At 49.6% G+C, this 144,179-nt stretch overlaps 1 protein-coding gene across 6 annotated transcripts; it reads right to left on the bottom strand.

Annotated features, from left to right (window-relative positions):
- Window positions 1–65,274: 65,274 nt before the first annotated feature.
- On the bottom strand, window positions 65,275–135,771 carry LOC141190269 (uncharacterized). Of its 6 annotated transcripts, none has more exons than XM_073661213.1 (4): window positions 108,150–108,445; window positions 102,863–102,943; window positions 102,411–102,571; window positions 65,275–66,983 (listed from the first exon to the last, which is right to left on the bottom strand). In XM_073661213.1, the coding sequence occupies exon 4, from the start codon at window positions 66,976–66,978 to the stop codon at window positions 65,665–65,667; it is 1,314 nt and encodes a 437-aa protein (XP_073517314.1). In that variant the 5' UTR covers window positions 66,979–66,983; window positions 102,411–102,571; window positions 102,863–102,943; window positions 108,150–108,445; the 3' UTR covers window positions 65,275–65,664. The 6 variants fall into 6 exon arrangements, with proteins under 6 accessions (XP_073517314.1, XP_073517315.1, XP_073517316.1 ...); XM_073661214.1 differs by having other exon boundaries at window positions 102,411–102,522; XM_073661215.1 differs by having other exon boundaries at window positions 102,411–102,485.
- Window positions 135,772–144,179: the final 8,408 nt, after the last annotated feature.

Here is a 144,179-nt window from a genome sequence, read left to right as displayed (position 1 = left end):
AGATTCACTACGTGAACCACTGGGGTTTTGTGGAAAAGCATATGTACACTGTGTTCCAAATTATTATGCAAAAAGTGTTTAGGAGTGATAAGGGAAGAATTTGTTTGTTTGTCAGTTAAACTCATTGATGGTGATGTGTGTCAGGGCTCTTTATATCACTGTAAGCAATTGCAGACACCTGTGCTAATTAGTTTGGCAGATGTGTCCAATGAAAGGCAAGACTACTTAAGAAGGCTGTCCCACATTATTAAGCAGCCTACATTTTCTGCCAAAATGGGAAAGAAAAAGGATGTGTCGGTTGCTGAGAAGCAACAAATTGTGGAGTGTTTAGGTCAAGGCATGACTACAATCAACATTGCCAAGATCCTGATCATCGCACACTCAAGAAGTATGTAGCTGATTCACATTACACACGTGTGCGTGCTGATAAGGGAAAATTGAGGACTCTTTCCTACAGGCAATTACGTCAGGTTAAAAGAGCAGTGGCAAAAAAGCCTTGTCATAGCAGCAGACAAGTTTTTGAAGCTGCTGGTGCCTCCAACGTCCCCCGAACAACAAGATGCAGGATCCTTCAGAGGTTTGCAGCTGTGCGTAAGCCATCCTGTCGACCTCCTCTATCCACTGCACACAAGCAGAAACGGCTCCAGTGGGCCAAACAATACATGAAGACTGACTTCAAAACTGTTTTGTTCACCGATGAGTGCCGTGCAACGCTCGATGGTCCAGATGGATGGAGTGGAGGATGGCTGGTTGATGGACACCCCACGCAAACACAGCTACAGCGCCAACAAGGAGGAGGTGGAGTAATGTTTTGGGCTGGAATCATGGGGAGAGAGATTGTCGGCCCCTTTAGGAACCCTGAAGGGGTAAAGATGAACTCCATAATGTATGTGGAGTTTCTCAAACAGCACTTCCTGCCATGGTTCAAGAAGAAGAACCGTGTATTCCACAGCAAGATCATTTTCATGCATGATAATGCACCGTCTCATGCTGCACACAACACATCTGCATCTCTGGCTGATATGGGCATAAAAGGGGACAAACTTATGGTGTGACCCCCATGCTCCCCTGACCTCAACCCCATTCAGAACCTCTGGAGCATCATCATAGAATCATAGAATCATAGAATGTAGAGTTGGAAGGGACCTCCTGGGTCATCTGGTCCAACCCCCTGCTCAAAGCAGGATTCACTAAATCATCTCAAACAGATGTCTGTCCAGCCTCTGTTTGAAGACGTCCATTGAAGGGGAACTCACCACCTCTCGTGGCAGCCTGTTCCACTCATTGATCACCCTCACTGTCAAAAAGTTTTTTCTAATATCTAATCTGTGTCTCCTCCCATTTAGTTTCATCCCATTGCTTCTAGTCTTTCCTTGTGCAAATGAGAATAAAGATGATCCTTCCACACTGTGACAGCCCTTGACATATTTGTAGACAGCTATTAAGTCTCCTCTCAGTCTTCTTTTTTGCAAGCTAAACATTCCCAAATCCTGCAACTGTTCCTCATAGGACATGGTTTGCAGACCAGTCACCATTCTGGTCGCTCTTCTCTGAACTTGCTCCAGTTTGTCTATGTTTTTTTTAAAATGTGGTGCCCAAAACTATACACAGTATTCCAGATGAGGTCTGACCAAAGAGGAGTAAAGTCCGATAATGACTTCACGTGATCTAGACTGTATGCTTCTGTTAATACATCCCAGAATTGTATTTGCCTTTTTTGCTGCTGCATCACACTGTTGACTCATGTTCAGTCTATGATCTATTAGTATACCTAAGTCTTTTTCACATGTACTGTTGCTTAGCTCTATTCCTCCCATTCTGTATATGCTTTTTTCATTTTTATTGCCCAGATGTAGTACTTTGCATTTTTCCCTGTTAAAAACCATTCTGTTGGTTGCTGCCCACTGCTCCAGTTTATTTAGGTCTTTTTGAATCCTCTCTCTCTCTTCTCTAGTATTAGCTATCCCTCCTAGCTTTGTGTCATCAGCAAATTTAATCAGTTTACCCTCAATTCCTTCATCTAAATCATTGATAAAGATGTTGAACAATACAGGTCCCAGGACGGAGCCCTGTGGTACCCCACTTGAGACATTCATCCAGCTGGATGTGAAGCCATTTACAACCACCCTTTGAGTCCGATCACTAAGCCAGTTATGAATCCACCTAACAGTTGCCTGGTACATTGCATACTTGGTCATTTTTTCAATAAGGATGGTGTGAGATACTTTGTCAAATGCTTTGCTGAAGTCAAGATATACTATATCTACAGCATTTCCCTGATCCACCCAGTCAGTGGTTCTGTCATAGAAGGAAATTAAGTTAGTCTGACATGACTTGTTAGTTACAAACCCATGCTGACTCTGGTTAATCACTTCATTCTTATCCAGGTACTTACATACATGTTGTTTAATAATTTGTTCAAAGATCTTTCCTGGTATAGAAGTCAGACTCACCGACCTATAGTCCCTGGGTCCACCTTCTTCCCCGTTTTGAAGATAGGAACATCATTTGCTCTTCTCCAGTCTTCTGGGAGTTCTCCTGTTCTCCAAGAATTTTCAAAGATTATGGAGAGTGGTTCAAAAATTTCTTCTACGATCTCCTTCAGTACTCTGGGGTGTAATTCATCTGGACCTGGAGACTTGAACTCATTTATGTTAGCTAAATATTCCCTCACAATCTTTCTGTTTACAGATAACTTGGATTCTTCTATTCCTTTAAAACGACAGTGAAGATCAGTTGATGATACATTTTCTTTCTGAGAGAAAGCAGATGCAAAATAGGAATTAAAAAGTTCGGCCTTCTCAACATCCTCTCTTACCATTTCACCATTTTCATCCTGTAAAAATCCTATAGCATCTTTGACTTTTCTTTTACTTTTGACATACCCCCAAAAGGAGTGTCTATGATGGCGGGAGGCAGTTCACATCTAAGCAACAGCTCTGGGAGGGTATTCTGTCCTCATGCAAAACAATTGAAGCAGAAACCATCCAAAACCTGACAAATTCAGTGGACGAGACAGTTCAGAAGCTCCTTTCGAACAAGGGGTCCTATGTGCAAATGTAACATCAAATAGAATAAAGTTTTGAGTTGAAAACTGTTTGATTTCAGTTTCTAATAACCTGTTAATGCTTATAATTTCAAAAATGACCATTTTTTTGTTCTTTATTAAAATGAAAAGGTTGATCGAAGAGTGTGGGGGATCTAAGAGTGTGGCAACCCAGTAGTCAGGATTACTTCGAATTCTGACAATCTGAGGGTCATGTTGCAGGTAGTGCAGCAAGAAGGCACTCATGTGTCTTGCGCATCTAGGAGACCCAAAAATATTTTCCGGGCTAGATGCAGCTAAAAATTATTATTAATTTGAAAGCTGGTGGAGCTTAGTATAGATGGCCTAATAGAATCAGTACTGCACACTGCTGCAAAGCCCAAATTATTTTCCAGCCAAGATACAGATAAACATGATTAGTAATTTTAAATCTGGTGGAGCTTATTATAGATGGCCTAATAGAATCAGTACTGCACACTGCTACAAAGCCCAAATTATTTTCCAGCCAAGATACAGATAAACATGATTAGTAATTTGAAAGCTTAAAATGGTTGGTGAGGTGATTTTAACCAATCATCAAGCTTTTACTCTCCCCAGGATGACACAGGGGTAGAAAAGTCGTTTCGGATCCATGATTTGTTCATCTTTATGAACGTGAGTCTGTCTACATTATCAGTGGAGAGCCGCGTGCGCTTATCTGTCAGCACACCACCAGCAGCGTTGAACACACGTTCAGACAGAACGCTGGCTGCGGGGCATGACAAGATCTCCAAGGCGTAAGTGGCGAGCTCCGGCCATTTATCCAGATTGGAAGCCCAAAAAGAGCAAGGGTCCAGTGACACAGTCGTGGCTTCAATGTTTACTTGGAGATACTCCTGTACCATCGTCTCTAGGCGTTGACTATGTGTCAGACTTCTTGTCTCCTGTGGCCTTGCAAAGGATGGGCTAAAAAAGTGGTGAAATGATTCCGCAAAATTGATATTTACCAGCAGATATTGTGGTTCTGTTACGTTTTGAGTGCTGAACACTTGACGGTCCCACGGTTGGCAAGTTGGAACTGTGAGATTCACTACGTGCACCACTGGTGTTTTGTGGAAAAGCACATGTAAGATTCTGCAACAGTCTCTGCTGATACTCCTGCATGCGTGCATCCCTTTCTATGGCAGGAATAATTTCTACAAATTTACTTTTGTACCAGGGATCTAACAGTGTGGCAACCCATTAGTCAGGATTATTTCTAATTCTCACAATTCGAGGGTCATGTTGCAGGTAGTGCAGCAAGAAGGCACTCATGTGTCTTGCGCATCCAGGAGCACCAAGTCCCTGTTGTGTTGGTGGCGAGGTAACAATCATGCTTCCTTCCTCTGTCCTCTCCCCCCAACCTCGCACAACAGAAATGTGATCAAGGTCTCCCTCATCTGATGAGTCTTCCATCAGTTCGTCCTCCACTTCTTCCTGGGCTCCTGCACCTTCCTCACTAGTTTGGCTGCTACCATGCGCCCTGGTAAAACCATCTCCCCCACCCTCACATGCCTGTCGCCTTGGTGCTGCCAACCATCTGGACCTTGCAGATGTTAGCCCTTCCGCATACAACTCCTCCTCCTCTACTTCCTCCACCTCCTCTTGTGCCACCACCTGACTCCGAATTCTGTTTAACATGTGCTCCAGCATGTAAATCACCGGAATAGTCATGCTGATAATGGCATCGTCAGCACTAAACATCTTCGTCGCCATTTCAAAACTGTGTAGAAGGGTGCATAGGTCCCTGATCTGAGACCACTCCTCCAGCGTGATTTGCCCCACCTCTGGATCTCGTTGGCCCAGGCTATACGTCAGAACGTATTGCACCAGGGCTTGTCGGTGCTGCCACAGTCGCTGCAACATGTGCAGAGTTGAATTCCACCGGGTAGGCACATCGCATTTTAGCCAGTGAAGTGGCAGGCCCAACGACTTCTGTAGAGATGTAAGTCGCTGAGCTGCGGGATGTGAACGGCGGAAGTGAGCACACAGCGACCGTGCCCTCTGCAGAAGGCCATCTAGTCCGGGATAGTGGGCTAAAAATTGCTGGACAACCAGGTTCAACACGTGAGCCATACAAGGCACATGTGTGACATTGCCCCGGCGAAGGGCCGCATCCAGGTTTGCAGCATTGTCGCACACGGCCTTCCCTGGTTTCAGGTCCAGTGGAGACAATCATTCATGAAACTGGTTCTCCAGAGCTGACCACAACTCCTCAGCTGTGTGACTCACATTTCCCAGACATTTCAAAGTAAAAACCACCCGATGACGTTGAGCCCTGCTGCCAGCATAGTAAGGAGGTGTGCAGGATCCCTTCTGCGCAGTTAGAAAGCTTGTGGCATGACCAGACAGGCTTTGGGTGCAGGTGGAGGACCGAGAGGAGGTTGAGGAGGCAGAAGCAGTGGAGGAACTTTGAGATCAAGAGGATTGACGCACAACTCGTGGGGACGGCAAGACTTGGACAGCAGCCCCTTGTCCTGCTGTCACCATAGTTACCCAGTGCCCAGTCAGTGACATGTAACGCCCCTGTCCATGCCTACTCGTCCAAGTGTCTGTGGTGAAATGCACCCTGTCACACACAGAGTTTCTCAAAGAAGCGGTGATGTTGTGTGCGACATGCTGGTGGAGCGCAGGCACACCTTTCTTTGAGAAGTAGTGCCGACTGGGCATCTGGTACTGGGGCACTGCGACGGACATAAGGTCTTGAAAATCCTCTGTGTCCACCAGGCGGAAAGGCAGCATTTCTGTAGCCAAGAGCTTGCAGATGGTGAAATTCAACCTCTTAGCTTTCTCATGGCTAGGAGGAAATGGTCTTTTACTTGTCCACATCTGAGGGACCGAGGGCTGGCTGTTGTGCTTAGACGGGGTTGAGAAGGGTGTCCCCGGCAAACTGCCGGTCTGTGAGGAAGATGCAGGCGGACATGTTAGGTTGCCTTGATCCAAAGGTGGTGCTATCGATGTCGGACAGCGCTCAACACCAGCTGGTGTTACCACCTCCAAAGAAAATGATGACCTGCCAATCACGCTGGCTGTTGCGGGTAAAGAGGTGGCTGGTCTGCGTCCCAAAACAGGTGTGACTGCTGTCCCCCCAGTCACAGAGGATGAAGAGGCCGCGGATGCACAAGATATGGCAGACGGTGGTTGGCCCGGCCGGCTAGGCCGCATTGTAGCACAGTGAGCTTCCCACTGCAACTTATGCTTCATGTCCATGTGCCGGTTCATGCATGAAGTACTCAAACTATGTATTTTTTGGCCTCTACTTAGCTTTTGCTGACAAATGTTACAGATAACATGAGTTGGGTCATCTTTATCGATCTGAAAAGATGCCCAGGCTATGCAAGGCTTAGCACCCATGCGACCTGAAGAGCCACCACGACTTGTGGTGAGAGGCAGAGTTGTGTTTGAGGATGCAGTTGTTGACGTGCTTCCAGTACTACGTCTCTGTCCAGGAAGGCGCAACCTGACCTCGTCGTCACTAGCATCCTCCTCCACCTCCTTTGCTGACCTCATCTCTTGGCTGACTGTGGGTTGACAGTAAGTGGGATCTCCAACCTCGTCATCATCACCCTGTGTGTTATCACACCCATCGTCCTCAGAGCCAACCTGTTCCTGCCCTGACAAAAAACTAAAGTTGTCGCTCCAATCAGGTATTTGAGTCTCATCATCGTCTTCCTCATTGTCTCCACCAACAGGAGTTACAGTTTGGGAACGAGGGTCTACATTATGGTCAGAACCTTCTGCGTCTGATCCTGGATCTGACTCATAAAGATTCTGGGCATCAGTGCAGATCATTTCCTCGTCTGGATTCACAGAAGCGCTGGAGTCGACCTCTGATTCCCAGGCTATAGTATGAGTAAACAGCTCTGCAGACTCAACCATCTGTTCTACCCCATACTCAGACGGGCAGCTGGAGACTTGGGAGCTGTGAGGAAGCAAGTGCGATTGGGGTGACACCTCTGAGGACTGGAGTATTTGTGATGTTGAAATTGATGTGGAGGAGATCCCACTTAAAGGAGCACTTGATATCCGTTGAAGCACCTGCTGTTTTTGTGCCTCATCTGGAATTTGTAGCGATTGGCGTGGCCGTAAGAAATGGATCTTATCACATTGTCCGCTAGAAGAAGTAGACATTTTAGTTTGGCTGAAGATGGTCTTTCTTCTGCAGATGTTACTGTTGCTTTAACACCTACCCCACGGACACAACCTTTTTTCTCCTTCCCAACACGCCTATTCCCCTTTCCACCAGCAGCAGGCCTTTTTCCACTCATTTTGGTGGTTAACTAATTCACCACTCTGGAGTTGTTTGCACAAAAAAACAATGGATGGGAACCGAGCAGAGCTGAGTGGCCAAACTGTGGTATTAGGCCAAAACTATTGGCTGGGTTAGATGCAGAAAAAAAATATATTCAATTTGGAACCTGATGGAGGTCAGTATAGATGGACTAATAGAACAAGTCCCACACACTGCTAGAAGCCCAAATATTTTTTCAGAGGTAGATGCAGAAAAAAAATATATTCAGTTTGCAACCTGATGGAGGTCAGTATAGATGGACTAATAGAGAAAGTCCCACACACTGCTAGAAGCCCAATATTTTTTCAGAGGTAGATGCAGAAAAAAATATATTCAGTTTGCAACCTGATGGAGGTCAGTATAGATGGACTAATAGAGAAAGTCCCACACACTGCTAGAAGCCCAATATTTTTTCAGAGCTAGATGCAGAAAAAAATTATATTTAATTTGCAACCTGATGGAGGTCTGTATAGATGGACTAATAGAATGATGCTATGCCCAAAAGATTTTACTTCACTAGGTGCAGTAAAAAAATTGGTATTCTATACACAGGTGGTATATCTTGCAACACAGATAGGCTACTCCACTGACTAACACACTCTGCAATAGGCCAAAAAGGATTAGCTTTGCTAGATTCAGCCAAATGCTGTGAAAAAAACTTGCACAGCACTGGCACAGACCTGCCTGGCAAAAACTGATAGGAACTGATGTAACCTAGTCCTGAAAAGGACTGCAATTACAATTAGTCTTTACTCCCACAACCTATCTATTTAAGAGCACAGACCTGCCTGATAAAAGTCGTAGGAAATGCTGTAACCTAGTCCTTAAAAGGACTGCAATCACAACTATTCCCTACTCCCAAGCTATCTGTAGATTTGTGCGAAAATTGGCTTGAAATTAACAAAGTATAGCGCACACAGCAACAGCGGTGCCGTCTAACACGCAGCTGCAGCAGTGAGAAAATGGTGGCGACGGGGAAAATGGCTTGGTCTTATAGGGCAAGGACATGTGACATACACTGCTAATGACACATGCCCTTGCTTGTGTGAAAAAAAGCACTTCGCTCCGTGTGTGCGCTGCTGATAGGCTGACAGACTGCACCTCCCCACTGCAAATGCGGGAAAGAGAAAAAAAAATGGAGATCTTCATTATTCCTGCAGAGATCCATCCCCTGCCCCTCCCCCCACCCCGCTGTACACTCAAACTGCGTATTAACATTAATTTTCAGCATTACTGAGAAAAAATCCAGTTATGATTTTGGTGCACGAACAGTTATCGAACATAACCTCGAACAGCCGAATTTTTTTCAAATCGTTCGTGTTCACCGAACGGCTCGAACACCGCCCAAAACAGCTCGAATTTGAGATTGGCGAACAGTTCGAGTCGAACAACGCTCATCTCTATTCCTCACCTGCTAATTCACGTTACCTAACGGGTACCCGATCCACCTGTTAAGAGATCGGTGGTGGCAGTATACTGTGTATTTATGTGATATTGTGGTTTGAGGGTGGCTGGACGGAGGTATATATACAGTACAGACCAAAAGTTTGGACACACCTTCTCATTTAAAGATTTTTCTGTATTTTCATGACTATGAAAATTGTACATTCACACTGAAGGCATCAAAACTATGAATTACCACATGTGGAATTATATACTTAACAAAAAAGTGTGAAACAACTGAAAATATGTCTTATATTCTAGGTTCTTCAAAGTAGCCACCTTTTGCTTTGATGACTGCTTTGCACACTCTTGGCATTCTCTTGATGAGCTTCAAGAGGTAGTCACCGGAAATGGTCTTCACTTCACAGGTGTGCACTGTCAGGTTTAATAAGTGGGATTTCTTGCCTTATAAATGGGGTTGGGACCATCAGTTGTGCTGTGCAGAAGTCAGGTGGATACACAGCTGATAGTCCTACTGAATAGACTGTTAGATTTTGTATTATCGCAAGAAAAAAGCAGCTAAGTAAAGAAAAATGAGTGTCCATCAATACTTTAAGAAATGAAGGTCAATCAGTCCGAAAAATTGGGCAAACTTTGAAAGTGTCCCCAAGTGCAGTTGCAAAAACCATCAAGTGCTACAAAGAAACTGGCTCACATGAGGACCGCCCCAGGAAAGGAAGACCAAGAGTCACCTCTGCTTCTGAGGATAAGTTTATCCGAGTCACCAGCCTCAGAAATCGCAGGTTAACAGCAGCTCAGATTAGAGACCAGGTCAATGCCACACAGAGTTCTAGCAGCAAACACATCTCTACAACAACTGTTAAGAGGAGACTTTGTGCAGCAGGCCTTCATGGTAAAATAGCTGCTAGGAAACCACTGCTAAGGACAGGCAACAAGCAGAAGAGACTTGTTTGGGCTAAAGAACACAAGGAATGGACATTAGACCAATGGAAATCTGTGCTTTGGCCTGATGAGTCCAAATTTGAGATCTTTGCTTCCAACCACCGTGTCTTTGTGCGACGCAGAAAAGGTGAACGGATGGACTCTACATGCCTGGTTCCCACCGTGAAGCATGGAGGAGTGTAACGGGTCTGGGAGGCGGAACCTCTGAGCTACTATACAAGGGGGCGGTCCTTGTAAGGAAGCGGGTGGCTGCCAGGGAAGACGGGCAGGTAGTCACGGCAAGTGACAGGGACAGTCTCTGGGTAGAAGGGCAGGTAGTCATGGCAAGAGACAGGGACAGTCTCTGGGTAGAAGGGCAGGTAGTCACGGCAAGTGACAGGGACAGTCTCTGGGTAGAAGGACGGGTACTCACGGCAAGTGACAGGGACAGTCTTGTTATGTTCTGCTACCAGAGCTAAGGAAAGAGAGGAGATCTGTCCCTACGATAGAACTCAGCTGAATCCCTACGATGTAACAGGGGACCTGATCCTGCGATCAGACCTGCTAAAGTCCTAAGCTAGTCTGTACGGAGACCTATAGATGTGGGGAAGGAATCCCTACAAGTACTAAGGACTGGGAGGAAAATGGACACCTCCTAACAGAAATAGTAGCAGACAGACGAACAAACAACATATATAGAACATAGAGGTCCGTAGACCAAGCAAACTAACAGAGTTAGATACAGAGCACAGGCTAGCTAGAAAGTAGATATACAATGAAGTCCAGCAAAGCCAGAAGGGCGGAGCAGGATTAAATAGGCCAACAAGGTCATGTGACCAGCAAAGGAAAAAAAAACCTAAGAGCAAGGTTCTAACAGTACCCCCCCTTCTAAGAGGATCCTCCGGATCCCCTAGGACCAGGCTTATCAGGAAATCTCCTGTGAAACGCTCTGATAAGTCTGGACGCGGAAACATCATCCGACCTCACCCAAGAGTTATCCTCGGGACCGAAACCTTTCCAGGCCACAAGATACTGCAAACTACCTCTATACCGTCTAGAGTTAAGGATGCGAGAAATTTCATATTCCCCGTCCTCCACCACCGGAGGAACAGAGGCAGAGGCGTCACAATCCGATACAACAGCTTTTTTCAACAGAGAGACATGAAATACCGGATTAATTCTCCAGGAGGTAGGAACCTCCAACCTAACAGCAGATTGGTTGACAACCTGAAGCACCTTAAAGGGCCCTACAAACTTGGGACCCAATTTCTTTGAAGGAATCCTCAACCGCAGATTCCTAGAGGACAACCAAACCATGTCACCAACAGCGAACAAAACCTCCTGTCGTTTCCTATCAAAGTAGTCTTTAGATTTTCTGTTGGCCTCCTGAAGATTACCACGCACATCCATCCAAACTCTCTCCAAATCACCGGAAAAATTCTCCTCCTCAGGCACGGCAGATCCCAACTTGGAGAACGACCCAAACGACGGATGTCTCCCAGAACAACAAAAAAAGGCGAACAACCAGCAGAAGAAGATGTATGATTGTTCAGAGCAAATTCAGCAAGTGGCAGAAACTCAGACCACCCCTCTTGATTGTCTGCCACAAAACAACGCAAGAACTGCTCAACATCCTGGTTTTTCCTTTCTGTCTGGCCATTAGATTCAGGATGATATCCGGACGAGAACGACAAATGAACTCCCAACCTATCACAAAAGGCACGCCAAAAACGAGCCACGAACTGAGGACCCCTATCAGAAACAATGTCAGTAGGAACACCATGAAGTCTGACAATTTCCTTGACAAAGGCCTTAGCGAGAGTTTTAGCGCAGGGCAGTTTGACGAAAGGAACCAAGTGACACATCTTGCTAAAACGGTCCACGACCACCCAGATGACAGTAAAACCCTCAGAGGGGGGAAGGTCAGTTATAAAGTCCATAGCCAAATGTGTCCAAGGAGCACTGGGAACCTCCAAAGGACAAAGCAACCCCGCAGCAGGAGTATGTGAGGACTTAGATCTAGCACATATAGTACATTGACGCACCCACTTAATGACTTCCTTCTGCCATCCAGGCCACCAAAAACTGCGACCCACCAGTCTCTTGGTCTCAGAGATTCCGGGATGACCTGCCAACCGAGATTCGTGACACTCAACAAACAAATCTCTCCTAAAGGTCCCAGGCACAAACAACCTCCCATGAGGAGTGTTAGAAGGGGCATTCTCCTGTGCTTTAAGAATCTCATTTTCCAAAACGGAGTCCAAAGCAGCTATCACAACACCTTCTTGTAAAATGTTCTCCTCTTTCTCAGCACAGACTATGGGAGAAAAACTGCGAGACAAGGCATCCGCCTTAACATTCTTAGTACCAGGGATGTAAGTAACGGAGAAATTAAACCGCGAGAAAAACAGTGCCCACCTAGCCTGACGGGCATTCAGGCGCTTGGCAGCATCAAGATATATCAGATTTTTATGATCCGTAAGAACCTGAACGGGAAATTCCGCACCTTCCAAGAAGTGGCGCCAGTGTTCAAATGCGAGTTTAATAGCCAATAATTCACGATTACCAATATCGTAATTCAGTTCAGTCTCCGAAAATTTTTTTGAAAAAAAGGCACAGGGATGTAATCCATCCCCGTTATCCTGAGACAATACTGCGCCAACCCCCACAGAGGAAGCATCAACCTCAACCAAAAACGGCCTAGTAACATCAGGCTGCATAAGGATGGGAGCAGAGGTGAACCTCTCCTTGAGATACACAAAAGCTTCAATGGCCTCAGAAGACCACTGAACCGCATCAGCACCTTTCCTGGTGAGATCGGTCAGAGGTTTGACAATACTAGAAAAATTTTTTATGAATTTTCTGTAGTAATTGGCGAAACCCAAAAACCTCTGTATCGATTTCAAACCAATAGGCCTAGGCCATTCCTGCACAGCCTGAACCTTAACCGGATCCATCTCAAAACCTTTGCTGGAGATAATGTAGCCCAAAAAACTAATTCTCTGTACAGCGAACTCACATTTCTCCAGCTTAGCAAAAAGCGAATTGTCCATTAATAACTGTAATACCTCACGCACGCTCCGCCAATGAGACTCCAGATCCGGCGAATAAATCAAAATGTCATCCAAATACACAACCACATTTTTACCGATCAAAGGTCTAAGGATGTCATTAATCAGATTCTGAAAAAATGCAGGAGCATTAGTAAGACCAAAAGGCATAACCAGATTCTCAAAATGACCCACAGGAGTGTTAAAAGCAGTCTTCCATTCATCACCCTCCTTCATGCGCAACAGATTGTATGCCCCCTTAAGGTCAATTTTAGAGAACCACTTGGCCCCCATTAACTGGTTAAACAGATCAGGAATCAATGGCAGTGGGTAAGGATTGCGTACAGTAATTTTGTTAATCTCACGAAAATCCAGACAAGGACGTAAACCGCCGTCCTTTTTTTTTACAAAAAAAAATCCAACCGCCACAGGAGACTTAGAGGGCCTAATGTGACCGGCGGCCAAACTTGTCTGTATGTATTCCTCCAAAGCCTTCCTCTCAGGAATAGTAAGGTTAAATAAACGACTTTTAGGAAGAGTCGCTCCAGGGACAAATTCAATAGAACAATCATAGTCTCTATGGGGAGGCAAAACCTGCGATTCCTTCTCAGAAAAAACTCTCCAAAAATCCTGAATAGGAACAGGCAATTCCCCCTATCCAAAGCCACAATACGCCCGTTACAACACTTGTCATAACATTTATGGCTCCAGGATTTAATTTCATTGGTAGACCAATCCAGTACAGGATTGTGAAATTTTAACCAGGGCAATCCCAATATTACTGGAGAAGGCAAGTTATTCAAAACTACCAAATCCAATTTCTTATGGTGAACACCATTAATAGTGAGAGGAAATTCACAGACCTTGAGAGTAATATTCTTCAAAGGGGAACCATCCACAGAAACCACAGCAATGGGGGATGATAAAGGTTCAGGTTTTAAATTGAGTCTTTCCACGAATCCCCCATCAATTACATTCAGAGTAGACCCACAATCGACAAACACCCGAAATTCCATTAATTTTTCCTGAGCAATCGTGGAAGCAGCTAAAAATACACCCTTGGAATTTAAACAGGCAATACGGGCATGACTGACCATTTTTTTTTCTTTCTTCATACGAAGCTCACAGCCTTTAATCAAATGACCAGATTTTCCGCAATAGAAACACAAGCCTTCAAAAAATCGACGGTCTTTTTCTTGAGAGCGAGGTGCCACCGATCCAATCTCCATCGGTTCACCACTGTTAGTACACACATTCTCATAACCAGAAACTGACATAGCAGAGGATTTGCTCTCATTAACCCTTGCACGCAGTCTTCTATCCACCCGTATAGCTAATTGCATAGCCTGTTGCAAATCTTCAGGTGTAGGATAAGCAATTAGCAGGTCTTTAACCCTTTCACTGAGCCCAGCAAGAAATAGACTTTTCAGAGCAGAATCGTTCCACTCTGTTTGAGTAGACCAACGACGGAAATGAGTACAATATTTTTCCACATTACCTGATCCCTGTTTTAAACGTCTCAACTCAGTCTCAGCTGATGCGACACGGTCAGGATCATCATATAATAGTCCCAAAGCAGAAAAAAAACTATCCACTGATCTGAAGCATGTATCACTAGGTTGCAAAGAAAAGGCCCACTCCTGAGGCTCTTTGCGCAAAAGTGACATTATGAACCCTACGCGCTGGGATTCATCCCCAGAGGACTTAGGTCTCAAATGAAAATACAATAAGCAAGCATTTTTAAATGAAAAAAATTCTCGGTGTTCACCAAAAAATAAATCCGGCAAACATACCTTAGGCTCCAAGAAATGTGCTCCAGGACAGCTACTCACGTGCTGACGGAGCTCGGCCACCTCCAGAGAGAGTCCCTGCAGGCGATGAGCCAAATCCTGAACCGACACCATGATGGAACAGAAAAATCTTTCCTTAGAGAATTTGCGGGCTGGACTTACTGTTATGTTCTGCTACCAGAGCTAAGGAAAGAGAGGAGATCTGTCCTTACGATAGAACTCAGCTGAATCCCTACAATGTAACAGGGGACCTGATCCTGCGATCAGACCTGCTAAAGTCCTAAGCTAGTCTGTACGGAGACCTATAGATGTGGGGAAGGAATCCCTACAAGTACTAAGGACTGGGAGGAAAATGGACACCTCCTAACAGAAATAGTAGCAGACAGACGAACAAACAACATATATAGAACATAGAGGTCCGTAGACCAAGCAAACTAACAGAGTTAGATACAGAGCACAGGCTAGCTAGAAAGTAGATATACAATGAAGTCCAGCAAAGCCAGAAGGGCGGAGCAGGATTAAATAGGCCAACAAGGTCATGTGACCAGCAAAGGAAAAAAAAACCTAAGAGCAAGGTTCTAACAAGTCTCTGGGTAGAAGGACAGCAGGCAGGTGACTGGTGAGCGCTCCCAGGTGAGCGGGCGAGAGTCTCTGGACAGGCAGGTGGTCACGGCAAGAGACGGCAGAGCCTCCAGGTAGGCTAGCAGGCAGGTAGCAGGTGAGCGCTCCCAGGTGAGCAGGCAAGAGTCTCTGGACAGGCAGGTGGTCACGGCAAGTGACAGCAGAGCCTCCAGGTAGGCTAGCAGGCAGGTAGCAGGTGAGCGCTCCCAGGTGAGCAGGCAAGAGTCTCTGGACAGGCAGATGGTCACGGCAAGTGACGGCGGAGCCTCTAGGTAGGCTAGCAGGCAGGTAGCAGGTGAGCGCTCCCAGGTGAGCAGGCAAGAGTCTCTGGACAGGCAGGTGGTCACGGCAAGTGACGGCGGAGCCTCCAGGTAGGCTAGCAGGCAGGTAGCAGATGAGCGCTCCCAGGTGAGCGGGCAGGCTGGTCCATAGACAGACTGACAGGTGTCGGAAGGCAGACCGTCGGACCGCAGGCTTGCAAGCAGGTAAACGGATATCAGGCAGGTATCAAGCAGGAATCTGACAGGTGACTGGCAGGTAACTGGTAATGGGACCTGAGGGCTGAAGCAGAGTGAAGGCTTTGCAACAACATTGCTCGGGCACCTCCATTTTGGAGGAGGTGCCTTATATATGGTGAAGTCCTCCGGCCATTGGCCGGGGACTCCTTAGGACGGCACGCGCGGCCCCTTTAAGAGAGGTGGAGCGCGCGCGCCCTAAGCATCGTGGCCGGGAAGCAGCGCGCGCTGCCAGCAGAGCGGGAGGAAGACGACGGGCACGGAGCGGAGAGGTGAGGGGAACAGCGTCCCTGTTTATTAGATCTGAGACAATACTGTATGTGTAGCAGTTACCCCTACCCTTCTTAGTTTTTTCTGTTCTATCAGTATTTTGGTGATCATGGTCACCGTTGGGGAGCTCTGGTACAGCCAGCAGAAAAAGGACACTCTTACTGGAATATGCATAACCAGAGGCATTGACCCCCTCGGCAAAAACAAAGAACAAATGGCTGCTGCACTGGCGCAACTGGAGGCAGAGCAAGCCCGTCTCCAGACCTCAGCAGGGCCAGGGGTCAGCCAAGATATGGACAGTACTACTGCAGGGGTCCCACCCGTAGACGCATGCCGCGTCAGCGACCAGGGCAGCGTGGACCCCTATCTGTAGATTGCTCTACAGCAACTTCCTGCAGAGGATCATGAAGGGCGGCTGAAAGTAATTCAGCAGCACCAGGAGGCTGCCGAGCGGCGAGCGGAGGCCCAAGCCGAGCGAGAGGCCGAGAGAGCCGAGTGAGAGGCCGAGAGAGCCGAGCGAGAGGCCGAGCGGCAGGCCCAAGCTCAGAGGGCCCATGAACTGCAGATGGCCCAACTCGGGATCCCAGCATCCACCTCACGGAACGGTGAGACCAACAATGCGACCCTGTTTAAACCCCGTCCAGAGCATTTTCCTGTGATGGAAAAGGACGGCGACCTTGGCACCTTTCTGAGGGGTTTTGAAAAGACTTGCAGACAGTACCAGCTGCCTGAGGGCAAGTGGGCCCTGTACTTAACTGCCGAGCTGCGAGGCAAAGCTCTGGATGTGTTTGTGGCTCTTCCTCAGGGCCTCGATGGGAACTATGATGCCATTAAGCAGGCCCTAATCCAGAGGTTCCAACTGACTCCTGAGGTGTACCGTAGAAAGTTCCGGAACCTCCAACGGGGACAGTTACAGCGATGTGGTGCATGGGCTCAGAACCAACTTCGAGCAGTGGATCCAAGGACTGTCAGCGACCACCTTTGAGCAGCTAAAGGATCTGATGGTGAAAGACCAGTTCCTGCATCTGTGTCCGACTGAGGTACGGCAGTTCGTGATGGATCGGGAGCCCCCAGATGCCAATAAAGCAGCGCAGATCGCAGACACCTACGAGGTCAGCCGGAGACCGGAGGTGCGGAAGCCGGTCATCGCCAGCTGGAAAGGGGGTAAGCCATCAGCCACCATCCCTGCCCCTGCCAGCCGACCTTCCGGAGGCCTTGTCCCCGTTACCAATGCCCGGCCTGCATCTGATGCCCGCAGGTGTTATTTCTGCAACCAGACTGGTCATCTCAGCGCCACTTGCCCAGAGAAGCAGAGGAAGAACCCCCCGTCCAAGGCCCCAGGGCCTAATGCCTCAGTTCTTTTGGTGGGTGGGCCGGTTGGGAGGGCCTGTGAAAACTTGCAGTCTGTCATGGTGGGGGACACTGTCACTGTAGGCCTCAAGGACACTGGGGCCGAATGAACCCTCATCCGACCCGAACTGGTGTCCGCTGAAGAGCTTATTCCGGGAAAGACCCTGACTGTCACTGGGATTGGGGGCATCCGATGCCCCTTGCCCATGGCCCGAGTTTTTATTGACTGGGGTGCGGGGAGTGGGGTGAAGGAAGTGGGAGTATCTGAAAACCTACCTGCAAATGTTTTGTTGGGAACTGATTTGGGGAGGATGTTTCCCTGACACCCCTCCCCGATCTGATATGGTTGGTAAGGTTAATGCTGATAATGTGAATGTCAATGCTTTACCTGCTGATGATGATGATGATGATGATGACGTATTGGAACATACAGGAGAACTCCGCCATGTCACGCTGCGGGGTGATTTTGCTGAGGATCCCCTAGCAGCAGCAAGTGTTAGTGCTAAGGGTAATGGGGAGAGGCACAGGGACCATGAAGCAGGTGGTGCTGTGCCAGCGACCAGTGTCACAACAGATGGTGACCTGGCTGATAGTCGCTGCCCCATACGTAGCACTGTGCCTGAGGTAATGGGGGAGGATGGGGAAGTAGTACTCATAGCCGCGCAGGCAGATGGGAAGGTGTTATTCCCCGGGGAGATGGCCTATATAGCCGCTGTTACCCGCAGTCAGAGTGCCCAGAACGCAAGTAACGCCCTGCCTTCTGGACCCTCCTCGGACAGAGGAATAGCGGAATCAGTTATGGACCCAGAGGGTCCCAGTGAGGACGCGGCCTTTACCTCACTTCTGGCTTTCTCCATCCAGGAGTTTCAGGCAGCTCTGCACTCAGATGCTAGCCTAGAGAAGTTAAGGAGCCTCGCTGAGAAACCCACCTCCGAGTCGGATAAGGAGAGGGTATTCTGGGACCAAGGAAGGTTGTACCGGGAGACTGTTCCCTGTACACCCCAACAGGAGTGGCTGAGGGAAAGACAGCTGGTTGTCCCCTACCAATTCAGGGATGAGTTGTTACGGATGGCCCATGAAATTCCACTCGCTGGACACTTGGGGGTCAGCAAAACCAAGGCCCGGCTGTCTCACCACTTTTATTGGCCCAAAATGGGGACGGATGTGGTGAACTACTGTCGCTCCTGTACCACGTGTCAAAGAGTGGGAAAGTCAGGGCCGGCTCCCAAAGCCCCCCTGATCTCTTTGACAGTGATAGAGGAGCCTTTCCAGAGGATTGCTGTGGGCATTGTGGGACCACTGGCCATACCCTGCAGCTCTGGAAAATGTTTCATCCTTACTGTGGTAGACTATGCTACCCGGTATCCGGAGGCAGTAGCCCTGTCCTCAATTAGGGCAGATAAGGTGGCGGACGCCCTCTTGGCCATCTTTTCGTGAGTAGGCTTCCCCAGGGAGATGCTTACCGACCAGGGGACCCAGTTCATGTCTCGCTTAATGGAGGCCCTATGTAATAAAATGCAGGTGCAGCATCTGGTATCGAGTGCATATCATCCCCAAACCAATGGTTTGTGTGAGCGATTCAACGGTACCCTCAAACAGATGTTAAAAATGCTGGTTGAGACCCAGGGATGCGACTGGGAGCGTTACCTCCCACACCTGCTGTTTGCTTACAGAGAGGTTCCACAGGCCTCGACGGGGTTCTCCCCCTTTGAGCTCCTGTATGGCAGTCGTGTCCGAGGACCCCTTGGGCTGATAAGGGAATTCTGGGAAGAAGAGCCGAGCTCCCCAGGAGTGTCCATCGTGGAGTATGTCAGGCGCTTCCGTGACAAGATGCAGATCTTGACGCAGTTGGTGCATGACAACATGGCGCAAGCCCAGGCTGACCAGAAGCATTGGTACGACCAGAACGCCTGAGTGGGTCAGAAGGTGTGGGTGCTGGTCCCCGTATGAAAGGACAAGCTTCAGGCTGCCTGCGAAGGCCCGTACGTCATTCACCAACAGCTCAACCCGGTCACCTACGTGATCACTCTTGACCACGAGCGGGGTAGGCGGAAGGCGTTTCACATTAATATGATGAAGGCTCATCAAGAACGTGGAACCTGCGTACTACCGGTCTACTCTTGGACATGCTCGCCCAAGCGAAGGCCAGTGGGTCCCTAGAGGATGTAGAGATAAGCGACTTGCTATCCGAAGACCAGAGGTCTCAGATGCGAGCAGTGCTGAAACCCTTCCAAGCAGTGTTCATCAACCTGCCTGGCAGTCCATGAAGTGGACACCGGGAATCATGCCCCACTCCGGCGGACAGCCTATCGCATCTCAGACGAGGTGCAGCATGTCATGCGCCAGGAGGTCGAGGAGATGCTGAAGTTGGGGGTGATTAAGTGGTTCAAGAGCGCGTGGGCCTCACCTGTAGTCCAAGTGCCAAAGAAGGACCGGACCACCCGGTTCTGTGTGGACTACAGGGGGCTCAACGCTATCACAGCCTCTGATGCGCAACCAATGCCACGCATTGAGGAGCTGCTGGAGCGGTTAGCCAGCGTGAGCTATCTCTCCATTATTGATCTGAGTCGAGGATATTGGCAGATTCCCTTGAGCCCCGGGGCCCAGGAGAGGTCCGCCTTTATCACCCCCTTCGGATTGTATGAATCCACGGTCATGCCTTTCGGCATGAAAAATGCCCCTGCCACTTTCCAGTGAATGGTCAACCACTTGCTCCAGGGACTGGAGAGGTTCGCAGTGGCGTACCTGGATGACATTGCCGTCTTCAGTCCCACCTAGGAGGATCACCTCGAGCATCTGCAGCAGGTGCTCGGGCGCATTCACCAGGCGGGCTTGACCATCAAAGCCAGGAAAGTGCCAGATGGGCATGAACGAGGTCCACTACCTGGGGCACCGGGTAGGTGGGGGTACCCTGAAGCCAAAGCCTGGCAAGGTGGACGCTATCGTGTACTGGCCCACCCCCAGGACCAAGAAGCCGGTTCAGTCCTTCTTGGGCACCGCAGGGTACTATAGATGCTTCATACAAGACTATAATAGCCTTGCGAAGCCCTTGACAGACCTCACCAAGAGGAGCTTACCCCATCCAGTCAAATGGACAGATGAATGCGAGGTGACCTTTCGGGCTTTGAAGGCTGCCCTGAGCAGCTCCCCTGTGCTAAAGGGGGTCGATGGCACATGGCCATTCTTCGTACAGACCTACGCCAGTGAGTTTGCCCTCGGTACTGTGCTCAGCCAGGTCGACTCGGGGAAACAAGAACACCCTGTGTTGTACCTAAGCCGGAAACTGCTGCTGAGGGAAGTGGCCTATTCCACCATAGAGAAGGAGTGCCTGGCCATTGTATGGGCCCTGCACCGCTTACAGCCTTACTTGTACAGGCGCCCCTTCACTGTCGTGATTGACCACAACCCCCTAAGTTGGCTGCACACCATGTCCGGTGCCAAAGGAAGGTTGTTACGCTGGAGCCTCACCCTCCAGCAGTACGACTTTACCGTTCAACACCGCAAAGGCAGCGAGCATGGCAATGCCGATGGGTTGTCCCGGAGAGGGGAGCCTCCAGAGAAACGTCTCCAGAGTACCAGAAGGTCCTACCTCCATAGCGCAGTCTAAAAAGGGGGAGGTGTCAGGCAAAATGTATTTTTGTCCTAGTTTTTGTCCTAGTTTTAAAAATGTTAAAAGGACAGCCAGAGATGTCTTCAATCTCCACCCCCTCTCCATTTGGAAGGGACCTACATAGAACTCACTCTTGCTTCCCCCAAACCGCCATAAAACCTCAGCCAAGAGCAAGCATTCTGGTTTTCACTGTAATTCCCACCAAGATCCTATTGTGTAACTGTACAAACTTTTAATGTCGAGTTTAATAATGCACATGACTGTCACAAACACAGGGACCTCATTTTTGGAATGTTCACCTTTTTCCAGTTATGATGGTATATCTCGCATAACTGGGAAACTACCGGAAACCCAGGATAATTTTATGCCCCGCCCGATACTTGATGGTAAACTCGTAGTTAGACAGTCGGGCCATCCATCGTTGCTCAAGGGTACCAAGCTTCGCAGTCTCCAGGTGCGTCAGCGGGCTGTTGTCTGTGAAGACTGTAAATATGGAGGAGGCGAGGTAGTGTTTCAAGCGCTCCGTTACAGCCCAGACTATGGCTACATACTCCAACTTAAAGGAACTATAGTTGCCAGGGTTCCTTTCTGTAGGATGGGGCTTCCTGCTGGCGTAGGCAATCACTCTCTCTCTGCCCTGCTGTACCTGGGACAGCACCGCTCCCAATCCCACATTGCTGGCATCCCTATGGAGAATAAAGGGTTGGCCATGGTCGGGGTAGGCCAGGACTTCGTCTCCAGTAAGAGCCATTTTCAGTCGAGTGAAAGATTCGTCCTCTGGTTTCCCCATTTGAACGGAGCTTTTGGGTTCTTGGCCTTCTATGACTGGGCCACTAAGAGGTCTTGCATGGGTGCTGTTACCTTGGTGAAACCCTTGATGAATCTCCTGTAGTAGCCCACCAGTCTGAGGAACTGCCACACTTCCTTAATAGTGGAGGGTCTTGGCCAGTCCTTGATCACGGTGACTTTTTCAGGGTCTGGCGCTACACCTTCAGCACTTACCACATGACCTAGGTACTGCACCTTGGGCTTCAACAGGTGGCACTTGGATGGCTTTACTTTCAGGCCATAACCAAATAGGGCTTCGAACACCTCGGCCAGGTGGTCTTCATATGTCTTCGAGTAGACAATTACGTCGTCTAGGTACAGCAGGACGGTTTTGAAGTTTTTGTGTCCTAGGCAACATTCCATTAACTGCTGGAAGGTTCCTGGGGTGTTGCAGAGCCCGAATGGAATGCAGTTGAACTCACTGAGGCCCATTGGTGTTGTAAACGCATTTTTTTCTCTGTCCGCCTCTGACACAGGAACCTGCCAGTACCCACTGGCGAGATCCAAAGTGGAGAAATAGTTAGCGGATCTTAGTGCAGCTAATGATTCCTCAATTCTGGGTAATGGGTAGGCGTCCTTATGTGTAATGCGGTTAATCTGCCTGTAATCAACACATCCTCATTGTACCATCCTTCTTTCTAACGAGGACAAATGGAGCTGCCCAGGGGCTACAACTATCTCTGATCACCCCAGCCTCCTTCATCTCCCGTAACATTCCTTTGGCACATTGGTAGTGAGCTGGGGATACAGGCCGGTACCTCTCTTTAATGGGCGGATATGAGGTTGGACCCCTTTTACCTGCCCAAAATCTAGTGGGTGTTTGCTGAAAACTCGCTCATATTCTTGGACCACCCATGCTTTTGGTGCAAAGGGGTGGAGTCAGTGCCCACTTGTAGCTTCTGACACCAATCCTCCATCTGCCCCTTGGAGCCATTATCCTCCGCCGGTTTGGATGAAGGCAAGGGTTCCACTGTCTTTATTGCATTGTTACTGACAGTGAATAGCTTAGCAAGGGTAGCATACCGGGGTAAATGGACCTCTTTCTCCCCACAATTCAGGATTCGTATCGGTACTCTCCCCTTGCGGACATCGACTATCCCCCGGGCTGTCAAGATGGTTGGCCTCCTATCAGAGTACAAGGGGCCTGATAATCTTGACCCCTGAGACCGATTGCTGCCAGACACCATATCATCATTTCACTCCTAGGGGGCATTGCAATGGGGAACGGATCACTCATCCTGACACTGCCGACTTCTCCACCAGACAGCTCTACCTGTTGTCTTTTCATCAGTGCTCTGATCTCCTTCTGCAGAACTCGCTGCTGACTGGAACTGGCGGTCTCTGCGACCTGCTGCAACAAAAGAATAATTTCCCCAAGACAATTCTCTATCACATTGGTGCCTATAGTTATCATAGGATGACTTTCTCGGCGATCAATATCAACAATAATCATTCCTTGTGATGGCAGTTCTACTTGGCCAACTTTTATGGTCACCTCTTTATACCCCACCTGAGGCAAGGGCTGACCATTGCTTTCATAGATGCTGAGATGTTCATCTGGACGGCAGGTAATGTCTGAATCAGTCCAGTATCATTTATAAAGGATATATGGCATCGTGGTCACCTGGGACCCAGTGTCCAGCAACGCGTTCATCGGGATGTCATCAAGCATGACAGGTAGGATCGGTCGTCCTCCCACGTACTTATCTCGCCAGCTTTGTGGGCCTTGTCGTCTTACTCCTGGGGGTTGGCCCTCTGCCCCAGGGGTTGCTCATTTAAATCACAAAATCTTGCGAGGTCCTGGTCCGTCCAGGTCGTAGCGATCGCTGTTCCTCCCTCTGGTCGGTGGAATTCTTCTCTGTCGTCGCCACGGGATGTCATCTGGACTGGAAGCCAGTTGGATTCTTTCCTTTGGAGACATTTGCATGGCCTGCACGGTTTTGGTTAATGCAGCCACACTTTTGGTCAGCTCCTGGACCTGAAGGCGTAGGTCTGCAGAGGGGTCATTATCTAGGTGCCAACCCCAAAAGAAAGGTATAAAGGAACTACACAATTAACAATTGTAATTCATATATTTTATTCAATTTAAACACCGACAAATCAAAAGAACAGACAACTGTTTCTCTACATGAGTCCCACTATAAGATCTTGTCTAGATGGTACTGGACACCGGAGAGAATTTATCAAATCTCCTCATCAACATCATCCGACTGTTGGAGGGGTTGCGGGAAGATGGGGACCCTCTCACATATTTTCTGGGGTTGTCCTAAGCTCAATAATCTTTGGACAGAGGCTGGAAACCTTATTAAAAACCTCACTAGCTTACGAATTGTCCTTAATCCACAATTGGTTCTTCTGCTGCTACGTATAGATACTTTCCCCAACAATCTAAGGCACAGAATTTGTCACATTTTAATAACTACTAAATTGTTGATAGCTTCACGTTGAAAGCAAGTTGAAGTTCCAACCATAGCAGATGTAATAGACAGAGTTTCTATCCACAATATCTATGAATATAATATAGCCCTTAGACAGAAGAAATTGAATAAATATAAATTTAAATGGGATATTTGGTCACAAAACTTTATGCCAAACTTAATTTCTTAACACTCCATTAACATTGTGAAACTACGATTTTTGAATTCTGATTTATATCATTCTGTTTAATTCATTAACTGAATGTAGTTCCGAAACTTAGGCTGTGATACTCTTTGTAAGAATTCGGGATGTTAAAAGTAATGTCTTACCCTTTTGGTTCACCAATTTGTATGATTATGTTGTAAGTTCCTTCTATGTTGTCTGTTTTTCCCCTTTCCCCAAATTTATGTTCTCTCCTTGTAAATGTGTGATCAAAACATATTGCATAGATATATCTGTATTATATGACAACAACTCACATATGTTATATCTACGATAACCACTCTGTATAATATAATTCAGAAAGTATTTACAGTTTTGTTAATTGAAAACTTAATAAAAATATTTTAAAACAAAAGAACAAACAAGAAAAATTTAAAAAATAAATAAAACATAATTAAAATACAGCTGAGGAGGGGGGAGGGGGATGCTCACAATAAATATAGCATATGGATCGCCTCTATAAGGGAATATATATAGTAGTGATTAACAGTAATTAAATATACATGATTACTTCTAATAGCAGCAACAGAAGAAATGGATATATATATTTTTTTATAAAAAACACCAGAGAGTAACAAAAAATCAAGCTATATACATTCACATAAAGGTGCTTGTGCAATAAATATATATATATATATATATATATATATATATATATATATATATATATATGCAAATTGATTACCAGGTGTGTAAATACCCACAAAGATAAGAGAAAATGTAATAATGCATGCTGCTGGGAGGATCAAAAAATCCTTCAGAGTGGTTCAGGCTGCCAACATACAAATCATGTCCACACCCCAAGGCAGGCGGTTACTACAATAATTTGATAACCAAGGGAGACCATGATGGTGAAAATACAATTGGAGACATACCCCGACCCCTCACACCACTGCAACGTCGTTTCGCTCCTCGCTTCGTCAGGGAGTCATTATCTAGGGTCTGCGCGTTAGCCTCCACAGGTTCTGGGGGAAAGGACGCTGCCCCCTGGTGGTATGTGATAGCTGGGCGCTGGAGAGATGCAGTGCCGCCTGGGGTTGGTTCTCGCAGCACCCGGATGGCTCGGTCGTTAAATTGTGCAAAGTCCAGATCAGGGTTTTGCAGAGCCATAATGCGCAGCTGTGTCCGGTGAGCGCTGGACAGGAGCCCCTCAATAAACTGCTCAGTTAGCAATCTGTACTCATCTCGCACACTGTCGGGGTCTACCTGTTTGATGGCCCGCAGCGCCTCCTGCAGGTTTAGAGCATAGTCCCGTACACTGTCCTGCACCCTCTGTTTGCACTCGTAGAACTTCATCTTAATCTCTGCTGCAGTGCGGGTGTCAAAGGTGTCCTTCAACCGGGTCAGTATTTCCTTGACAGCGCCTTTGTCCCTGCCCGGCCAGGACTTCACCTCTCTCTGGGCTGCACCGATTAGCTGGCCTATAAGGATGCTGACTTTCTGCTCCTCAGACAGGGGGTACACTTTAAACAAACGGCGCAGTCTCTCCTCAAAGTCGTTCAGGGTGTGCGACTCCCCCGAGTACTGGGGCAACCACGCCGCCCCCGGTATATACGGCATTGATAACGGCATTACAGTGGCAGCGGATGAATCCTCTCCTAGGTTGGGCATCCTCCTCCCCCCTAGTGAACCTCAGCCAGGTCCTGGGTTTCTGCTGACGTACCAGTATACTGCTCTGCAGGTCACTGTACAGCTGCACTCTTGCTGCACAGCTTCTCACACTTGTATTCACAGAGCTGCAGCAGCTGGATGGATGGGATCGCACAGCACAGAGCTGCAGCAGCTGGATGGATGGGATCACACAGCACAGAGCTGCAGCAGCTGGATGGATGGGATTACACAGCACAGAGCTGCAGCAGCTGGATGGATGGGATCACACAGCACAGAGCTGCAGCAGCTGGATGGGATCACACAGCACAGAGCTGCAGCAGCTGGATGGATGGGATCACACAGCACAGAGATGCAGCAGCTGGATGGATGGGATCGCACAGCACAGTGCTGCAGCAGCTGGATGGATAGGATCACACAGCACAGAGCTGCAGCAGCTGGATGGATGGGATCACACAGCACAGAGCTGCAGCAGCTGGATGGATGGGATCACACAGCACAGAGCTGCAGCAGCTGGATGGATGGGATCACACAGCACAGAGCTGCAGCAGCTGGATGGGATCACACAGCACAGAGGTGCAGCAGCTGGATGGGATCACACAGCCCTCTGCAGGGGGAGGCGACAATCTCCCCCCTCAGTCTGATGCAAAGGGGAAGGCAGGCACCTTTCAGCCTGAGTGACAGACAACTCTGATACAGTCTATGCAAGTGGGAGGGGCCTGTTTTGGCACCTATTCTGAGGCTCCGCCCACGATAGGACACCCCAAATATCATTAACTCCGCATGTGCTACAGTAATGGCTGCAGTTTATACAGTTATACACAGTCTTTGTGGTACACAGAACTCGGTTATACTGGGCTTCGTGAATCCTGTTTGTGACGCCAAGCTGACGCGCCCGCTGTGCCATGGGGTAGCTGGGCCGGTCGATGCTGGGGGATGTCACAGTGGCGGTGACCCGGTCCGTGACCCAGGGCGGTCAATAAAAGGGGTTTTAAAGAAAAGGGAATATAGTTTTTATATAATGTTCGTGACGCCACTTGTGGTATGCGGCTATAGGAGCCGCCACTGCGGTGCAGATCCTCTGGAGCTGAGAGTGATGCAGCGGAGTTGGTTCAGCTCTCCACAGGCAGAGCGAAGCTCCAGGGCAGGAAATGGTGATGTTATAGATGTTGCTGTGCAGTGTAGTGCAGGGGATGGCACAGTTAATAATCAGTCCACAACTTAATGGCGGTTTCCTCTTATCTTTACTTGCGGTGGTTAGGCAGACCGGGGCACGGGTACTAGCTTGTAGTAGAGGTCCGGGCGGCCTGGAAGCAAGTTAGGAGTCCACCTCGCCAAGTGAAGTTGGAGGCCTTCCCTTTGCGCTAATCTCTTTGGCTCCGCTGCTTATAGCTATGCTGCGGCCCTCGTCCCTGAGTAAAACGTCTGTTCCTCACCCGTATGGCAGGCAGCTCGGGCCTTCCTGGAGTGTCGCTCCACCGTGGCGGTGCTGGGCCCTATGTGCTGCTGAGCCTCCGGGCGTCTGATGGGGTCAGGAGACCTGCAGTCTTCAGCCCTCCGGTTTCTGCTGCTGGGCCTTCGGTGCCGCACAGCCTCAGACTCCGGTGTCCGGTTCTTCTACGCTCCCCTCTGGGGTGAGCTGCCGTGCAGCTCCACTCCCCAGGTTTTTCCTCTTCGCTATCCTGATTTTGACTCCTCTCACTAACTCTAACTAACCCCGCCTCCAGATCCCAGTTGCTAAGGGGAGGAGCTCCCATTGCTAGTCTGGAGTCAGGAAAGTGTTGTATGCTAGTATACCTGATTAGGGGACCCCTGCTTGTTTCCAGGCATGGCATCACCTCTTGTGAGGGAGGCAATGCCACTGTGGCAACCGGACCCCTGGGCTGCCACATGTGACAATGGCCGGAACCTGGTGGTGGCTTTGAGGCGAGGCGAGCTCACACACGTACCATGCCTGGCCCATGTGCTTAACCTCATGGTTCAGCAATTTCTCAAGTCCTACCCAGAGCTGCCGGATCGACTTGTTAAAGTATGCCGCCTGTGTGCCCATTTTAGAAAGTCAGCTACAGCTTCCGCTGCCCTTGCAGTGTTTCAGCAGCGTTTGCAGCTTCCGGTTCACAGACTGGTGTGTGATGTCCCCACGCGTTGGAACTCTACACTGCAGATGTTGGGAAGGATTTGTGAGCAGAAGAGGGCAGTTGTGGAGTACCAGCATCAACAAGGCCATCGGTATTCAGTTCAGACTCCACACATAAGACCTCAGGAGTGGACATGGATGTCAGACATATGTACCATCCTCCAAAACTTTGAGGACTCAACCAAGATGGTGAGCGGCGATGACGCCATAATTAGCATCACCATCCCGCTTCTCTGTCTTCTGAAACGCTCTCTGCTCACAATCAAAGAGGATGCATTGCATACAGGGTGATTACACACAGCCAAGCCTCATCTCATCCCAACGTGGATTGGGTGACAATGAGGAAGAGGAGGAGGAGGAGGAAGGACAGGAGCTAGTTTCATGCACTATAGACGGTGCTACCTGCACAGCTGTCATACCGTCTGTTCAGCGTCGATGGCCAGAGGACAGAGAGGAGGAGGAGGAGGAGAGCATGGTCAGTCGTCCTCTTGGTGAGGACACGGAAGTCTTGCCTGTTAGTAGTCTGGCACGCATGGCTGAGTTTATGTTATGCTGCCTTTCCCATGACCGAAAATTTTGGGTGACAGTCATTACTGGTTGGTGACACTTCTAGACCCACGCTACAAGGAGAACTTTATATGTCTTATTCCTGAGGCGGACAGGTCTACAAAAATGGGGCTGTACCAGAAGGTCCTTGTTGCGGAACTATTAAAAAAATTCCCATCTGAAAACGCTGGTGGCAGAGGTCATAGGTTGTTGGACAACCAACAACTACAGGCGAGAGAGACACAACTTCAATCCAGCAGAGGCAGGGGAACACTGTCAAAGTTCTGGGAGAATTTTCTCAGCCCCTCCTATCACACAAGCCCTGGGGCATGAGCAGGGCTGGCATCAGCACCTGGCACACCCGGGCAAGTGCCGGGGCCCTGAACAGGCGGGGAGCCCACTCGCGGTCGGGTACCCCGCCGGGCTATGGGCAGAGGAGAGCGGTGCCAGCGCCCCCCCCGCTTGCTCAGGGCCCCGGCAGCCGGATACTTACCCCTTCCCGTGCCTCTGCAGATCTGCTGTCTTCCTGCTGTGCACTCCCTGGGACGTGTCAGGTCAGAGGGCACGGTGACGTCTGTACACTGCACCCTCCCCTGAGCCATCACAGGCAGCGCAGAGCGGGACGACGCCGGCGATGCTGGAACCCGGACCTGAGAGGCGGCAGCAGGTGAGGAGGAGTGAGGTGAGTATTTGATTTTTTTTTTTTTTTATGTATGGAGGCATGGGGCATTATATGGGGGGGAGGTGATATCCTGCATGGGGCATTATATGGGGGGGTGACATCTTGCATGGGGCATTTTAAAGAGAGGGGGGTGACATCCTGCATGGGTCATTTTAAAGAGAGGGGGGTGACATCCTGCATGGGGCATTGTATGGTGGGGGAAAGGGACATCCTGCATGGGGCATTATATGGGGGTGAAAGGGACATCCTGCATGGGGTTTTATATGGAGGGGAAAGGGACATCATGTATAGGGCATTATATGGGGGGAGAGGTGACATCCTGCATAGGGCGTTATATGGGGAGAGAGGTGACATCCTGCATGAGGCATTATATGGGGGGGAGAGGTGACATCCTGCATGGGGCATTATATGGGGGGGTGACATCCTGCATGGGACATTATAAGGAGGGAAAAGTCTGCATGGGGCATTATAAGGGGGGAACATGGAGCATTATATGGGGGCCAGAATCCTGTATGGAGCATTATAAGGGGACAAGTATCCTGTACAGAGCGTCATATGGGGACCAGTATTCTGTATGGAACGTTATATGGGGGCCAGTATTCTGTATGGAACGTTATATGGGGGCCAGTATTCTGTATGGAGCGTTATATGGGGGCCAGTATCCTGTACAGAGCGTTATATGGGGGCCAGTATTCCGTATGGAGCGTTATATGGGGGCCAGTATTCTATATGGAACGCTATATGGGGGCCAGTATTCTGTATGGAGCGTTATATGGGGGCCAGTATCCTGTATGGAGCGTTATATGGGGGCCAGTATTCTGTATGGAGCGTTATATGGGGGGCAGTACTCTGTATGGAACGCTATATGGGGGCAAGTATTCCGTATGGAACGTTATATGGTGGCCAGTATCCTGTGTGGAGCGATTCGCCGGTTTCTGAGCTATTATAGAATTTACAATAGATATCGCTCATGTAATGTAAGAGGTGACATCTTTGCATTGTACTATATATATATATATTTCTCTGCGGTATCTGTGCATCATGAATTGTGGTATGTGTTAAAGGGGCCACTGAGACTCTTTCGCCCGGGGCCCAGAAAAACCTGGAGCCGGCCCTGGGTACTTTCACAAGGAGTGCGAAGTTTGGGAAGATGCTGAGGGAGTACCTTGCCGACCGTACCAACGTCCTCCGTGATTCCCCTGTGCCTTATAATTATTGGGTATCCAAGCTGGATACGTGGAATGAACTGGCTCTCTACACCTTGGAGGTCCTGGCCTGCCCTGCCGCCAGTGTTTTATCAGAGCTGGTTTTTAGTGTCGCCGGAGGTATTATAACGGATAGGCGCATCCGCCTGTCAACTGACAATGCTGACAAACTGACCCTTATAAAAATGAACAAGGGCTGGATTGGGCCAGAGTTCTCATCACCACCGGATGATAGCAGCGTAACATAAACTCAACTCCAGTGTCTTTTTTTGGAGGTGTACCTCTAAGAATAGTGAGGGCCGGCTGATGGCTCTATAAAAATAAGCTTTGTGACTTTCAGAGTCCCTCCTTCATAAATGAAACAGGATGTGTCTTATGATGTGTCACACACCACATGGCCAGATAAGGTTGTAAAATGTTAAAATGACATTTCCCGGTGAATGCATTTGTCACGGTTGAAAGCAATGCAAAAGTGCAAAAATGCATCAAAAACGCTAAGTGTGAATTCCAGGTAAATGTAGAAAATACAATTCTCTCAGTCAGCAAGTTCCCAACCCGGGATTGATAGTTCCACTGCCCCCGTACCAGGTGATACTCACTGTCTCCCAAATTTTGGTTTTCCGACATTTTTTGGTATCTCCCATGGTATAGGCGGCAGTCACAGCCTATGCTCCTCCAGTTGACGGATATCATGACCGCAGCACGTGAATTCCATTCCAGCCAACTGATCTCCAAACTCCATAGGCCATTCAGCCTAGATCTGTTCCCTTCTACGTCATTTCACCAGTTCCCGTAAAACACAGAGCTTATTGTCCTCTCTCTCTTGGGATCAGCCCCCTCGAATGGCAGAAGTGTTCATACCCTCCTATTTTAAACATTTGTTTTTACCTAAAAGAATAAAGAATATTCCAGAAACCCATCATCTGTAGATGGGGTAAGTAGACCGCTAGGTCTACTTACCCCATCCACACAATAAGACTAGTGGCTGAGAGAACAATGACTTGAGGCTCCTGAGATACTGATGAAATTAATGGAATGATGGCTTTGCCTTTACCAATCTCTTGTCTGACCTTATGTATTCCTAGAGCAAGATCCATCCTGCACGTCTTCCTCTGCTTACTGTCACTGAATGGAAACATTGATTCCTGAAGCTGAACACTTTACAAGTGAAATTAGTGCATTTAAACTGACGAGCAAGCAACGAGCAAGCAAAACACTAATTAAACACAGCAAGCAAATCTCTAATAAAACACAATAATATTGACGGAACCGATGGTCCATGTTTGAAAAACTCTGCATCTCTTAGAGCCTGCGGACAGCGCTTTACGTGCATTGGTCCAATAGTCTTAGAACAAAGCCAGCTCCTCACACTCCTCCTCCACTTTTTCGGCACGGACACAAATGTAAGTGTTTCACCTTTATGAGAAAGTAACTTTGTATCATCCAGTTTCCTAAAAGCAAATTCCATGTCGTCCTTTGCGAATAAACTCCACAGTCCCCATTCCACCCTGGTGTACATCAGCATAATAGAAATTTCCAGATTCTCACATATGATCGTTCAGATCCTGCCAACTCCCTGATGGAGGAAGCCCTGAGATGAGGACTCGGTATTCAATTCGCTGGAACAAGAGTCTGTTCCTCCCGTGGGATCCTCCATATCCTGCACGTGATCCAAGGTTTGTCCTGGGAAACTCCCAACGTACCCGACAAGAACCGAACTTGTATCCATTGCGTCCAACCCCAGAGTGCTGACCCCAAGCTAAGAGGATGGTCACTTGGTAGCCTGGTAAATAGTGTTCTGACAAGAAAATATCTGGGCTGACCAAGGTTATGGTAGACCCAGTGTACCGAAGTCCCTGGGCCTCCTCCCTGATGTAATTTACCACCCCCAGGTCACATTCCTTCATAGCATTACTCACCACTGGTGGGGGGTTAGTCGGCATGTTGAGATCACTCTTTTCCCTCTTGGCTGACACAGTGGGAACCGGCCCTTGGCTTTGGGTTATGATATTAGCACAGTGGCACACCAACTCGGCTTCTAGGTTGTTTCCCTGCAACACATCTACTGGTAGATGCCACAGTACTCCTACATCCACCATCCAATGACTGTGACCCCAGTCTAAATGTAGTCAGTCCCTCCGAATGTTCAAAGATTCTCCTCTGGCTACGTTGACTAACATACGGCTGGCAGGAACAATACATTGGTCCAGTACTAGATGGTCTTCTATCAATGTGACAGAGTCTCCGGAGTCATCGAGCCCAATAGCCTCCATACCCTCTACCCAGAACAGCTGCAGATGCTGGTTTATGGTAGTTGAGGTGTCCCATCTAGTCCGGGATACTTGTCCTTGTACCACATATTCCTTTTACTCTTCCAGTCGGGGTAGTGGAATTCATTCTCCCCCAGCATTCCAACCCCATTGCAGTACAGTGTTCACTGGCTGGGGATGTGGATGATGTGGGCTACAACGTTCCCGGCATTCCCTGGCAAAGCGTCCACAGTTATGGCAGCTTAACCCTCCTCGCCCCGATGCAAGCCGTACTTGGGGGCTTGGGAAAACTGCCCCTCTTTGTAAAGTCCGAAATCCCTACAGTTCCTACTCTGGCTGGTCCATGGGACTCTCTGGCCTCCCTGTAAGCTCCTGTTCCCAACTTGCTGGGGCTGTACTTCAATGTAGCCCTGGTCGATTAGCAGACCAATCATCAGCCAATCTTGCAGCCTCATCCAGGCTGAGTGGTTTTCTATCCGCCACCCATTCTTTTAAGTCACCTGGGAGTTTAGACATAAATTGTTCCAGCATGACTATATCCATTACATGTTCTGCTTCCTGAGCACTCAGTCCTTCTATCCACCGAGTGTATGCTGTACGCAGTGTGTTGGCAAACTCCTGGTGCATATGTGCACCAGGCTTGTCAGTCTCCCGAAACTTCCTCCGGTAGGTTTCCAGGATAACGTCATACCTCTCTAGTAATGCGCTGCGAATGGTATAGTAACATCTTTGATCCCCAGAAGACAAGTTATTAAAAGCTCCTCTTGCTTTTCCGGTCAGGCCAACGCTCAAAAATCTGGGCCAATCACTGACTGACACCTCATGCAGCAGACAGAGGTTCTCAAATAACCGGAGATGTTCATCAATATCCGAGGTGTTCTCATTGAACTTTGGTACCTTAACCCCTTTCTTACATTATACGTAATAATACGTATCTGCGCCATGGGCCTATTGGACCAGATATGTATTATTACGCCTTGGTGATTGGGCATGCACACAGGCTGTGCGCACGCAATTGCCACCGGGTGTCAGCTGATTCTCACAGCTGACTCCCAATGATATGTGCAAGGAGCGGTGCTGCACCGCTCCCGGCACATTAACGCCCGAAATGCAGCGATCTAAGTTGATCGCAGCATTTCGGGAGCAAGGGGAGGTAAGCATAGCTTACTTACCTCCTTTCCGGCAACCCGCCCGATCTGTGCCGGGTCCCAGTAGTTGTCATGGTGACCTGATGTCGTTATGACGACATCCAGGTCCCAGGCAGCAGGAAGGTACTTCGATCATACGCAGTGCACGATCAAAGTAACTTCTGCTTGTGCATCGCTGACAGGCTGTATAGCATAGAGATGCTACTGCGTCTCTATGCTATATAAGCTATCAGCCTTCAAAAAATGAAAGTCCCATAGTGGGACAAAGAGTAAAAGTAAGAAAAAGTATCAGAAAGTGAAAAAAAAAACATTGTAAAAATATTAAAAAAATGAAAAAAAAATCCAAAAAAATAAAAATACAGTATACCCATAAATAAATCTTATTATGAAAAAAAAACAATAAAAGTACAAATATTTGGTATCGCCACGTCTGGAACGACCTGACCTATAAAACTGTCCCACTAGTTAACCCTTTTAGTGAACATGGTAAAAAAAAAAAGAAAAAAAAGAAAACAAAGCAAAAAACTATGCTTTATCATCATACTGCCAAACAAAAAATGAAATAAAACGTAATCAAAAAGATGAATGTAAATAAAAATGGTACCGCTGAAAACGTCATCTCGTCCCGCAAAAAACAAGCCGCCATACAGCTCCATCAGCCAGAAAATAAAAATGTTACAGCTCTCAGAATAAAGCGATGCAAATTATTATTTTTTCTATAAAATAGTTTTTATTGTGTAAAAGCGCCAAAACATAAAAAAATATATAAATTTGATATGGCTGCAAACATACTGACCCGAAGAATAAAGCTGCCTTATCAATTTTACCACACGCAGAACAGCATAAAAAAATTAAAAAATCCTGAATTGTTGGTTCTTGTTTATTCGGCCTCCCAAAAATCGGAATAGAGAGAGATCAAAAAATGGCACGTATCCAAAAATGGTATCAATAAAAACATCAACTCGTCCCACAAAATACAAGCATACAAGCTGTCACATGACTCTGTTGGCTGAAATATGGACTCGAGCATGTCACTTGAGCACACGCGATACATGGTGCATACCCGAGTACCCGATGCAAACTCAAGTAGCGAGCACTTGAGCTCAAGACTAATGACAACTTATTCAATATGATGACCTAATGTTATCAAATTCTGTCGTACCTCTGGGTTCAAAATGTTCACTATACCCCTTGATAAAATCCTTGAGGGGTATAGTTTCCAAAATGGGGTCACTTGTGGGGGGGTTTCCACAGTTTAGGCACATCAGGGGCTCCCGAAATGCGACATGGCGTCCGCTAATTATTCAAGCAAATTTTACATTCAAAAAGTCAAATGGCGCTCCTTCCCCTCTGAGCCCTGCCGTGCGCCCAAACAGTGGTTTTCCCCCACATATGGGGTACTGGCTTACTCAGGAGAAATTGCACAACAAATTTTTGGAATCCATTTTTTTTTTAATATACAGTTTTTATTAATATTTTCAAAAAGGAACATAGCATACCAAATGAAGGTGATAATCAAATACCTGTTCGCAGACAGGATATAAAGGGATAATTCTCACTTGCTTGATTGGTGAAGCAAAATAATATAAACAATATTAAAACGTAATAACATTGTAACTTACATCAGTTTAATCAACATGTAATCCAGTTGATACTGATTTATTGAAGCCATCATGTTAGATTAGACCACCAATATTAGTATTATAGATCTTCACCAAATGATCCCTCCATCCCACTCTCTCTCCCCCTCCCCTTAATTTAGGCGTAATGGATCTAGCCTATCCCCAAGATCTTAAAGAATGCTCCACGCTGTGGAGGTGAAGGCTTCCACAATTTTCTTTTTTTCATCTAACGAGCAGCAATTTACAATAAACTGTTTCCATTTCGGAAGAAATTTGCCAGCCTGCATTTCCTTATTGTTAACGGAGTCTTGTTGCTCTAGTCCTATAAAGTGGGAGCTGTTAGCTCTTCAATGTGGGGGTGTTGGGTTCTAGCCAATAGTTAAGTAATTATTTTTTTGCCAGGATAAGTAGGGTGTGGAGCAATTTCGGAGGGTTTCCCCTCTTCCCCTCAGGGTTTTCTGTGTTGTTCCAATAATGTAACAAGGCTAGATAGGGGGAGAGAGTATACCCCGGACCCCATATGGTGTCAATCATAGCTGATACTTGTCCCCAATATGAAACTGAAGCCGTGCATGACCATAGGCCAGGTATGAGGCCGGAGAGTGGAAGGTAGCATTTAGGACAAGCTGTTAGCCTGTTTGATAGCGGATCTTTTTTAGGTATGTTACAAGCATATGTGACGCCCTCCCTGAGCTGCTGTTGGGGGATACTCGGGGCCGGGCCTTGTAGATGTCGTGGGGGATGCAATCGTGGCCGTGACCCGTTCCATGCCCAGGGCTGTTACATAAAAATATGGGCTTGTTTGAGTGGTAAAGTTCGACTACGCCACCTGCGGTGTCTGGTGAAGGCCACCAGCGCTGCTGCACTCCTCTGAGGTCGGTGTTATGGCAGCTTGGATGGTGTAGCTCCCCACAGGCGGAGCTAGGCCTCAGGGCAGAGTCAGTCGTGCAGTGTGGAGGTATGGTGGTGCTGCGCAGGAATAAATAAGCGGAGCCAGTAGGTGAAGTCATCCATATCAAAGGATCCTTTCGCCTGTGGAGACTCTCTCCTCTGCTCCCCTCCAAGGCCTTCTTGGTTCAGGACCCTGACCCGGGTAGAGTGCTCAGTTATCTCCTCCCTGCCCCTCGCCTCAAGGCCAGAGTACGAGAGCCGTGACTCTTCAGGTGGCTACAGACACTTGCTGGCCCCCAGCTGAAGAGCTCACAATCAAAGACCTTAATCTTAAGATGGCTTCATATTTTATATGAATCCTACTGTGCTTCTTGTGTTTCCTCCACCCACACCCACTACTTGGTTCCCCCTCACTTTGGGTTCCCCTCCCACTTCCTCTAATCCGGCCCGGGGCAGCACTATGGTGCTATCTGGCCCCCTACAGAGCAGGAGTGGTGTAGTGTTGAAGGTGGTGGTGGGGTCCTGTGTGGTGCTCCATCCTTACCTGGAGGAGGAGATACCACACCTCCGTCTGAGGTGCAGTACCCCTGTGGCGACTGAACCCTTCAGGGGCGCCACATTCCCCCCCCGGTGAAACCCAGCACGTCCGCAGGCAGCAAAAGAGCAAAGAATTGGTACAGACATTCAATTTTTAAACGTTTTTGTAAATAGTAAACCATCTTCCCTTTATGGGAGGCTCAGGTACTTTCAACGTTGCAGAATATATATGGTATAAATATGCAAAACATTTGCAAGAAATAGGTGCAACTATTTACAAGGAAGTCCAGACTCCAGTGTCACACTAGAGATTCCCCCCCTGGTTGTCCCAAACTCTTCTCCTCCTGGGCAGGCAACCAGGGGTGCTGGCAACGGCAATTAACGGGAGCCGCTGTTGGTCCTCCATCTTCGAGGACCAGTCTAGGTGTGCATACACCCAGGCGAGGGTAGGGGCTGCCGATTCCGTGGGCGGGAGATGTAGCAGGCCTCCAGATGCTGTGGCTTGGGCCTGAGGCTCCGGAGCCGATAGCTGCTCCCAGATGGTGGTGCCCGGGAATGGAGGTGACGGTAGGAGGTCCAGGAGCAGGTCGGCGCACTCCACGCCCGAGACAGGGGGTCCTTCCTTACCCGCTCCTGGCCTGCACGTGACTTCCTGGACTTGTTCCGACCACACCTTGCCTCCTGCTTGGTCTCCTCCTCTTTCGGGGGCGGTTCAGTGGCTGCTGGCTGACGGTCACTCCTTGGGACGTCCCATCCGTCTTGACGGACACAACTATACGGACAGTCTCTATTGCAAGGGGAGGTCTTAGCTGTTGGAGCCATTGTGAAGTCAGGCCCACGATGGGAGGTCTTAAGTTGCTGTTGTTTTTGCACATAATGGCGTCCGTTCTTCTTGGGCGGGAGCCACATTAAATGTGAAACGACAGTCTTTGTGGTAAGGCACACAGTACCCGGTGGCAAAGGGCACGACTTTCCTCCGTTGCCGCGGGCACTCTATCCTGCCGACTACGCCAGGTTGTGACGCCCTCCTTGAGCTGTTGTTGGGGGATACTCGAAGCCGGGCCTTGTAGATGTTGTGGGGGATGCAATCGTGGCCGTGACCCGTACAGTGCCCAGGGCTGTTTGAGTGGTAAATGTTCGACTACGCCACCTGTGGTCTCTGGTGAAGGCCACCAGAGCTGCTGCAGTCCTCTGAGGCTGGTGTTATGGCAGCCTGGATGGTGTAGCTCCCCACAGGCGGAGCTAGGCCTCAGGGCAGAGTCTGTCGTGCAGTGCGGAGGTATGGTGGGTGCGTGCAGTGCCGAGCAGGAATGAATAAGCGGAGCCAGTAGGTGAAGTCATCCAGAGCTTTACTCACTTCTGATGCACTCTCTCTGCCGCAAAGCTTCTCTCTGCTTGACATGGCGCACTGCGGCCACCGGGAAGGGGTTCAGCACTCTCCAGGTTGATCAAGAACACCTATCAAGACCGCTCAGTGTGTTCCTCTCCTTCCTCTCTTCTCCCACTTTAAGTGTCCCTCCTGGGGTTCACTAAGCCTCCCGGCTTTTCTAACAGTGACGTGAAGTGCAAAGTCAGATATCGGTGGCCAGTACCCCTCTTGTGGCAGGAATCCCTCTGACTAGGCCAGAGTGAAGAATACAGGTGGCGACTCCGCTCCGTCCGTATCCCCCTGGGATCCTTTCGCCTCTGGAGCCTCTCTCCTCTGCTCCCCTCCAAGGCCTTCTTGGTTCAGGACCCTGACCAGGGTAGAGAGCTCTGTTATCTCCTCCCTGCCCCTCGCCTCAAGGCCAGAGTACGAGGGCCATGACACTTCAGGTGGCTATAGACACTTGCTGGACCCCAGCTGAAGAGCTCACAATCAAAGACCTTAATCTTAAGATGGTTTCCTATTTTATATGAATCCTACTGTGCTTCCTGTGTTTCCTCCACCCACACCCACTACTTGGTTCCCCCTCACTTTGGGTTCCCCTCCCACTTCCTGTAATCCGGCCCGGGGCAGCATTATGGTGCTATCTGGCCCCCTACAGAGCAGGAGTGGTGTAGTGTTGAATGTGGTGGTGGGGTCCTGTGTGGTGCTCCATCCTTACCTGGAGGAGGAGATACCACACCTCCGTCTGAGGTGCAGTAACCCTGTGGCGACTGAACCCTTCAGCGGCACCACACATAGATGGCGCCATGCATGATTTTATATTGCGTTTCTCTCCAAGCTTCCTTTATAAAGTGTTTTCTTAGTAAATTCCAGCCTGACCTGATCTTATCAGAGATTTCCATATCTTCCATCTGTTGTCTCCAATATTTGAAGAAAGTATCTGGGTGAACTCCTAGTAGATTGGATCTCATTACAGAATAGAGGACAGATATCGAAGGCGTACCCATTGGAGACAACAGAATGACATCCAAGACATTTTGGGAGACCTCAAAGGTCACATCTTGTAAATTGGCCATAATGGATAGTTTGATTTGTTCATATTGGAAATAGTGTTGGGGAGGTAGATTGTATCTGTCCAAACACTTGGTACATGTCATCCATCTCTGCTCAGTTGGAGGGAGAAGATGGGATGCATTGTCTACACCTGCCTGCCGCCATTTCAGAAATAGTTTATTTTCATTACCCTGGGGGGATTCTGGGTTTTGCATTGAAATCCTGAAAGAAAGGCTGTATTTTTGCCTTCCATGCGGAAATAGTGTCTCCAAGGAGTGTTGACTTTTAACTGCCGAGGGAAGGGAGGCGAAACGAGAGTGAAGGAGGGCAACCAGGTCAAGGGGGTCCGCATAATCTGCTTCCAACGTGTAGTCAGAATATGTGCGTCTCTTATGGAACCAGTCTATTATATACCGGAAAAGGCAAACAAGATTGTAATTTCTGATGCTTGGGAAATTAATGCCTCCATTGTCTTTGGAAGCCATAAGTTTGCTCAGACTAATCCTGGGGCGTTTTCCTTTCCAAATAAAAAGACTGAAGACCCCATTGAGTGAAGTTACGTCCGTGTGTTTCAGGAGTAATGGTAAGGTTTGTAGCTGATACATAATCCTGGCTGTACTGATCATTTTTACCAAATGCGCCCTACCCATAAAAGATAGCGGCAAATCATGCCATGACTTTAATTGGTTAATGATTTGTTTTATAAGAGGAGGGTAGTTTAAGGTGTATATAGATGAAGGTAAACGGCCTATTAAATTCCCAGGTAGATGACATGTGAGGGTGCTAGGGGTATACCATCTAAGGACCCATCTGGGCAGAGTTTTCTTCCCTTCTTGGTTAATGGGAGTATTTCACATTTTTTAACATTGATTTTAAACCCTGAGTAAGAGCCAAAATTTGTAAGCAAGTCTAATACTATAGGTAGATGTTGGGTAGGGTCAGACATGAATAAAATGACATCATCTGCAAAAAAAGCCGCCTGAATTGATTTCCTAGTAATGGAATCCATTTTTTCCTGTTACCCCTGCAAAAATAAAAAATTGGGTCTAAAGTAACATTTTTGTGAATAAAGTTAAATGTTGATTTTTTTTTCTTCCACATTCCAAAAATTCCTGTGAAGCACCTGAAGGGTTAATAAAGTTCTTGAATGCGGTTTTGAGCACCTTGAGGGGTGCAGTTTTTACAATGGTGTCATTTTTGGGTATTTTCTGACATATAGCCCATCAAAGTGACTTCAAATGTGATGTGGTCCCTAAAAAAATGGTTTTGTAAATTTTGTTGGAAAAATGAGAAATCGCTGGTCAACTTTTAACCCTTATAGCTCCCTAACAAAAAAAAATGTTGGTTCCAAAATTGTTCTGATGTAAAGTAGACATGTGGGAAATGTTATTTATTAACTCTTTTGTGTGACAGATCTCTCTGATTTAAGGGCATAAAAATTCAAAGTTTGAAAATTGTGACATTTTCAAAATTTTCATCAGATTTCTGTTTTTTTCACAAATAAACGCAAGTGATATCGAAGAAATGTTACCACAATCATGAAGTACAATATGTCACGAAAAAACAATCTCAGAATCAGGGGGATCCGTTGAAGCGTTTCAGAGTAATTACCTCATAAAGTGACAGTGGTCAGAATTGTAAAAATTGGCCTGGTCAGGAAGGTGAAAACAGCCTTCGGGGGTAAAAGGGTTAAAGATGCGGGCCCCTCTCTCCTGTTATCAACTGTCCTCCATGCTGGGGTGGGTAGGGGTACCGCTACATGCACACCCGGATATTTGCTTAAAACTGCCGCTCGCTCCATCTCAGTGGCCTGCTCTCCCAGAATGTCCAGCATCTGCCTCAACTCATTCGGTCGATCCCCTGCCATCTGGATGACAGCCCTCGGCTGTGGTCCCTCCACAAAGATGCCCTCCTCCATGTCTGAACTGACCTCGTCATGTGGTTGTTCACGGTCCCAATCGTCCAAGCGTTGTATTAGCGTCGCCCGGTTGTCCTCCAGCAACCAATCTAGCTCTCTCTTAGAACAAGATCCTCCTTCTTGAGCCTCTTGTAGATCGAGTCGGTCATATCTTCTGCCAAGTCAGCGCTCAGATAGGTGATCCCACCTGCTGCCACCATTTGTGAAGATCTGAGGTTGTCGGTTGTAATAATCACCTAAGCAGGTTAATGATGCAATTAGTTGTATTCCTTCCATCCACAGTAATAAAGCAATTCCAAGTACCGTATATTCCGGCGTATAAGACGACCCCCCTACTTTCCTGTTAAAATATAGAGTTTAGGATATATTCACCGTATAAGACTACCCCTTTTCCAACGCATACCAAACACCGGTAAAAATAAAAAAAAAACAGATTTGAATTTAACATTGTCCTTTTTTAATTTAAATTCTTATGACATGCAGGTATATAGCAGGAAAACTGTCACTCATAAACATATCAAAATAGGGGGGACCCCACATCATTTTTTGGGGGGTCCCCCATTCTAATAGCTAGTAAAGGCTAGGTATTCCGCTGGGGGCTGATATTAGTAGCCTGGGAAGCTCCGTGGCTATTACCCCCTTCCCAGGCTTCAAACATCTGCCCCAGCCGTCTGCTTAACCTCCGCTAGAGACTATAATGATGGTGGACCCCACGCCAATTTTCTTTTTAAAAAATCCTTTATTTTAACACTAAATGACAATTGAGGGGTTAATAAAGATGCAGTCCCTAAATTATTATTAATTTTGTAATTAATTTTTCCCAAAAATGTCGACGTGGGGCTTCGCCATATTTTTGTGTCCAGCCAGGTACAGCAGGCAGGAACGGGCTGCCCCCAACCACCAGCTGCCTATTTGTACCTGGCCGGACACAACAATATAGGGAAGCCCTTTTTTTTTAAATTATTTCATGAAATAATAAAAAAAAAAAAATACGTGGGGCTTCGCCCTGTTTTTGTGTCCAGCCAGGTACAACTAGGCAGCTGGGGGCTGGAATCTGCAGCGCAGGGAGGCCCAAGCTTTCTGGGCCCCCCCCGCTGAAAATTGCAGTCCGCAGCCGCCCCGAAAAATGGCGCGTTCATAGAAGCGCCATCTTCTGGCGCTGTACCCAACTCATCCAGGGCCCTGGTGCGGTGGCTCACTGGGTAATAAAGGGGTTAGGGCCAGCTTGGCATTATCAGCTGGCCCTAAGCCCGAAATTCATGGGGTCACGCCAATATTACACATGACCACCATGAATTTCTAGTAAAGTAATTAAAAAAAACACAAACACCCAGAAAAAAGTCCTTTAATTGAAATAAAGACACAATCCTTTATTGTTCTAAATTAAACCATACTTACCGTCACGCCCATTCCAGCTGAAGCCAACGATCTCCTGCAATAAAAGTAAAATAATAAAGCAACCTCATCCTTACCTTTCCATGGTTCCCAGGACCGGTCCAGCTCTGCTACATTCACATGACAGGCTGCACCGCAGCAGAACGCTGCCATCCAGCCTGTCATCCCGCAGACACTGAGAAGCGCAGGCATGCTTGTGCTCCTCAGTGTCTGACTGTGACGGCATCCAGATGAGCCGAGATCATGTCCAATGAACTCAGCTCACCTCATGCACGTCACTGACAGCGTGGGAAAATTCTCCTGCTCCCCGCATGCGCAGTAGAAGTTTCCCACGCTGTCAGTGACGGACGTCCAGGAGGTGAGCTGAGTTCATTGTCGGCTCATCTGGATGCCGTCACAGTCAGACACTGAGGAGCGCAAGCATGCCTGCGCTTCTCAGTGTCTGCGGGATGACAGGCTGGATGGCAGCGTTCTGCTGCGGTCCAGCCTGTCATCTCGATGTGGCAGAGCTGAAGCTGTCGTGGGAACCATGGAAAGGTAAGGATGAGGTTGGTTTATTATTTTTCTTTTATTGCAGGAGATCGTTGGCTTCAGCTGGAATGGGCGTGATGGTAAGTATGGTTTAATTTAGAACAATAAAGAATTGTGTCTTTATTTCAATTAAAGGACTTTATTCTGGGTGTTTGTGTTTTTTTGTAACTTTGACTATGGGGTTAGTAATGGGGGTGTCTTATAGACGCCTCTCCATTACTAACCTGGGCTTGATGTCAGCTGGCATTATAAGCTGACATCAACCCCAGCCCTATTACCCCACTGCCACCGCTACAGGGCAGAGGGAAGAGCGAGGCTAAGTGCCAGAATTGGTGCATCCTATGGATGCGCCATTTCTGGGGCGGCTGACGGCTGGTGTTTCTAGCCTGGGAGGGGGCCAATATTCATGGCACCCTTCCTGGGCTATTAATATCAGCCCCCAGCTGTCTGCCTAGCCTTTGCTAGCTATTAAAATAGGGGGGACCCCACGTCATTTTTTGGGGGGTCCCCCATTTTAATAGCTAGTAAAGGCTAGGTATTCAGCCGGGGGCTGATATTAGTAGCCTGGGAAGCTCCGTGGGTATTACCCCCTTCCCAGGCTTCAAACATTTGCCCCAGCCGTCTGCTTAACCTCCGCTAGAGACTAAAATTAAGGGGAACCCCACGCCAATTTTTTTTTTAATAAATCCGTTATTTTAACACTAAATGACAAGTACAGTAACCAGCACTGTCACTGTACTTCATATATATGTGACTGACATGTTTCTATCTATCTAATCTATGTGTGATGCTCTATCTTTCTGTTATAAATTGTCGGGTACAGATGCTGAATTGTCGGCCGGCTTTTTTAAAGAGACGGTGCATGAAAACACTATTATTTGTTTTAATAAATCCTTTACACTAAATGACAAGTACAGTAAGCAACACTGTCACTGTACTTCATATATATGTGACTGACATGTTTCTATCTATCTAATCTATGTGTGATGCTCTATTCTTTCTATTCTAAATTGTCGGGTGCCGGCTTATGCCGCTGCTGAATTGCCGGCTTTTCATATGTTGTCACAGAAGCGATGCGAACTTCCCTGCTCCGGACACAGCGCAGCGCTTCTGTGACAAGTGAAAGCTGTCGGCACAGAAGCCCTGCGCTGTGTCCGGAGCTGGGAATACGCAGCCATGTGTCAGTTTCAGTACAGAAGCGCTGACTGTCTGGACCTACCGCCGCCGTATTTTAACTCCCTCCACCTTATATTAACTCCGACATGGCAGAGATACGGCCACGGCAGCTTATTAACACCCCCAGAGTATCCCCATATGTCAATTTCTGAAAGTTCAAAAGCATTACCGGCGTATAAGACGACCCCAGACTAGACAGAAGATTTTTCAGTCTTCAAAAGTCGTCTTATACGCCGGAATATACGGTAAATGGACAAAAATACAAAATACAATTCTTTCAGTCTTCAAGTTCCCAACCCGGGATTGGTAGTTCCACTGCCCCCGTACCAGGTGATATCCACTGTCTCCCAACTTTTGGTTGACCCACAGCTTTTGGTATCTCCTGCTGGTATATTCGGAAGTCACAGCCTATGCTCCTTCAGTCGACGGATATCACAACCACAGCATGTGAATACCACTCCAGCCAACTGATCTCCAAACTTCATAGGCTATCCATCCATGGGCTCCAAGTCCTCAGCCTAAATCCGCTCCCTTCGACATCATTCCACCAGCTCCCGTAAAACACATAGCTTAATTGTCCTCCCCTGGGATCAAACCCCTGGAACGGCAGAAGTGTTCACACCCTCACCCTTAAACATTTGCTATTACCTCAAAGAATGAAGAATATTCCAGAAGCCCATCACCTGGGACTGCATGTGAGACCCCCTGCGGTGACGGCTCCGCTAGGTCTACTATACCCATCCACACAATAAGACTAGTGGCTGAGAGAACAATGGCTTGAGGCCCCTGAGATACTGATGAGATTAATGGAATCATGGCTTTACCTGTACCTTTAGCAATCTCATGTCTGGCCTTATGTATATATAAAATCCATCCTGCACGTCTTCCTCTGCTTACTGTCACTGAATGGAAATTAGTGCATTTAAACTGACGAGCAAGCAACGAGCAAGCAAAACACTAATTAAACACAGCAAGCAAATCTCTAATAAAACACAATAATAAGATTGACGGAACCGATGCTCCATGCTTGAAAAACTCTGCATCTCTTAGAGCCTGCGGACTCCACTCCACTATTGGTCTGATAGTCTTAGAACAAAGCCAGCTCCTCACACAGACAAATGGACCATTGAACTCCGTGATGAAATTGCAGCAGTTCGCTCACATCCCTGATCATACAGTCGGAGGGACCATTGATCTTTATGGTGAAGTCGCTGCACTCCGCTCACATCTCCGATCACACAGACAGACGGACCATTGATCTTTGTGGTGAAGGCACTGCTCTCCACATACATCTCCAATCATACAGATAGACGGACTATTGATCTTTATGGTGAAGTCGCTGCACTCCGCTCACATCTCCAATCATACAGATAGACGGACCATTGATCTTTATGGTGAAGTCGCTGCACTCCGCTCACATCTCCAATCATACAGATAGACGGACCATTGATCTTTATGGTGAAGTCGCTGCATTCCGCTCACATCTCCGATCATACAGATAGACGGACTATTGAGCTTTATGGTCAAGTTGATGCACTCCGCAGACATCTCCGATCATAGAGACTGTGAGGAGCTGGCCTTGTTCTAAGAATATTGGACTTTTTTTGTTTTTAAAGTGTCCAGCATTTCAATAATCTCATTAGTATCTCAGGAGCCTCCAGCCATTTTTCTGAACAGCCACTAGTCCCATTGTGTGGATGGTCTACTAAGACTTAAGGCCCCGTCACACTTAGCGACGTTGCAACGATCCCGACAACGATACGACCTGTCAGGGATCGTTGTTGCGTCGCTATGTGGTCGCTGGTGAGCTGTCAAACAGGCAGGCTCACCAGCGATCAGGGGAGCAGCGACATCGTGGAAAGAATCTTTCCACGATGTCCTGCTCCTGGTTACCAGTCTGCTGAAGCAGGAGCAGGCTGGTAACCATGATAAACAGCGGGTTACTAGGGGCACACGCGCACCTAGTAACTCGATGTTTACCATGGTTACCACTCTGCTACAGTGAGTGGGAGATTACCGCTCACTTTAGCAGGCTCGTAACCATGATAAACAGCGGGTTACTAGGTGCGCGTGTGCCCCTAGTAACCCGATGTTTATCATGGTTACAAGCCTGATCGCTGCTCCCACACAGCGATGTGTGCTGACCAGCGGGAGGGCAACGACCAAAAAATGGTCCAGGACACTTTGCAGCGATCAGCGACCTCACAGCAGGGGCCTGATTGCTGCAAAGTGTCACACATAGCGACATCGCTGGTGAGGTCGCTGTTGCGTCACCAAAACCGTGACACAGCAGCGATCTCGCTATGTGAGACGGGGGCTTTAGGGGAGCCGTCACCACAGGTGATCTCACATGCAGTTTCAGGTGATGGGTTCAGCCTGAGAAAAAATACCTCCACTAAGGTACACCTAGCATTAGGGGGGAGGGGCTGATCCCATGGAGAGCTAAGCCACATGTTTAGTTAGGGAGTTAATGGAATGATGTCGAATAGGATCTAAACTGAGGACCTGGATGGATGGGCTATGGGGTGTTGTTGACCTGTTACCGACTGCGCTGAATAAACATGCTACAGTTGTGGGATCTGTCGCTTGGATTTAAACTTTCTTAAAGGACGATTGCTACTGGAAACCTGTGCTTCCATCATTTTATCTGTTGTTTCGAGAATCGCGGACTGAGCCTGCAGACTATACTGGCTAGAGATATGAAACCTTGGGCCAACCAAAAGTTGTGAGACAGTGAATATAGCCTGGTACAACGGCAGTGGAACTACCGTCCCAGGGAGGGGATCTTGTGGACTGAGACAATTATATTTTGGCCATTTACTTGGGAGTTGTTGTTAAAACCTTGGATGTAAGGAATAAAATATTGTTGCATCATTAACCTGCATTGGTGATTATTTAGAACCCATAACCGCCCATCATCACAAGTGGTGGCAGCAGGTGGGATCACCTATCTCTGGACAGCATACCAGGGAAAGTTACTGAGCGATGATTTGGCAGTAGAGATGGCAGACTCCATCTACAAGAGGCTCAAGAATGAGGAGCTGAGAACCCTTTGCTCTGGGAAAGCGTGAGAGTGGTTGCTGGAGGACAAACAGACAATGCAAATGTTATGCACACACCCGGACAGACTGGCGTGTGCGGTTGATTGGTAGTGATTCCACTGGACCGTGCCGGAGAGTGAATGCCTGGAGGGGCGTAACTAGGTATTCACCCGATCCGACCAGGGTCGCACGACGGCATACGACGCCAGTGCACCAAGGAGGAACCGAGCAGAGGGACCAGGTGCTACTCCAGGACAGACCCCGGACACGGCTGTTGACCCACACAGGGGAATACAGGAACAGACTGGTAGGCTGGCACACAGACTGGTGGGTATAGGCAGGCACGACTGGTATGCAGGCAGGCGGGTAAGCAGGCAGGGGGGTACAGGCAAGCACAGCTAGAGTGCAGACAGGGAGGCACTAGCAGGTAGGAACACAGGCGGGATAGGGCCCAGTACACACTGGGACTCAGGAACATTACAGGCAGAGGGGTACGGGCAGGACAGGACTGCCGGAGCAGCGGGCAGAAGCAGGGCAGGACAGGACTGCCGGAGCAGCGGGCAGAAGCAGGGCAGGACAGGACTGCCGGAGCAGCGGGCAGAAGCAGGGCAGGACAGGACTGCCGGAGCAGCGGGCAGAAGCAGGGCAGGAGCGGAGCAAGGCTGCCGGAGCAGAACGGACAGGACTCTGTTCACACGGAACAGACAGGAAGGGAAAGGCAGAGCCAGATACCCACAGGGTACTTGCAGTGAAGTAGCGAGGGGACCACAAACTCACAAACGGGAGTACAGAGACAACAAGCAGGAGTTAGGTACGAGTTCAGACTCTGCAGAAAAAGGAAGGGAACGGACATAGAGGCAAAACAGGTAAAGGATAGGAGAGAGTTCAGACTGGAACTGAGTGTACGGAGGAGACCGACACTGCAGCGGGAAACAGGAGCGGGTCTGGGAATACTGCCCCCAGAGAGGCGGGACGAACAGGCAAGGAGCGTGTTCAGACAGGACAGACAAGATACAGGAGCGGGTCTAGGTAATCGGCCCCTAGAAGGCGGGAGGAACAGGCTAGGAGCGTGTTCAGACAGGACAGACAAGATACACAGAAAGGACTCAGTTCAGACACGGGAACTAATACCGCAAAGCAGGAGACATACAGGACTCAGTTCAGACACGGGAACTAATACCGCAAAGCAGGAGACATACAGGACACAGTTCAGACACGGGAGCTGATACCGCAAAGCAGGAGACATACAGGACTAAGTTCAGACAGGCCTGGAAATACAGCCTCCAGGAAAGGCAGACAAGGAAACAAAGACGGGACCTGGCACCTTCAGAGTGCAAGCACACACTGAAGGAAACACTATGCTCAGGCCGGGATAGAAGGGAGCTGCTGAGCTATATACCAAGTGTCAGACAGCAATAGGCTGAGGACGCACAAGGGGTGTGACCCACAGCAGGTACAAAAAGCAGGAAGTGATCGGGCGCCGCCCTTAAGCAGCAGAGACAGACACAAACAGACAGCATGGAGGGAAGCCAGAGAGACATGCTGGACAGGAGATCAAGTGCGCTCTCTTGCACAGTGGGAGATGGACCACCATGCAAGGACGCCGCCAGGTATGTTACAGTACCTCCCCCCTTACGCCCCCTCTTCTTCAGGCCTGCCAGAATCTTCCGCAGGGAATTCGAGGACCAATCGTTCACTGGGTTGGAGGGGGACAGAGACTTGAGGGTAATCTCTGCTTCGAGGTACATCTTGTCAAGCTCACAGGAAAAAATAGACGGGTTATCAGGTACATAATGAGGAAAAGTCACTGTCTCTTTGTTATCTGGTGGTACCCCGGAGGATTCAGGAAACAACTGGAGGTCCTCCGCCGGGTCAGAAGAGTGCAGAGGCTCAGAGAAAACAACTGCTTCAGAGTACACTAGGTCGGACTCACTGGAGGAAGCAGGCGAGGTATCGGGTACCGAGTATAGGAAAGTCTCTGTCCATTCACCACCAGGTGGCACCCCGAAGGGTTCTGAACACAACTGGAGGTCCTCCGCCTGGTCGGAGGGGTGTAGAGACTCGGGAGTAACCTCTGCTTCGGAGTACACTAGGTTGGACTCACTGGACGAAGCGAGCGAGGTATCAGGTACAGAGTATAGGAGAGTCTCTGTCCTTTCACCACCAGGTGGCACCCCAAAGGGTTCTGAACACAACTGGAGGTCCTCCGCCTGGTCGGAGGGGTGTAGAGACTCGGGAGTAACCTCTGCTTCGGAGTACACTAGGTTGGACTCACTGGACGAAGCGAGCGAGGTATCAGGTACAGAGTATAGGAGAGTCTCTGTCCTTTCGCTACCAGGTAGCACCCCGAAGGGTTCAGGAGACAACTGGAGATCCTCCGCCTGGTCGGAGGGGTGTAGAGACTCGGGGGTAACTACCACTTTGGGGTACCCATGGACATGCACACCGGTTAAAGTGGGTGAAGCATCTGATGCCGGGTGCAGGAAGTTCTCCTGTGTGGAGTCTGGATGGGCAGAAGTCTCTTCGGGCAGGAGAACTGGTGCACTACCCACGCACATTACCCATTGGGGTTTCTCCGGGATACAGGGAGATGAAGCTTCAGTAGGGACTTCAAGGTTGGGGTCAGGAGGTCTCAGGGAGGACAGACCCTGGCGTGACGGCTTGCCTCTAAGTCTAGCACGTCTGGACTGCCTCTTGAGGTTGAGAGAAGTATTCCGGAAAGCGTAGTCACCCTGTGAGGATTCTGGGTGGGCAGTAGTCTCATTGGGCTGGAGGACTATTGCGCTACCCACACACATTACCCATCGGGGCTGCTCCGGGATATTGGGAGGTGAAGCTTCAGCAGGAGCCTCCGGGTTAGGATCATCGAAGACCATTAGAAAGGCCACCAGGAAGGCCATTAGGTCCCGGAGGATCGGATCCTGTGTTTCATATAGGGGGTTGATCCATTCCAAGGCATCACCCGCCAGGTAAGACATAATAAAGGCCACTTTAGCCCAATCGGAAGGAAAATAGAGAGGGTAGGCCTTAAAGTGTAGCATGCATTGCTCCACAAATGCACGACACTGTCTTGGATCCCCATAGTAACGTGGCGGATCCGCAGGAACGAAAGCTGATAGATCCATCTGGACGGTGCGTAATTTCGCCTGGAACTCAGCTAAGAGAAAAAAAATTTATTTATTTATTTTAATGCATGTATTCGCTGGAAAACTTCTCAGAGAGCGAAGGCCGTGGGGCTCAACGGGAACCATGGCCTGAGCATGCTGTTATGCACACGCCCGGACAGACTGGCGTGTGCGGTTGATTGGTAGTGATTCCACTGGACCGTGCCGGAGAGTGAATGCCTGGAGGGGCGTAACTAGGTATTCACCCGATCCGACCAGGGTCGCACGACGGCATACGACGCCAGTGCACCAAGGAGGAACCGAGCAGAGGGACCAGGTGCTACTCCAGGACAGACCCCGGACACGGCTGTTGACCCACACAGGGGAATACAGGAACAGACTGGTAGGCTGGCACACAGACTGGTGGGTATAGGCAGGCACGACTGGTATGCAGGCAGGCGGGTAAGCAGGCAGGGGGGTACAGGCAAGCACAGCTAGAGTGCAGACAGGGAGGCACTAGCAGGTAGGAACACAGGCGGGATAGGGCCCAGTACACACTGGGACTCAGGAACATTACAGGCAGAGGGGTACGGGCAGGACAGGACTGCCGGAGCAGCGGGCAGAAGCAGGGCAGGACAGGACTGCCGGAGCAGCGGGCAGAAGCAGGGCAGGACAGGACTGCCGGAGCAGCGGGCAGAAGCAGGGCAGGACAGGACTGCCGGAGCAGCGGGCAGAAGCAGGGCAGGAGCGGAGCAAGGCTGCCGGAGCAGAACGGACAGGACTCTGTTCACACGGAACAGACAGGAAGGGAAAGGCAGAGCCAGATACCCACAGGGTACTTGCAGTGAAGTAGCGAGGGGACCACAAACTCACAAACGGGAGTACAGAGACAACAAGCGGGAGTTAGGTACGAGTTCAGACTCTGCAGAAAAAGGAAGGGAACGGACATAGAGGCAAAACAGGTAAAGGATAGGAGAGAGTTCAGACTGGAACTGAGTGTACGGAGGAGACCGACACTGCAGCGGGAAACAGGAGCGGGTCTGGGAATACTGCCCCCAGAGAGGCGGGACGAACAGGCAAGGAGCGTGTTCAGACAGGACAGACAAGATACAGGAGCGGGTCTAGGTAATCGGCCCCTAGAAGGCGGGAGGAACAGGCTAGGAGCGTGTTCAGACAGGACAGACAAGATACACAGAAAGGACTCAGTTCAGACACGGGAACTAATACCGCAAAGCAGGAGACATACAGGACTCAGTTCAGACACGGGAACTAATACCGCAAAGCAGGAGACATACAGGACACAGTTCAGACACGGGAGCTGATACCGCAAAGCAGGAGACATACAGGACTAAGTTCAGACAGGCCTGGAAATACAGCCTCCAGGAAAGGCAGACAAGGAAACAAAGACGGGACCTGGCACCTTCAGAGTGCAAGCACACACTGAAGGAAACACTATGCTCAGGCCGGGATAGAAGGGAGCTGCTGAGCTATATACCAAGTGTCAGACAGCAATAGGCTGAGGACGCACAAGGGGTGTGACCCACAGCAGGTACAAAAAGCAGGAAGTGATCGGGCGCCGCCCTTAAGCAGCAGAGACAGACACAAACAGACAGCATGGAGGGAAGCCAGAGAGACATGCTGGACAGGAGATCAAGTGCGCTCTCTTGCACAGTGGGAGATGGACCACCATGCAAGGACGCCGCCAGGTATGTTACAGTACCTCCCCCCTTACGCCCCCTCTTCTTCAGGCCTGCCAGAATCTTCCGCAGGGAATTCGAGGACCAATCGTTCACTGGGTTGGAGGGGGACAGAGACTTGAGGGTAATCTCTGCTTCGAGGTACATCTTGTCAAGCTCACAGGAAAAAATAGACGGGTTATCAGGTACATAATGAGGAAAAGTCACTGTCTCTTTGTTATCTGGTGGTACCCCGGAGGATTCAGGAAACAACTGGAGGTCCTCCGCCGGGTCAGAAGAGTGCAGAGGCTCAGAGAAAACAACTGCTTCAGAGTACACTAGGTCGGACTCACTGGAGGAAGCAGGCGAGGTATCGGGTACCGAGTATAGGAAAGTCTCTGTCCATTCACCACCAGGTGGCACCCCGAAGGGTTCTGAACACAACTGGAGGTCCTCCGCCTGGTCGGAGGGGTGTAGAGACTCGGGAGTAACCTCTGCTTCGGAGTACACTAGGTTGGACTCACTGGACGAAGCGAGCGAGGTATCAGGTACAGAGTATAGGAGAGTCTCTGTCCTTTCACCACCAGGTGGCACCCCAAAGGGTTCTGAACACAACTGGAGGTCCTCCGCCTGGTCGGAGGGGTGTAGAGACTCGGGAGTAACCTCTGCTTCGGAGTACACTAGGTTGGACTCACTGGACGAAGCGAGCGAGGTATCAGGTACAGAGTATAGGAGAGTCTCTGTCCTTTCGCTACCAGGTAGCACCCCGAAGGGTTCAGGAGACAACTGGAGATCCTCCGCCTGGTCGGAGGGGTGTAGAGACTCGGGGGTAACTACCACTTTGGGGTACCCATGGACATGCACACCGGTTAAAGTGGGTGAAGCATCTGATGCCGGGTGCAGGAAGTTCTCCTGTGTGGAGTCTGGATGGGCAGAAGTCTCTTCGGGCAGGAGAACTGGTGCACTACCCACGCACATTACCCATTGGGGTTTCTCCGGGATACAGGGAGATGAAGCTTCAGTAGGGACTTCAAGGTTGGGGTCAGGAGGTCTCAGGGAGGACAGACCCTGGCGTGACGGCTTGCCTCTAAGTCTAGCACGTCTGGACTGCCTCTTGAGGTTGAGAGAAGTATTCCGGAAAGCGTAGTCACCCTGTGAGGATTCTGGGTGGGCAGTAGTCTCATTGGGCTGGAGGACTATTGCGCTACCCACACACATTACCCATCGGGGCTGCTCCGGGATATTGGGAGGTGAAGCTTCAGCAGGAGCCTCCGGGTTAGGATCATCGAAGACCATTAGAAAGGCCACCAGGAAGGCCATTAGGTCCCGGAGGATCGGATCCTGTGTTTCATATAGGGGGTTGATCCATTCCAAGGCATCACCCGCCAGGTAAGACATAATAAAGGCCACTTTAGCCCAATCGGAAGGAAAATAGAGAGGGTAGGCCTTAAAGTGTAGCATGCATTGCTCCACAAATGCACGACACTGTCTTGGATCCCCATAGTAACGTGGCGGATCCGCAGGAACGAAAGCTGATAGATCCATCTGGACGGTGCGTAATTTCGCCTGGAACTCAGCTAAGAGAAAAAAAATTTATTTATTTATTTTAATGCATGTATTCGCTGGAAAACTTCTCAGAGAGCGAAGGCCGTGGGGCTCAACGGGAACCATGGCCTGAGCATGCTGTTATGCACACGCCCGGACAGACTGGCGTGTGCGGTTGATTGGTAGTGATTCCACTGGACCGTGCCGGAGAGTGAATGCCTGGAGGGGCGTAACTAGGTATTCACCCGATCCGACCAGGGTCGCACGACGGCATACGACGCCAGTGCACCAAGGAGGAACCGAGCAGAGGGACCAGGTGCTACTCCAGGACAGACCCCGGACACGGCTGTTGACCCACACAGGGGAATACAGGAACAGACTGGTAGGCTGGCACACAGACTGGTGGGTATAGGCAGGCACGACTGGTATGCAGGCAGGCGGGTAAGCAGGCAGGGGGGTACAGGCAAGCACAGCTAGAGTGCAGACAGGGAGGCACTAGCAGGTAGGAACACAGGCGGGATAGGGCCCAGTACACACTGGGACTCAGGAACATTACAGGCAGAGGGGTACGGGCAGGACAGGACTGCCGGAGCAGCGGGCAGAAGCAGGGCAGGACAGGACTGCCGGAGCAGCGGGCAGAAGCAGGGCAGGACAGGACTGCCGGAGCAGCGGGCAGAAGCAGGGCAGGACAGGACTGCCGGAGCAGCGGGCAGAAGCAGGGCAGGAGCGGAGCAAGGCTGCCGGAGCAGAACGGACAGGACTCTGTTCACACGGAACAGACAGGAAGGGAAAGGCAGAGCCAGATACCCACAGGGTACTTGCAGTGAAGTAGCGAGGGGACCACAAACTCACAAACGGGAGTACAGAGACAACAAGCGGGAGTTAGGTACGAGTTCAGACTCTGCAGAAAAAGGAAGGGAACGGACATAGAGGCAAAACAGGTAAAGGATAGGAGAGAGTTCAGACTGGAACTGAGTGTACGGAGGAGACCGACACTGCAGCGGGAAACAGGAGCGGGTCTGGGAATACTGCCCCCAGAGAGGCGGGACGAACAGGCAAGGAGCGTGTTCAGACAGGACAGACAAGATACAGGAGCGGGTCTAGGTAATCGGCCCCTAGAAGGCGGGAGGAACAGGCTAGGAGCGTGTTCAGACAGGACAGACAAGATACACAGAAAGGACTCAGTTCAGACACGGGAACTAATACCGCAAAGCAGGAGACATACAGGACTCAGTTCAGACACGGGAACTAATACCGCAAAGCAGGAGACATACAGGACACAGTTCAGACACGGGAGCTGATACCGCAAAGCAGGAGACATACAGGACTAAGTTCAGACAGGCCTGGAAATACAGCCTCCAGGAAAGGCAGACAAGGAAACAAAGACGGGACCTGGCACCTTCAGAGTGCAAGCACACACTGAAGGAAACACTATGCTCAGGCAGGGATAGAAGGGAGCTGCTGAGCTATATACCAAGTGACAGACAACAATAGGCTGAGGACGCACAAGGGGTGTGACCCACAGCAGGTACAAAAAGCAGGAAGTGATCGGGCGCCGCCCTTAAGCAGCAGAGACAGACACAAACAGACAGCATGGAGGGAAGCCAGAGAGACATGCTGGACAGGAGATCAAGTGCGCTCTCTTGCACAGTGGGAGATGGACCACCATGCAAGGACGCCGCCAGGTATGTTACAGCAAATACAACACTTGGACAATTGGGACCATGAATAACCACAGGAAGTCAGTTCAGACATGGAGGAGGGCATCTCCATGGAGGGACCACAGCCCAGAGCTGTCATCCAGATGGTGGAGGATCGACTGACTGACTTGAGGCAGATGCTGGACACGCTAGGAGAGCGGGCCACGGAGCTAAAGCGGCTGGCAGTGTTTAGCAAATATCTGGGTGTGCATGTAGCAGTACCCCCACCCGCCCCAGTGCAGAGGACAGTTGTTAACAGGAGAGAGGGGCTGCATCTTTAAGGTATCAGGATAACCTACAAGTTCAGTGAGGACGCCTCGGATATTGATGAATATCTCCGGTTATTTGAGAATCTCTGCCTGCTGCATAAGGTGTCAGTTAGTGATTGGCCCAGATTTTTGTGCGTGGACCGGAAAAGCAAGAGAAGCTTTTAATAACTTGTCTTCTGGGGATCAGAGATGTTACTCTACCATTCACAGCACATTACTAGAGAGGTATGACCTCACGCCTGAAACTTACCGGAGGAAGTTTCTGGAGACTGACAAGCCTGCTGCACACACACATCGGGAGTTTGCCAACACACTATGTATGGCAAGCACTCGGTGGATAGGACTGAGGGCTCGGGGAGCAGAACATGTCTTGGATATATAAATGCTGGAACAATTTATTTATAAACTCGCAGGTGACTTAAAAGAATGGGTGGCAGATAGAAAACCACTCATCCTTGATGAGGCTGCAAGATTGGCTGATGATTAGTCTACTAATCGACCAGGGCTACATGGAAGCAGAGCCCCAGCAAGTTGGGAACAGGAGCTTACAGGGAGGCCAGAGAGACTCCTGGAGCAGCCAGAGGAAGAACTGTGGGGATTTTGAACTTCACAAAGAGGGGGAGGTTGCCCAAGCCCCCAAGTACGGCCTGCATCGGGTCGTGGTGGGTTAAGCTGCTATAACTGTGAACGCATGGGACATTTTGCTAGGGAATGCCGGCAACGGTCTAGCCCACATCACAACATAAGATCAGGATTGGTGTGCCATTTGGCCAATGTCGTAACCCGAAGCCAAGGACCGGTTCACACTGCATCAGCCGAGAGGGAACGGAGCAATCTCAACATGCAGACTAACCCTTCACCTGTTGTGAATAATACACAAAATGCAATGACTGTTACCATGAAGGAATGTGACCTGTGGTAGGTAATGACATCAGGGAGGCAGCCCAGGAACTTCAGGACAATGGCTCTACCATCACCATGGTCAGCCCAGTTATTATGCCCCCAGAACACTATTTACCAGGCCACCAAGTGACCATACCCCTAGCTGGGTTTCAGCAGTCTAGGGTTGGTTGCAATGGATACAAGTTTGGTCCTCATCGGGTATGTGTGGAGTTTCCAAGAACAAACCAGGGATCTGGGGGAGGATATGGAGGACCCCGCGGGAGGAACAGACCCATCCCAGAGAACTAAATACAGATTTCTTGCCTCAGAGCTTCCCCCATTAGGGAGTTGGCAGGATCTGAAAGTTCATATGAGAGAAGTTGGAGATGTCTATTATGCTGATGTACACCAGACTGTGGAATTTATTTGCAAGGATGACATGGAATATGCTTTGAGGAAACTTGATGATAGAAAGTTTCGTTCTCATAAAGATGAAAACTTTTTACATTCGTGTCCATGCTGACTGTGAGGAGCTGCCTTGTTCTAAGACTACTGGACTTTTACCAGCCCGGAGCACCGGTTCCGTCGATCTTGTGTTTTATTAGAGATTGACTTGCTGTGTTTTATTAATGTTTTGCTCATCAGTATGTGCACTAATTTCACTTGTAAAGTGTCCAGCATTCCAGTAATCTCATTAGTAGATCAGGAGCCTCCAGCTATAGTTCTAATCAGCCACTAGTACAATTGTGTGGATGGTCTACTAAGACCTAGCGGAGCCATCACCACAGAGGATCTCACATGCAGTCTCAGGTGAAGGGTTCAGCCAGAGAAAAATTACCTCCACTAAGGTACACTTAGCTTCGGGGGGGATGGGACTGATCCCAGGGAGGGAGGGATAAACCACATGTTTAGTAAGGGAGTTGGCGGAATTATGTGACTTACTGACTGGACTGTATACACACGTTACAGTTGTGGGATCTGTCGCTTGGATTTAAACTTTCTTAAAAGGACGATTGCTACTGGATATCTGTGCTTCCATCATTTTATCTGTCGTCTCGAGGATCACGGACTGTGCCTACAAACTATACTGGCTGGAGATTCGAAACTTGGGGGCCAACCAAAAGTTGTGAGACAGTGAGTATCGCCTGGTACAATGGCAGTGGAACTACCATCCCAACGAGGGGATCATGTGGACTGAGGCAATTGTATTTTGGCCATTTACCTGGAGTTGTTGTTAAAACCTTGGATGTAAGGAATAAAATATTGTTGCATCGTTAACCTGCCTTGGTGATTATTTACAACCCACAACCTCAGAACTTCACACAGACAGACGGACCATTGATCTTTGTGGTATTGTCGATGGACTCCGCACTCATCCCCGATCATACAGATGGACGGACCATTGACTTTTATGGTGAAGTCACAGCACTCCGCAGACATCCCCGATCATACAGACGGACGGACGGACCATTGACTTTTATGGTGAAGTCGCTGCACTCCACTCACATCCCGGATCATACAGACGGACCATTGACTTTTATGGGGAAATCGCTGCACTCCACTCACATCCCGGATCATACAGAGGGACGGATGGTTCACTGACCGCCGTGGTGAAGTCACTGCATTCCACAATCATCCCTGGTCATTCAGATGGACGGACGGACGGACAATGATCTTTGTAGTGTAATTTTTGCACTCCACAGACATCACCGATCATACAGATAGAAGGACCATTGACTTTTCTGGTGAAGTCGCTGCACTCCATTCACATCCTGAATCATAGACAGATGGACGGAGCACTGACCTCCGTGGAGAAGTCACTGCACTCCACAATCATCCCTGCTCACACAGATGGGACGGACTAATGATCTCTGTAGTGTACTTTTTCCACTCCGCAGACATCCCCGATCATACAGACGACCATTGATCTTTATGGTGAAGTCACTGCACTCCGTTCCCATCCCTGATCATAGACAGACCATTGATCTTTATGGTGAAGTCAATGCACTCCGCTCACATCGCCGATCATATAGACAGACCATTGATCTTTATGGTGAAGTCAATGCGCTCCGTTCCCATCCCCGATCATACAGACGGATGGACCATTGATCTTTATGGTGAAGTCACTGCGCTCCGTTCCCATCCCTGATCATACAGTCGGATGAACCATTGATCTTTATGGTGAAGTCACTGCGCTCCTTTCCCATCCCTGATCATACAGTCGGAGGGACCATTGATCTTTATGGTGAAGTCACTGCGCTCCGCTCACATCCCCGATCATACAGTCAGACAGACCATTGATCTTTATGGTGAAGTCACTGCGCTCCGTTCCCATCCCTGATCATACAGTCGGAGGGACCATTGATCTTTATGGTGAAGTCACTGTGCTCCGTTCCCATCCCTGATCATACAGTCGGAGGGACCATTGATCTTTATGGTGAAGTCACTGTGCTCCGTTCCCATCCCTGATCATACAGACAGACGGACCATTGATCTTTATGGTGAAGTCACTGCGCTCCGTACCCATCCCTGATCATACAGTCGGAGGGACCATTGATCTTTATGGTGAGGTCACTGCACTCCGCTCACATCGCCGATCATACAGACAGATGGACCATTGATCTTTATGGTGAAGTCACTGCGCTCCGCTCACATCCCTGATCATACAGACAGACCATTGATCTTTATGGTGAAGTCACTGCGCTCCGCTCACATCCCTGATCATACAGTCGGAGGGACCATTGATCTTTATGGTGAAGTCACTGCACTCCGCTCACATCCCTGATCATACAGACAGACCATTGATCTTTATGGTGAAGTCACTGCACTCCGTTCCCATCCCTGATCATACAGTCGGAGGGACCATTGATCTTTATGGTGAAGTCACTGCACTCCGTTCCCATCCCTGATCATACAGACAGACAGACCATTGATCTTTATGGTGAAGTCACTGCGCTCCGTTCCCATCCCTGATCATACAGACAGATGGACCATTGATCTTTATGGTGAAGTCACTGCGCTCCGTTCCCATCCCTGATCATACAGTCGGAGGGACCATTGATCTTTATGGTGAGGTCACTGCGCTCCGTTCCCATCCCCGATCATACAATCGGAGGGACCATTGATCTTTATGGTGAAGTCACTGCACTCCATTCCCATCCCTGATCATACAGTCGGATGGACCATTGATCTTTATGGTGAGGTCACTGCGCTCTGTTCCCATCCCCGATCATACAGTCGGAGGGACCATTGATCTTTATGGTGAAGTCACTGCACTCCGCTCACATCCCTGATCATACAAACAGACGGACCATTGATCTTTATGGTGAGGTCACTGCGCTCCGTTCCCATCCCAGATCATACAGTCGGAGGGACCATTGATCTTTATGGTGAAGTCGCTGCTCTCCGCTCACATCCCTGATCATACAGTCGGAGGGACCATTGATCTTTATGGTGAGGTCACTGCACTCCATTCCCATCCCTGATCATACAGTCGGAGGGACCATTGATCTTTATGGTGAAGTCACTGCACTCCGCTCACATTGCCGATCATACAGACAGACCATTGATCTTTATGGTGAAGTCACTGCGCTCTGTTCCCATCCCTGATCATACAGACAGATGGACCATTGATCTTTATGGTGAAGTCACTGCGCTCCGTTCCCATCCCTGATCATACAGTCGGAGGGACCATTGATCTTTATGGTGAGGTCACTGTGCTCCGTTCCCATCCCTGATCATACAGTCGGAGGGACCATTGATCTTTATGGTGAAGTCACTGCACTCCGTTCACATCCCCGATCATACAGACAGACGGACCATTGATCTTTATGGTGAAGTCACTGCACTCCATTCCCATCCCTGATCATACAGTCGGAGGGACCATTGATCTTTATGGTGAGGTCTCTGCGCTCCGTTTCCATCCCCTGATCATACAGTCGGAGGGACCATTGATCTTTATGGTGAAATCACTGCGCTCCGTTCCCATCCCTGATCATACAGTCGGAGGGACCATTGATCTTTATGGTGAAGTCACTGTGCTCCGTTCCCATCCCTGATCATACAGTCGGAGGGACCATTGATCTTTATGGTGAGGTCACTGCGCTCCGTTCCCATCCCTGATCATACAGACAGACGGACCATTGATCTTTATGGTGAGGTCACTGCGCTCCGTTCCCATCCCTGATCATACAGACAGACGGACCATTGATCTTTATGGTGAGGTCACTGCGCTCCGTTCCCATCCCTGATCATACAGACAGACGGACCATTGATCTTTATGGTGAAGTCACTGTGCTCCGTTCCCATCCCTGATCATACAGTCGGAGGGACCATTGATCTTTATGGTGAAATCACTGCGCTCCGTTCCCATCCCTGATCATACAGTCGGAGGGACCATTGATCTTTATGGTGAAGTCACTGCACTCCATTCCCATCCCTGATCATACAGTCGGAGGGACCATTGATCTTTATGGTGAGGTCTCTGCGCTCCGTTCCCATCCCCTGATCATACAGTCGGAGGGACCATTGATCTTTATGGTGAAATCACTGCGCTCCGTTCCCATCCCCGATCATACAGTCGGAGGGACCATTGATCTTCATGGTGAGGTCACTGTGCTCCGTTCCCATCCCTGATCATACAGTCGGAGGGACCATTGATCTTTATGGTGAGGTCACTGCGCTCCGTTCCCATCCCTGATCATACAGTCGGAGGGACCATTGATCTTTATGGTGAAGTCACTGCGCTCCATTCCCATCCCCGATCATACAGACAGATGGACCATTGATCTTTATGGTGAGGTCACTGCACTCCGCTCACATCGCCGATCATACAGACAGACCATTGATCTTTATGGTGAAGTCACTGCGCTCCGTTCCCATCCCTGATCATACAGTCGGATGGACCATTGATCTTTATGGTGAGGTCACTGCACTCCGCTCACATCCCTGATCATACAGACAGACAGACCATTGATCTTTATGGTGAAGTCACTGCGCTCCGTTCCCATCCCTGATCATACAGTCGGATGGACCATTGATCTTTATGGTGAAATCACTGCGCTCCGTTCCCATCCCTGATCATACAGTCGGAGGGACCATTGATCTTTATGGTGAGGTCACTGCGCTCCGTTCCCATCCCTGATCATACAGTCAGACCATTGATCTTTATGGTGAGGTCACTGCGCTCCGTGTTCCCATCCCTGATCATACAGTCGGAGGGACCATTGATCTTTATGGTGAGGTCACTGCGCTCCGTTCCCATCCCTGATCATACAGACAGACGGACCATTGATCTTTATGGTGAGGTCACTGCGCTCCGTTCCCATCCCTGATCATACAGTCGGAGGGACCATTGATCTTTATGGTGAGGTCACTGCGCTCCGTTCCCATCCCTGATCATACAGTCGGAGGGACCATTGATCTTTATGGTGAAGTCACTGCGCTCCGCTCACATCCCCGATCATACAGTCAGACCATTGATCTTTATGGTGAGGTCACTGCGCTCCGTTCCCATCCCTGATCATACAGTCGGAGGGACCATTGATCTTTATGGTGAGGTCACTGCGCTCCGTTCCCATCCCTGATCATACAGTCGGAGGGACCATTGATCTTTATGGTGAAGTCACTGCACTCCATTCCCATCCCTGATCATACAGTCGGAGGGACCATTGATCTTTATGGTGAAGTCACTGCGCTCCGTTCCCATCCCTGATCATACAGTCGGATGGACCATTGATCTTTATGGTGAGGTCACTGCACTCCGCTCACATCCCTGATCATACAGACAGACAGACCATTGATCTTTATGGTGAAGTCACTGCGCTCCGTTCCCATCCCTGATCATACAGTCGGATGGACCATTGATCTTTATGGTGAAATCACTGCGCTCCGTTCCCATCCCTGATCATACAGTCGGAGGGACCATTGATCTTTATGGTGAGGTCACTGCGCTCCGTTCCCATCCCTGATCATACAGTCAGACCATTGATCTTTATGGTGAGGTCACTGCGCTCCGTTCCCATCCCTGATCATACAGTCGGAGGGACCATTGATCTTTATGGTGAGGTCACTGCGCTCCGTTCCCATCCCTGATCATACAGACAGACGGACCATTGATCTTTATGGTGAGGTCACTGCGCTCCGTTCCCATCCCTGATCATACAGTCGGAGGGACCATTGATCTTTATGGTGAGGTCACTGCGCTCCGTTCCCATCCCTGATCATACAGTCGGAGGGACCATTGATCTTTATGGTGAAGTCACTGCGCTCCGCTCACATCCCCGATCATACAGTCAGACCATTGATCTTTATGGTGAGGTCACTGCGCTCCGTTCCCATCCCTGATCATACAGTCGGAGGGACCATTGATCTTTATGGTGAGGTCACTGCGCTCCGTTCCCATCCCTGATCATACAGTCGGAGGGACCATTGATCTTTATGGTGAGGTCACTGCGCTCCGTTCCCATCCCTGATCATACAGTCGGAGGGACCATTGATCTTTATGGTGAGGTCACTGCGCTCCGTTCCCATCCCTGATCATACAGTCGGAGGGACCATTGATCTTTATGGTGAGGTCACTGCGCTCCGTTCCCATCCCTGATCATACAGTCGGAGGTCCACATCCGCACACATATTGGTTATATTTTTTCTGGATTTACAGTCCTAATGTTCTATAATAAAGAGAAACATAATAATAAATACAGAGCTGTGTTCTGGGATTTAGAGACGTGACACCATGGAAGAGACAGTGAGAGTGCTTCACCATGACCGAGGAAAAAAGAGTGTGGAGATAATAGAGTGTTATATTCAGAAGGGGGCTAAAGACCGGGGGGCTCTGGCCATTTATATAACAGTTCATCAGCTGTGTGTCATCAGTGTCAGCAGCCAGATGTTGGCCATGCGATCAAGTCTCCCATCTTGGTATGAGCAAAATGACTGTCTCCTCCCTCTGGTTATGGGCGATGTGACCGTCTCCTCCCTCTGGTATGGGCAATGTGACCGTCTCCTCCCTCTGGTATGGGCAATGTGACCGTCTCCTCCCTCTGGTATGGGCAATGTGACCGTCTCCTCCCTCTGGTATGGGCAATGTGACCGTCTCCTCCCTCTGGTATGGGCAATGTGACCGTCTCCTCCCTCTGGTATGGGCAATGTGACCGTCTCCTCCCTCTGGTATGGGCAATGTGACCGTCTCCTCCCTCTGGTATGGGCAATGTGACCGTCTCCTCCCTCTGGTATGGGCAATGTGACCGTCTCCTCCCTCTGGTATGGGCAATGTGACCGTCTCCTCCCTCTGGTATGGGCAATGTGACCGTCTCCTCCCTCTGGTATGGGCAATGTGACCGTCTCCTCCCTCTGGTATGGGCAATGTGAACGTCTCCTCCCTCTGGTATGGGCAATGTGACCGTCTCCTCCCTCTGGTATGGGCAATGTGACCGTCTCCTCCCTCTGGTATGGGCAATGTGACCGTCTCCTCCCTCTGGTATGGGCGATGTGACCGTCTCCTCCCTCTGGTATGGGCAATGTGACCGTCTCCTCCCTCTGGTATGGGCAATGTGACCGTCTCCTCCCTCTGGTATGGGCAATGTGACCATCTCCTCCCTCTGGTTATGGGCAATGTGACCGTCTCCTCCCTCTGGTATGGGCAATGTGACCGTCTCCTCCCTCTGGTATGGGCAATGTGACCATTTCTCCCTCGTTTGGTATGGGCAATGTGACCGTCTCCTCCCTCTGGTATGGGCAATGTGACCATTTCTCCCTCGTTTGGTATGGGCAATGTGACCATTTCTCCCTCGTTTGGTATGGGCAATGTGACCGTCTCCTCCCTCTGGTATGGGCAATGTGACCGTCTCCTCCCTCTGGTATGGGCAATGTGACCATTTCTCCCTCGTTTGGTATGGGCAATGTGACCGTCTCCTCCCTCTGGTATGGGCAATGTGACCATTTCTCCCTCGTTTGGTATGGGCAATGTGACCATTTCTCCCTCTGGTATGGGCAATGTGACCATTTCTCCCTCGTTTGGTATGGGCAATGTGACCATTTCTCCCTCGTTTGGTATGGGCAATGTGACCATTTCTCCCTCGTTTGGTATGGGCAATGTGACCATTTCTCCCTCGTTTGGTATGGGCAATGTGACCATTTCTCCCTCGTTTGGTATGGGCAATGTGACCATTTCTCCCTCGTTTGGTATGGGCAATGTGATCATTTCTCCCTCGTTTGGTATGGGCAATGTGACCATTTCTCCCTCGTTTGGTATGGGCAATGTGACCATTTCTCCCTCGTTTGGTATGGGCAATGTGACCATTTCTCCCTCGTTTGGTATGGGCAATGTGACCATTTCTCCCTCGTTTGGTATGGGCAATGTGACCATTTCTCCCTCGTTTGGTATGGGCAATGTGACCATTTCTCCCTCGTTTGGTATGGGCAATGTGACCATTTCTCCCTCGTTTGGTATGGGCAATGTGACCATTTCTCCCTCGTTTGGTATGGGCAATGTGACCATTTCTCCCTCGTTTGGTATGGGCAATGTGACCATTTCTCCCTCGTTTGGTATGGGCAATGTGACCATGACTCTCTCTGGTTATCGGCAATGTGACTATTTCTCAGGTAGCGACTCATTTGGTTAAAGTGTTTCTATAGTTTTAATTCTCATTTGTTCTTTTCTGTTTCTTCCTGTAGTCTTTAGTTTGTGTATGCCATTTCCCAAGACTGTCAATGTGGCTACACAGAAGTCACCCTCCTATGGGGATGGTATAATAATACCGCTCTGGCATCTTACATGTCACCCAGACACTAATGGTACATAGGTCTGGATCCCAGGCACACACGCAGGTGTAGTGTCCTTCTCTACAGAAGTGCATCGAGTCTGTATGTGACGATCACAATGAGGATGCGGCTCGGTGGCTGATCGGACGGCACAGACAGTTGAGTACCGACACCTGGGCTGCATGTCAGACTCCAGATACATGCTGTAGATATCACAGGTCTTTGCACTCTTTGCTGGCCCGCTAGATGTAGGAGTTTTCCACAGAGTGGGTCTTTTGATGGGTCACAAGTTGATAGCTCCAGCAGAAGCTCCGTCCACATTCGATGCAGGTGTATGGTTTCTCCCCAGTGTGGACGCGCTGATGTCTGACGAGCTGATAACTCCAGCTGAAGTTCTTCCCACATTGCATGCACGTGTATGGCTTCTCCCCAGTGTGGGTTCTCTGGTGTTTATTATAATCCGAGTTGCGACTAAAGTTCTTTCCGCAGAGTAGGCACTGGAAAGGCTTCTCGTCACTGTGGGTGACGCGGTGTCGGTCACAGCCCACCTTGTCAATGAAACACTTCCCACATTCTGGACAGGTGTATGGTTTCTCCCCTGTATGTATCCTCTGGTGGGTAACCAGCACGGACCGCTGGCTGAAGCTCTTCCCACAAGCAGTACATGTGTATGGCTTCTCTCCAGTGTGTATCCTCTGATGCATGACCAGCTTGGAGCTCTCGCTGAAGCTCTTCCCACACTCATTGCAGGTATATGGCCGTTCCCCGGTGTGAGTTCTCTTGTGTGTGATGAGATGGGAGCGTACACTGAAGCTCTTCCCACAGTCACTACATGAATATGGACGCTCTCCGGTGTGCGTCCTCTGGTGAATAACCAGCTTGGAGCTTTCACTAAAGCTTTTTCCGCACTCGATGCAGGTGTATGGCCGTTCACCCGTGTGGGTCCTCTGGTGGCGGACTAGTTGGGAACTTTCACTGAAGCGTTTGGCACAGTCTTGACAAGCGAACGGCTTTTCTCCTGTGTGTATCTTATGGTGCCGAATGAGCAGCGAGCAGGACGTGAAGCCCTTGCCACACTCCATACATGGGTACGGTCTCTCCCCCGTGTGGTTTCGGTGATGCTGAATAAGCAAGGACTTCTGGCTAAACCTCTTTCCGCACACGGTGCACAGGAATGGCTTTGCCTTTGTACTGTTTCTCTTTTGTGAGTTCGGTGGCCGGTCGGTGGAACGTTTTGGCACGTCTGATGCCACAGCAGAATCCTCAATGACGCTGTCAGTCTCTGTCTTTATAGATATCGGGTTGCGACCCTTGGATGTACTTCTTATGGGGTCATGGCCCCTGGCTGTTTTCCCCTCGGTGAGCATGGACCCCTCACTGCTGGAGTGCACATAGTCATCGTGAGGGTGTACGATGAATTCATTACATTTTAGTAGATGTAAAGAGAGTCTCTCTGGGGAGCTGGTGGTCAGCTTGCGATGCGTTTTGGCTGGTTTTCGTCGTCTCCTCGGTGGATCTCTCTTCTGACATGTGCTGCCGGCTCCATCTGTAGCCATGGCTTCTGTGGGATAGACATGATAATTATTATTATCCAGGCAGTAATCAGTCAGCTCAAAGCACTGGGGCTACGGGATGAGTCTAATAGCGGAGAGCGTCCTGGAGGAGACATCGCAGAGCGGCGCTCTAATCAGTCACCACATCAGAGACTGTAAAGCACAAAAAAATGAAAGCTGCACTCTGTAGTGCTATAGCATGCAGACATGGAATATATGAAATTGGAATTGCATTACTGTTGTAGAAAAGAAATGAAAATGAAGATATTTTGCGCATAAATTGGCCAATTCATGCATGCCCGATAGCCAATGACAAGGCAAACTTCTCTGCTGGGAACCTAACCTAATGCGATGCCTCTCCCAGGCGAGCACCTACAATTATATGGGATAATAGTATATACACAACGGTAAAGATGTATGTAGGGTAATGACTTCAGCGACCCAATCAGACAATTTAGAAGTACAAGATGAATACACCATTAGTACATAAGGTGCATATACTTCAATTGTGTGACAGCAGAAAAATCAAGTATCATAAGTCTGCAGGCGCCGAGAAGGTAAATCTGCAAGTACAGAAGAACATTCATGTAAGTCCAAACAAAGTGCATATAGTTCAACTGTACAGCAGCGACAAAGGATCAGGTACTACAAGTCCGCGCATCTACTAAGAAACTGCAGTAGCAGGCAAGAATATTACATCTAAGGACTTTGTGAATTTGAATAATAGTACCACGTATACCATCACTTATAATAAACATTGTACTACCAAAGCTGTCATTTATCACGCCACATGCCCCTATGGATTAATATATGTGGGAATGACGACACGTGAACTCAGAAGAAGAGTCCGCCAACATAGTTTGGACATCGAATGGGCGACACAAGATGATATTTCCAAATTGAAACCTATCCCCGATCACTGAAACTGACTTATAATTGTGATCCAACAGGACTGTCAGGACTTTAAATATCTCTCTCTCCAGTGCTACCCCACCCCTGGGTGAAGCATTTATTCGTGAAACGTACGTCGGGTGTGGTGGGCTCCTAGGTAACTCCAAGGTACATATGTGCTCTAGTTACTAAAGCGCTCTATTTCCTGTTTTCCATATTGAGTAGATGGGACCTGATTCGTACCTAGCACTATGCATATAGCTATTCCTGGTTATAGTTACAGGTGATACTCTCATATTAACACCTCATATATTGGTGACCATATATGCAGATTTTTGACAAGCGTATGTACAGACTTATAGTACCTGATCCTTTGTCACTGCTGTACAGTTGAACTATATGCACTTTGTTTGCACTTACATGAATGTTCTTCTGTACTTGCAGATTTACGTTCTCGGCGCCTGCAGACTTATGATACTTGATTTTTTCTTCTGTCGCACAATTGACATATCTGCGGTCTGTGTATTCATCTTCTGCTTGGGTCACTGTAGTCATTTCCCTACATACATCCTCCTTACCAAGGTGTATATACTATTATCCAGGTTCCCACCAATTGGTTTTTCTGTGGTTTTTTAATGCATTCCTAGATGGTTTTAACATTATGCATGCTAAATAAAATCATTGTTCTATATAGTCTTTGTTCAAAGCTCGGACTTCTTGGTGTATTTATATTACTATGTTTTAAGAATTTCTCCTTTCTTTGGATAAATGTTTAGGTCTATATATATTTGCATTATAAGTGGCCAGACTGTGAGAGTGTGAACAGGACCGTAGAGAGGACGCGTGTGGGAGACAGCAGGACTTAAGTCTTTAGCAGGGTTTGGTGCAGTTTCCTATAGTCTTTTTGACGGATACCATTTGAACCCTTCTTTCCTGTGGGCTGCGCCTGATTATCAGGGGAGGAGTTCATGTCTCAGGAGCCTAAATTAAACCGGAGACGTCTGAGCTTGTTGAATAAACGGCCTGGGCAGGAGTGGGAGCGGGCGACTTGTAAGCACTGGTCTATTCCTTCTTCCCTCTCCCTGGATTATCGAGCGCAGGGTCGGCAGTTTCCTCCATATGTATAAAGCACTGGATCGGGAGCTCCGGGGGAAAACCATTGTGGCTGATGAGAGCATGTTGCCCCCCAGAAAGCTGTTGTCAGAGATATGATACAGCTAAATGCAGAACTGAGAGCATTTACAATCACAGAGGCGCACGGTGAGCAAGCAATAAATGGGGAGGACCTGATGGGTGGAGAAATGGGTCAGGACGAGCAGACGAGTAGCTGCGATATAGAGGTGATGGTCTGAAACAAACATTTATTGTAATCCTAAATGTCTATTTAATGCCGTATTCATTGGAGTCCCCATCGTTCCCGCACTACGATATTTACCGGCTTGTTTAATTTTTTAACTGCTTCCTTTTTAATGGAAACTTCATTTGCAATCCCCCAGAGCATGCTGGGATACTTAAACGAGTCGCCATCATCCCTGAAGCAAGGAGTCATCAGTGACATCCGTTTAAGGGGCGGGCTAGTCCCTGCTCTACTGAGCATGCTCCGGGTGTCAATTCTGATGTATGCTCAGTAGGGTCTTGTCACTGTGCAATACTCTTCTCCATGCAGTGTCCATGTGCTCCCTCCATCAGCTCTGATGAGAAGTGACGAGCTGGCAAGAAAGCAAGTGACGAGAGAAGGGCTAATCTCTGCTCGCTCGTCCTCTCTTTACAATGCACACTGACAGTGCGCTCTTTCGCCCGCTCGTCACTTCTCATAAGAGCCGGCAAGGGAGCGCATTGTCACTATGCATATTGCACAGTGACAGGATCCTACTGAGCGTCTTCAGAACTGACAACTGACACATGCTCAGTGCAGCAGGGGGCTAGCTCAGCCCCTAGAGTATTACGCAAGAAGGGGGAAGACAAGGCAGAAAGTAAAGTGTTAAATGCCTCAGAGAAAGATCAGATTATATTGCAATGAGGAGAACTGTACTCTGGGGGGGTGGGGGTTATTTCAGTGGATGAGGAGGTCCATGTGCTGCCAATAGACGGTATAGATAAATGTGTCCACAAAATCCATTGACTTGGCATTTCTGAAGTTACAGGAGTGAAAATGGAAGGAAACGTAAAGCAAATATTCACAAACACCAGGAGAGCAGCGGCAAAAGGGGGATCTCAAGGCCTCAGGACGGCAAGAACACTGATTGGCTGGTGATGCTGACACATGGTGGACTTGTCACATAGTGGTGGCTCAGTGGTTAGCACTGGTGTAGTGTGCTGTACATACTCAGTGGTTAGCACATGGTGGCTCAGTGGTTAGCACTGGTGTAGCGTGCTGAACATACTCAGTGGTTAGCACATGGTGGCTCAGTGGTTAGCACTGGTGTAGCGTGCTGAACATACTCAGTGGTTAGCACATGGTGGCTCAGTGGTTAGCACTGGTGTAGCGTGCTGAACATACTCAGTGGTTAGCACATGGTGGCTCAGTGGTTAGCACTGGTGTAGCGTGCTGAACATACTCAGTGGTTAGCACATGGTGGCTCAGTGGTTAGCACATGGTGGTTAAGTGGTTAGCACTGGTGTAGTGTGCTGTACATACTCAGTGGTTAGCACATGGTGGCTCAGTGGTTAGCACTGGTGTAGCGTGCTGAACATACTCAGTGGTTAGCACATGGTGGCTCAGTGGTTAGCACATGGTGGTTAAGTGGTTAGCACTGGTGTAGTGTGCTGTACATACTCAGTGGTTAGCACATGGTGGCTCAGTGCTTAGCACATGGTGGCTCTGTGGTTACCACTGGTTTAGTGTGCTGTACATACTCAGTGGTTAGCACATGGTGGCTCAGTGGTTAGCACATGCTGGCTCAGTGTTCAGCACTGGTGTAGTGTGCTGTACGTACTCAGTGGTTAGCACATGGTGGCTCAGTGGTTACCACTGTTGTCCTCGGTTCAGATCCCATCAAGGACAACATCTACAAGGAGTTTGTATGTTCTCCCCGTGTTTGTGTGGGTTTCCTCCGGGTTCTCCAGTTTCCTCCAACACTCCAAAGACTGATGGGGAATGTAGATTGTGAGCCTCAATGGGGACAGTGATGATGTCTGTAAAGCGCTGCGGAATTAATGAGGTTGTCCACTACTTTTACAACGATGGCCTATACTTAAGAGGCGATATCTGTATGTTAGGAGTGATATGTGAGGAGGAGGAGACGTCTGTATGTTAGGAGTGATATGTGAGGAGGAGGAGACGTCTGTATGTTAGGAGTGATGTGTGAGGAGGAGGAGACGTCTGTATGTTAGGAGTGATGTGTGAGGAGGAGGAGACGTCTGTATGTTAGGAGTGATGTGTGAGGAGGAGGAGACGTCTGTATGTTAGGAGTGATGTGTGAGGAGGAGGAGACGTCTGTATGTTAGGAGTGATGTGTGAGGAGGAGGAGACGTCTGTATGTTAGGAGTGATGTGTGAGGAGGAGGAGATGTCTGTATGTTAGGAGTGATATGTGACGAGAAGGAGACGTCTGTATGTTAGGAGTGATATGTGAGGAGGAGGAGACGTCTGTATGTTAGGAGTGATATGTGAGGAGGAGGAGACGTCTGTATGTTAGGAGTGATATGTGAGGAGGAGGAGACGTCTGTATGTTAGGAGTGATATGTGAGGAGGAGGAGACGTCTGTATGTTAGGAGTGATATGTGAGGAGGAGGAGACGTCTGTATGTTAGGAGTGATATGTGAGGAGGAGGAGACGTCTGTATGTTAGGAGTGATATGCGACGAGGAGGAGACGTCTGTATGTTAGGAGTGATATGCGACGAGGAGGAGACGTCTGTATGTTAGGAGTGATGTGTGAGGAGGAGGAGACGTCTGTATGTTAGGAGTGATGTGTGAGGAGGAGGAGACGTCTGTATGTTAGGAGTGATGTGTGAGGAGGAGGAGACGTCTGTATGTTAGGAGTGATGTGTGAGGAGGAGGAGACGTCTGTATGTTAGGAGTGATCTGTGAGGAGGAGGAGACGTCTGTATGTTAGGAGTGATCTGTGAGGAGGAGGAGACGTCTGTATGTTAGGAGTGATATGTGAGGAGGAGGAGACGTCTGTATGTTAGGAGTGATATGTGAGGAGGAGGAGACGTCTGTATGTTAGGAGTGATGTGTGAGGAGGAGGAGACGTCTGTATGTTAGGAGTGATATGTGAGGAGGAGGAGACGTCTGTATGTTAGGAGTGATGTGTGAGGAGGAGGAGGAGACGTCTGTATGTTAGGAGTGATATGTGAGGAGGAGGAGACGTCTGTATGTTAGGAGTGATGTGTGAGGAGGAGGAGACGTCTGTATGTTAGGAGTGATATGTGAGGAGGAGGAGACGTCTGTATGTTAGGAGTGATATGTGAGGAGGAGGAGACGTCTGTATGTTAGGAGTGATATGTGAGGAGGAGGAGACGTCTGTATGTTAGGAGTGATGTGTGAGGAGGAGGAGACGTCTGTATGTTAGGAGTGATATGTGAGGAGGAGGAGACGTCTGTATGTTAGGAGTGATATGTGAGGAGGAGACGTCTGTATGTTAGGAGTGATGTGTGAGGAGGAGGAGGAGACGTCTGTATGTTAGGAGTGATGTGTGAGGAGGAGGAGATGTCTGTATGTTAGGAGTGATGTGTGAGGAGGAGGAGATGTCTGTATGTTAGGAGTGATATGTGAGGAGGAGGAGACGTCTGTATGTTAGGAGTGATATGTGAGGAGGAGGAGACGTCTGTATGTTAGGAGTGATATGTGAGGAGGAGACGTCTGTATGTTAGGAGTGATGTGTGAGGAGGAGGAGGAGACGTCTGTATGTTAGGAGTGATGTGTGAGGAGGAGGAGATGTCTGTATGTTAGGAGTGATATGTGAGGAGGAGGAGACGTCTGTATGTTAGGAGTGATATGTGAGGAGGAGACGTCTGTATGTTAGGAGTGATGTGTGAGGAGGAGGAGGAGACGTCTGTATGTTAGGAGTGATGTGTGAGGAGGAGGAGACGTCTGTATGTTAGGAGTGATGTGTGAGGAGGAGGAGACGTCTGTATGTTAGGAGTGATATGTGAGGAGGAGGAGACGTCTGTATGTTAGGAGTGATGTGTGAGGAGGAGGAGATGTCTGTATGTTAGGAGTGATGTGTGAGGAGGAGGAGACGTCTGTATGTTAATGTTATGCGATTCGCAGAGGGACCCAACAAAACTGGCACCAAACCAGCCAAGGCGCAGCCACAGACGCCCTTGGCATAAGCTGCCCAGCTAGACGAGCCCTTGAGGGCTGGGAATACTCTGTTCGTCCTAAATCTGCCCCATAGCCTTAAAGAATTCATCGACTGAGAAGAGAATGGGTGAACCTGAGGGTAATGAAAATCCCTTTAAGAAGGGAAATAACAAGACGCACCCGAATACCTTCATTCCCAGAGGAAACAGGGCAAAGTTGGAAATATAATTTGCAGCTCTCCTTATAATTATTAAACTGTTTCCAATCTTCCCCCCAAAAAATCAGGAAGGGGCACCTTAGGTTCTATGGGAATGACCCCTGCTGCAGGACTGGGGTTAGAACTTGCCTGTGTTGGGGGACCCTCTGAGCCAGGGTCTGGCTAGGCTAGTTCACGGTGCCCGCCATATCCTGGAACATTCCAAAAAGACCCCGCATGTGGTCAGTAAGCTGCTTGACCGGTTCTATTTTTTTTTATATATGGCTGTTTATTCTGTTATGCAGTTCGGAGAGGGACCAAGCAAGACTGGCACCAAACCAGCAAAGGTGCAGCCACAGATGCACTTGGCAGAAGCTGCCCTTGAGGGCCGGGAATACTGTTTACCCAGCTTCCAGGAAATGGAAGGGCATTCTGGCAGAGCTCTTCCCAGGCTCACTGTCGACAGACAGCTGGCGTCTGGTGCCTAGTCAAGAACTAGGTGAAACGCTCTGCAAGAAACCCAGGAAGTGAAACCAGGGGTGGCTGAGACCCTGGAGAATATGATCAGGGACGGTTTATCCGGTCCCCAATCACGTGATCGCCATTTCAGTGAATAATGGCGATCATGAAAAATAAAAGTGTGCCCACGGTTACAACGATTTCTCTCTCCCCTTACATGATACACATGTTAGAAGAGAGATAAATGAAGCCCCCCAAGCCCACTCGGTACCTCCACCATCCCTACGGATCTCCTGATCCACTGATCCATCCCCCGGCCCTCCATCATCTTTCTGTAGAAAAAAAATGATCTGCCGGCCAGTGCCAAGCAACAGTAGGGAATTCTCCCTATTGGTTCATTTTGATCACATTGATGAACCCTATCCCCTCCTTAGTTACATAAAAATTATAAAATAAAAAAAATATTTCACTTCCACTCTTTGCAGTTAGGGCTGTGTTAGGGTTGGAGTATGTGCACACGGTCAGGAGCCGCTGCGGGTTGAACACACAACGGCCAGCTGTTACAGCACTGTGGATGGGATTTGTAGAAGTCCCATGTCCACTATGCGTCTCCGTGCACCTGCGGACCACCCGCGGACATGTACATGCAGCAGCATGTCCATTTCTCTTGCAGGTCCGCATGCGGGCCATCCCCATAGGTCTAACCTCTATGAGGAAAGTCCTCAGGTGAAAAAAAATAAAAAAATGCTCATTTGCATATTGAGTGGAAGCTGCCGCGGCTATCCCGCAGCGTCAGGGCCGCAGGCAGCTCTGGACAGTGTGCACATACCCTAAGGGTTTTATTAGGGTTGTGTTAGGTTTACAGGCAAAAAAAAAACACATGGTGATTGCCTGCCATGCACGAGCGATCCCCTCATGTTGTTTTTGGGTATCTAATAACCGTGAAACATGCGGGCGGGGACTCGAGCATGTCACTCGAGCACCCGCGATACTTGGTGCATACCCGAGCACCCGATGCAAACTCAAGTAGCGAGCACTTGCGCTCAAGACTAATGACAACTTATTCAATATGATGACCTAATGTAAACAAATTATGTGTCGTACCTCTGGGTTCAAAATGTTCACTATACCCCTTGATAATATCCTTGAGGGGTGTAGTTTCCAAAATGGTGTCACTTGTGGGGGGTTTCCACTGTTTAGGCACATCAGGGGATCTCCAAACGCAACATGGCGTCAGCTAATTATTCAAACAAATTTTACATTCAAAAAGTCAAATGGCGCTCCTTCCCTTCCGAACCCTGCAGTGCGCCCAAACAGTCGTTTCCCCCCACATATGGGGTATCTGCGTGCTCAGGGGAAATTGCACAACAAATTTTGTGGCCTATTTTCTCTTGTTACCCCTGTGAAAATAAAAAAATTGGGGCCTGAAGTAAAATTTGTGTGAAAAAAGTTAAATGTTCATTTTTCCTTCCACGTTGCTTCCGTTCTTGTGCAGCACAGCTTTTAATTTTAATTGTCCAGACGTCTAAATTCAGTAGGCCAGAAGAAATACACTATTATTTTTATGTTAACTTTTGAATTTGTGTGTTTCTTTCTTCGGGTGGGACAAGAAACATGGACTTTTGTCATAACTCTGAATGCTGACTTCTCTTGTAAGTTGAGTTGATATTTGTTAATTGATGAATAGCTGTTATTGACATCTTATATCAGCTCGTACAGTTTATTGTACTGTTATAGTTGTACAGACAGGGTCATTGAACAATGCTGTTAGCTAATATGCTAATTACATATTGAACCAGGCCAGCTAGCTTGTTGATCTGCAGAGTAATGGAAGACAAACTATGCAAATTGATTAAATGCTCAAACAATGAGGCATGAGGCCCTGCCACATATGAATGAATGATGAGAAACACCTTTACAAAATGACAGCCAATAGAGTCTCAGAACAATAGCTAGGACACATGGCTCCATCAAGAGGGATACAGATTTGAATTTACAGGATGTCAGCTTAGGGGAACCCGACCCCAGCTGAAGGGATACAGATCTGCTCCATTGACCATCACTGACACTATGGAGACATTTGGGGAAGCCAGGATTGTGACCCTCTGGTCACCTGGTCCCATGGATATGTTCTGAGAAACCAGGTTGGGCCCATCCGGTCACCTGGCCCTATGGAGACGTTTGGGAAGCTAGGATTGTGACCCTCCGGTCACCTGGTACCAGGAATATGTTTAGAGAAGCTGAAGCCAGGTTGGGATCCGTCCGATATCCATAGGGCCTGGCTATGTTTGGGGTAGCCAGGTTGGGACCATGGATACGCTCAGAAAAAGCCAGGGTGGGACCCTCGGGTCTCCTGCCACGTACCTCAATAGACTGACAGCTTCCTAAGCTTGCCACTATCTCCTCTCTGTGGGTGTTCACCCAAAGCAGGGTGCCAGTGGCTGAGGTTGTTGGCCTTGAAAGTCCCAAAGTCGCAGCTGATCTATTACGGGCGGGCCAGCGCAAGGGTGAGACTGTGTAATGTTGTACCATCTTGGGTGTTTGCTGGGACTATTCGATATGTTTATTTTCTGTTTGGTGGTTCAATAAAGTATTGCCACGCTGTTTTACCCTCACCCTGTGTTGTCTGAGTAGTATTATGCCCACCGAAGACCTTGTGTTTTCACAATTGGTCTCACCCACTAAAAGATATCAGTCATGTCCAGGATTGTATCCATCCTGATGGTTCCATCCAGGAAGGCAGGGATAGAAGTCTAGCCCTGTAGATACCTATAAGGGCTTACACAAACTATTTCCCCAAACTCCTGCCCTGACAAGGGCAGTCCCCATCTAGCCCTATTATAGAGGTCTGCACTACAGTTTGGTGGAGAATGCGGGCAGTGTGAACTGAGGCATACCCCAACGCCAGCTGCATGTCTGTCATTAGGCCTGCCACACTGCAGCCCAGGCCTGCTGACAAGATGGAGGAAATCCTGAGACAGTTGGTCCTCACACTGCAACAGCAACAACAAACGAACACCCTGTTGCTGCAGCAGATTGCGGCTCTGCAAGAGACGCCACGATCACCGACCCCGAAACGTCATGAGACCAGGGAAAAGGTCAGTCCAGCATTGCGAAAGCTGAGTCCGGAGGACGATGTGGAAGCCTTCTTCACCGTTTACAAGCGCACCACGGAGAGGGAGAACCTGCCAATGTCCCAGTGGGCTGAAGTGGTGGCTCCATTCCTGATGGGCGAAGCGCAGAAGGCCTACTTTGATTTCAGTCGGGAGGATGCTCAGGACTATGGGAAGCTGAAAGGTGAGATCCTTGCATGACTGGGGGTTAATACCTATGTGAGAGCCCAACGGGTGTTTTCATAGACCTTTGTGGAGGCCTGACCCGCCAGGTTTCAGGCATATGACTTGCTGCAGCTAGTTAAAAGGTGGCTCCAGCCTGAGACCTTGACTCCGTCCCAGATAATGGAGAGGGTGGTGGTCGACCGGCTTGTGAGAACTCTACCAGCCGCTGTAGAGCGTTGGGTGGGGCAAGGGGATCCGGGCACTCTAGACCAGGTGGTTAGCTTGATTGAGAGCTATACGGCCACTCAGGACTTCATACGGGACTCTGCCCCACTGTGGCTGTCACGCCGGACTCTGCCAGCCCAGGAGCGTAAGAAAGGACCATGACCCTCTGCTGGGGTCGGTCAGGACAAAGCCCGTATGGAGGGGATAACCCAGAGTGATGGTGGACGGAGACCAGTTACTCCTAAACCGGTCTCATGGACTAACAGTGCCAAAACTATCAAGTGCTGGTGGTGCCAAGGACCAGGATATCTAGCTGCCAACTGCCCCCTGACTGTTGAACCCATGGACTGCGGGGTTTACTCGCCGGGTGTCAATGCCACAAACAGTCTGCTCTGCGAATACAGACAATATGCGAAGTGAACCCCAACTGTGCCAGGAACTCATCAACAGGTACCCCACGGAGGCCCTCTTGGACTAAGGGAGCCTAGTCACACTTGTCCATGAATCACTTGTTGCCAAGGACAACACCAATGGTCGGAAAGTGGGGGTTGTTTGTATACATAGGGACCTCCGAGAGTACCCGACAGCGGAGGTTATTTTTTCCATCCCGTGTGGGGAGATGAAACATGTGTTGGGAATGTTGAAGACCCTTGGAACGGTTTTGAGAAGAGACTTGCCCCTGTTCTGGACCCTGTGGGAGAATAAAATTAGCCCTCCCAAAGTAAATGTCTTTCCGGGAGTAGAACTCGATGATCCCGAGTCAGGGATACCTGCCGTAGGGGTCACTAACCTAGAACAGAGTGTAGACCCGATAGGTTTCCCCTAGAGGTATTGGCAGGAGAGGTCGAGGAGACCCCATCGATCTCAGAGCTGGAAGTGTCCGGGGAACGTTTGGGACAGCTCAGCTGCAGGATCTTACCCTGAACCGGGTACGGGAAAGGGTAATAGAGGTAAATGGGGTGGCTCAGCAACCGGGTGCAGAGACGGTTTTTCTGCGCATGGTGGTCAACCAAGATTTACTCTATAGGGTTGACAAGATCCGGGATGAGGTCGTGGAACAACTAGTAGTGCCTCAGTCGTACTATTAGACGGTACACGAGAAGGCCCACACGTACCTGCTGGGTGGGCATCTAGGGGTTGAAAAGACGCAAGAGCGCATCTTGCAGTGGTTCTTCAGGCCTGGGATTTACGCTGAGGTACAGAGGTATTGTGAATCTTGCCCGGAGAGTCAGCTGACCACACCCACCGTAAGTTTCCGTAGCCCATTGGTACCTCTGCCGGTTATAGAGGTATCTTTTGAACGGATTGCGATGGATTTGGTGGAACCCATTGTAAAGTCAGCTCATGGCCACCAACACATACTTGTAGTCGTCGATTATGCCACCCGTTACCTTCCGCTCCACCACAACTTGGCTAAACCTATTGCCCGGGAGTTGTTTGCCATGTTCTGTCGCCTTGGGCTACCTAAGGAGATCCTTAGAGATTAGGGGAACTCCTTTTATGTCCAAGGTGACGAAGGAACTGTGTAAGCTGCTGAAAATAAAACAGTTGCGCACGTCAGTGTACCATCCACAGATCGACAGTTTAGTCGAGAGGTTTAATAAAACCCTCAAGTCCATATTAAGAAAGGTGGTTTCCAAGGATGGGAGCAATTGGGACATGTTACTGCCCTATTTAATGTTTGCCGTCCGAGAGGTACCACAAACTTCCACGCGGTTCTCACCCTTTGAGCTACTGTACTGCAGGCATCCCAGGGGTCTGTTGGACGTAGCCAAAGAGATGTGGGAACAGGAATCTACCCCACATGAGAGTGTAATAGAACACGTGGCGAGTATGCGGGACTGGATCGTGGTTGTCATGCCCATAGTAAAGGAACACCTCCAGGATGCTCAGGCAACGCAGAGCCATGCATATAATAGAAAGGCCACAGTTAGGTCCTTTAACCCTAGAACGCATGACCATAAAAATCTACTTTTTCACATACCTGGGGCCTTTTAGGCCCGTGTGCAAATAACATGGAATAACTCGAACAAAAATGACAAACAACTACAGTACATACCTGAGGAATACCTAGAGTTTCAAAATTCTAACTAAAGTAATCTTGCAGAAAATAGAAAACAATTAACAGGGCGGGCCTGCGAGGCCCCAGGTATGTGTTCTAGGGTTAAAAAAAGGGGATCGAGTATTGGTATTAGTGTCCACTGCAGAGAGTAAGTTCTTGGCCAAGTGGCAAGGTCCACATGAAGTTCGGGAAAAGATCGGGCTGGTGAATTACCGAGTGTACCAGCCCGGGAAGAGGAAACTTGAGCAGTTATATCACTTCAATCTGCTTAAAGCCTGGAAAGACTGGGAATGTATGATTATGGAGGCGACTCCGGTAGTTTTGTCTGTGGATCCCCCACAGGCCCTGGAGGAGACCAGAGGAGAGGTAAAGATAAGTGACGCTCTCACTAAGCAACAGGGGCGGGAGGCTTGGAGTTTGGTGGAGCAGAATAGGGACTGTAAGGTGGCTAATGGTCACGTAGTCCAGTGTTCCTCAACTCCAGTCCTCAAGGCCCACCAACAGGTTATGTTTTCAGGATTTCCTTAATATTGCACAGGTGATAATTACATCACCTGCACAGGCAATAACTCCATGACCTGTGCAATACTAAGGAAATCCTGAAAACATGTCCTGTTGGTGGGCTTTGAGTTGAGGAACACTGGCATAGTCGATGGGAGGTATGTGTCACAGAGATGGCTGGTCTCGGTGATGTAACCCGGACCGGGTTACGGGTAGCTATGAGAGATGGACGGGTCTAGCTACCCACATACCTCACCTCTATATGTGGTTAACCCATGACCGGAGCATTTTCCATTTTGCGCTTTTATTTTTTTGCTCCCCTTGTTCCCAGCACCATAACTTTATTTTGTCGGTCAATATGGCCGTGTGAGGGCTTATCTTTTGCAGGTCGAGTTGTACTTTTGAACGACATTACTGGTTTTCCACATCACGCACTGGAAAACGGAAAAAAAAATCCAAGTGCGGTGAAATTGCAAAAAAAGTGTAATTCCACAGTTGTTTCTTGTTTGTTTTTTTACCACGTTCACTGATTGCTAAAACTGACTGTGAGGACCTGGCCACTTCTAATGTAATATATATAATTGTCTTATCCCGTCTGTCTGTCTGTCTGTCCAGGAAATCCCGCGTCGCTGATTGGTCCGGCCGCGGCCAATCAGTGACGTGGCATTTCAGAGAAAGATGGTGGCCGTTAGCGGCTGATCTGCCGCACGGAGGTCAGCGGCGATGCAGCCGGCTGCTCACAGCATAAGTCCCCCGACCGGAGGCGCCGCTGACCTCCATGCGGCTACCGTCGGGAGATCAGCGGCTACAGCGCAATACTTACCCCTCCCCGTGCCTCCGCAGAAGCTCCTGTCTCTTCCGCTGCTGCTCTGTGACGTCTCAGATCAGAGGGCGCGGTGACGTCTTTACACCGCGCTCTCTCCTGAGCGGTCACAGCGCAGAGCGGGAAGATGCCGGCGCGCGTGAGGAGGCCGGAGCAGCGGCAGCAGGTGAGAAGTGAGGTGAGCATTGGATTTTTTTTTTTATTGTATGGGGGTATAGGGCATTAAATGGTGGGGTGGGGGTGTGTTACATCGTGGAGGGGGCATTATAAGCGAGGGGGGGGTGTAACATCCTGCATAGGGCACTATGGGGGAGGATGTGACTTCCTGCATTGGGCATTATATAGGGGGGATGTGACTTCCTGCATGGGGCATTATAAGGGAGGGGGGGGGATGTGACTTCTTGCATGGGGCATTATAAGGGAGGGGGGGATGTGACATCCTGCATGGGGCATTATATGGGGGGGATGTGACATCCTGCATGGGGCATTATAAGGGAGGGGGGGGATGTGACTTCCTGCATGGGGCATTATAAGGGAGGGGGGGGATGTGACTTCTTGCATGGGGCATTATAAGGGAGGGGGGGATGTGAGATCCTGCAAGGGGCAATATATGGGGGGGATGTGACATCCTGCATGGGGCATTATATGGGGGGGATGTGACATCCTGCATGGGGCACTATAGGGGGGATGTGACTTCCTGCATGGGGCATTATATAGGGGGGATGTGACTTCCTGCATGGGGCATTATAAGGGAGGAGGGGATGTGAGATCCTGCAAGGGGCAATATAGGGGGGATGTGACTTCCTGCATGGGGTATTATATAGGGGGGATGTGACTTCCTGCATGGGGTATTATATAGGGGGGATGTGACTTCCTGCATGGGGCATTATAGGGGGGATGTGACTTCCTGCATGGGGCATTATATAGAGGGGATGTGACTTCCTGCATGGGGTATTATATAGGGGGGATGTGACTTCCTGCATGGGGCATTATAAGGGAGGGGGGGATGTGACATCCTGAATGGGGCATTATATAGGGGGGGGGTGGTGTGACATCTTGCATGGGGCATTATAAGGCAGATGGATGCTCCCCAGTCCTCACTAACACGGTTCGCGACCAATCAGCGATATCGGCGCCAAATTTAAACACCGCTCTGCTGATTGCTCGCGGCCGCCCGCCGCGACCAATCTGTGATTGTGGCGCCAAATTTAAACACGGTCTCCGGCCAATTGGCGGCAGATTTAAAATAAGTACGCCACCGTCGGGAGACATATTCTAGAATACCCGATGCGTTAGAATCGGGCCACCATCTAGTATATATATATATAATCATCTAATCCCGTCTGCCTGTCTGTCCTTCTGTCCAGGAAATCCCGCGTCGCTGATTGGTCCGGCCAATCAGCGACGCGGGATTTCAGAAAAAGATGGCGGCCGTTATCGGCTCGGAGGTCAGCGGCGATGCAGCCGGGAGATGACCGGCGCTAGCCGGTCATCTCCCGGCTGCTCGCAGCAGAAGTACCCCGACCGGCGGCGCCGCTGACCTCCATGCGGCTACCGTTGGGAGATCAGCGGCTAGGGCTGCTGATCTCCCGACGGCAAGTGTGAACGTGCAGCGGAAGTACCCGCACAGGCAGCGCCGCTCCCCGGTCCTCACTAATACGATTTGCTGATTAGTCGCAGCCGCCGGCCGCGAGCAATCAGCGATATTGGCGCCAAATTTAAACACTGCTCTGCTGATTGGTTGCGGCCGCGAGCAATCAGCGAGATTGGCGCGATATTTAAAACGCTTCTCTGATATTCCAGAATACCTGATGCGTTAGAATCGGGCCACCATCTAAATACTTTTCCAGCACTGAGCACCCACTTTCGTCCATCTTATTTTTGTGTTTTGTTAGTGATTTGTTTGCTCATCAGTTCAACCTCAGGTATCCATTCCATTCAGTGACCATATCTCAGGGGTCTTGGACCATTGTTCTCTCAGCAATCGGACCCCTTGTGTAGATGGAAAGAGTGGACACAGTGGAGCCGTCACGAGAGGGAGTCTCACATGCAAACCCAGGTGATGGCTTGGACCTGAGAAAATATCTCCATTAAGGTACAATAATCTGGGGGAGGGAGGGGTGGGCTCTCCTGCCCATTCAGGGGGCTGATCCCACTGTAGGAGAAAAAGAAGCCACATTTCTAGTCGGACTGAGAGCTGGGTGGTACCACGGGCTGCGGCTGTGATATCCATCATCCGAAGGAGCATATGCTGTGACTGCCAATATACCGGAGGGAGATACAAAAAGCTGGGGGCCAACCAAAAGTTGGGGGGCAGTGGGTATCACCTGGTACGGGGCAATGGAACTACTGATCCCAGATTGGAAACTCGAGGACAGAGAATTGCCTGTTAGACATTTACCTGGAATTGCTGTTTACCGTGGTCGGAAGGAATAAAACTATTTGCATCGTTAACCCCTTTACCCCCAAGGGTGGTTTGCACGTTAATGACCGGGCCAATTTTTACAATTCTGACCACTGTCACTTTATGAGATAATTACTCTGGAGCTTCAACGGATCCCACTGATTCTGAGAATGTTTTTTCGTGACATATTGTACTTCATGATTGTCGTAAAATTTCTTCGATATCACTTGCGTTTATTTGTGAAAAAAAACAGAAATTTGGCGAAAATTTTGAAATTTTCAAAATTTGAATTTTTATGCCCTTAAATCAGAGCGATATGTCACACAAAAGAGTTAATGAATAACATTTCCCACATGTCTACTTTACATCAGCACAATTTTGGAACCAAAATTTTTTTTTGCTAGGAAGCTATAAGGGTTAAAAGTTGACCAGCGATTTCTCATTTTTCCAACAAAATTTACAAAACCATTTTTTTAGGGACCACATCACATTTGAAGTCACTTTGAGGGGTCTTTATGACAGAAAATACCCAAAAGTGACACCATTCTAAAAACTGAACCCCTCAAGGTGCTCAAAACCACATTCAAGAACTTTATTAACCCTTCAGGTGCTTCACAGGAATTTTTGGAATGTGGAAGAAAAAAATCAACATTTAACTTTTTTCACAAAAATGTTATTTTAGACCCAATTTTTTTTATTTTCGCAGGGGTAACAGGAAAAAATGGACCCCAAAATTTGTTGTGCAATTTCCCCTGGGCAAGCAGATACACCATATGTGGGGAAAAAACACTGTTTGGGCACACGGCAGGGCTCGGAAGGGAAGGAGCGCCATTACACTTTTGATTGTAAAATTTGCTTGAATAATTAGCGGACGCCATGTTGTGTTTGGAGAGCCCCTGATATGCCTAAACAGTGGAAACCCCCCACAAGTGACCCCATTTTGGAAACTAGACCCCCCTGGGAACTTATCTAGATGGGTGGTGAGCATTTTGAACCCCCAGGTGCTTCACAAATTAATCCGTAAAAATTAAAAAGTATTTTTTTTTTCACTTTTCCATTTTTCGAATCAATTTGTGAAGCACCTGGGGGTTCCAAGTGCTCACTATGCAACTAGATAGGTGCCTTGGGGGGTCTAGTTTCCAAAATGGGGTCACTTGTGGGGGAGCTCCAATGTTTAGACACACAGGGGCTCTCCAAACTCGACATGGTTCCAATTTGTTAGCGGACACCATGTCACGTTTGGAGAGCCCCTGTGTGCCTAAACATTGGAGCTCCCCCACAAGTGTCCCCATTTTGGAAACTAGACCCCCCAAGGCACCTATCTAGATGCATAGTGAGCACTTGGAACCCCCAGGTGCTTCACAAATTGATTCGTAAAAATGAAAAAGTGGAAAAACAAATAATTTTTCATTTTTACGAATCAATTTGTGAAGCACCTGGGGGTTCCAAGTGCTCACTATGCATCTAGATAGGTGCCTTGGGGGGTCTAGTTTCCAAAATGGGGTCACTTGTGGGGGAGCTCCAATGTTTAGACACACAGGGGCTCTCCAAATGCAACATGGTGTCCGCTAACAAATTGAATGGAAAATCGGCTCAAATTGTTAGCGGACACCATGTTGTGTTTGGAGAGCCCTGTGTGCCTAAACATTGGAGCTCCCCCACAAGTGACACCATTTTGGAAACTAGACCCCTCAAGGATTTTATCAAGGGGTATAGTGAACATTTTAAACCCAGAGGTACGACATAGAATTCTATGTCGTACCTCTGGGTTTAAAATGTTCACTATACCCCTTGATAAACATTAACATTAGGTCATCATATTGAATAAGTTGTCATTAGTCTTGAGCGCAAGTGCTTGCTACTTCAGTTTGCATCGGGTACTCAGGTATGCACCATGTACTGCGTGTGCTCGAATGACATGCTCGAGTCCCAGCCCCGCATGTTTCATGGTTATTAGACACCCAAAAAAAACCATGCGGGGATCGCTCGTGCATGGCAGGCAATCCCCGCAAAGTTTTTTTGGCCGCGAAGCATATGGGGCAGAGACTCGAGCATGTCACTCAAATACCCACGATACTCAATGCATACCAGAGCACCCGATGCAAACTCAAGTAGGGAGCACTTGCGCTCAAGACTAATGACAACTTATTCAATATGATTACCATTCTTTATGGTAATGCTTGAAGTTTGAACCAAGATGCGCTCAACACTAGTCGCCATATCGCCATCTTTTTTTCTTACTTTTGAAAAAAATCCCAACCCCATGACAACCCTAACCCCAACCCCAACCCCAGCCCAACCCTAACCCTAGCCCTAACCCGAGAGTTTATTTTTTACGCCGTTCCTTGTGCGGTATAAGTGATTAGACGACCTTATTCTTCGGGTCGGTGCGATTACAGCGATACAAGAATCATATGGGGTTTTTATGACTGACAGCTGTCACACACTAAAAGACGCATTTTTTTGTAAAATCTAGTTTTTGCATCGCCATATTTTGAGAGCTATAATTTTTCCATATTTCGGCCGACAGAGTCATGTGATGGCTTGTTTTTTGCGAGATGAGTTGACGTTGTTATTGGTGCCATTTTCAGGCACGTGACATTTTTTGATCGCTTTTTATTCCGATTTTTGGGAAGCAGAATAAACAAAAACCAACAATTCAGGAACTGTTTTTTTTTTTATTCTTTTCCGCGTGTGGTAAAATTGATAAGGCAGCGTTATTCTTCGGGTCAGTACGTTTACAGCGGTACCACATTTATATAGTTTTTCTATGTTTTGCACTTTTACACAATAAAAGCTATTTTATAGAAAAAATTATTTTTTTGCATCACTTTATTCTGAGAGCTCTAACATTTTGATTTTTCGGCTGATGGAGCTATGTGGCAGCTTGCTTTTTGCGGGACGAGATGACGTTTTCAGCGGTAGTATTTTTATTTATATTCGTGTTTTTGATCGCGTGTTATTCTATTTTTTGTTTGGTGATAAAGCATTGTTTTTTGCTTCGTTTTTTTTTTTTTTACCGTGTTCACTGAAGGGGTTAAGTAGTGGCACAGTTTTATAGGTCAGGTCGTTCCGGACGCGGCGATACCAAATATGTGTACTTTTATTTTTTATTTTTTTCATAATATTTATTGATGGGTACATTATATTTTTATTTTTGGTGGATTATTTTTTTTAAAATATTTTTACAATTTTTTTTTAATTTTTTTTTCACTTTCTGATAGTTTTTATACTTTATTACTTTGTCCCACTCTGGGACTTTAACTTTTTTTTCTCTGATCGCCTGCATAGCACAGGAATGAAGCACCATCCCTGTGCCGTGCAGGCTGTCAGCGCTGGACAGGGAGAAGATAATTTGGAAATGCACTGCGCATGTCCAAACAATCTTCCTGCTGTCTGATGACCCGGATGTTGTCATGACGACATCGGGTCGTCATGGCAACATCCTGGAAGCCGCGGCAGACAGCGCTGGAGGCCGGAAGAGGAGGTTAGTATACCGATCACCTCCCCTTAGCCACTGCAATGCTGCGATCGACTTCGATCGCAGCATTGCGGGGGTTAATGTGCTGGGAGCGGTGCGGGACCGCTCCCTGCACATAGCACCGGGTGTCAGCTGTGACAATCAGCTGACACCCGGCGGCGATCGCGCCCGCACAGCCTGTGTGCGGACGCGATCGCGATGACGTACTAATATGGCACAGGCTTTTAAAGCCCAGTGCACAAACGCGTATTAGTACGTCATAGGTTGTAAAGGGGTTAACCTGCCTAGGTGATTATTATAATCCACAACCGCACATCTTTACACTGAGCTGCCGTTATTATTCTCCAGGTCATTACGAGTTCGTAGACACCAAACATGTATGGATTTTTTCTTCACCACTTAAATAAAAAAGAACCCAAAGTTTGCTTAAAAAAAAAAAAATGGTGCAATTTTCCAAGACTTGTAGTGTCTCCATTTTTCGGGATCTGGGGCTGAGTGAGGGATTATTTTTCATGCGCCGAGCTGACATTTTTATTGATACCATTTTGGGGTAGATCCGATGTTTTGATCGCCCGTTATTGCATTTTATTGCAATGTTGCGACGACCAAAAAACCATAATTCTGGCATTTAGAATTTTTTTCTGGTTACGCCGTTTACCGATCGCATTAACCCCTTTCTGACGTGGGCCATAATAATACGTATCTGCGCCCTGGGCCTTTTGGGCCAGGTACATATTAGTACGCCCTAGCTTTAATGCGACACATTCAATTTCCGGCGCCATCTTACCTTAAGGTAGAAGGCGTCGTCATCCCGGGGGGTGTCGCCCTCCCCCGCAACCACGGTCGCTGTGATTGGCTGTTCAGTTCTGAACAGCCAATCACAGCATTTCTCACTGTTTCGGGCAATAATATTGAGCACCGATCCTAGGCTGTTGCCTAGCAACACCAGCCCTCTCCCCAACCTGCTCTGATTGGTGAGATCGCCGATTACATCGATCACACCAATCAGATCATGGCCGCGAGGTGACCGATTGGTGACCATCTTGTGACCTGCCTGTCACCGCCCCATGACCCCCAGTGATGTCTGCCCAGGCCCCAGCCAGCTCTGATTGGAGCGATCGATGATGACATTGATCGCTCCAATCAGTGTGCCTGACCGAAAGGTGACCGGATGGTGACCGGCCTGTGACCTAGCTGTCACCACCCTATCACCCCCCTGTGACCACCCTGCATCTCCTCACAGTTCGTGAGGATTTCTACAGGGTGGTCACACGTTTGATCTCCTCTGTGCTGGGCCTTGTGGTGCCACAGAAGCTTCTATGACACCACAAGACCTTCTCTTACCTGCTCTGATCTCTACTCCTGCTGGGTCTGCTGCGCTGAGCACTGGTCGCCTGCTGCGGTCTCTTGCTGTAAGCTGCTCCTGCTGCTGATCCTGCAGAAGAGCCTTCTCCTGCTGCTGATCGAAGAACAGAGAAGACTTTGGTAAGTTCATCTCTGCTCTCCCCTCAACCACCCCAATCCCCCCTCTTTTTACCCCCCTTCCCACCTCAATCCCCCTCCCCCGAGGTTTTTTTCTTCGGTGCATCCTGCAGCGGCCGAGCGTTGACCAGTGACTACGTCGTCACTGATCAACGTCCGTGCTCGCTGCTTTCCAGGACATCTGACAGAAGACAACTATAAGTAGGATTGTTTGATCCCTCCTCATCCACCCCAATCCCCCTCTCCCCCTTCTCATCCCCCTTTCTGCCACCAAGTGCTGATCATTACTTGATCAGTACTTGATCGCTTGACTTTTGCCAGGTTTTTTCTTTCTTGCTTCCTGCAGCGGCTAAGTGCTGATCAGTGACCACAGATCACTGATCCGCACTCGTTTTACACTTCCCTCCTCCTTTGCACCACATCCATGCGCATATCCCGCAGCTGCCGAGCGTTGATCGGTGACGTAGTTCTCCGATTTGCACTCGTGCTCGCTGTTTGCACCACCTATGGTTGTTCCTTTTTTTATCAGAAAAAAAAAGTTTAAACCAAGCACACTGACACACACACACACTCTAGACACACACGCACCACTTATTGTGACAGAGTCACTGGTATTATATGGGAGGGGAGGTATGTGTCACTCAGGATGCTCTCCTGTGTGAACTAAGACCTACTGAATTTTTGCCAGCATGTTATATGCTGGAGGTTAACTCTTTTAAAGGGTATAGTTTTATGGGAATGACACAGAGATGGGAGGGAAGTCATTCCCCAAACCTCCACCTCTGGGTGTGACTGAACAGGGTTTAAATGTTCAGTCAGTTTGTTTTCCTGGGTGGAGTGTGTGGTCTAGAGATTGAAGTCTCCAGGCTGTGTTTGGCTGACGCCAGAGAGCAACACCAGAGGACTGGTATTGCTGAAACTTCACAGGACTATCTGCAGCCGGCAAAGGCCTAGCTGGCTAGATGTTATATTTCATCTTTTGTTTTCCCGCTAACCCCGAGAGGGCCTGTTTATTTTTATGGGACGCTGCTGGAGTTTAAGTCGCACAATAAACCCGCAGGAAGTTTACCCAATCCGTGTGTCCTGTGTCTGCCTCCGGAGAGCCGATGCAAGTCGCTTTACCACAATACATAAAAAAAAAGTCCCGCTCGTCCCAAACTCGCTATTCAGCGGAGGAAGCATATGCTTTCCTTGCCTCTGACACTGACAGCGAGGGAGAGGATCAAGCCTTTCTTTATTTTTCCAACTCCTCGTCATCGTCCTCCTCTTCTTCCTCCTCCTCAGGTGCTGCTAAACCACCAAGTAGTTGTCCCAGAAGAGAAGATGAACCAGCGCCCCCCATTACTGGCACCGTATGGACCTCGCCCCCCGAAAATTATGAGCTACTGATTCCTGATTTTGTGGCGGAATGAGGAATCAAGTTTGACATCACCGGCCTCACAGAAATAGAATTTTTCAAAGTCTTTTTCTCTGAGGATTTCGTAAACCTCGTGGTGGGAAAACTAATTTATACGCTCATCAATTTTTGGAACAAAAACGCTCATCATTTTCTAACTGGTCTCCAGTAGACGCAGTAGAAATGATGACGTTTTGGGGCTGGTCCTTCATATGGGGATCCTGAAGAAGCCAGAAGTTCGGCAATACTGGAGTTTTGACGTTTTGTATAATACACCAGTGTTCCGAATGGTCATGACCCGGACATGTTTTGAGGTCATCAACAAGTTCTTGCATTACAACGATAATGCAAGGAGTCCTGCATGTGATGACCTGAACTTTGATCGTCTTTTCAAAGTTCAGCCAGTCATCGGCCACTTCAACAACAAGTTTGCTTTTGTCCTTAATCCATTTTAAGGGGCGGCTTGGATTCCGGCAGTGCCTGCCCAGTACGAGGGCCAGGTACAGAATCAAGCTGTATAAACTGTGTGAGAGTACCTCAGGGTACACTCACAAGTTTAGAGTTTACGAAGGGAAGGACTCCCAGATTGAACCCCCTGAATGCCCCCCTGTCCTGGGAGTGAGTGGGAAAATTGTGTGGGATTTGGTGCACCCATTGCTGGATAAAGGTTATCACCTCTATGTGGATAGCTTTTATACCAGCATCCCACTCTTCAAGTCCCTCTCTGCGCAGCCTGCGGTACTGTCCGCAAAAATCAGAGAAGCCTCCCAAAGACGCGAATTGGGCAGCTGCTCAGAAGGTGTGAGAGCAGAGCCCAATGTAGTGACCACCTGCTGGTGGTCAAGTACAAGAGGGATGTCCTTCTCTTGGCCACCATACATGGTGATGGCAGCACCCTCAGCACTGTATGAGGTTCCACTACACAGGTCGCCAAACCAGACTGTGTAGTGGGGTACAACAAGTACATGGGGGGAGTTGATCTCTCTGATCAAGTCCTCCAGCCGTACAGTGCTTTGAGAAAGGCCAAGGTATGGTATAAGAAGCTGGCCGTGCACATTGTTCAGATGGCAATGCACAACGCTTTCCTTCTGTCACAATGTGCAGGCCAGACTTCTGCGCCGTACCTTCACTTTCAGGAGACAGTTATCAAGGCCCTGATATTTGGCAGCGGTGATGGAGCGGGCCCCAGTACTTCTGGAACTGAAGGACCTCGAATTGTACCGGGCCAGCATTTCCCAGGGCAGATCCCTCACAGCGGAAAAAAAGGTAAGTCACAAAAGAGTTGCCGAGTGTGTTATAAAAGGGGAATACACAAGGACACCACTTACCAAAGTGACACCTGCCCCGACAAACCTGGCCTGTGCATGAAAGACTGCTTCAGAAGGGACCAGACTTCCATGGACTACTAAATTAATTTCTGACGTACGACAACCTGACGAACACTACACAACTGACGTACACCAACCTGACGAACACTACACAACTGACGTACACCAACCTGACGAACACTACACAACTGACGTACGACAACCTGACGAACACTACACAACTGACGTACGACAACCTGACCAACACTACACAACTGACGTACGACAACCTGACGAACCCTACACAACTGACGTACGACAACCTGACGAACCCTACACAACTGACGTACACCAACCTGACGAACACTACACAACTGACGTACGACAACCTGACGAACACTACACAACTGACGTACGACAACCTGACGAACACTACACAACTGACGTACGACAACCTGACGAACCCTACACAACTGACGTACGACAACCTGACGAACCCTACACAACTGACGTACGACAACCTGACGAACACTACACAACTGACGTACACCAACCTGACAAACACTACACAACTGACGTACGACAACCTGACAAACACTACACAACTGACGTACGACAACCTGACAAACACTACACAACTGACGTACGACAACCTGACAAACACTACACAACTGACGTACGACAACCTGACAAACACTACACAACTGACGTACGACAACCTGACGAACACTACACAACTGACGTACGACAACCTGACGAACACTACACAACTGACGTACGACAACCTGACAAACACTACACAACTGACGAACGACAACCTGACGAACACTACACAACTGACGAACGACAACCTGACGAACACTACACAACTGACGAACGACAACCTGACGAACACTACACAACTGACGAACGACAACCTGACGAACACTACACAACTGACGTACGACAACCTGACGAACACTACACAACTGACGTACGACAACCTGACGAACACTACACAACTGACGTACGACAACCTGACGAACCCTACACAACTGACGTACGACAACCTGACGAACCCTACACAACTGACGTACGACAACCTGACGAACCCTACACAACTGACATACGACAACCTGACGAACCCTACACAACTGACGTACGACAACCTGACGAACCCTACACAACTGACGTACGACAACCTGACGAACACTACACAACTGACGTACGACAACCTGACGAACACTACACAACTGACGTACGACAACCTGACGAACACTACACAACTGACGTACGACAACCTGACCAACACTACACAACTGACGTACGACAACCTGACCAACACTACACAACTGACGTACGACAACCTGACCAACACTACACAACTGACGTACGACAACCTGACCAACACTACACAACTGACGTACGACAACCTGACCAACACTACACAACTGACGTACGACAACCTGACCAACACTACACAACTGACGTACGACAACCTGACGAACACTACACAACTGACGTACGACAACCTGACGAACACTACACAACTGACGTACGACAACCTGACGAACACTACACAACTGACGTACACCAACCTGACGAACACTACACAACTGACGTACACCAACCTGACGAACACTACACAACTGACGTACACCAACCTGACGAACACTACACAACTGACGTACGACAACCTGACGAACACTACACAACTGACGTACACCAACCTGACGAACACTACACAACTGACGTACACCAACCTGACGAACACTACACAACTGACGTACACCAACCTGACCAACACTACACAACTGACGTACACCAACCTGACCAACACTACACAACTGACGTACACCAACCTGACCAACACTACACAACTGACGTACGACAACCTGACGAACACTACACAACTGACGTACGACAACCTGACGAACACTACACAACTGACGTACGACAACCTGACCAACACTACACAACTGACGTACACCAACCTGACGAACACTACACAACTGACGTACACCAACCTGACGAACACTACACAACTGACGTACACCAACCTGACCAACACTACACAACTGACGTACACCAACCTGACGAACACTACACAACTGACGTACGACAACCTGACGAACACTACACAACTGACGTACGACAACCTGACCAACACTACACAACTGACGTACGACAACCTGACGAACACTACACAACTGACGTACGACAACCTGACCAACACTACACAACTGACGTACGACAACCTGACCAACACTACACAACTGACGTACGACAACCTGACGAACACTACACAACTGACGTACGACAACCTGACCAACACTACACAACTGACGTACGACAACCTGACGAACACTACACAACTGACGTACGACAACCTGACCAACACTACACAACTGACGTACGACAACCTGACGAACACTACACAACTGACGTACGACAACCTGACGAACACTACACAACTGACGTACGACAACCTGACGAACACTACACAACTGACGTACACCAACCTGACGAACACTACACAACTGACGTACACCAATCTGACGAACACTACACAACTGACGTACGACAACCTGACGAACACTACACAACTGACGTACGACAACCTGACGAACACTACACAACTGACGTACACCAACCTGACGAACACTACACAACTGACGTACACCAACCTGACGAACACTACACAACTGACGTACACCAACCTGACGAACACTACACAACTGACGTACGACAACCTGACCAACACTACACAACTGACGTACGACAACCTGACGAACACTACACAACTGACGTACACCAACCTGACCAACACTACACAACTGACGTACACCAACCTGACCAACACTACACAACTGACGTACGACAACCTGACGAACACTACACAACTGACGTACGACAACCTGACCAACACTACACAACTGACGTACGACAACCTGACCAACACTACACAACTGACGTACGACAACCTGACGAACACTACACAACTGACGTACACCAACCTGACGAACACTACACAACTGACGTACACCAACCTGACGAACACTACACAACTGACGTACGACAACCTGACGAACACTACACAACTGACGTATGACAACCTGACGAACCCTACACAACTGACGTACGACAACCTGACGAACACTACACAACTGACGTACCCCAACCTGACGAACACTACACAACTGACGTATGACACCACATTATACAATTCAAAAATCAGGTATCAGTTCCAAAAATTGCACTTGTTGGGCATTTCCACTGTTTAGGCACAACAGGGGCTCTGAGAACGTGACATGACGCGCGTCGACCGTTCCATAAAAGTCTGCATTCCAAAGCGTCACTCCTTCCCTGCCGTGCGCCCAAACAATGGCTTTCCCCCACATATGAGGTATCTGTGTACTCAGGAGAAATTGTACAACAACTTTTGGGGTCCAATATATCCAGTTACCCTCGTGAAAATAAAAAAATTGGGGTCTAAAGTAAAATTTTAGCTAAAAAAAGTTAAATGTTCATTTTTTCTTTTCTCATTCGAGTAATTCCTGTGAAGCACCTGAAGGGTTAATAAACTTCTTGAATGTGGTTTTGAGCACCTTGAGGGGTGCAGTTTTTACAATGGTGTCATTTTTGGGTATTTTCTGACATATAGCCCCTCAAAGTGACGTCAAATGTGATGTGGACCCTAAAAAAAATGGTTTTGTAAATTTTGTTGGAAAAATGAGAAATCGCTGGTCAACTTTTAACCCTTATAGCTCCCTAACAAAAAAATGTTGGTTCCAAAATTGTCCTGATGTAAAGTAGACATGTGGGAAATGTTATTTATTAGCTATTTTGTGTGACAGATCTCTCTGATTTAAGGGCATAAAAATTCAAATATTAAAAAAATTGCGAAATTTTCGCGAAATTTCCGTTTTTTTCACAAATAAACGCAAGTGATATCGAAGAAATTTTACCACAATCATGAAGTACAATATGTCACGAAAAAACAACCGCCGCACTACCACACCCATGAAGTGTAAGTACATAATGTGGAATATCTCCTGAAAAAAATGAATGAAGTGAAAGTTTTTTTGTATAGAGAAGTTGTGTTAAATACAAAAGAACAAATGATTAACAATAATTTACCGTATATACTCAAGTATAAGCCAACCTGAATATAAGCCGAGGCACCTAATTTTACCACAAAGAACTGGGAAAACTTATTGACTCGACTATAAAGCCTAGAGTGGGAAATGCTGCACCTACTGTTAAATTTCCCCATCCTGGTGCGCATGGCCCCTCATCCCCAATCCAGATGCGCATGGCCCCCTCATCCCCAATCCCGGTATGCATGGCCCCATCATCCTCAATCGGGTAAGCATGGCCCCCTCATCCCCAATCCGGGTAAGCATGGCCCCCTCATCCCCAATCCAGGTAAGCATGGCCCCTCATCCCCAATCCAGATGCGCATGGCCCCCTCATCCCCAATCCCGGTATGCATGGCCCCATCATCCTCAATCGGGTAAGCATGGCCCCCTCATCCCCAATCCGGGTAAGCATGGCCCCCTCATCCCCAATCCAGGTAAGCATGGCCCCTCATCCCCAATCCAGATGCGCATGGCCCCCTCATCCCCAATCCCGGCATGCATGGCCCCATCATCCTCAATCGGGTAAGCATGGCCCCCTCATCCCCAATCCAGGTAAGCATGGCCCCCTCATCCCCAATCCAGGTAAGCATGGCCCCCTCATCCCCAATCCAGGTAAGCATGGCCCCCTCATCCCCAATCCAGGTAAGCATGGCCCCCTCATCCCCAATCCAGGTAAGCATGGCCCCCTCATCCCCAATCCAGGTAAGCATGGCCCCCTCATCCCCAATCCCGGTATGCATGGCCCCATCATCCTCAATCGGGTAAGCATGGCCCCCTCATCCCCAATCCGGGTAAGCATGGCCCCCTCATCCCCAATCCAGGTAAGCATGGCCCCTCATCCCCAATCCAGATGCGCATGGCCCCCTCATCCCCAATCCCGGTATGCATGGCCCCATCATCCTCAATCGGGTAAGCATGGCCCCCTCATCCCCAATCCGGGTAAGCATGGCCCCCTCATCCCCAATCCAGGTAAGTATGGCCCCCTCATCCCCAATCCAGGTAAGCATGGCCCCCTCATCCCCAATCCAGGTAAGCATGGCCCCTCATCCTCAATCCAGATGCGCATGGCCCCCTCATCCCCAATCCCGGTATGCATGGCCCCATCATCCTCAATCGGGTAAGCATGGCTCCCTCATCCCCAATCCAGGTAAGCATGGCCCCCTCATCCCCAATCCAGGTAAGCATGGCCCCCTCATCCCCAATCCAGGTAAGCATGGCCCCCTCATCCCCAATCCGGGTAAGCATGGCCCCCTCATCCCCAATCCGGGTAAGCATGGCCCCCTCATGCCCAATCCGGGTAAGCATGGCTCCCTCATCCCCAATCCTGGTAAGCATGGCACCCTCATCCCCAATCCGGGTAAGCATGGCTCCCTCATCCCCAATCCTGGTAAGCATGGCCCCCTCATCCCCAATCCTGGTAGTATGGCCTCCTCATCCCCAATCCTGGTAGGTATGGCCCCCTCATCCCCGATCCTGGTAAGTATTGCCCTCTCATCCCCGATCCCGGTACGCATGGCCCCCTCATCCCCCAATCTTGGCATGCATGGCCTCATCCCCCAATCCTGGTATGCACGGCCTCCTCATCCCCAAGCCTGATATGCATGGCCACCTCAGCCCTAATCCTGGTATGCTTTGGCCCCCTATCCTGGTATACATGGCCCCCCATCACTGCATACATGAAAAAAATAAACACTCCTATTCACCTTCCTGACCTGTGCTCCAGCGTGGCGTCCTGTTCTGCTGCCAGCACTGATCTCAGCATCTGAGCAGCGCATGATGCTGAGGTGAGCTGCAGGGATATTCACTCCTCTTCACGCCGTGACTATGGGCGTGGAGAGGAGTGAATATTCATTTTCTTTAATAGTGCGCAGTGTCAGCAGCGGCCGCAGCCCCTGTTGCAGCTCAGCGATTTGGTTTGCCCGCTCCTAAAGAGAATGAACATTCACTCTTCTCCACGCCCATGGGAGTGGAGAAGAGTGAATATTCATACTCTCTAATAGCAGGCACAGAGGATCGCTGAGCCGCACCATGAAGCTGGCGGCTGCGACTCATACTGTGCGCTATGGAAGAAAATGAATATTCACTCCTCTCCACACCCATGGGCGTGGAGAAGAGTGAATATTCACTTTCTTTGGCAGCGTGCACACGTGGTAGCTGCAGCAGCGGGCTACTGCCTGTGCCCCACTCCCCCACCACCAGAATATATATAATATAAGTATATACTTGAGCATAAGCCGAAGGGTTTTTTTTCAGCACAAAAAATGTGCTGAAAACATCAGCTTATATACGAGTATATAAAACAAAAAACAATGGGACAAAAGAAATAGAAAAACCTAAAGCTTGCTGTTTTACTGGTGTTGGCACCCTTTACATCAATTTAGTATGGAAACATTTTGACTCGCCTGGGGTAAATCACAAAAGAAATTCACCTGTGATTAAATTGTCGGTGCCCATGTGACATGAATTAGCCAGTGAATAAACTTCAGTGTTTTAAAAAGCCACATTGTAGGCCCTGTTCCTTTGTCACAATGGTGAAGACAAAGGAGCTGTCGGAGGACATCAGAACTGCTATTATTAGCAAACACAAGACTTCCAAAGCAAAGAGTATAAGGCCATTTCCAAACACATTGGTATCCCAGTTTCAACAGTGCACAATGGTATTAAGAAGTTTGCCAAGCATGGAACCGTCAAGAGCCTCCCTGGATGTGGGCGAAAGAGGAAGATTGCAAAGCGATATGTTCGAAAGTTGGTGTGAATAGTGAAAAAAACACCACGTCAAACATCCATAGACCTGAAGGCCAACCTAGAACAGTCTGGGGTCATGGTTTCAACGAGTACCATATGCCGCACACTAAACCAAGAAGCGCATTATGGGCGAATGCCAAGGAATTAACCATTGTTGAAGGTAAGACGTAAAAAGGAACGACTGATCTTTGCCAAAGAGAACCTTGACAAACGGCCTTCAGCCGACACACGGCTGTCATGGGAACCCATTGGAGCCCCAAAATCGCGTCAAGAGGCGCTAATGCATGTCAGTGCGAGTTTCAATTAAATGCCACTGTCAGATTAACAGCAGTGTATAAATGGTTAACAGCTGCGTCTGTTACAGATGGATATTGGGTATTTAATAGGGGCCATATCTGCAGTGTGTAGAGAGAGCGTCGCTCCGCCACAAACAGGCACCCCTACAACCACATACATGTAATATTATGTGATATTGTGTTAAGGGGTTAAAAAAAATACATTTATTAAGTCTTGAGAAGAGGTGTCTGGTCATAAGCTGTTTCATGTAAAACCCCCTCAAAAGACAAGGCAGCGTCCCTTCATCTGGATAAAGAGAGGCTCAATTTCCAGAGGAGACAAGGGGGGCACTCCCTCTGCCAGGAGAAACACAGGTGCCATCTTCAGAGGAGACAAGGGGTGCTCCATCACTCTGGAGAAACACAGGTGCCATCTTCAGAGGAGACAAGGGGTGCTCCATCACTCTAGAGAAACACAGGTGCCATCTTCAGAGGAGACAAGGGGTGCTCCATCACTCTGGAGAAACACAGGTGCCATCTTCAGAGGAGACAAGGGGGCACTCCCTCAGTCTGGGGAAAGATGGGTTAAATCTTCAGAGAAGACAAGGAGACAATCCCTCTACCTGGAGAAAGACAGGTTCAGTCTCCAGAGGATGCAAGGGGGCGCTCCCTCAGTCTGGCTAAATATAGGTTCAGTCTCCAGAGGACACAAGAGGGTGCTCCCTCAGTCTGGGGTATGACAGGTTCAATGCTCAGAGGATGCAAGGGGGCGCTCCCTCAGTCTGGCTAAATATAGGTTCAGTCTCCAGAGGACACAAGAGGGTGCTCCCTCAGTCTGGGGTATGACAGGTTCAATGCTCAGAGGATGCAAGGGGGCGCTCCCTCAGTCTGGCTAAATATAGGTTCAGTCTCCAGAGGACACAAGAGGGTGCTCCCTCAGTCTGGGGTATGACAGGTTCAATGCTCAGAGGATGCAAGGAGGCGCTCCCTCAGTCTGGCTAAATATAGGTTCAGTCTCCAGAGGACACAAGAGGGTGCTCCCTCAGTCTGGGGTATGACAGGTTCAATGCTCAGAGGAGACAAGGGGGCACTCCCTCAGTCTGGAGAAAAACAGGTTCAATCTCCAGAAGAGACAAGGGGGAGCTCACTCTACCTGGAGAAAGACAGGTTAAATCGTCAGAGAAGATAAGAAGGCGCTTCCTCAGTCTGGAGGAAGACAGATACAATCTCCAGAGGAGACAAAGGGGCGCTCCCTCTATCTGGAGAATGACAGGCTAAATCTCAAGAGGAAACAAGGGGGCGCTCCCTCAGTCTGGTGTAAGATCGGTTCAATTTCCAGAGGAGACAGGGGGCACGCCCTTAGTCTGTGTTAAGGCAGGTTAAATCTTCAGAGAAGACAAGAAGGCGCTCCTTCTACCTGGAGAAAGACAGGTTCAGTCTCCAGGGGAGACATGGGGGTGCTCCCTCTATCTGGGGAAAGACAGGTTCAGTCTCCAGAGGAGACATGGGGGTGCTCCCTCTATCTGGGGAAAGACAGGTTCAGTCTCTAGAGGAGACAAGGGGGCGGTTCCTGACTCTGGGGAAAGACAGGTTCAATCTCCAGAGGAGACATGGGGGTGCTCCCTCTATCTGGGGAAAGACAGGTTCAGTCTCCAGGGGAGACATGGGGGTGCTCCCTCTATCTGGGGAAAGACAGGTTCAGCCTCTAGAGGAGACAAGGGGGTGCTCCCTCTATCTGGGGAAAGACAGGATCAGTCTCCAGAGGAGACATGGGGGTGCTCCCTCTATCTGGGGAAAGACAGGTTCAGCCTCTAGAGGAGACAAGGGGGTGCTCCCTCTATCTGGGGAAAGACAGGATCAGTCTCCAGAAGAGACATGGGGGTGCTCCCTCTATCTGGGGAAAGACAGGTTCAGTCTCCAGAGGAGACATGGGGGTGGTTCCTGACTCTGGGGAAAGACAGGTTCAATCTCCAGGGGAGACATGGGGGTGCTCCCTCTATCTGGGGAAAGACAGGTTCAGTCTCCAGGGGAGAAAAGGGGGTGGTTCCTGACTCTGGGGAAAGACAGGTTCAATCTCCAGAGGAGACATGGGGGTGCTCCCTCTATCTGGGGAAAGACAGGTTCAGTCTCCAGGGGAGACAAGGGGGTGGTTCCTGACTCTGGGGAAATTCAGGTTCAATCTCCAGAGGAAACATGGGGGTGCTCCCTCTATCTGGGGAAAGACAGGTTCAGTCTCTAGAGGAGACAAGGGGGCGGTTCCTCACTCTGGGGAAAGACAGGTTCAATCTCCAGAAGAGACAAGGGGGCGCTCCCTCAGTCTGGGAAAAGACGGGTTAAAACTACAGAGGAGACAAGGGGGCGCTCCCTCAGAATCATTGGAATAGTCCACCTCAGTAGCCGGTCACAGCGAGAACAGACAATACCTTCATAAAGGCTGCGACCCTTTTTTTTATTATTTAAAAAGAAAACAACAACATTGTGTAAAGTAATTTTCTAAATGTTTGGTCCAGTGGATGGACCCTCAGGATCTGGAGGGAAGGATCAACTTTGCTGGGGCGGATGGGATCAGGCTTTTGGCTCTACAGATACCCCATCCCCTTGTCCTTTACCATCTCTCGATTAAACTTGATGGACATTTGTCTTTTTTGAACCACATAAACCATGTAAATATCTCCAGAATGACTTCTTCATTAGGTCACTTTCCCTGCTGGTTTATTGGGCAGGATCTCTTTCCATCATCCCCTGAAACTTCGCCTCTTTGGTTGGAATTACACCATTCACAGAGGACATTGATGGCGTCGCTGTGGCCGGCAGTGAAATCATTACTACTTGTGTATAGCAAATGTTTTATCTACATTTTTCGAGATTCTGGTGTCATGCATGAACAATGTCTAGTCTAATACTCTGCATCCCCCTCTAAGACCCGTAGACACAAAGACCCCATATGACTTCTGTGATAGCTGGCAGTGGATTCAGCAGATCCCACAGATGATCACTCAGACTGAGACCTGGGAATTAGGAGACACCCTGATTTCTCATATTTCTGGACCATCCTTGACCGACCTTTATACTGAAAGGAGCATTAGGAAATCCCACCACCACGAAGGAGGAACTTTATAATGTTTAGGTAGGTCTTATGGGTCACATCCACATGATGCCAAAACCCAAAGATATTAGAAAAACACGTGATAATAAACCCTGAGCACCCATGACCTGTCTTCAGATTACCGGTTGTCCCTCCTTGGACTTTTGGTAGGCACTAATCCTAATATACCAGGAGCACCACAATGGACCCAACTTATACCAGGAACACCATTCAAGGCCTGCTTTGTACCACAAATACCCTACAAGTAGACCTTTGACACCCATAAGACTTGTTCCTTTGCAGATGATCAAGTCGACTTGACTACGCAGTTTGGCCCTGGTCACACTTGCTCGAATCCTTACGTTTACCCATTTTTCCTGCTCCCATCTCACAGACTGTACATTGCAGATAAAACACCTCAACCCTGGATAAACCAGAAACACCAATAGCACATGGAGCCCGTAGGGTCATCGGGGTATACTGTATATACAGAGAGCCGACGAGTCCAGACTGAATAGAGGGAGTTTGGCATGGGAAGTAGTACAGTCGATAGATAAAGTATGATATTGTTGGGCGCACAAAGGAAAGGCGTACAAAAGGAGGGGCGCACACAAGAGGGGGGAACCAGGAGGGGCGCACAAAGGAAGGGTGCACAAGAGAGGGACGCACAAAGGGAGGGGAGAACAAAAGAAGGAGCGCACACAGGACGGGCGCTGAGTGTAATCCTAGTCTACTTGGACACCTCGGGGGCCAGTTACTGACATGCATGGAGCAGTTTTCTTTTGATCTCGTGTGTTCTACATATTTTGACTATTTTTGTATTTGTCAGTGTGACCACAAATCGTCAGTCTGGTCACTGGTGCAGGGGTGAATTATTCTTAATTATGCCAGACGTACTGTTCTTTTGTTCAGTAGTTCAAGGGACAAGAGCCATTATTCAATTGAGTCTGTCCATTGACCCTTGCATGTTAATTTGTAGAATGCCTGCTGATTACGTATTGCATCTGCCCCCTGCGGTGCACTAGTTTGCACAACTTGGAGGACAAATATGCAGTTTAATTGAACAATTGATTACCTCCCCCCCCCAATAATGCCCTGAATGGGAGCTGTGGAATATAAAATGGGGCTACCTCTGTTTCCAGAGAGATTCTACAGGACATCATCCCAATCACCATGTCTTCAGCTGGTGGAATACAGATCTGTTCCACTGAACCCACAAAGACATCTGGAGAACTCAGGTTGGGACAATCAGGTCACCTGGCCACATACCTCACTGCGCTCGCCCAGCTTCCTAAGCTTGCCGCTACCTCCTCTCTCTCTATGGGTGCCTGCCATAAGAGGGGTGCTACTGGTTGCAGTAGTTGGCCCTGGATGCCCCGAAGTCGCAGAGGTTCTAATCCGAGGTGAGCCAGTGGAAGGGCGAGACGCTGTCATTTGCACCATTTTGTGGACTTACATGTTGTTGCTGGCTGGAGCTGGACGTACGTGGTACGGTCGTGGTATCGGTCGTCTGAAGTGGCATAGGCTGAGACTGCAGAGTACGTATGTGGTCAAAATTGTTGGTCCCCCTCGTTTAATGAAAGAAAAACCCACAGTGGTCACAGAAATAACTTGAATCTGACAAAAGTAATAATAAATTAAAAATCTATGAAAATGGACAAATGAAGGTCAGACATTGCTTTTCATCTACCAGGAGTTGCTGTAAGATCGTGACCGGAAGAAATAAAACTAATTGCATCGTAACCCGCAACTCACAACCTCAGATCTTCACAGTCACCATCACTGACGGCAAGGTGGGACGCCGTCATTCTGTGCGGCCGGTATGCCGCATTTCAAGATTCACAAACAATGAGAAAACAAACGGGGAGCAAGTAAGGTCCCGGGACCGGGGAGACCAGTGGTACCAACCAGTGCACAAGGCGTGCGGGGGCCGCGCCGTCAGCTCCTCGGCATCCTGCATGCTTCCTCCTCTCAGTGTTCATGTGTCCACTGCAAAAATACAAAGGTTTATAGAGTTAGAAAAGCCGGGGAAACGGTGATCATGTGACCAAAGATCGATCACCGGGTCACACGTAACGATATATCCACAGTGCATCGGACCCCCAATACCACAGATGCCCACAGCCATGGTCACCCTGGTGCCAAGACATTATTCCTGGTCAGCAACCTACATTATATATGGCGTCTCCCCCTCTATATACTACGTCACCCCTCTGTCTACGGGATCTGCCCATCATATACGACGTCACCCCTCTGTATACGGGATCTGCCCATCATATAGGACGTCACCCCTCTGTATACGGGATCTGCCCATCATATATACGACGTCACCCCTCTGTCTATGGGATCTGCCTATCATATACGACGTCACCTGTCTACGGGATCTGCCCATCATATACAACGTCACCCCTTTGTCTACGGGATCTGCCCATCATATACGACGTCACCCCTCTGTATACGGGATCTGCCCATCATATAAGACGTCACCCCTCTGTCTACGGGATCTGCCCATCATATAAGACGTCACCCCTCTGTCTACGGGATCTGCCCATCATATAAGACGTCACCCCTCTGTCTACGGGATCTGCCCATCATATACAAAGTCACCCCCCATTATATAAGGCATCTCCCCCTCTGTCTACGGGATCTGCCCATCATATACGACGTCACCCCTCTGTCTACGGGATCTGCCCATCATATACGACGTCACCCCTCTGTCTACGGGATCTGCCCATCATATACGACGTCACCCCTCTGTCTACGGGATCTGCCCATCATATACGACGTCACCCCTCTGTCTACGGGATCTGCCCATCATATACAACGTCACCCCTCTGTATACGGGATCTGCCCATCATATATGACGTCACCCCTCTGTATACGGGATCTGCCCATCATATACGACGCCACCCCTCTGTCTATGGGATCTGCCCATCATATACGACGTCACCCCTCTGTCTACGGGATCTGCCCATCATATACAAAGTCACCCCTCTGTCTACGGGATCTGCCCATCATATACGACGTCACCTCTCTGTCTACGGGATCTGTCCATCATATACGACATCACCCCTCTGTCTACGGGATCTGCCCATCATATACGACGCCACCCCTCTGTATACGGGATCTGCCCATCATATATACGACGTCACCCCTCTGTCTACGGGATCTGTCCATCATATACGACGTCACCCCTCTGTCAACGGGATCTGCCCAACATATACGACGTCACCCCTCTGTATACGGGATCTGCCCATCATATAGGACGTCACCCCTCTGTATACGGGATCTGCCCATCATATATACGACGTCACCCCTCTGTCTATGGGATCTGCCTATCATATACGACGTCACCTCTCTGTCTACGGGATCTGCCCATCATATACAACGTCACCCCTTTGTCTACGGGATCTGCCCATCATATACGACGTCACCCCTCTGTATACGGGATCTGCCCATCATATAAGACGTCACCCCTCTGTCTACGGGATCTGCCCATCATATAAGACGTCACCCCTCTGTCTACGGGATCTGCCCATCATATAAGACGTCACCCCTCTGTCTACGGGATCTGCCCATCATATACAAAGTCACCCCCCATTATATAAGGCATCTCCCCCTCTGTCTACGGGATCTGCCCATCATATACGACGTCACCCCTCTGTCTACGGGATCTGCCCATCATATACGACGTCACCCCTCTGTCTACGGGATCTGCCCATCATATACGACGTCACCCCTCTGTCTACGGGATCTGCCCATCATATACGACGTCACCCCTCTGTCTACGGGATCTGCCCATCATATACGACGTCACCCCTCTGTCTACGGGATCTGCCCATCATATACAACGTCACCCCTCTGTATACGGGATCTGCCCATCATATATGACGTCACCCCTCTGTATACGGGATCTGCCCATCATATACGACGCCACCCCTCTGTCTATGGGATCTGCCCATCATATACGACGTCACCCCTCTGTCTACGGGATCTGCCCATCATATACGACGTCACCTCTCTGTCTACGGGATCTGTCCATCATATACGACGTCACCCCTCTGTCTACGGGATCTGCCCATCATATACGACGCCACCCCTCTGTATACGGGATCTGCCCATCATATATACGACGTCACCCCTCTGTCTACGGGATCTGTCCATCATATACGACGTCACCCCTCTGTCAACGGGATCTGCCCAACATATACGACGTCACCCCTCTGTATACGGGATCTGCCCATCATATACGACGTCACCCCTCTGTCTATGGGATCTGTCCATCATATACAACGTCACCTCTCTGTCTACGGGATCTGTCCATCATATACAACGTCACCTCTCTGTCTACGGGATCTGTCCATCATATACGACGTCACCCCTCTGTCTACGGGATCTGCCCATCATATACGACGCCACCCCTCTGTCTACGGGATCTGCCCATCATATAAGACGTCACCCCTCTGTATACGGGATCTGCCCATCATATACGACGTCACCCCTCTGCATACGGGATCTGCCCATCATATACGACGTCACCCCTCTGTATACAGCATCCCCCATCATATAAGACGTCTCCCCTCTGTATACAGCATCCCCCATCATATAATACGTCTCCCCCTCCACAGACAGCGCCTCCCCCTCCACAGACAGCGCCTCCCCCTCCACAGACAGCGCCTCCTCCCCTCCACAGACAGCGCCTCCTCCCCTCCACAGACAGCGCCTCCTCCCCTCCACAGACAGCGCCTCCTCCCCTCCACAGACAGCGCGTCCTCCCCCTCCACAGACAGCGTCCTCCCCCTCCACAGACAGCACCTCCCCCTCCAGACAGCACCTCCCCCTCCACAGACAGCGCCTCCTCCCCTCCACAGACAGCGCCTCCTCCCCTCCACAGACAGCGCCTCCTCCCCTCCACAGACAGCGCCTCCTCCCCTCCACAGACAGCGCCTCCTCCCCTCCACAGACAGAGTCTCCCCCTATCTAACCTTTGCCAGAATAGAAGAGCTTGCAATCTACAGAGCTGTCTCTATGCAAATCGCAGTACACAGGAGAGGTGGTTAACGCCATTGTCCAGGCTAATTAGCATAGGAATGTAGCTCCTGGAGCAGAGACCTGTGATGACACCTGAACTGGGGTCAGAGATTGAAAGAAAGAGGAAACTGCTCATTAAGCCTCAAAAGGAAATCCATCTCACTCTCCACAATAGCCAGGACATCCCCATGTACACGTGTACGATCACCAGTCTTGTAGACACCGACACGAAATATGGAACATCGGAAGTTCTATACTACCGATAATGAAGGGACACACATTTTTAGCAGAGGGGCTAATTAAGGAACAATACGCATATTTTTCCAGATCTGTGAGCCCTGCCGGTGAGCTATAACGCAAAAGTACAAAAATAACGGACAGCAGCCAGGTCATGTCTGATCTCTACAGAAAGGTAAATTTGCAATAAAAAATATGGTGTCACTTACGAACTTCTGCAATTAACCAGCAAGAAGTTATCGCAGAAATGAGAGATTTTATAAAAACCATGAAGGGTGGAGACCAACTCGTGAGGTCATCACAGGGGAGTGTGTGGGCAGGTCCCCCCTTTGGCACAAAAGATCGAGCTGAAGATGGGTCCATACTCATGCGGGGAGGTATATATTCTATAAGCAGGGGTCCTGATCGATAATGGTCCATTGGATCGCCTTCCTCCAGCTAAACTGGAGCAAGTTCAGAGAAGAGTGACCAGAATGGTGACTGGTCTGCAAACCATGTCCTATGAGGAACGGTTACAGGATTTGGGAATGTTTAGCTGCAAAAGAGAAGACGGAGAGGAGACTTAATAGCTGTCTACAAATATCTCAAGGGCTGTCACATTGTAGAAGGATCATCTTTATTCTCATTTGCACAAGGAAAGACTAGAAGCAATGGGATGAAACTAAATGGGAGGAGACACAGATTAGATATTAGAAAAAACATTTTGACAGTTAGGGTGATCAATGAGTGGAACAGGCGGCCACGAGAGGTGGTGAGTTCCCCTTCAATGGACGTCTTCAAACAGAGGCTGGACAGACATCTGTCTGAGATGATCTAGTGAATCCTGCTTTGAGCAGGGGGTTGGACCAGATGACCCAGGAGGTCCCTTCCAACTCTACCATTCTAGGATTCTATGATTCTATGAACTCAATCGTCTTTGCGATCTGAATAGTAAGTTTCTTTTGTTAACCTCCTTATTATTTTGTGTAACTGCTTATGTATTGTATGTCTCCTTTGTAAAATCTTGTATATTTTTCTTAAACACTGCGTCCCTTTTGGATTAAATATAAAATGTAATAGTTCTGTTTCTTTTGTTTTGTAATCGTTCCTTCCCCGAAGCCATATATGCTACCAGAACGCAGGCGTCTGGTTAAGCCTGCATTATATTTTAAAACTGATCGGTGGTGGCAGCAAATAATTGTAATTGGGCTATCATGAAGCTGACAGTGATCGTACGGGGGCGTATACACATATTCCATGCGTTGGAATCCGGAGTTGTGTACGCCATACACTCACTGCTCGCTTTCCGATAACTAGTGAGTAATCGGGATCATGCGTGTGCCGAATCCCTGACACCCTCTATATACAGCATCTCCCCTTCAATATACAGTACATCCTCTATAGACAGCATCTCCCCCTCTATACAGAGTCTCCCCTCTATATAAAGTACATCCGCTCTATAGACAGTATCTCCCATTCTATAGACAGTACATCCCCTCTAGACATGGCATCCCCTCTATATACAGCAACTCCCCCCTATCTACATTGTCTACCCCTCTATAGACATTGTCTCCCATTCTATACAGTACATGCCCTCTATAGACAGTGCATCCACTCTATACACAGTGTCTCCCAATCTATATACAGTACATCCCCCATCTACCGCTCTATAGACAGTGTATCCCCTCTATATACAGCATCTCCCCTTCAATATACAGTACATCCTCTATAGACAGTACATCCCCCCTATCTACAGCTTCTACCCCTCTATATACAGTGTCTCCCCCTCTATAGACATTACATCCCCTAACCTCTAAATACAGTACATCTCCTCTATATACAGTGTATCCCCTCTATATACAGTACATACCCCTCTATATACAGTGTCTCCCCCTCTATATTCTGTTCTATAGCCTCCATTCTAGCACAGACACAGTTCTTGCTTTACCTCTCAGTGGCTCCGCCTCTTCCTCCTCCTCTCAGGTCACGTGACTGATCTGACATCACTTCCTAATTTTGTTCTGTAAAAACTTTATTTACACTGAACACTGGAGAATCTGCAGGAACTGTAGACTGGAGGTGATTTCATGAGGATCTGACCGCGACCGTGACCGTGACCGCAGCCTCCGCTCCAGACGGGTCAGCGCTGAGGAGACCGGAGCTGCCGGAGCGCGGCCTCAGTGACCCCTCCTGTAGACAGTTCACCTATGCCACCACTAGATGGCGGTGCCGGAGCGCGGCCTCAGTGACTCCTCCTGTAGACAGTTCACCTATGCCACCACTAGATGGCGGTGCCGGAGCGCGGCCTCAGTGACTCCTCCTGTAGACAGTTCACCTATGCCACCACTAGATGGAGCTGCTCCTCATACACCAGTGTAGTCGCCTCTTCTGGCTTTTTAGGCTATGTGCCCACGTTGCGGAAATGAAGCATATTTTTTACGCTTCTCCCTGGCAGGAAAAACGCATGCGGATTGTACGTGCGGATTGTACGTGTGGATTGTACATGCGGATTGTACGTGCGGATTGTACGTGCGGATTGTACGTGCGGATTGGGCGTGCGGATTGGGCGTGCGGATTGGACGTGCTGATTGTGCGTGCGGATTGGGCGTGCGGATTGGGCGTGCGGATTGTACGTGCGGATTGTACGTGTGGATTGTACATGCGGATTGTACGTGCGGATTGTACGTGCGGATTGTACGTGCGGATTGGGCGTGCGGATTGTGCGTGCGGATTGGACGTGCGGATTGTGCGTGCGGATTGGGCGTGCGGATTGTACGTGCGGATTGTACGTGTGGATTGTACATGCGGATTGTACGTGCGGATTGTACGTGCGGATTGTACGTGCGGATTGTGCGTGCGGATTGTGCGTGCGGATTGGACGTGCTGATTGTGCGTGCGGATTGTGCGTGCGGATTGGGCGTGCGGATTGGGCGTGCGGATTGGGCGTGCGGATTGTACGTGCGGATTGGGCGTGCGGATTGGACGTGCGGATTGGGCGTGCGGATTGTACGTGCGGATTGTACGTGCGGATTGTACGTGCGGATTGTACGTGCGGATTGGGCGTGCGGATTGTGTGTGCGGATTGTGTGTGCGGATTGTACGTGCGGATTGTACGTGCGGATTGTACGTGCGGATTGGGCGTGCGGATTGTGCGTGCGGATTGGACGTGCTGATTGTGCGTGCGGATTGTGCGTGCGGATTGTACGTGCGGATTGTGCGTGCGGATTGGACGTGCGGATTGGGCGTGCGGATTGTACGTGCGGATTGTACGTGCGGATTGTGCGTGCGGATTGTACGTGCGGATTGTGCGTGCTGATTGTACGTGCGGATTGTACGTGCGGATTGTGCGTGCGGATTGTGCGTGCGGATTGTGCGTGCGGATTGTGCGTGCGGATTGTGCGTGCGGATTGTACGTGCGGATTGTGCGTGCGGATTGTGCGTGCGGATTGTACGTGCGGATTGTACGTGCGGATTGTACGTGCGGATTGTGCGTGCGGATTGTGCGTGCGGATTGTACGTGCGGATTGTACGTGTGGATTGTGCGTGCGGATTGTACGTGCGGATTGTGCGTGCGGATTGTGCGTGCGGATTGTACGTGCGGATTGTGCGTGCGGATTGGACGTGCGGATTGGGCGTGCGGATTGTACGTGCGGATTGTACGTGCGGATTGTGCGTGCGGATTGTACGTGTGGATTGTGCGTGCTGATTGTACGTGCGGATTGTACGTGCGGATTGTGCGTGCGGATTGTGCGTGCGGATTGTGCGTGCGGATTGTACGTGCGGATTGTGCGTGCGGATTGTGCGTGCGGATTGTACGTGCGGATTGTACGTGCGGATTGTACGTGCGGATTGTGCGTGCGGATTGTGCGTGCGGATTGTACGTGCGGATTGTACGTGCGGATTGTGCGTGCGGATTGTACGTGCGGATTGTGCGTGCGGATTGTGCGTGCGGATTGTACTTGCGGATTGTACGTGTGGATTGTGCGTGCGGATTGTACGTGCGGATTGTGCGTGCGGATTGTGCGTGCGGATTGTACTTGCGGATTGGGCGTGCTGATTGTGCGTGCGGATTGGACGTGCGGATTGTGCGTGCGGATTGTGCGTGCGGATTGTGCGTGCGGATTGTACGTGCGGATTGTGCGTGCGGATTGTACGTGCGGATTGTGCGTACGGATTGTACGTGCGGATTGTGCGTGCGGATTGTACGTGCGGATTGTACGTGCGGATTGGACGTGCGGATTGGGCGTGCGGATTGTACGTGCGGATTGTGCGTGCGGATTGTGCGTGCGGATTGTACGTGTGGATTGTGCGTGCTGATTGTACGTGCGGATTGTACGTGCGGATTGTGCGTGCGGATTGTGCGTGTGGATTGTGCGTGCGGATTGGACGTGCGGATTGGGCGTGCGGATTGTACGTGCGGATTGTACGTGCGGATTGTGCGTGCGGATTGTGCGTGCGGATTGTACGTGTGGATTGTGCGTGCTGATTGTACGTGCGGATTGTGCGTGCGGATTGTGCGTGTGGATTGTGCGTGCGGATTGTACGTGCGGATTGTACGTGTGGATTGTGCGTGCGGATTGTACGTGTGGATTGTGCGTGCGGATTGTACGTGCGGATTGTGCGTGCGGATTGTGCGTGCGGATTGTGCGTGCGGATTGTACGTGCGGATTGTGCGTGCGGATTGGGCGTGCGGATTGTACGTGCGGATTGTACGTGCGGATTGGGCGTGCGGATTGGACGTGCGGATTGGGCGTGCGGATTGTACGTGCGGATTGTACTTGCGGATTGTGCGTGCGGATTGTACTTGCGGATTGGGCGTGCTGATTGGGCGTGCTGATTGTACGTGTGGATTGTGCGTGCGGATTGTACTTGCGGATTGTGCGTGCGGATTGTACTTGCGGATTGTGCGTGCGGATTGTACGTGTGGATTGTGCGTGCGGATTGTACTTGCGGATTGTGCGTGCGGATTGTACTTGCGGATTGTGCGTGCGGATTGTACGTGTGGATTGTGCGTGCGGATTGTACTTGCGGATTGGGCGTGCTGATTGGGCGTGCTGATTGTGCGTGCGGATTGTGCGTGCGGATTGTGCGTGCGGATTGTGCGTGCTGATTGTACATGCGTTTTTCCTTGCATTTCCGCATGCGGGTTGTGATTTTAGCATCACCTGGAAAGTTCTTGACAACTTGGTCACACAATATAAATCCATGCAACTGGCGACCGGCGACCGGCAGATATAGAGTGACCAAGTTAGTTAAAAAAAAGAATAAGAATGGTGAAAAATAAATAAAGTTTTTACTCGCCTTCTGACGGCTCTGTCTACTTGCTCGCAGCGCTGAAGGATCTGAGGTGACGTCACCGTCATGTGACCGCTCTGTCTCGCGATATCCCAGCAGCCATGAACGAGCCAGGAAGGAGCGCGGCAGCCACGCCGGGGCATCGGGGGGGGAGTATAGGTTTATTTTTTACCATTCTCTCGGTCACTCTATATATGCCGGTTGCCGGTTGCCGGTTGCTTGGATTTATATTGTGTGACCAAGTTGTCAAGAACTTTCCAGGTGATGCTAAAATCACAACCCGCATGCGGAAATGCAAGGAAAAACGCATGTACAATCCGCACGCACAATCCGCATGTACAATCCGCATGTGTTTTTTTCTGCCAGGGAGAAGCAGAAATGCTGCAGAAATTTTCTGCTTCATTTCTGCATCGTGGGCACATAGCCTTATATGATACCCAGGTCTGGATGACAGTCTTCTCTCCTCCAGACCCGGGTACCATCCGCACATTGAAACGCATAGAATCCGCTTGTACAAATGTACAGACACGGATTCTATGCGTCTCAATGCAAGTCAATGTCGGCAATTACGTCGCGCTTCCACGAAATTAATGGACGTGCTGCAAATTTTTGAGCGCTGCGGAAAAATCCGCAGCATGAGCATAGAACTTGCAGAATCCCCTTGGGGACCATGGGTTGCGGATTACCTAACGTTTAACAAGCGTTTACGCTGCGGAAATTCCACAGCATATACGCTTGAAAAACCCTACGTGGGCACACAGCCTTAGTGTTTTTTTTTTATGAAAGTGCTTCTGTGTGTAATAGAGAAACCAGTGATCATCACAGGTCAGAGAGGAACATCACAGATCAGACAGGAACATCACAGGTCAGAGAGGAACATCACAGATCAGATAGGAACATCACAGGTCAGAGAGGAACATCACAGATCAGACAGGAACATCACAGGTCAGAGAGGAACATCACAGATCAGACAGGAACATCACAGGTCAGAGAGGAACATCACAGATCAGACAGGAACATCACAGGTCAGATAGGAACATCACAGATCAGATAGGAACATCACAGGTCAGAGAGGAACATCACAGGTCAGAGAGGAACATCACAGGTCAGAGAGGAACATCACAGATCAGACAGGAACATCACAGATCAGAGAGGAACATCACAGATCAGATAGGAACATCACAGGTCAGAGAGGAACATCACAGATCAGACAGGAACATCACAGATCAGAGAGGAACATCACAGATCAGATAGGAACATCACAGGTCAGAGAGGAACATCACAGATCAGACAGGAACATCACAGATCAGAGAGCAACATCACAGGTCAGAGAGGAACATCACAGGTCAGAGAGCAACATCACAGGTCAGAGAGGAACATCACAGGTCAGAGAGGAACATCACAGATCAGACAGGATCATCACAGGTCAGACAAGATCATCACAGATCAGACAGGATCATCACAGGTCAGACAAGATCATCACAGGTCAGACAGGATCATCACAGGTCAGAGAGGAACATCACAGGTCAGAGAGGAACATCACAGATCAGACAGGAACATCACAGGTCAGACAGGATCATCACAGGTCAGAGAGGAACATCACAGGTCAGAGAGGAACATCACAGGTCAGACAGGAACATCACAGGTCAGACAGGAACATCACAGATCAGATAGGAACATCACAGGTCAGAGAGGAACATCACAGATCAGACAGGATCATCACAGGTCAGAGAGCAACATCACAGGTCAGAGAGGAACATCACAGGTCAGAGAGCAACATCACAGGTCAGAGAGGAACATCACAGGTCAGAGAGGAACATCACAGATCAGACAGGATCATCACAGGTCAGACAAGATCATCACAGATCAGACAGGATCATCACAGGTCAGACAAGATCATCACAGGTCAGACAGGATCATCACAGGTCAGAGAGGAACATCACAGGTCAGAGAGGAACATCACAGATCAGACAGGAACATCACAGGTCAGACAGGATCATCACAGGTCAGAGAGGAACATCACAGGTCAGAGAGGAACATCACAGGTCAGAGAGGAACATCACAGGTCAGACAGGAACATCACAGGTCAGAGAGGAACATCACAGGTCAGAGAGGAACATCACAGGTCAGAGAGGAACATCACAGGTCAGAGAGGAACATCACAGGTCAGAGAGGATCATCACAGGTCAGACAGGATCATCACAGGTCAGACAGGATCATCACAGGTCAGACAGGAACATCACAGGTCAGACAGGAACATCACAGGTCAGACAGGAACATCACAGGTCAGAAAGGAACATCACAGGTCAGAGAGGAACATCACAGGTCAGAGAGGAACATCACAGGTCAGAGAGGAACATCACAGATCAGACAGGAACATCACAGGTCAGAGGAACATCACAGGTCAGAGAGGAACATCACAGGTCAGAGAGGAACATCACAGATCAGACAGGAACATCACAGGTCAGAGGAACATCACAGGTCAGAGAGGAACATCACAGGTCAGACAGGATCATCACAGGTCAGAGAGGAACATCACAGATCAGACAGGAACATCACAGGTCAGACAGGATCATCACAGGTCAGAAAGGAACATCACAGGTCAGAGAGGAACATCACAGGTCAGAGAGGAACATCACAGGTCGGACAGGAACATCACAGGTCAGACAGGAACATCACAGGTCAGACAGGAACATCACAGGTCAGACAGGATCATCACAGGTCAGACAGGATCATCACAGGTCAGAGAGGAACATCACAGGTCAGACAGGATCATCACAGGTCAGACAGGAACATCACAGGTCAGACAGGAGCATCACAGGTCAGAGAGGAACATCACAGGTCAGAGAGGAACATCACAGGTCAGAGAGGAACATCACAGATCAGACAGGAACATCACAGGTCAGACAGGATCATCTCAGGTCAGAGAGGAACATCACAGGTCAGAGAGGAACATCACAGATCAGACAGGAACATCACAGGTCAGAGAGGAACATCACAGATCAGACAGGAACATCACAGGTCAGAGAGGAACATCACAGGTCAGAGAGGAACATCACAGGTCAGAGAGGAACATCACAGGTCAGAGAGGAACATCACAGGTCAGAGAGGAACATCACAGGTCAGACAGAATCATCACAGGTCAGACAGGAACATCACAGGTCAGACAGGAACATCACAGGTCAGACAGGATAATCACAGGTCAGACATGAACATCACAGGTCAGACATGAACATCACAGGTCAGACAGGAACATCACAGGTCAGACAGGATAATCACAGGTCAGACAGGATAATCACAGGTCAGACAGGATAATCACAGGTCAGACAGGATAATCACAGGTCAGACATGAACATCACAGGTCAGACAGGAACATCACAGATCAGAGAGGAACATCACAGATCAGATAGGAACATCACAGGTCAGAGAGGAACATCACAGATCAGACAGGAACATCACAGATCAGAGAGGAACATCACAGATCAGATAGGAACATCACAGGTCAGAGAGGAACATCACAGATCAGACAGGAACATCACAGATCAGAGAGCAACATCACAGGTCAGAGAGGAACATCACAGGTCAGAGAGCAACATCACAGGTCAGAGAGGAACATCACAGGTCAGAGAGGAACATCACAGATCAGACAGGATCATCACAGGTCAGACAAGATCATCACAGATCAGACAGGATCATCACAGGTCAGACAAGATCATCACAGGTCAGACAGGATCATCACAGGTCAGAGAGGAACATCACAGGTCAGAGAGGAACATCACAGATCAGACAGGAACATCACAGGTCAGACAGGATCATCACAGGTCAGAGAGGAACATCACAGGTCAGAGAGGAACATCACAGGTCAGACAGGAACATCACAGGTCAGACAGGAACATCACAGATCAGATAGGAACATCACAGGTCAGAGAGGAACATCACAGATCAGACAGGATCATCACAGGTCAGAGAGCAACATCACAGGTCAGAGAGGAACATCACAGGTCAGAGAGCAACATCACAGGTCAGAGAGGAACATCACAGGTCAGAGAGGAACATCACAGATCAGACAGGATCATCACAGGTCAGACAAGATCATCACAGATCAGACAGGATCATCACAGGTCAGACAAGATCATCACAGGTCAGACAGGATCATCACAGGTCAGAGAGGAACATCACAGGTCAGAGAGGAACATCACAGATCAGACAGGAACATCACAGGTCAGACAGGATCATCACAGGTCAGAGAGGAACATCACAGGTCAGAGAGGAACATCACAGGTCAGAGAGGAACATCACAGGTCAGACAGGAACATCACAGGTCAGAGAGGAACATCACAGGTCAGAGAGGAACATCACAGGTCAGAGAGGAACATCACAGGTCAGAGAGGAACATCACAGGTCAGAGAGGATCATCACAGGTCAGACAGGATCATCACAGGTCAGACAGGATCATCACAGGTCAGACAGGAACATCACAGGTCAGACAGGAACATCACAGGTCAGACAGGAACATCACAGGTCAGAAAGGAACATCACAGGTCAGAGAGGAACATCACAGGTCAGAGAGGAACATCACAGGTCAGAGAGGAACATCACAGATCAGACAGGAACATCACAGGTCAGAGGAACATCACAGGTCAGAGAGGAACATCACAGGTCAGAGAGGAACATCACAGATCAGACAGGAACATCACAGGTCAGAGGAACATCACAGGTCAGAGAGGAACATCACAGGTCAGACAGGATCATCACAGGTCAGAGAGGAACATCACAGATCAGACAGGAACATCACAGGTCAGACAGGATCATCACAGGTCAGAAAGGAACATCACAGGTCAGAGAGGAACATCACAGGTCAGAGAGGAACATCACAGGTCGGACAGGAACATCACAGGTCAGACAGGAACATCACAGGTCAGACAGGAACATCACAGGTCAGACAGGATCATCACAGGTCAGACAGGATCATCACAGGTCAGAGAGGAACATCACAGGTCAGACAGGATCATCACAGGTCAGACAGGAACATCACAGGTCAGACAGGAGCATCACAGGTCAGAGAGGAACATCACAGGTCAGAGAGGAACATCACAGGTCAGAGAGGAACATCACAGATCAGACAGGAACATCACAGGTCAGACAGGATCATCTCAGGTCAGAGAGGAACATCACAGGTCAGAGAGGAACATCACAGATCAGACAGGAACATCACAGGTCAGAGAGGAACATCACAGATCAGACAGGAACATCACAGGTCAGAGAGGAACATCACAGGTCAGAGAGGAACATCACAGGTCAGAGAGGAACATCACAGGTCAGAGAGGAACATCACAGGTCAGAGAGGAACATCACAGGTCAGAGAGGAACATCACAGGTCAGACAGAATCATCACAGGTCAGACAGGAACATCACAGGTCAGACAGGAACATCACAGGTCAGACAGGATAATCACAGGTCAGACATGAACATCACAGGTCAGACATGAACATCACAGGTCAGACAGGAACATCACAGGTCAGACAGGATAATCACAGGTCAGACAGGATAATCACAGGTCAGACAGGATAATCACAGGTCAGACAGGATAATCACAGGTCAGACATGAACATCACAGGTCAGACAGGAACATCACAGGTCAGACAGGATCATCACAGGTCAGACAGGATCATCACAGGTCAGACAGGATCATCACAGGTCAGACAGGATCATCACAGGTCATACAGGAACAACACAGGTCAGACAGGAGCATCACAGGTCAGAGATGAACATCACAGGTCAGAGATGAACATCACAGGTCAGAGAGGAACATCACAGGTCAGAGAGGAACATCACAGGCCAGACAGGAACATCACAGATCAGACAGGAACATCACAGGTCAGAGAGGAACATCACAGGTCCGAGAGGAACATCACAGGTCAGAGAGGAACATCACAGGTCAGAGAGGAACACCACAGGTCAGAGAGGAACACCACAGGTCAGAGAGGAACATCACAGGTCAGACAGGAACATCACAGGTCAGACAGGAACATCACCGGTCAGACAGGATCATCACAGGTCAGACAGGAACATCACAGGTCAGACAGGAGCATCACAGGTCAGACAGGATCATCACAGGTCAGACAGGAACATCACAGGTCAGACAGGATCATCACAGGTCAGCCAGGATCATCACAGGTCAGCCAGGATCATCACAGGTCAGACAGGAACATCACAGGTCAGACAGAATCATCACAGGTCAGATATGTTTTTTCCATGATTCTTTTACATATCGTTTATTTCCACCACCCATACATAGAAATAGTCTGATGTCACTACCACAACCAGCAAAGCCAGAGGTGGAGGAACATCGATGGGGCCTGACACAGCGTAGGGCGAAATTATGGGACTCACATGACATCACCCTTCAGATCCCATCTAGCAATCACTGCACCTCTCAGACCCCGTCTAGTAATCACCGCACCCCTTAGACCCCGTCTAGTAATCAACACACCTCACAGACCCTGTCTAGTAATTACCGCACCTCTCAGACTGTCTAGTAATCACCGCACCTCTCAGACCCCGTCTAGCAATCATCGCACCTCACAGACCCTGTCTAGTAATTACCGCACCTCCCAGACCCGTCTAGTAATCACCGCACCTCTCAGACCCCATCTAGTAATCACCGCACCCCTCAGATCCTGTCTAGTAATCACTGCACCTCTCAGACCCCGTCTAGTAATTACCGCACCTCTCAGACCCCGTCTAGTAATTACCGCACCTCTCAGACCCCATCTAGTAATCACCGCACCTCTGAGACCCCATCTAGTAATCACCGCACCCCTCAGATCCCATCTAGTAATCACCGCACCTCTCAGGCCCCTTCTAGTAATCACCGCACCTCTCAGGCCCCTTCTAGTAATCACCGCACCTCTCAAACCCCGCCTAGTAATTACCGTACCTCTCAGACCCGTCTAGTAATCACCGCACCTCTCAGACCCCATCTAGTAATCACCGCACCTCTCAGACCCTGTCTAGTAATCACCACACCTCTCAGACCCCCATCTAGTAATTACCGCACCTCTCAGACCCCGTCTAGTAATCACCTCACCTCTCAGACCCCGTCTAGTAATCACCGGATCTCTCAGACCCCATCTATTAATCACCGCACCTCTCAGACCCCGTCTAGTAATCACCACACCTCTCAGACCCCGTCTAGTAATTACCGTACCTCTCAGACCCCGTCTAGTAATCACCGCACCTCTCAGACCCCGTCTAGTAATCACCACACCTGTCAAACCCCGTTTAGTAATTACTGTACCTCTCAGACCCCGTCTACTAATCACTGCACCTCTCAGACCCCGTCTAGTAATCACTGCACCTCTCAGACCCCGTCTAGTAATCACCGCACCTCTCAGACCCCGTCTAGTAATCACCGCACCTCTCAGACCCGTGTAGTAATCACCGCACCTCTCAGACCCCGTCTTTTAATCACTGCACCTCTCAGACCCCGTCTAGTAATCACCGCACCTCATAAACGCTGTCTAGCAATCACCGCACCTCTCAGACCCCGTCTAGTAATTACCGTACCTCTCAGACCCGTCTACTAATCACTGCACCTCTCAGACCCCGTCTAGTAATTACCGTACCTCTCAGACCCGTCTACTAATCACTGCACCTCTCAGACCCCGTCTAGTAATCACTGCACCTCTCAGATCCCGTCTAGTAATCACTGCACCTCTCAGACCCCGTCTAGTAATCACCGCACCTCTCAGACCCCGTCTAGTAATCACCGCACCTCTCAGACCCGTGTAGTAATCACCACACCTCTCAGACCCCGTCTAGTAATTACCGCACCTCTCAGACCCGTCTAGTAATCACCGCACCTCTCAGACCCCGTCTTTTAATCACCGCACCCCTCAGACCCCGTCTTATAATCACCGCACCCCTCAGACCCCGTCTAGTAATTACCGCACCTCTCAGATCCCGTCTAGTAATCACTGCACCTCTCAGACCCCGTCTAGTAATCACCGCACCTCTCAGACCCCGTCTAGTAATCACCGCACCTCTCAGACCCGTCTAGTAATCACCGCACCTCTCAGACCCCGTCTTATAATCACCGCACCCCTCAGACCCCGTCTTATAATCACCGCACCCCTCAGACCCCGTCTAGTAATTACCGCACCTCTCAGACCCCGTCTAGTAATCACAGCACCCCTCAGACCCCGTCTAGTAATTACCGCACCTCCCAGATCCCGTCTAGTAATCACTAGTGATGAGCGAATATGTTCGAGATCCGATCTCCAAACTTAAGTTCGACACGAATGTGGCACATTGGGATTCGTGATGGGAAAGATGAGCAAAATTTGTTAAATTCGGGAAAATCGGTAACGTTTGGCGAATCTCCTTGGTTTCGTGATTGCGGGGCAACTATTATGTTTTTTACAGTTTTGCTAGCATAGTGCTTGTATATGATGAGCTGGGAGCCGTGGTAGATTAGTGTGGGGGCTGGTGATAGCTCAGGACAGGTCAGATCAGCGTCGCAATGTTTTTTTTTTTTTTCCTGTAGGCGGTAACTTTAAGTCAGGAAAGCGCGGCTAGCCAATCAGAGCGCAGGAAGCATCCACAGTGTCCCAGACACAAGGGCTTCTGCAATTGACTGCTGAAATCACATGTCCTCCCTATATAAAAACCAGCCAGGTTCCCTCAGTGCCATTTTATGCATGCCACTGAAGGAGACAGACGCTGCTGAGTGTACAGTCATGGCCAAAAGTATTGAGAATGAGACAAATAGTAATTTTTCCAAAGTTTACTGCTTCATTTTTTGTAATGGCAATTTGCATATACTCCTGAATGTCAAAGAGTGATCAGCTTAACAGCAATTACTGTACTTGCAAAGTCAATATTTGCCCAGAAAATGAACTTTAACCCCCAAAACACATTTCAACATCATTGCAGTCCTGCCTTAAAAGGAGCAGCTAACAACGTTTTAGTGATTGATCCATTAACACAGGTGTGGGTGTTGATGAGGACAGGGCTGGCGATCAATCAGTCATGATTAAGTAAGAATGACATCACTGGACACTTTAAAAGGAGGCTGGTTCTTGGTATCATTGTTTCTCTTCAGTTAACCATGGTTATCTCTAAAGAAACACGTGCAGCCATCATTGCACTGCACAAAAATGGCCTAACAGGGAAGAGTATCGCAGCTACAAAGATTGCACCTCAGTCAACAATCTATCGCATCATCAAGAACTTCAAGGAGAGAGCTTCCATTGTTGTCAAAAAGGCTCCAGGGCGCCCAAGAAAGACCAGCAAGCGCCAGGACCGTATCTTAAAACTGTTTCAGCTGCGGGATCGGACTACCAGCAGTGCCGAGCTTGCTCAGGAATGGCAGCAGGCTGGTGTGAGTGCTTCTGCACGCACTGTGAGGCGGAGACTCTTTGAGCAAGGGCTGGTTTCAAGGAGGGCAGCAAAGAAGCCAATTCTCTCCAGAAAAAACATCAGGGACCGACTGATATTCTGCAAAAGGTACAGGGAGTGGACTGCTGAGGACTGGGGCAAAGTCATTTTCTCTGATGAATCCCCTTTTCGATTGTTTGGGACATCTGGAAAACAGCTTATTCGGAGAAGAAGAGGTGAGCGCTACCACCAGTCTTGTCTCATGCCAACTGTAAAGCATCCTGAAACCATTCATGTGTGGGGTTGCTTCTCAGCCAAGGGAATCGGCTCACTCACAGTCTTGCCTAAAAACACAGCCATGAATAAAGAATGGTACCAGAATGTCCACCAAGAGCAACTTCTCCCAACCGTCCAAGAGCAGTTTGGCGCCCAACAATGCCTTTTCCAGCACGATGGAGCACCTTGCCATAAAGCAAAGGAGATAACTAAATGGCTCATGGAACAAAACATAGAGATTTTGGGTTCATGGCCTGGAAACTCCCCAGATCTTAATCCCATTGAGAACTTGTGGTCAATCATCAAGAGACGGGTGGACAAACAAAAACCAACAAATTCTGGCAAAATGCAAGCATTGATTATGCAAGAATGGACTGCTATCAGTCAGGATTTGGTCCAAAAGTTGATTGAGAGCATGCCAGGGAGAATTACAGAGGTCTTGAAGAAGAAGGGGCAACACTGCAAATATTCACTTGCTGCATTAACTCATTCTAACTGTCAATATAACCTATTGGTACTCATAATATGATTGCAATTATATTTCTGTATGTGATATAAACATCAGACAAACACTAATAAAAACCAGAGGCCAGTGTAGTGCCGGCGTCCCTGCCCTCTGCTAGGCAGGGACGCTGCTCCCCTCACCGCTCTGCTCCGTGCCCGGCTTCCTCCCCCCGCTCTGCTGTCAGCGCGCGCTCCGTCCCGGCGTCCTCCTCCTGCTCTGCTCTCAGCGCGCGCTCCTTCCCGGCCCCTGTGCTTAGGGCGCGCGCGCGCGCGCTCCCCTCCTCTTAAAGGGGCCGCGCGCGCCGCCCTAAAGAGTCCCCGGCCAATGGCCGGAGGACTTCATCATATATAAGGCACCTCCTCCAAAATGGAGGTGCCCGAGCAATGTTGTTTGCACCTGTGTCTCACCTGTGCTTCAGCCCTCAGGTCCCGTTGCCAGTTACCTGCCAGTTTCCTGCCAGTTACCTGCCTGATTCCTGCCTGAATACTTGTTACCTGTCTGCCAGTCTGAGGTCCGACGGTCTGCCTTACTACTCCTGTCAGTCTGTCTAAAGGACCAGCCTGCCCGCTCACCTGGGAGCGCATATCAGCTACCTGCCTGCTTGCCTGAGGTCCGACGGTCTGCCTTACTACTCCGGTCAGTCTGTCTATGGACCAGCTTGCCCGCTCACCTGGGAGCGCTTCTCCGTTATCTGCCTGCTTGCCAGCCCGGAGGCTCCGTTGTCACGTGCTGTGACCACCAGCTATCTCAGAGACTCTTGCCCGCTCACCTGGGAGCGCATCTCCGTTACCTGCCTTCTTGCCAGCCCGGAGGTCCCGTTGTCACGTGCGGTGACCACCAGCTATTCCAGTGACTCTTGCCCGCTCACCTGGGAGCGCTTCTCCGTTACCTACCTGCTTGCCAGCCCGGAGGTTCCGCCGTCACGTGCCGTGACCACCTGTTATTCCAGAGACTCTCGCTTGCTCACCTGGGAGCACACATCTACCATCTGCCTGCTAGCCTACCCGGAGGCTCTGCCATCACAGGTCGTACCTAACCTTTACCTAGAGACTGCCCTGATCACTTGCCTTATCTCCCTGTCCGTTCATCCAGAGACTGCCACCCGCTCCCTTACAAGGGCCGCCCCCTTGTATAGTAGCTCAGAGGTTCCGCCTCCCAGACCCGTTACAGTTTGCTCGGGCCATGGAACCCGGTGGCACCCAAGCTCCCTCGCTCTCGGACCTCTGTCTTGAACTGTCCCGTCAGAGGTCCCAACAGGAGGCCATCCTGGGTCACCTGCGGAATGTTAATACTCGCCTGAACACTCTGTCTGATCCACCAACAACCTCCGCCAGTGCCATATCTTGCAATCCGGCAGCTCCGCTGCCCACTAATACTATGGTATCCTACCCCGGACCCCGGCTTTCTGCACCTCCTCGCTTCGGAGGCGACCCCGTCCAGGCTCGGGGCTTCTTAAATCAGTGCACCCTGCATTTTGAACTTTTGTCCTACCAGTTTAACTCCGACCGGGCCAAAATTGCCTTCATCATGTCCCATCTCACCGGGGAGGCCCTGGCCTGGCTGAATCCTCTATGGGAGAGAGGAGACCCCCTGGTGTCCAACTTGCCTGCTTTTCTCACGGCTTTCCGGAAAGTCTTCGACGAACCCGGACGGAAGACCTCATCTGCATCATCGTTGCTACGCCTCCGTCAGGGGAGTCTCACCGTGGGCCAATATGCCATACGGTTCCGTACCCTTGCCTCGGAGCTGGCCTGGGATAACGACGCTCTGGTTTCCGTCTTCTGGGAGGGTCTGTCCGGCCGTATTAAAGATGAACTTGCCGGTCGGGACATTCCTACCACTCTCGATGACTTAATAACTCTTGCCACCCGGATTGACCTACGGTTCCAGGAGCGTGCCAAAGAGGTCACCCGTGAGAGAAGGATTCCACGTTTAGCTCCTACTTTCCAGAAACCCGTCATTCCCTCCATCTCTCCCCAGGTACACTCTCCTGAGCCTATGCAGGTCGACCAGACCAAGATGGTCAAAACCCGTCAGGACTCACGCCGTGCCGAGGGGAGCTGCTTCTACTGTGGCAGTAAGGAGCACCGGATCCGTGCCTGCCCGGAGAGGTCGGGAAACGCCTGTGTCTAGGTTCGCTCAGAGAGGTCCACCTAGACAAGAATAAATCCTCTCCATCCCTGCTGTTGTCAGTTTCGATCATCTACGGGGAGAACCGTTATTTCGAACTAGCCCAACTTGACTCTGGAGCAGCCGGGAACCTTATTTCACAGTCCCTGGTTGAGAAATACCGCATCCCCACCAAACCTCTGGCTGTACCCTTGTCTGTCGCTGCCGTGGATGGGGGCCTCTTACCTCGCCCCATTCAACTCATCACCGAATCCATTACCCTGCAGGTGGGAATGCTGCATTCTGAAAGTATCTCCTTTCATGTTCTGCCTGGACTCTCTCACACCCTCTTGCTAGGTCTGCCCTGGCTCCAGAGACATGCACCCGTGCTAGACTGGCAAACCGGAGAGGTCCTTCGCTGGGGACAAGACTGTCATAAAACCTGCCTGGTTCCCGTCCATCCCGTCCGTCCCTCTCCTACCCCAGCTAATCTACCTGGACTTCCGATTCCTTATTGGTCTTATGCAGATGTCTTTAATAAAAAGGAGGCAGAGACATTACCACCACATAGACCATACGACTGTCCCATCGATCTGCTACCCGGTACTACTCCTCCCCGTGGGCGTATCTATCCTTTATCCGCTGCTGAGACCCGGTCAATGTCCGAATATATTGAGGAGAATCTGGCCAGAGGATTCATCCGGAAATCTACCTCCCCGGCGGGAGCAGGCTTCTTTTTCGTCAAAAAGAAGGACGGCTCTCTCCGTCCCTGTATAGACTATAGAGGCCTAAACCTGATCACGGTGAAGAATAAGTACCCCCTTCCGCTCATTCCAGAATTATTTGATCGTCTGAGGGGGGCTAGGATCTTCACCAAACTGGACCTTCGTGGGGCGTACAACCTGGTTCGTATTCGTCAGGGGGATGAATGGAAGACGGCATTCAACACCCGGGACGGCCACTATGAATACCTGGTAATGCCCTTTGGTCTCTGTAACGCTCCTGCCGTCTTTCAAGAGTTGGTCAATGACATCTTCCGGGACCTTCTCTACTCCTGCGTAGTGGTGTACCTGGACGACATCTTGGTCTTCTCTCCGGATCTCCAGACTCACCGGAGGGACGTTCGTCAGGTCCTGCTCAGGCTAAGGCAGAACCATCTCTACGCTAAATTTGAGAAGTGCCTCTTTGAGCAGACCTCGCTTCCGTTTCTGGGCTACATTATCTCTCAGACCGGCCTACAAATGGATCCTGAGAAACTGTCTGCCATCGAGAAATGGCCCCGACCGGAGGGGTTGAAGGCCATTCAGCGATTCCTGGGCTTCGCCAACTACTACCGCCTCTTCATACCACACTTCTCTTCCCGGACGGCCCCAATTTCTGCGCTCACCCGTAAAGGTACTAATCCCAAAGAGTGGCCACCCGAAGCAGAGGAGGCCTTTCTTTCCCTTAAACAGGCCTTCTCTTCCGCCCCGGTGCTGCATCGCCCAGATGGCAACAAGCAGTTCTTCCTGGAAGTTGACGCCTCCTCCTCTGGAGCCGGAGCGGTACTTACTCAAAAATCATCTTCCGGGAGGATGGTAACTTGTGGCTTCTTCTCTAAACTCTTCTCCTCCTCTGAGCGCAACTATTCCATAGGAGACCGAGAGTTATTGGCCATCAAACTGGCATTGGAGGAGTGGCGTTACCTGCTCGAGGGGGCTCTTCACCCGGTAATAATTTACACTGACCACAAGAACTTGGCTTACCTCCAGCATGCCCAGAGACTTAACCCGCGCCAAGCCCGGTGGTCCTTGTTTTTTGCTCGTTTTGATTTTGTCCTTCATTTTCGCCCGGCTGACAAAAACGTCAAGGCGGACGCCTTGTCTCGATCCTTTCTGGTGTCTGATCTCGAGGAGGATCCGAAACATATCATCGATCCCGCCAGAGTAATGCAGGTGGCTCCCGTGAGTCTAAATCGTCTTCCTCCTGGTAAGACGTTCGTACCAGTACCTGATCGGGAGAAGATCCTACACTGGGGTCATTCGTCTAAACTAGCTGGCCACGCCGGTCAGAAAAAGACCCTCCAGCTTATTACCCGGCACTACTGGTGGCCTAACCTGCACAAGGATGTAATAGACTTTGTTTCTGCCTGTGTGTCCTGCGCCCGCAACAAAGTTCCGAGACACCTGCCGGCCGGCCGCCTCCTACCTCTGCCAGTACCTGCTGCCCCCTGGCAGCATATAGCGATGGACTTCATTACTGATCTGCCCGTCTCTGCCGGTTGTACGGTCATTTGGGTGGTCGCTGACCGCTTCTCCAAGATGGCTCACTTCATTCCACTGCCAGGTCTTCCGTCTGCACCCAAGCTGGCTAAAGACTTTATCCGCCACATCTTCCGTCTTCATGGCCTGCCCCGTCACATCGTGTCGGATCGTGGGGTACAGTTCACTTCCCGTTTCTGGAGAGCCACTTGTAAATTGCTGGACGTCACCCTGGACTTCTCCTCCGCTTACCACCCACAGTCTAATGGTCAAGTGGAGCGGATCAATCAGAACCTGACCAGTTACCTTCGGCACTTCGTTAATGCCCACCATTCTGACTGGGTGGATCTCCTGCCATGGGCCGAATTCTCGTACAACAATCACGAGAGCGAGTCTTCCTCCAAATCCCCGTTTTTTGTAGTCTACGGTCAGCATCCTCGGATCCCGTTTCCCGTCTCCACCTCGGCGGACAATCCGGCTGCGGAATCTCTTGTAAACAAATTTTCCTCCATATGGGAGAGTACCCGGTCCGCACTCCTTCTGTCATCCGAGCGTATGAAAAGACACGCTGACAAAAAACGTCTGGACCCTCCTCAATTCCGCCCTGGGGATAAAGTCTGGCTCTCGTCCAAATATGTCCGGCTCAAGATCCTTTCCTATAAGTTAGGGCCTCGGTTCATCGGCCCACTGGAGGTCATCAGTCAGATCAACCCGGTGGCCTATAAATTGAAACTCCCGGCCAACTTACGGATCCCTAACTCCTTCCATGTGTCTCTCCTCAAACCTGTGGTGCTTAACTCTTTTTCCAAGTCTACAGGTACGCCTCCTGCTCCGGTTTCTGCTGAGGACGAGTTTGAGGTAGAGAACATTCTTGCCACCAAAAGGGTAAGAGGAAAGACCTTTTTCCTGGTAGATTGGAAGGGGTTTGGTCCTGAGGAGAGAACGTGGGAGCCCCGGGAGAACATCCATGCCCCTCTCATCCTAGCTAAATTTCTGTCTGGCCTAAAAAAGGGGGGGGTACTGTAGTGCCGGCGTCCCTGCCCTCTGCTAGGCAGGGACGCTGCTCCCCTCACCGCTCTGCTCCGTGCCCGGCTTCCTCCCCCCGCTCTGCTGTCAGCGCGCGCTCCGTCCCGGCGTCCTCCTCCTGCTCTGCTCTCAGCGCGCTCTCCTTCCCGGCCCCTGTGCTTAGGGCGCGCGCGCGCGCGCTCCCCTCCTCTTAAAGGGGCCGCGCGCGCCGCCCTAAAGAATCCCCGGCCAATGGCCGGAGGACTTCATCATATATAAGGCACCTCCTCCAAAATGGAGGTGCCCGAGCAATGTTGTTTGCACCTGTGTCTCACCTGTGCTTCAGCCCTCAGGTCCCGTTGCCAGTTACCTGCCAGTTACCTGCCAGTTACCTGCCTGATTCCTGCCTGAATACTTGTTACCTGTCTGCCAGTCTGAGGTCCGACGGTCTGCCTTACTACTCCTGTCAGTCTGTCTAAAGGACCAGCCTGCCCGCTCACCTGGGAGCGCATATCAGCTACCTGCCTGCTTGCCTGAGGTCCGACGGTCTGCCTTACTACTCCGGTCAGTCTGTCTATGGACCAGCTTGCCCGCTCACCTGGGAGCGCTTCTCCGTTATCTGCCTGCTTGCCAGCCCGGAGGCTCCGTTGTCACGTGCTGTGACCACCAGCTATCTCAGAGACTCTTGCCCGCTCACCTGGGAGCGCATCTCCGTTACCTGCCTGCTTGCCAGCCCGGAGGTCCCGTTGTCACGTGCGGTGACCACCAGCTATTCCAGTGACTCTTGCCCGCTCACCTGGGAGCGCTTCTCCGTTACCTACCTGCTTGCCAGCCCGGAGGTTCCGCCGTCACGTGCCGTGACCACCTGTTATTCCAGAGACTCTCGCTTGCTCACCTGGGAGCACACATCTACCATCTGCCTGCTAGCCTACCCGGAGGCTCTGCCATCACAGGTCGTACCTACCCTTTACCCAGAGACTGCCCTGATCACTTGCCGTATCTCCCTGTCCGTTCATCCAGAGACTGCCACCCGCTCCCTTACAAGGGCCGCCCCCTTGTATAGTAGCTCAGAGGTTCCGCCTCCCAGACCCGTTACAGCCAGCAGATCATGGGAAAATATAATTTTCCCCTCCCCCATGACAGCACACCTTGAGAGAGAGGATCCGCCCCACCAAGGACAGGAAACCGTCTGAAATAAAAGGGCAGTACCTCACCCTCGCTTCAGTTGGTTTCCTGTCCTTGATGGGGAACCTGTCTGGAAGAAAGAAGACTTACCTGGGGCTGTCCCGGTGTGGAAGAGCGGGCACTGGCCTGTGCACCGGGTTCAGTATCCCAGAAACGCCGTCCGCAGCTTCCCCTGGGGTCTCTGCGCCGAGCGGGGCGCACGCGGTGAGGCAGGCTCTGTCCTCCCGGAGACCGCGGCGCCGTCCTCCCCCTGCAGTGTGGAACGCTTCCGGGTGTGACGCGCCTGACGTCACGGCGCAGGGCACGCTGGGAGCGGCGCGCTGGGTGACGTCAGGAGGCGGCGCCGATCCAAGATGGCGGCGCCCATCGGAGCGTCCCAGGCCGTTTTTTTTTTTTTTTCAACGGACCGGCCTGAGGAAGGGGGAGGGCCCACAGACCGGAGGAGGCTGGATGGCCCTATATTTAAGGGGGGGGGGAGCTATCCTGGAAGCGTGGTGCGCTTCTGAGACATGGCTGATCCAGATAGCCAGGAGCAGCAGCAGTTTACCCCCCCACCTCAGCAACAGAAAAAGCAGAGGGATGCATCGTATACAGACAGCCGCTCGAGTAATCGTAGTGGCAGCCGCAGGAGTAAGGCTTCGAGTGCCTCGGGACCATCCAGAATGGAATCATCGGTTCCGCGACAGCCTCCGAATCCGGTACCCGTTTGTGACCTCCGAGGGTGAGTGAGCTTCGTGAATGTCACTGGTTAATAACGGGAAGTCTCTTATGTGCTTCCTTTTTTTAGGAGCCTAAGAAGAGTAGTGCCAAGCAAAAGCATAGAATGTGTGCCCTTTGCCAAGCTTCTCTCTCAGTAGAGTGGCAGAAACCACTTTGCCAGGGCTGTGTGACCAAAACCATAGCTGAGAATTCCCGGGATTTTGCTGCAGATTTAAAGTCCATAGTACATGCAGAAGTTCAGGGGTCCCTGAAAGGGTTCCTTAGAGGGAAGAAAAGGCCCCGTAGAGAGGTTTCCCCCGTCTCTGATTCCTCCCAGTCCGAGGAGCAGTGGGATTCATCGTCCTCTTCCTCATCGGGGGGCGGTAGACCCTGCTTCCCCATTGAGAATACAGACAGACTGGTTAGGGCAGTAAGATCAACCATGGGTCTGGAGGAAGAGAGAGCATCTAAATCCCGGGAGGACATCATGTTTGCGGGCTTGGGAGAGAAGAAGAGACGCTCATTTCCGGTTAACAGTAAGATTCAGGGCCTCATTGACCGGGAGTGGAGGAGACCTGAGAGATCAGGGGCTTTACCCTCCTTCTCCAAAAGAAGGTACCCCTTCGAAGAGAAGGATGCGGAACCTTGGGATAAGATCCCCAAGGTGGACGGGACTGTGGCAAGGTCATCGAAAAGATCTTCCCTGCCCTTGGAGGACTCTGGCGTCCTAAAAGATGCCCTGGATAAAAGAGCTGACTCTTTCCTGCGCCACACGTGGGAGGCGGCGGCAGGTGGCCTAAAACCAGCGGTGGCTAGCACCTGTGTGGCGAGGTCCTTGATGGTGTGGCTCCAACAGCTGGAAGACCAGCTTAAAGATAAAAAGGTCTCCAGACAGGCAATACTTGCAGAGCTACCTCTAATACAAACAGCATCGGCCTTCCTGGCCGACTCTTCAGCTGACTCGGTCAGACTGTCAGCTAGGGCAACGGGACTATCCAACGCAGCCAGGCGGGCCTTGTGGCTCAAAGGTTGCCCAGACGACCTACCTTCGAAACAGAAACTGTGCTCCCTCCCATGTGATGGTAGACTCCTGTTTGGCCAAAAGTTAGAAGACCTGTTGGAAAAAGCAGGCGATAAAACCAAAGGGTTCCCGGGATTTTCGGGGGAACCAAGAAGATTTAGTTTTCGGAGGAGAAAATTTAACCGGGGTTGTCCTCCGGGAGACAAAAAGAAATGGGAAGCCAAGTCCAAAAAAGAATCGGGCTACATGTTTGGAGGACCATCCTCGAGTTCGAAGAGATCCTCCCAATGACGCCAGGCTGGAAGTGGGTGGAAGGCTTTCCCACTTTCTTCCAGCTTGGGATGCGATAACAGCAAACCCCTGGATTCTGAAAATTATCAGTGGGGGCCTGAAGATCCGGTTCAGCCAGACCCCCTGGCGGACCTTTGTGGTTACCCCCCTACGAAAGGTCCAGGAAGAACTATTAGCCCTGGAAACAGAAGTGTTAGAGTTAGTAGGAAAGCAGGTCCTTCTCGAAGTACCAGCAACACAGAGAGGGAGGGGGTTCTATTCCCCACTATTCATGATAAAAAAAACAAACGGGTCCTTAAGGACCATCATCAACCTCAGGAGTCTGAACTAAGTAGTAGAAAACCAGACTTTCAAGATGGAGTCAGTAAGCTCGGCAGTGAAGCTCTTACATCGCAACTGCTTTATGGCTGTAATAGACTTGAAGGACGCATATTATCACGTCCCAATCCATCCGGAGTATCAGAAGTATCTGAGAGTAGCCCTGTTTATTCAGGGGAAGCTGAGGCATTTTCAGTTTGCTGCCCTACCCTTTGGCCTCTCCATTGCCCCGAGAATATTTACGAAACTAATAGCAGAAGTGACAGCCTTCCTACGGATCAAGAATGTAGTGATCGTGCCATATTTAGACGACTTCTTGATAATAGGGAAAACAGAAGCCCACTGCTCCAGTCAGCTCCTAGTGGTCACGGAAGTGTTGCATCAGCTGGGGTGGTTAGTAAATTTCCAAAAATCAAGACTAACCCCCTCCAGGACTCAGACCTTTCTGGGTCTAATCCTAGACTCTCGTCGCCAAACCTGCTTCCTCCCAGAGGACAAAATCTGCAGGTTGATTGCATTAGTCTCGAAGGCCATTCAAGCTCCAGAGATGTCTCTGAGAGAGGCAATGTCCCTCCTGGGTTCTATGACGGCCTGTCTCCCAGCAGTAATGTGGGCCCAGGGGCATATGAGGCGGCTTCAGTGGGAGGTCCTTTCAGCACAGAGGTCCTGCAACGGGCATTTAGAAGGCAGGCTCTCTCTCTCCCCACAAGTAGTAGATTCCTTTTCGTAGTGGACAGTCAGGGGAAATCTAACCGCAGGCGTTCAATGGTCCAGACCAGTAGATCGGGTAATTACGACCGACGCAAGCAGGTCCGGATGGGGGGGTCATCTGGCAGAACTCGCAATACAGGGTCACTGTGCTTACGAGGGGGGAGCATCCTCAAACTTAAAGGAGCTTTGGGCCGTAGAAAGATCCCTCAGGGGCTTCCTCCCTCACATCCAAAATCACCATATCCAGGTCAGGTCCGACAACCGGACAGCAGTAGCCTATGTGAATCACCAAGGAGGGACAAGGTCACGCCCTCTGATGGTGGTGGCAGACAGGATCCTTGGTCTAGCAGAGCGAAACCTCCTATCCCTCAGCGCCCTTCACATAAAGGGGATAGAAAACGTGAAAGCAGATTTTCTAAGCCGCCATACCCTAAGACAGGGGGAGTGGGGGTTGAACCCGGAGGTCTTCCATCAGATTGTCCAGTTATGGGGGCAGCCAGACATAGACCTGTTCGCCACAAGGGCAAACAGAAAGGTGCAGAGATTTTGCTCCCTAAATCTGGCAGAAAATCCCCATGCCGTAGATGCTCTCCAGATTCCTTGGGGGTTCAGGAAGGCCTATGCCTTTCCGCCATTAGTGATGATTCCAGTAGTGGTGAGGAAGATCCGGGAGGAAGGCGCCAGGGCGATTTTGATAGCCCCTTTTTGGCCCAAGAGGCCTTGGTTCTCTCTGCTTCGGCTAATGTCGGTGTCAGATCCCTGGATTCTACCAAAGAGGCCGGACCTTCTCATGCAGGGACCAGTATTCCATGCCCAGGCCAGGGGGTTCCATCTTTCGGCATGGAATTTGAGAGGTCGCTATTGAGTAGCAAGGAGTTTTCACCAGGCTTAGTTTCTACTTTATTGGGGAGCAGAAAACCAATTACAACTAAGATTTATAGCAGGGTTTGGGGTAAATTCCTAGAGTTTATAGATATCCCGCTATCGAGTAAACCTCCGATCAGAGGGATCCTGGAATTTCTGCAAAAGGGGCGGGACCTGGGTCTAGCTACAGGGACCCTTAAGGTTCAAGTTTCAGCTTTGGGAGCACTCTACAATTGTAATCTGGCTGGGAATAGGTGGATCTCGAGGTTTATCAAGTCCTGTGCCAGAGCAGGACCGGTTAGATCCTTGGGTGTTCCTCCTTGGGACCTGAACTTAGTCTTGAACGCTGTTACTAGTGAACCATTTGAACCTCTACACAAGGTTTCTCCAAAAATTCTCACCCTTAAGACCATCCTCCTAGTGGCCTTAACGTCAGCCCGTAGGGTGGGTGATCTGCAGGCCCTTTCGGTTAATCCTCCTTACACACAAATCTTTGAGGATAGGGTCACCTTGCGGCCAGATCCAGCATACCTTCCCAAGGTGGTATCTAGATTTCACCGTAGTCAGGAGATTGTGCTACCCTCGTTCTGCAGCAATCCCAAGAACCCAGGGGAAGTCAGGTTCCATAGCCTAGATGTTAGGAGGTCCCTGCTACAGTACATTCACATGACAAGTCTGTGGAGGAAAGACGGTTCTCTGTTCCTGGCCTTTCAAGGGTGTAGGAAAGGTCACGGGGTGTCCAAGGGTGCCATCTCTAGGTGGCTCAGGGAGGCCAATTTGCTTAGCCTATACGTCCACAGGGGTTCCAGCCCCGGACAATGTGAGGGCTCATTCCACCAGAGCCGTTGCAACCTCCTGGGCAGAGAGAGCAGACGTCTCGATCGAGCAGATATGTAGAGCTGCTACTTGGTCTACACCATCCACCTTCTTTAACCCCTTACTTACCGGGGATGTATTAGTACGCATATTTGCATACTGCCCGTTCAGTGAGGGCTGCTGCGCTGAGCCCTCACTGAACGGAGCACATGTCAGCTGATTCTTACAGCTGACATGTGCCCGCAACAGCCGCGGGTGGAATCGTAATCCACCCGCGGCTGTTAACATGTTAAATGCCGCTGTCAATCTCCGACAGCAGCATTTAACGCGCGCTTCCGGGTAGCGCGTCATAAGCCCCGCCCACCGGCGACCCCGTCACGTGATCGCGGGTCGCCGATGGGCGTGCATGACAACCCAGGGTCTGCAGCAGACGCCTGTGGTTGTCATGATCTTGTCGCTATGAGCGCCACCTAGTGGTCGGCGCTCATAGCACAGGACCATTTCTGCTGCATGCAGGGGGCCTGCTCGTCCCCTGTATGTAGCAGAGGCGATCGGATAGTTGCTGCTTCTAGTCTCCTATGGAGACTATAGAAGCATGCAAAAAGTAAAAAAAAAAAGTTTTTAAAAATATAAAAAAAAATAAAAAAATATAAAAGTTTAAGTCACCCCCCTTTCGCCCCATTCAAAATAAAATATATATAAAAAAAACCCCACATACACATATTTGGTATCGCCGCGTTCAGAATCGCCCGATCTATCAATATAAAAAAAGAATTAATCCGATCGGTAAACGGCGTAACGAGAAAAAAATTCTAAACGCCAGAATTACGTTTTTTGGTCGCCGCAAAATTGCAATAAAATGCAATAACGGGCGATCAAAACATCGGATCTACCCCAAATGTTATCAATAAAAACGTCAGCCCGGCACGCAAAAAAAAAGCCATCAACCAGCCTCAGATCACGAAAAATGGAGACGCTACGGGTCTTAGAAAATGGCGCTATTTTTTTATTTATTTTTTTACCAAATTTTGGAATTTTTTTTCACCACTTAAATATAAAAGAACCTATACATGTTTGGTGTCTATGAACTCGTAATGACCTGTAGAATGAGAAGGGCAGGTCAGTTTTAGCATTCAGTGAACGTGGTAAAAAAAATAAATAAAAAACAACTGTGGTATTGCACTTTTTTTGCAATTTTACCGCACTTGTAATTTTTTTCCCGTTTTCCCGTACAGGATATGGTAAAACTAGTAATGGCGTTGAAAAGTACAACTCGTCCCGCAAAAAATAAGCCCTCACATGGCCATATTGACCAAAAAATAAAAACGCTATGGCTCTGGGAACAAGGGGAGCAAAAACGAAAATGCAAAAACGAAAAATGCTCCCGGGCTTAAGGGGTTAAGCACTATCGGTTGGATCTATCCTCTTCTGATCTCACCTTTGGGAGAAGGGTACTTCAGGCTGTGGTCCCTCCCTAGGGTGCTCATAAATTCTCCAAAATTCTCTCAAGGTGTGCTGTCATGGGGGAGGGGAAAACACCAAGGTTACTTACCGGTAGCCGGTTTTTCCTGAGCCCATGACAGCACCCGTAGTTTCCCCCCCTTATTTTTTCTATGTTTCTCACACCCTGGTGTGCACTGTTTGGGGTGGTGTGTATATGTATATTGTGGTGTTGGTTATGTGCCTAACCTGTTTAGGGAGGTCCTCTCAATGCTCTGTAAACAACTGAAGCGAGGGAGAGGTACCGCCCTTTTATTTCAGACGGTTTCCTGTCCTTGGTGGGGCGGATCCTCTCTCTCAAGGTGTGCTGTCATGGGCTCAGGAAAAACCGGCTACCGGTAAGTAACCTTGGTGTTTTGGTGTCATTCTCAAAACTTTTGGCCATGACTGTACGCTGTCCTGTGAACTGAGAGATATTAGCTAGATAGATGGGCGCTTCTGTGGAAGTCAGATAGTGTAGATTAGTCCTGTACTGTGTACCTGTGATATCAACCTTGCAGTACATTTTTTTGCTGAGATTCTGACAGAAAGAGCAGGGCCCATGGCACAGAACAGTGCTGTGCACCGGTTGTACTGTGCTCCATGCAGGAGTATACCTTCAATCTATTTTTGCACTTGCTAATGTGATCAAGCAAGCAAGCCCTTGTAGGCCACTTTTTGTTTTTGTGGGGTTGAAATTCAGCTGTCTGCAGAGCTTGTCAGTGCAGAGCTTCTGAGTGCAGAGCACAAAAACCTTTTTTTTTTCTTTTTGCTAATGTGATAGTGCAAGCTGTGTTAGCCCAGTTTGTCATTTTTTTGGTGGATGAACTTCAGTTTTATGCACAGTAAAACAAATATTTCTGTGCTGTTCCTAGCCACAGTCCACCAAAGATTTTTTTGTGTGGCAAACGTGATACACTCTGCTATACGTCAACTACTACGTTAGTGGGGGTGAACTTCAGCTGTTTTCAGAGTAAACAAAATTATTTTTTTCTGTTGCTAGGCAGAGTCCAAAAAATATATATTTTTCTTTTGCTAATGTTATACACTCTGCTATAAGCCACCTAGTCCTTTAGTGGCGGTGAAATTAAGCTGTATTCAGAACTTGTGCAGAGTCAAAAAATCTATTTTTTGCTGTTGCTAATGTTATACATAAGGCTATATCTGAGTTTGAAATAGTTTGGAGAATATCTTGTATGTTATACAGGCCTCATCCACACTAAAAAATACTTCTGTTACTAACGTTATACAGCAAGCCATATCTTACCTTGTCATTTAGTGCCGCTGAAATGCAGGTGTGTGCAGAGCTGTTGCAGAGGAAAAACTCTAATTTTGTTTTGCTAATGGCATGCTCCTACCACAGTATCTGAGTGGGAAAAAGAGAGGTCGTGGTGGAAGGGTGAATAGGCTTAGTGTTCAAGGTATACGTGGGGTAGGTGGTAATGTTAGTGAAAGCACTAATGAACCAACACCATCATGTCCTAACCGAAGACAACTGACAACTTATGTTAGTGGACGGGATACTGTACTCCCTTTCTTTGGCAGCCGCACAGCGATACGCCTTGTTGATAAGGGCCAGAAAGAGCAGGTGCTCCAGTGCATGGCAAGCTCTGCTTCAAGTGGCCTCTACTCTTCTTTCTCCACCTCAACATCACAGACAGTGCAGTCCACAGAGGTGGCACCCCAATTAACCTTACTTCCCCCCGTGTCACAACTGTCCAAGTGCCCAACTGACTGTAGGGAACTACAGATAGACGAGTCTGTAGAACTGTTCACCCATTTTATACCATGGGCATCAGAAGTGTACTCCAAACATTCACAGAGTCAAGAAGAGGAGGAAAGCATCTGCACCGATGCCCAAAATTTTTTTACGTTGGATTCTGGGCAGAACGGAGTAGGATCCGAGCAGGTTCCTGACCCTCATCACCAGACATTAACCACCGGGGAGGGAGGTGATCCTGATGAGACTCAGATACCGGAGGCCGATGCGGACTGGACTGTGCTGTCAGGGCAACAAGAGGAGAAGGGTCACTCTGAGGATGAGGAATGGAATAACATGTTGGATGATGACGAGGTTGAAGCTCCTACTTGGTGTGAACCCAGAGTCATGCAGCCGAGTAGCTCATCTGAGGAGGTGGAGGAGGAAGACGAGGTTACCTTCCACCCTATGGTGCAGACACAGAGTGATGCAAGTGTGGCGCCCCTGTGGGTTCAGTCACCACACAGGTACTGCATCTCACCCACAGGTGTGGTATCCCACTCTCAGGTAAGGATAGAGTGCTGCCTGGGACCCTAACACCTGTATCCAACACATCCACTTCAGTAGGGCAGGGCGAGATTGCTCCTAAGGGAGAGCACAGTCCCTGGTCCCTGGCTGGAGTGGAGGGGAACCAAGTGAGGGGGAACCATGTAGTGGGTGTGGGTGGAGGACGTAGATCAGGGGAGCACTTGTGAGGGAGTGATATAAAATGGGAAGCCATCTTGAAAAGATGAGGAGTCCAATGAGAGAGAGTAGAGTTGGAGGAGGAACGTGAGGGGAGCAGGGGCTCTGCACGAGCTCTGCCCCAGAGTGGGCCTAGCAGAGAGGCACAGGAGGAGAAGGAGAAAAGAGAGGAAAGGAGTAGGAAGGAAGGCTCCAAGAGGAGGAAGGGATCCTAGGGGTGCGGGCAGTGCTGGAGGCCACCCGTACGCCCGAATCTACCTGGTGTGGAGGGATCAAGCTGCAGAGGGGTCCGGCCCCTAAACTAGTGGAGAACTACAAAGCTCAGCTAGGAACCGGAGGCTGCTGTACTTGCAATTACATCGCCGAAAAGGTGGCCACAGAGGGTCCAGGGGACTGCAGGTCTCCCGACAAGACCCGAGGCTACCGGATTGGGACACTGATTGTGAGGCGCAGGGCAGGAGGGCGAGAGCCAGGGCAGGAAGACGACTGAGGAAGGCACATAGAAAGGGGTCCTGTCAGGCACTCTTGAACTACCTGAGGGATTGCTGAACCCCTGCTTGGTGAACGCAGCGCGACGTGGGTGGCTATAAGCTGGACAGTGCAACCTGAGGAACTTAACAACTGTGAGTAAACTCGGAAGACTGCACCCCACTGTCTCTGTGATTATTACCTGCGCCATCACCCCTGCACTACAACGCCCAGCATCACCTATATCACCTATAACATCTACACTGCCCTGGAGCTAAGCTCTACCTGTGGAGAGTCACACCAGCTTTGCTGCACTAACATCAGCTCCAGAGGACTGCTCCGCAGCGACGGCTCCACATAGCCGCATACCACAGGTGGCGTCACGAACTTTGTACATAAAAAACTATAAAATCCCCTTTTTACTGACCGCCCTGGGTCACGGACCGGGTCACCACAACTGTGACATCACCCCTAACAACGACCGGCCCGGCACGAGTACCCCACGGCCCAGGGGGCGCGTCACAAGCACGAGGAGCACTGCATCCTTAGCCACAACTGTGGCAGTGACCTGCAGCGGTCGCGGGTCTGCAGCTCGCTGGGGTGGCAAGGGTTGCCTAGCCTGGGCATTTTTGAGACCGCAAAGGATGAGCCAACTCACGTTATCTGCACACTTTGCAATAAAAAACTCAGTAGAGGGAAAAAGTGCAATAATTTGACTACTACATGCATGAACCTTCAGATGCGCACACAACATTTGTTGCGCTGGGAATCTCACTGCACTAAAATGCGGACCAACGGACCTAAACAACCATCAGCTGCCACATCAACCACATCCGCTGCTTCTTCCTCCTCCTCTGTTACCGTGCCAAGTATTGGCCTGGAGGTCTCCCACCGCAAAACTTCTGGCTCTCTACCCGCTCCAGTCAGGCTGAGTGACAGCCCGTCAGCTGTAACAGAAGTGAACATGCCTGTTGTGTTCGTTTCACTGAGCACACTGCACGTTTCTCAATCCACTGTAACATCTGCGCCTGCACCTCACTCACGGTCCAACACTTTGTCCGTTTCACTGTACTCAGCCCTCTCTCAGCACTGCAGCCAGCCCTCGGTCCCACAGTTGTGGTCACTGTAAGGCAGCGCTAGTCATCATACTGGGGGATACTCGCTGCACCGGGTCAATTAAAGCACGCCAGCCACGTTTTTCCAGTTTTCACACTTCAGCAGTTTATTGCACTTCATATCTGCTTATCACAAAGTCCATCTTAGTGGCTCCCCGGCATATTACACACATAACATTCGGGAGCCTTTCCAGCGACAGTCACGTCCACTTGGCTCCAGTTACAGCCCTTAGCTAGGCAACAACATAAATGTCCATATAACACAGTGTTTTTACCTTTGGCGGGTTTTAGCTGCTTCAGGTTTATTCTGCCACCACTGTGACTTTACGGCTTCCCAGATGGGGGTCTCCAGCCCTCGTACCATCCAAGGCTACTGGTATGCTTACACAGCCAACATCCAGCCTCTGCCTTTCAGACTCTTGCCTTCCAAGCCTCTGCCCTCCAAGGCCACTGGCATCGCTTACACACCTAAGGATCCAGCCTCCTCTTTTCAGGCTTCAATAGGCCTCACTAGGCCTCACACTCTAGCGGTGTCCCACACAGGAACAGGCCTCACGCCTTACACACACCCCCTGTGTCAAGACTACCAGGGTTTATATATCCTGTAGTACACACAGGACCTGTGCTGATGTCACAGTCATGTGATCAGACATTCTGTGTGCACAGGACCTGTACTATGTCACAGTCATGTGACCAGTCACCTGAGGGGGAAGTACATGGTCAGCCCAAAACACATCCTGGACCATTACAGTAATCCCGCAAGTCGCTGCATTACATCACGTAAAAGATTGTTTCCTCCTACACATGACAAAGCTAAGAGGTTGAACTCCACCATCTCAAATCTGTTGGCCACAGAAATGCTGCCTTTCCGCCTGGTAGATACAGACAGTTTCTGAAAGCTGATGGCCGTCGCAGTCCCCCAGTACCAGCTGTCCAGTCGCCATTACTTCTCTAAGAAAGCTGTGTCTGCACTACAACAGCATGTTGCAGACAACATCACCCATTCCTTGACTAAATCTATATCTGCCAGGGTGCATTTCACCACAGACACCTGGACGAGTAACCATGGCCAAGGGCGTTACATCTCGCTGACTGGACACTGGGTGACTGGTGGCTGTAGGGGCAGGAGGGGAAGGGGCTGCTCCACAAATCTTTGAATCCCCAAGGCTTGCGGGACAAACCTCTGTATTTCCCACTGCTTCTGCGTCCTCCACCTCCTCTAGGGCCTCCACCTGCGCCCTCAACCTCTGCCTTGATGAGACATGCATTCCAACAGTGCAGAGAGAATCCCCCCCCATCTCTGTACTGCACAGCCAGGTTTCACCGCAATCAGGCAGTCTTCAAATTAATATGCCTTGGAGATTGCAGTCATACAGCTGAAGAGTTGTAGGCAGCTCTCCAGGCTGTTTCAATAATGGCTGTCTCCGCTGAACCTGGAGCCAGGGAAGGCCGTGTGCGATAACGGTGCAAACCTGTTGGCGGCCTTATGCCGAGGAGAACTCACACACGTGCCTTGAATGGCTCACGTCCTCAACATGGTGGTGCAGCGATTTCTCCACCTTCTATCCTGCCTGGATGAGCTGCTTCACAAAGTACAGAAGATGTATATTCTGCCACCGATGTACATGGGGTGAGATGTTTCCGAGGGATGTGACCACAGATCTCTGTATAAGCGATGGCAGATAGCGTTACTCACTAATCTGTGCTTATATTCCGTATGATCTGCATGTGATTAGTCCGGAAGGATGATGCAGTGATGAATTCAACAGGTTTATTCACAGTAACTTGATGAGATGAGGGAAGGTGAAGGGATGAGTTAGAGGTGAGATGAGGGAAGGTGAAGGGATGAGGTAGAGGTGAGATGAGGGAAGGTGAAGGGATGAGGTAGAGGTGAGATGAGGGAAGGTGAAGGGATGAGGTAGAGGTGAGATGAGGGAAGGTGAAGGGATGAGGTAGAGGTGAGATGAGGGAAGGTGAAGGGATGAGGTAGAGGTGAGATGAGGGAAGGTGAAGGGATGAGGTAGAGGTGAGATGAGGGAAGGTGAAGGGATGAGGTAGAGGTGAGATGAGGGAAGGTGAAGGGATGAGGTAGAGGTGAGATGAAGTTAGAAGCGTGGGTTACAGGTAAGGAGAGAATCCTTTCTCAGTCCTGCAGTTTGTTTTGTCAAAATGGCACTGACAGCAGAAGCAAGTGAGGGAGAAGATAGGAGGAGTTACAGACAGGAAGGATTGTGGGTAACACAATGGTGGTAATACATAACAACGGCCAGTAGATGGCAGCAAAGTACAATACAATTACACATACAAGATATAACCTAAGATAATGTTCCAAGATGGCTGAAAGTCTCTGTAAACAATTAGCTAACAGCACACTGTGTGCTCACTACCACCGTTCGCATCCCTCATGTCATCGACTTGCATCGATACAGAGGTCTTTGTCCATGCCAGTTAACAGGTTGATCTGCGATTTGCCGACGCGGTGGAATTCCACTCTGCACATATTGCAGCGACTGTGGCAGCAGCAACGAGCCCTGATGCCGTATGTCATGTAGTATAGCCTAAGCCAACGCAGTTTTGAAATGGCTACTAAACTAGTTAGCGCTAACAATGCCGTCATCAGCATCACTATTCCGGTCATCTACATGCTGGAGCAGACTTTGAATAGCCTGCGGCAGGAGGTGGTGGTCCCAGAAGAAGAAAAGGATGTGGAAGGAATAAGAATGTATCAAAGTTCCAGACTGTCGTCACAAAGGCGGATGCCAAGTGACGGTGGCTTCCTGCAATCGAGGGGGGTTGGTGATATCAGACATACTGTTAGTGAAGGTATAAAAGCCGAGGAACAAGTAGAGGAGGAAGAGGTGATGGGCGAGCAGCTGTCAGAGGATGAAGAGGATAATCATCCCCTCTCGTTTAAACGTGGTTGGCAGGAGGGGACGGAGGAAACAAGCATCAGTGTTACACAGGACACAATACTGCCTGTCTTTGGACCTCCTGGAAGAGCCTGACACATGAGTGCCTTCTTGCTGTACTTTCTGCAACATGATCCCCGTGTAGTTATGATTCTAAGGCTGTGTGCACACGATGCGTTTTTAATGCGTTTCCGCAGCGTTTTTGCAGCTGCGGAAACGCATTAAAAACGCATGGTAGATGGGCAGCAATGGTCCCCAATGATAATCCGCATGTGCTGTGCCCATGCTGCGGATTTTTCCGCAGCGTTTATGCTGCGCTCAAAAATCTGCAGCATGACCATTAATTTTGGGGAAACGCGGCGTTTTCGCCGCCATTGACTTGCATTAGACCGCATGGATTACGCATCACTGTATATGTAGATGCGTAATCCACGCGTTCTAATGTGCGGATGGTACCCGGCTGTAGAGGAGAGGAGAGTCTCATCCACACCCAGGTACCATTAAAAAATCTGTAAAAAAAGAATAAAATAAAAAATAAATGTATACTTACCTTTTGTCGGCCCGCGCACCGCTCCTGCTTGGTTCCCGATACTTTGCAGTGAGTTGAAGGACCTGCGCTGACGTCAGAGTCATGTGACGAGTCACGTGACGCTGACGTCGGCAGGTCTTTCAATTCAATGTTGCCGGCAAGGGAGAACGGAGTGAGCAGGACAGCGCGGGCCATCGGAGGGTAAAGTATACATTTATTTTTCATTTTTACCACTCTCTCGGGTCACACTATATAAATCCATGCCGGTTGCATGGATTTATATAGTGTGACCTAGTTGTCAAGCACTTTCCAGGTGATGCTAAAATCGCCTGGAAAGCGCTTGTCAATCCGCATGCGGAAACGCATGTGGAAACGCATGTGAATCCGCATGTATTCCGCAGGAAAAACGCATGCACAATCTGCATGCGTTTTTTCTGCCAGGGAGATGCAGAAATGATGCAGAAATTTTCTGCTTCATTTCTGCATTGTGTGCACATACCCTAAATAATGCTGACTACTGGGTTGCCACTCTTTTAGATCTGTGTCACCCCAGGCCTGGATGCCACAAATATTAAAGGCTGTGTCTGAGAGCAGGAGGGAGGTTCCCTGGTCAGGGACCATTAGTATGCAGCACCTCCTGTCCCAGGCCAGTAGGGGGAGCAGGCTGCCCCTATAAAAGCTGGAACTGAGGGCAGGGTTAGAGAGACCAGGACCCACTTCTGAAGCATCCAGAAGGGTTCCCAGAGGAAAGGGACAGGTCAGCAGCAGGTGAGGAGTCCGGGAGGCAGAGGAGGAACAGCAAGCCAGGGACAGAGGCGATGAGAGCCGGTCCTGGCTGAGAGAGAACTACACAACTGGATAATGGGGTCCGAGGCTGTCTGGGTTGCAAGCCCTGCAGCAGATAACCAACCTGCGAGGGATTTTAGGTCCCTTGGCCTAAGAAGCCTGGATGCTCCGCCACACAGAGGGACCAGTACAGCACGGAGAAGCAACAGGTACCTAAGGCCCGAGTCGCAAGCCATACCGGCGTAGTACACGGCCAGCTCAGGGACGTGGGCTATCACACCATGAAAAGGGGGATAGTCAGCAAGGGCATAGAGAGAACGGTAGGCCTACCCACTCACCCTGACCAGTGGGGCTCGCCCGAATGCTCTCAGACACCCAGGCCCATTCCTACCCTGTACTCCTGTTGGGTCATTAGTACTAACTACAATAAAGACCCTGGACTGTTTGAAGCAGACTCTGAACCCTTATTATTGCGGCCTGCACCATCACCTCCAGCATCCTATTACACTGCCCTGAGGCTACACTCTTCCCGTCGTGGGGAGTTATCCTATCCCTGTGCTGCATACCAACATCAGCCTCAGCGGTCTGCCTTGCAGCGGCGGTCATCCCTGACCGCAATCCACGGGTGGCGTAGTCGGACATTCAAAACCCTACAAATAGACTGCCACAGCATCTGGTCTGACCACCCTGAGCCACGGGATCGGGTTGCCACTACTACCCCCAACATTGCACCGAAGCCCGGTTCCGGGTGCCCCACGGCCCAGGGGGAGAGTCAACTTTGGCGTAGTCGGCAGGATTGTGACCAACCCGCCACAAACGGGTATTGCGTGCCTGAAAAAGACTGTACACATACCTTAAAAAGAGATTTCCCGCCATCTTCAGTCGTTTCCCGCCATCTTCAGCCGTTTTCCCGCCATCGGACGCCATCTTCGGGACGCTGCGCGGGAAGAAGAGGGGCGTGGACGTCCAAACTGCGCAAGACCTGAAGCCCCGCCCTACGCACCGACGCTGCGCAAGGTCCTGGAAGGAGCGAGAGCGACGCTGACGTCACCAGGACGCGAATAAAGGTCCTCGCCCGGAGCAGCACCAGCGGAGCCGCGGCCTACGGAAGAGGATCAACGGAAGGTAGGCCACGGTTAAATAGGGGGGAGGAAGATGACGGATGCGGAGGGACCTTCTACCACCAGCGTGGCTGCAGCAGCGGTGATGCCGTTCTCCATGCCCTACATCCCCGGAGCGACCTGGCTGCCCCAATACTCAGGGGAATCCCATACGTTTACTGACTTTAAGGAAAGACTGCACAGTTTATTTAAAGTTTTTCCCCTGACAGAAGAACAGAAAGTGAGCATTCTGACGGGGCAGCTAACCGGTGCAGCCCAGCGGGAAGTGAAATCATGGTCAGATGAGGAGAAAAGGACTGTAAAGGACATTCTGACCCGGCTGCGGGGTACCTTTGATACCTGTACCTCAGCAGAAATCAAAATGCGGTTCTATGGCTGTAAGCAGCGAGCCCAAGATAGAATCAGAGACTAT

The sequence above is a fragment of the Phyllobates terribilis genome, unplaced genomic scaffold (assembly GCF_046119375.1).
Source record: "Phyllobates terribilis strain yellow unplaced genomic scaffold, ASM4611937v1 Scaffold_2__4_contigs__length_985480577, whole genome shotgun sequence".
Classification (NCBI taxonomy): Eukaryota; Metazoa; Chordata; class Amphibia; order Anura; family Dendrobatidae; genus Phyllobates; species Phyllobates terribilis.
Note: the sequence above shows the minus strand (reverse complement) of the source record. Positions and strands in the feature narration are given on the sequence as shown.

What these genes read in the sequence shown, in the direction of transcription:
- LOC141190269 (XM_073661212.1), bottom strand. Translation starts at nt 102,914, where the DNA reads ATGCAGGATGCCGAGGAGCTGACGGCGCGGCCCCCGCACGCCTTGTGC. An exon ending in CCCGCACGCCTTGTGCACTG is followed by an intron (nt 66,984 to 102,862) that starts GTTGGTACCACT and finishes TCTATCCCACAG; the next exon opens with AAGCCATGGCTACAGATGGA.